The following is a 140,228-nucleotide window of genomic DNA, read 5'->3' as shown; positions in this document are numbered from 1 at the left end:
GCTAGATTGGCGCCCGCTGAGCGGGTCCAGCCGGGATCAGTCCCAGATTGCAATGTGTCTCCACCCTGCTCTAGAGAGGCTCTTAGTCGAGGGCTCAGGGCCTGTCCAGTCTAGGTGGTCTGTTCAGCCCTTGACCTCTCCCCAGAGATTGCCAACAGGGAGGCCGTTACTTTTGTGCTCTGTGTGACAGGGACACCCGGCCACTGGGAGCTGGACTCATGGTACACAGACTCTCCCCAGCCACCGGAGGGTAAATCTGTGCTGGATGTGAACCAGTACTGAAGACACTCCCCACCTCCCATGTCCTTAACGAGCGCAACCCACATAGTTCTCCTGCAGCCCCTCTGCTCTTCCTCGCCCAAAGATGGGGAGGAAATGGTTAACGAAACAGGAGAATGCAAATTCCAAGCCAGCGCCCAGAGAGAAAGTGCAGTGAGGGGGGAAGAAGTGAGCCCCTCTTAGTACTCAGCAGCCAGTCTGGATTGGGTACACCCTCTGGATATAGGTTATAGACTCAAAGCTAGAAGGCAGCACAGGGTTATTTTATCCTCACCTGTAATGGGCAGCTGAGACTGCTTGACCAGAACATTCCTAAACGGGGCCTAGGTATGTGAGTGCAAAGGGATGCATTAGGGCTAGCAGGGCAGTGCACTCCCCAGTCTCACTGGGAGAACCAGCTCACAATCCACTTAAAGCACCACGGCAGTGAGTTTGCAAGCCTTGTTCTTCAGGGGGGTATTTCTGTGCAGTGGAAAAGCTCTGCGTAGTATGGTACAGTTGGCAGCCAGTGCCCAGGAGAGGGAGGCCAAGGACTGGGAAAACTCAGGACAGGAGTACTTTGGCCCTACTATGTGTTGGACCGAGGCACGGAACAGCAGGGGACACTCCCAGGGGTTCATGAGCTGCTTCCGAAGACTGGAATAACGGGAGAAGGGGAAGGGACGGTTGTTGCAGCTCGGGACTATGTGTGGAAAGGCTGCCCAGAATCTGGCTGTGCTGTACCTAGCTGCAGCTATTGCTCACCGGCTGTTGCTTTCCCAGACACTAAAACTCAAAACTTAAGCTGCCAGATTTGCACCTTTTGAGGTACAAGAAAAAGTTATGGGGGAAAAAAAGGAACAGGAGGGTGAATGCAGTGTACATAGGAAAAGCGTGACATAAATGTATTTATAGGATATGCGTGTGCAAAATCACCATCATGTAAGCTGTGCTATTGCACCAACCCATGGAATAAATGAACTTTATTCTACATGTGTGGATGTCATGATGTTCCATCCATGCTAAGGACATTATTGGGTCCATAAATCCTTCCTGCACTGACCTCACCGGCAGCGTTGCCTGCACTCCCTGCCTGTCCTGAGCCATGGCCCTGGTTTTGTTGATGTGTGAGATGAGGAACTCCTCAAGGCATGGACTATCTCTTCTTCTGTGCTTTGTAACAGACTGTGTATGTCATCAGCGCACCGCATTGCAGAGGTAGGTACAGCTACAAAAAGAGAGATGAATATGCTTAATAAAGTAAATAGCGTCAGATGGAAAACAAACAGGTAAGATAAAATCACACAGAACTCTTAACAAAAAACAGACCCACCCATGGCACGCAGAGTGCTTGCTGTGGTGCTGCAACATGAGATTTTATTTTCTCATGTTCAGGCTGATCTGTGTAACTCGCTCCTCTCCCTGGACATCTTGTGACCACCACAACCTCCATGCATGAAGCACAGCATGGCTCTTGGTGCAGGGCTTTGGTTTACATCTTGGGTTTGAAACCAGTTTTACGTGAGCAAACATGAGACGGGGCTAAGTCATAAGGCTGTGGCGTGGGAAGGTGGTGGAAGCTTGCAGGTTTCTGAGGCCACAGAGAGGCAGTGGGAAGCTGTTACCTTTACCTACATCCTGTTTCTGCCCTCAGAGGCACTAATGGGAGATAGAAAAATGCTGACAATACAGTGATGCAGCTTGGACAGGGACATTCCACTGCTGATGTTCGTTCGGCAGAATCGTCTCAGGCTGGGTAGCATTTTCCAGTGAAGCTTGAGGAGGTGCTGGGCCTGAAGGCACCTATGGGCTGTGCAGTAGTACAGGCTGTGCTGTGTGCTCAGACCATGGGAATGACAGCATGAGGTACAGGGCGATGGAGAATCGGGTCCTAAGTCAGTGATGGAGGAAGGAACGGAACCCTGGAGTCCTGACCCCTGCCTGCTGTGCGCCATACACTGGAATATTCTCCTTTCCCTAGAGTGTTTCAAAGCATTTTAGTTTACAAAGTAATGAGTTAGGCCAGGCCTGCGCAGGGGACACACAGCTGCCATTGCATGATAAGCAACAGCTCTCACATTGTTTAGCCAGGAGGCTGGGGTTATCCCTTGGGATCTTTAGCCTCCACCCGGACAGTGACCAGGAATGAGCAGAGAGGACCTTGGTTTAACATGTGTTTCCCACTGCTACTCAGTCCTGTGGGCCTCTGGGTTCGGAACATATGAGCTTTCCATTCCTGGACATAACATGTCTGATCTCCATGCAGCTCAGGGCAGTGGGAACTAGATGCACACCAGACACCACAGTTGTTGGGAAATGCCACCTAGGCTCTAACACGGTCTTGGGGCCATGGTCCCAGTGGATAGTGATCTGTGCCACAGGAGTGATGCAGCTGCTTAAATGAGAAGAGATCAGCATCCTGCTTACCATGAAGGAAACCTCGATACTATGGTAACATGGAGTATTAACTGAGTTACCATAGCAACAGTATGGCATCTCCACTAGAAACAAGTTAAATCCAAACCAATCCGTGGTCATTCTAGAGGACTTATTTGTGATGACATCATGACTGATGTAGAGAAAGTAGATAAGGAAGTGTTGTTTACTCCTCATAACACAAGCACTAGAGGTCACCAAATGAAATTAATAGGCAGAAGATTTAAAACAATAAAAGGAAGTATTTGTTCACACAACGCACAGTCAGCCTGTGGAACTCCTTGCCAGAGGATGTTGTGAAGGCCAAGACCATAACAGGGTTCAAAATAGAACTAGATAAGTTCATGGAGGATCAGTCCATCAATGGCTGTTAGCCAGGGTGGGCAGGAAAGGTGTCCCTAGCCTCTGTTTGCTAGAAGCTGGGAATGGGCAACGGGATGGATCACTTGATGATTATCTGTTCAGTTCATTCCCTCTGGGGCACCTGGCATTAGCCACTGTCAGAAGACAGGATACTGGGCTAGATGGACCTTTGGTCTGACCCGGTAGGGCTGTTCTTATGGTGGATAACATGTTAGGCTCTCCAATTATTACGCTTAGCCTGAGTGACACAGTTGTGTGGGGAAGGGGGAAGAAGGCACTTTGCTCACTTGCTTTCCGCGGCTGGCCAGCAGGGTAAATGTATATGGCTAGAGTGGAGGATGGGCTGGGGCAGAGAGAGCGCAAGAACTGCCCAGGCAAAGATTTAAAAGTGATACAGCTGCAATGAAATTAAATGGAACTGTTCCCCTGGTCCCCAGTGTGCTGATCATCAGCACTGCCAGCGGATCCGGCTGTGCTCCCAATTCAGCGAGTCCCCAGCACGGTCACAGGATGCTCACTCACGGCACTGCCAGGCACATCTGGCACCGCTCACAGATCCTGCTCTCTTTCATTGCCGAGCACACCGGGCACTTCCTCCTGTGCTCCTGAGCACTCCTGACACGCCATCAGGCATCATTTCCTGGGCACCCTGATGGCCCAACCAGTTCAGCCTAGCTTGTGTTTACACTGGCAAGACAGGGTTGTTCACGGGAGGTGGGAAGCTCACCAGTCAAAGGGTTAAAGAAATACAATTCTCAAAGTGGTTTTATTCGCCTTCTCGAGGTTACTGGGCATTGTAAGGCTCTGCACAGAAACCAACGGGGTCTGATGGCTAACCATGATGAGAACAAAGCTGGATTCGCCACCATGCAGGTGCATGCGTGTGCATATGCATGCGGACACGTGTGCCCGCTCATGCAGCCCGCCTCCTCTCACTTTCACATTTGATGGCTCCCACAAGAGTTTAAACAAGCATGTGCAGAACGTGCATCTCTGCCTGAGGGCCTCGGTGCAGGTCGTGTTCTGTAACCATCACTTTGTCAGGCCAGGAAAACGGGAACCAAATGTTGTAGCCGCTGCAGTTTAATGGCAAGATGTTGAGGGTTGGATCCAAAGCCTGCTGACGTTAATGGACATCTTTCCAAAGAAGAGCTGTTGGGTGTGGGATCGGACAAGTACATCTGTGGTAGCTCACCACATTTTTATATATTCATATAAACGGGGAAGCCAAGCACTGCTCAGGCTCCAAATTATGAATGTGCAAATGGAACAAAGTCAAAACCAAGAGCTTCAGTTCTTGTCAAGGGATTTATTTGGACAACTGGTTATGATTAGTCCTAAGTTCATAGTAAACAATTATTCCCAAGAAAACATCAGCAGATTCAATTACTGAAAGAGCTAATAGAGTTTCTTTTTGAATGACCAGTTGGTGATGTATCGGGGCACAGGGGCTCAGCTTGTGGAGAAGGAGAGGGATTGGCTTAGATCTCCCCAGAGGAACAAGAAAGCGCTGCTCAGGAAACGCGCCTGTCCCTGGAGAGCATGTGCCTCATTTTGCCAGAGTACACAGTGCCCAGGAAATACTTGTTTACTCCCAGCAAACACACAGCTCAGGAAATGCTTCCAGTCCCAGACCTCACACAGCCCAGGTTGTTAGAGAACAGGCTGCCCAAGAGACACCATGCTTCTCTCTAGGGAACAGGATGTCCATGGCCACAGGGGACACTGTTCAGGAGATACAGGCATGTTCCCAGAGAACACACAGCCCATAGTGCCACCTGGCCTATGATGGGCTTCCAATCCAGCTCTGAAAGAGTGCCATGCTGGGGAAAGGCAGAAGGTGAGGGAGCCCTTCCCAGCACCCCCTGAGGACAACAGTTCTGAGAGCAGGAGAAATCTGTTTTCCTTCCCCCTGCGTTTAGTGCCAATCCTGCTGCAGCTGAGGCCTCCTCCACCCTCCCACTCGGAAGAGGCTCTGTTCCTTGCCTTCTTGACTTGCTCCACCATCTTTGATTCCTTTTGTGGCCTCTGGCCATGTGTTCCCAGCAGCCCTGGCCTCTGGCCCTGGGTAGTTACGGGGCCCCGTGCCTCCAGACTGTGCGGTGGGAGAATGAACACAGCATCCCTGCCTACTGCTACTCTGCTACGCTTCAGTACAGCATGCGACAGCTGTGTTCGCAGCTCTGCAGGGCGTGGCTGTTTACTCAGAGCTGGGCTCTTGGTTATCAAAACAAGCCTTTGCAGCCCAGGCTTGTACTTCATTTGTGGGTGGGTTGGATTTTCCAAGCTTTCTCTTAACCGCCGAAGCACTTTTCTACAGAAGGCAGGCGGGATTATTTGCAGGGCATTGCAGAGTAGTGCGTGGGTCAGAAGACTAGATGCCCAAGGGGCTGCTGGTCAGGACTGAGGTGCACTGGCAGAGCGATGTGCCGAGCTCCGGGGGGCTGTCGGTCAGGATTTGGGCGTGTGGGAAGTAGGAGAGGAGCAGCGAGCCTTGCTGATGGTTGTGTGTTAGAGGTGAGCTCTGTTTGGCTCTGGCTAGCTGGCTTTTCTCTGAGTCCTTTTCTCATCGTGAACCACATCTGTTTCCTGATGCCGAAGGCCTAGAAAAGGCACAGGAATGTATTCTCCTGGGGAAAAAAGAATAGGAAATTCCTCTCCTCTGCTGGGCCACTAACTCGTTTGCAGCACTCCTCCGGCTCCCTTCAATTTATCTTCCTTTCATTATCCCTCTGCCTTGTTCCAGCAGGCCTGGCACATCATTCTGAAAGCCACATCTGGAGTCAGTTAAGACTATCCTGTGGCTGCTAGCTAGGTCCAAAGCTTTCCCCTGTTTCCTCCTCACACACATATTCCCTCAGTCCCAACCCAGCCCTCCTCAGCCTCTCTCGAACTCTTCTCATTCCACTAGCTAAACTTTAGTGGCTCAATAAAGCCAATGGAAAAACTCCCACTTACCTCAGTGGGCTTTGGACCAGCTCCTGAATGATCATGGTCCCCAGGGCCAGGCAGCTGAGCCAAGCCGCAGGAGGGCTCAGACTTTCTTAGAAGAGCAGCCAACATAAGTGTAAGTCACTTAGTCCCAGAAAGAGGAGAAAACCACATGACCTAACTCTCTTTGTGACTACTTCCACAAAGTGCGGGCCTCTGAATGGACTATAAGGTGTCTAGAAAGCTGGCTAGATCATCGGGCTCAATGGGTAGTGATCAATGGCTCGATGTCTAGTTGGCAGCCAGTATCAAACCGAGTGCCCCGAAGGTCAGTCCTGGGGCCGGTTTTGTTCAACAACTTCATTAATGATCTGGATGATGGGATGGACTGCACCCTCAGCAAGTTCGCTAATGACACTGAGCTGGGGGGAGAGGTAGGGATAGGGTCCAGAGTGACCTAGACAAATTAGAGGACTGGGCTAAAAGAAATCTGATGAGGTTCAACAAGGACAAGTGCAGAGTCCTGCACTTAGGATGGAAGAATCCCATGCACTGCTACAGGCTGGGGACCGACTGGCTTCTATGGTTCTATGATTCTCAGCAGCACTTCTCTACGGGACTTCAAAGCATGGGACAGGTGACGTTGCTGCCATGCCCGGCACATTGTTCGTTACGCAAAGGGTTAACATATGTAATTAAGGCAAACGTATGCTCAGTGTGGCATACAAGGAGCTCAGCAGTTTGCTGAGAATGGAACGCGCAGGTGAGTTAGCTAAGGAGGGACTCAGTGATGGGAAAAAAGCCATGAAACCACAGAAGAACATAATTTTCCTTTCTCAGGGACTACATTTAAAGCAACCCCGGGCCTGATTTTCAAAGGAGCATCACCACTCCAGCTGACGTAGCTGTGGATGGCCTATCCCTCTGACAGCAAGGCCTGTATAAATGAATTGCATGTATTTCTCAGTCTAAGAAAAGTACAAATCTGGAGGACTGTTATTTAATGTAAAAATAATCTTCCTTTCCACCAAAATGTAGATGCTGCTCTTCTGGAACAAAGCCAGTTTCTTGCTGAGTAACTGACAGGAGTTTTATCCCTCTGTTTTTGCCAGAAACCATAACTGAATCCCCTAGTTATTTCCCTGCAACCCTAACAGCATTGTAGATAATGCCCTAACACAGACCCAAGCACTGCATGGACATTTAAGATTCAGCTGGATGGGAATATGATAAATTAGGGTTTGTTTCTTGCAGGGCTTGAACTGTAGCACCAACAGGGCCACCGATGCAACACAGAAGTGCAGTTCTGCATATCGCCCCATATCAGCTACTCCACCACATCCATGTGCATGCCCTGATCTCTGAGAGAGTAAGGGCCCGTATCAGTGGCGCGAGGGAGCCTTTTGCCTGCACAGACTATTGCTACAGTCTGTCAGCTCAGTGAGGCTGACGCACAGATATCTGACAAGCATGCCATGCTGCCCCAATCGCCAGACAATAACCCATAAAGACTCCTGGAAAGCAAGCCCTGCAGACCCCAATGAGGCTGCCACGCACTGAAACATCCCCATGATGTGTTGCTGTTGGAGGGAGACTGGCTAAGCACCTCTTCTGGGATCTACCCTCCCACCACCACACTATTTTCCCATGCTATTCCATCAGAGGCCCCACATGCAGGTTTCCCTCCTTCTAACCATGGAGAGTAGGACGTAGCTTCCTCTGGGGCCTGTGAACAATGGCTAGACAGGGCCATTCAAGAGCAATAAGACATTGCTCCCCTACACCAAAGGGCATGTCCTCACTACAGTTAGCCCAGGTGTTACCCATAGCGCCCCTTCCTGGGCTTGATGGGTTTGAACCCTGAGCTAGCCAGCGTGGCTGAGTGCATGCGTGAGAATGCAGACTAATCAACCCAGGTACTATTAGTTCTCCAGGCTTATCCACCCTGGCTGTACTTTCTTATCTAACCTTTCCCTTCTTCAGCATTTTCTGCCATTTGCAGTGTCGTTGTGGCTGTGTTGGTCCCAGACCACAGAGAGACAAGGCGGGTGAGGTAATATCTATTAGTGGGCCAACATCTGTGGCTGGAAGAGACCTGCTTTTGAGCGGCACAGACCTGAGGAAGAGCTTATCTCTTCCACCAACAGATGTTGGGCCAATCAAAGATATTACTTCACCCGCCCCGTCTCTCCATTGTCTGCTACACTTTCACAGCACTGGAGCAGACATGCCATCCAAGAAAGCCCTCTGCAGTACTGCCAGTTGACCAGAAGCTGAGCTCATGGTAAAGCCATGGTTTGATATCAGTAAGACTCATAAGAGCACTTCTGCCCAGGGAGGACAGGCTGGTTCTCCCACAATACACTGCAAATGAATTTGTAGAGTAGCCCAGTTTAATGCACCGCTAAGAACCATAGGATACCCCCTAGACATCCAGCCCGGCCCACTGCCTAGTACAGCAACATTGTGGATTCAGTCACACGGCTCTGACGCTGGTAGCATATTGCAGTAGAGATGCTCCACCAAGGCTGCGTTAGCTCAGGCTAACAGCAGAGGAGACATACCCACAGAGGCTGAGCATGCTGTCTCTTCAATCCTTCCAGCCCTTAGAAGCCTGAAGGTGAGGGACGGAGTTTTGGACTGACTCAACTTGGTTCACCTGTCCAGTGCTTTTGACCTCTCTTCCCCACATGTTGATAAAGAAGCATGTCCTGGTGCTATGTGATTTTGGGCCTAGCAAACAAGACGAGCTGACCGTGCAGTTTCTAAACTAGCCCCAACATTGGCTCTACTGATGGTCCCTAAAACACCATGTTAGGAATAATAACGTTGGATTGGTCTTATAGATGCACAAACAAAACACCTGCCTGGGCTGATTTCTCTGGGCTGCCCTTATCAGCGCCCTGTTTGCCATATTGTAATGTCAACCTTCCTAAGTGCAGACGAAAGATTTGCTCCCACAGCAGTGAAGTTTCAGTCCTGCAGCAAATATTTCCAGCACAGTGACTGCGACCCCCTGAAAATAGGGGCTTGTTATAGGAAAAACACAGCTCGAAAGGCTAGCAGGGGGAGAGCATGGACGGGGTGGTCCATTTTTTAAGCATGACAATTGGGGATTAAATTTAGATTGATTTAGAGCAAAGAGTTGGAAATCCCTCCTCAGACCCCTCCAGGATTACATAAAGTAAGCAAATACTCATTTGGCCTTTTTCTGGCCATTGGCGTAGTACCAGAGGTCAAAGCCAGGTCCTTTCTTCTCATGGTATTTCTCAGCGGAACAAAGCGGCATTTTCCATCCACGTGGACCAAATCTGCCTCAGCAATGAACCTGAAATTCACACACACTTTGCCATAGAGAGTGATACCTTGGAGTTGCTGGGCTTGCTCGCCGCAGCTTCATGATCTCCATAAACCAAGAGAATGAGGTGTCTAAATAGTTCGTGCAACTGCAGTGGCGTTTGTGCTTTCAGGTAATGACTCCAGGTGCATGAATACCAGCAGAGCCACTCCCCAAAGAGCTCCAGTTCTAAAGACAGTGAAGAGATGGCTAAGTGAGCTGGTTGGGAGGCTTTACACTAAACTTAATCAGGTGGAAAATGCCAATTTGGCTATACCAAAACTTTTCACAAAAAAGGGGTTTTTGACAAATTTCTAGTTTTGAAAAAAAAAAAGTTTAGAAATGTTCCAAATGTCCTGGTTCAACATTTTCGAAACAAATGCTCCCGTCTCTTGGTTCAAAACTACTTTTTGAGTTTTGAAATTTAAGTTAATGTATAATCAGAGAATGTTAACAAAGGTCAAAATCAAAACATGTTTAGACGTTACTGAAATGAAATGTTTCGATTGACCCAAACTGATTTATTTCCTCCCCAGATTTCTGGTTTGCTAAGATGGGATATTATAACTTTTTGTTCGGATTCAGGACAGGAAATGTTGTCACTGAATGGGAAATCCTCGTCTGTCTGCCTAGGATGCCAAGTCTAGGGCTGGCTGTTTCCTAGAAGACTATAAGGAAACCAAAGTGGGATGCTATTCTTCATATCTCCGACCAGAAGCAATTGCTAATAAGAAACCTGATGCTGCAGCCACGCTCCAGGCAGACCTTGTGCCGATGGAGCTCATTGGGTGTTTTGCACCATAAATGGCCAGAGATGGGCTCTGGTCTATGCTTTTAGGGCTAATCTAAATCCTGCCGTAGTCAATGCATGAGAGCAGGAAGGAGAATTTTATTGTTATTTATTATATCACTGTAGCATGTAGAGTCCCTAAGCAAGATCCAGGCACTGTATAAGCATGGGGTAAGAGTTTCCCAAAGAGCTAACAATCTAACCAGGACAAGGAGTGCAAGGGGAACCAGAGAAAGGAGGTGACTTGCCCAGAGTCACATTGCAGGTCAGCAGTAGAGCAAAGAACAGAACCCAGGTCCCCACCCACTAGATCGCTACCTCCAGGACACCCGCGAATGGGTCTGAGATGTGTTGGGTCTAATGGCTCGTCTAAATGAACACTTGGCTGATGGCAAGCTGAGGTGTAAATCTATCCCACACGCGCCTACTGCGCACGGAGTGTCCACGTGACCCGCGCTGCCGCACACTCACAGTTCTCTAGCGCACTTTGTTCTATCCCACTTTGAAACGGAAGGAGATCAGAGCACACCAGGGACCTTTTAGTGCACAGCAGCAGGGTCCAGCGAGCACTTAGTGCATGGCAGGCTAGACTGGCCGCACGTGAAGCGTTCGTTTAGACGCACTTTAAGAAAGCGAAGAGCTGGGGGCAGAGGATTAGCACTCCAGAAGCTGAAGCTTTTCCTTTTTTGCTGTCACAATGCAGCTGGTGCCCATCTAGATGAGCTTTCGCAGAGCAACAAGCCATTTCCTTTGTTTTAATCTGGCTCTTTCTTTTCCCATGTAATCTCAGCCTCAGTGAGACTCATAGAATTGTAGGTTGTGTGGGGTAGCGTCACTGCAGCGTGTTTTCAAAGGGAAAGCAACCCTTGAAGTTCAGAGGCTGGGAAAACGGTACCTGTCCCAGAGCATTAGGCTGAGGAAATGCTCACAGGACTGATGGCCAGACAGCAGCTGCAGCCAGTAGGGGTATGGGGAAAGCTGGCTGAGCACAAGGATGACACCAAAGAATACCCAGGTAAAATGGCTGCCCAGAGAGGCCTGACTCCACAGCGAGAAATCCTGATGACCTGAGCTTGCACCAGTCCTTGTGAAGGTGCCCAGTCAATCCAATCCACACCTCTTCACTGAGGCTGGCTAGGGGGTTGATCCCCATTTCAGAGGCAGAGGTGATGGAGGAGGGTCTGTGCATATGACAGAATGGGGACCAGTCAAGACAAGAAGGGATGGACTGTTCTGGGAGTCTGGTCAAGATCCAAGGGGACTGCCCCCCACCCCCAGGAAAGGAGTGAAGAGGTGTCTGTGCTTCAGGAGAGCGCGTGGATGTGGCGACAACGAGAAGGTTGGTGAGATCTCTCAAGGAAGTGGGGGGATGCTCTGAGACCCCAGTGAGACAGAGAGTGAAATTCTGAAGGGTGACTGGACTTGGTTTACTCATCACTGTAGTGCCTCCTGGTGGCTGGTCAGGACATTGCATGGATCCTTTCACTCTAGCCTCCCCATCTTGTGAGCTGACCTAGTTCTGCCATGGACTTCTTCCGGATGACTTGGCCTCTGGCCAGGTCCCACTTACGTTCAATCCTCCGTCCAGGGCTACAAAAGTCCAGCTAAAAAAATCCAAAGGTCCCAAAAGATCCTTCTCTTGGTCATCTCCGCAGCCCTTGCCTTGGACTCAGTCTTGACCCCCACCCTGAGTTGAATAGTGTCCGATTTTTAGGCCCTTCCTTGGGGCTGATAGGAGAGCCTAGTCCCACCCTCTACTCTGGGTCCCCAGGCTGGGGACCCTGTATTAAGTTGGTAAATCTGCCCCTTTGGACATATTGCTGCCTCCCTGGGCACCTCTCTACCTCTAGTCCCCTTGCAGTATCTCTGGGCCCTTCCCTGGGCATCTGGCAGTTACTCTTAGGAGACTTCTTAGGTTTTCTCAGTTCCTTGCCCCTCCCTTGGGACACCGACCGACTTGACTGCCTCTGTGGGTTTGGCTCTTCACCAGGCCTAGCATGGGGCTAACTCCACCCCTGTGGTTTCCCACAGAGAGGAGCCTTCCTACCTCCTGGCTCTCCTCCTTCCAACATAGGTGGCTCCCCTAGCCCTCTCCCTTTATAAGAACCACCCAGTCTGAATCTCCCCAGCTGGGTCCAGTCCTTAATTAGCTCTGTCCCCACCAGGTGCCACAGAATAGGCCAGAGGGGCCCTCAGGCTCTGTGATAACCCTTTATTTGCCGGTGTGGGACATGTGCCCCATCACACTGATCCTTAATTACTGACTCACTCCACCTTTCCCCAGACCTCTCACCAGCACTTCAGCTCCCACCAAGGAACACAGAAGAATTCGACTGAACACAGGGAAGAGTTTGACCCTGGGACAGGAGATCCTGAGGCAAGCACGGGCCATGGGGGGTAGGGGACAGGTGAATGGACTCTTTTGTGAATGGCTTGGAAATGGCATCCCTTTTGGCTGGGAGGTTCGCAGGGTGAGGGTTCAGAACCAGGCTCCATGCCCACCACTCACATCTCACCTCACTATGTCAAACCCCACTCTCGAGGACACCCCTTTCCCTTGTCACTACATCACTGCCCCAGGCAGAGCACACAGCACGGTTCTGGTTCTTGTTCCTGCCATCTCCTCTCAATGAGGCTCCTGTACATCTCCTATTGTGCTGTTTATCACAACAGGGCCACTCACAAGCACTGGCCGTCTTTCCCCGGTTGTTTAAATCTCCCTGTATGCCTTGCTCCCCCCCAAGATGCCACGTTGTTATCCCTTGGCAGTGAGCATGGTGCAGGGGCATCACAAATATACACAGGCCACGTGAAGACCTGGTTGCCCTCCATCTACTACCTGACAAGCCCTGCTCCATGGAGGGAGCAGTGCAGGAGCAGCCCTTGGGGACTCTGCCTAGCTGGATTTTCCTGCAGGCATTTGTATCATGCCTGATACTTGGACCCCAAGCCATTCCTTCTTTATACTCCCACGCAAAAACCTTGGTTAAGGTGAAGCTAAGGTTGCAGGCCCATAGCAGTGGTTGGCCCCTATAGTAATGGCAGCACCTCCACCAATAGATGGTGCTGTGTCTATATCCTAATGTTAAGTTGCTGTTATGTTATGTTGTTGTATCTGATTTGGGAGGGGGGGTTAGTAGGAAGGTTGAGCTCTGCCTGTCATGCTGGAGTTGTTACCTGCAGTGTTCCAATACCTCTTTTGCGTTCTATAAGCCAGTATTATACTGTGTTATCTTTCAAGAATGTCAGAACCAAGGAAAAATCCGAAACGTCAAAAGCCCTGGAAATACAGTTTGCATTGCTCAGCCAAAGCACACAAATCCCCAGAGCAATGCCTGACGCAAACCACACAATATCCCATTGTATCCATCCAAAGCAAGCAGTTCAATTTTAGCGCTGATCAGAAAAAATCTAGACTATCCTAACCTGAATTGCATGGTGGTTTATGGTCATGCACAACACACGTATGCAAATTTTACATATTCCTGATTAGACCAATAGCATTCTCACTCTTAATTAAGGACCTGATCCTGTGAGGAGCTGGCACGATTTCTCTTTGTAGGGTGACATTATTCAGGAACCCCTTGTGCCATTCACTTCAAATTTTATAGAAAAATTCTTTCTGGGCATCGCTCCCTCCTACCATTTTAGACACTGAAATGATTTGTTTGGTGACATTAGAGGTGGTGAGGAATGAGTTTGCTGCCATACCTGGCACATTGATCATTACACAAAAGGTTAAAATACACAAAGGAAACTCAGGTTTCAGAGTAGCAGCCGTGTTAGTCTGTATCCACAAAAAGAACAGGAGTACTTGTGGCACCTTAGAGACTTAACACTTTTATTTGCGCATAAACTTTCACGGGCTACAATCCACTTCTTCAGATGCATGAGGGAAATTCAATGGCATTCTTAACTCTGGAGTGACTGGCCCCATTCTAGTCAATCCAATACTCGTCAATTGAAACGTGTAAGGAAGTAAGAGAAGTAGTCAGTTGTGTCAGACATCTGATATTCCCCTTTTGCTTCATCTACTACCCCCAACAGCGCCAGATAATGAGTGAGACTCTGACTCAGCGACAATTCCCACAATTGCGTAAGTAGGCCGTGACACACAGGGCTTAAGTCGCTAGATTCCTGCCTGCTGTCTGTCTTGCTTACTCACTGGGTGCTCTCCTGAGGCATCACTGCAGTATGCATGACTGTGCATATGGAAGGTGGGTGTGTGAAAGAGCGACGATGTATGCTGGCAGGGGATGGGGGCGGGGCAGGGCGGGATGGGGAATTGGTGGCGGAGACACACACAATTTATTCATTAGAAATTTGGGGAGAAACTGGAGGCTTGTATGGCTTGTATATTAGTATGTGCTCTCAGGCAGGAACAAAAGTTTGTGCAGCAGGTGCCAGAATCCACTCATGCAATAAATTTGGGAGAGTTGTCAGAACTAATTGCCTCTCCTATTGGGAAGTGCAAGCTTTTGAGAGCTCTGTGGCTTTGCCTGTAACCGAGAAGTAGCTGACGGCAGGGGGAGGCGAGGGCAAAAGGCTGTTGCCAGGGCAGTGAAGAAGGACGACACAGCAGGTAGTTCTGGAAGCGCAGGCAGCAAGCTCCTGCCACGTGCCCACCTCCTGAGCTGCCGGGCTTTGCCAGGGTGTTTCTGTCACACTGCCAGGCAGAGCAGCAGAGTAAGCGGCTCAGGGAAATGAAGTGCCAGGGCTGGGAACGACCCCCAGATGGCTGAGTTTTCTTCTTTCGGAGCTGGCAAGAAGACGAGTTCCTTCCTCGAGAGCTGCAAGAGGCCCAGCAAAGGGGGTGTGTTCTCTCTGCTTCTGGCTAGAGGTCATCCGGCCACTTTTACAGCCACAAGCGTTCCTACAAAGAGCCCAACCCCGAGGCATGCTTATGGGTGCTGTAAATAATAATCAGCAACAGCTGCAGAATAATGCTGCAGGATCAGTCCTGGGCCCTCCATTCCCCCAGCTGTGCAGTTACCCAAGCTCCCCAGCCAATCAGTTCTGTCAGTTCACATGTTTCCAGTGGCTTCACAGGGCAACAGATGTTGGATTGGACCCACTCTGAGCAATGGGTGGGCTGTTCATGCCATTGAAGTCAATGGGAGGTTTGCAGTAGGCAGGATATCACCCCAGATATCGGTCTGTCTAAATTATTTAGCTGGCCCCCAGTACCGTTGTGTTAGAACAATTCCCCATCTTTAATGTTTGGTCTGTAATCCTCACAATGGCCCTGTGAGGCCGGGAAGTAGGGTGGTATATCTCTTTAGATAGCGTGTGAGCCCTCGACTGGTGTTCACCACGTTCTGTGTTTCAGGAGCCGCCAAAGGCCAGCCATGTGTCTGGAGTCAGGCGTGGGCCGTCTGTGTATATTTAGCAAACGCAGTTATTTGGGACCCACGTGTGCTGGTCCAGTTTCTTCACAATGCTTTGTTGTGTACAGAGCAAAAGACAGCTATAACCCCTGTACAGGGGGAGCGGAGACACAGAGAAACGAAATGACTTGCCCTAGGTCACACAGGAAGAGTAGGAAGATCTGAACTCAGATCACTCAAGTCCCGGACAAACTGCTTAAATACTGGACCATCCCCTTCTCTCCTACTTGGCCAGTGTGGCAAGAGCTTCCCCACTCTTCAATCTACCCTGAAAAGCACAAAGCTCTCCTGGCAGCCCTACGTGAAATAGGGCTGTGGCTGAGCCAAAACAGCTGACTGGTTGAGGCAGCCAGTATGATGCTGGGGTTTGCTTCTCCATCTCCCAGTGAATTATTAAGGAGAAGACAGGACATAGAACTGGCCATTGCTTTCCCACCGCCTCATTTAGCATCCACTGGGCCAGTCTTTCTTATGGGAGCTAAAATGAACCCAGTTACTTTCAGGACCCCCACTGCTTAGATTCTCCATTCTCTGTTATATAATCTCACGAACACCATCCCTTTCTCTCCATTCAAACACCAGCAATATTCTTTTCTACCTGTGAAACCTCTAAAGAATGTCCATGCATAGCATGGAAAGCTGTGACTGGCATATTACAGCTCCTCAATATCCCAGGAGCGCTTGATTCCCGCTGTGATTCAGCAAGGACAGAAGATTTATGAAGCCAGAAGAGAACACTGCTGTTGTCAGACAGCTGGGTAAATAATGGCCTTACAACAAAACATGATGCAAAGGTAGCTGGTGTCCCTCACCCATCATAAGTGATTATTCTTTTGCCTTCTATTGTGCAACTAGAACAAAAGTTCAGAGGCTAAGTGGACTTTAGATAAATCGTATATTGCCGGTTGTACAGATTGTTCTTTGAAAGAAATTGCACGGCACGTTGCAATTTAGCACTGTTCCTCAGACTCTTGATCTTGGTGAGAGCTTGAAGGTACAACCCTGTTCTCCAAGACATGTAGGCATTCGGGAAAGACAGCTTCTTGGCTTGCATGCCTCCAGCTGCAAAACTGGACACCTGCTCGGCCTCTGGCCTGGCTTCTGTGCTCAGGAAAATGTGGTGAGGCTTTTTCATGGGCTGCACATCCAGGCTTTCCTCACTAGGCCATGGCTATTCCTCTGCCAGGTTCCTGCTCACATCATGGTAACTGATGATCAAGTCCTCAGGCTGGGGAACGCATGCAGGCTAGCGTCAGGGGTACTAAAGGAGGGAGGTGAAGTAATACAGAGTCTGATCGCTGACACCAGCTCCCTGGGTAACAAATTGCAGAGGTGACGTCCACGTGGGCATTGTACCAATGAAGAAAATGCCTTTGCAGGCTGCTGACAAGCTGCAAGAGGCAGACACAACCCAGGTGCTGTCTGAGCTGAGCCATCCAAGGTATTGCTTTTTGCTACTTGTGTTCCAGTCATGTGCCTTAGCTCTCAGGTGGCTGTAATGCAGCCTGTATTTTGCTGATGATCCCCAGCTCTCAGGGACTGGATTGAAGTAATTGGATTTGCTCCAGATTGGCATCATTGTTCAGGGCAGAATTTGATTCTCTGGCTTTAGAAAACAAAGACTTTTTAAAAAATACTTTAAAATATATTATTTTTGCATAATGTACTCCCTCCTCCACCTTGCTGGCTTGATGCAGGGGAAGAATTTTGCCCACAGAACAATTTGTGCCATCATGGCGGGGTCATTCTGGGCTGAGGCATCTGAAGAGCATCCCAATGGGTCAGATATTGGCCTGGCAGCCTGTGGAAGGTCAGTCAGGAAAGTGCTTTCCAGACCAAGCTTCATCATTTACAAGAAAGGAAAAGGCCCAGATCAGCCCTAGAATTCAAAACACGTTTTACTCCCTCCATGTGGGGGTATCTATCTATCTATCTAATGCATAGAGCTTCCAGAAGAAGAGACAAAGGAGCACTGAAGAGGAGTGCATAGCTGGAAGGATTCCAAATGAATCTGGCGTGGAAAGAAGATGTGATTGTTGGCACAAGGCTTTGCTTTTCTCTGGAAGTTTCATCTCATCAGTGCGGGGAATTCTTTCCTCACCCTTCTGTTACCAGATTTGCCCTTTACTTTGGGGTATACTCATTTATTCGGGTTACTGTGCTGGGGGCGGTTCTGTAATTCTATCAATGTACTGCTTGTGTCATGTGTGTTTTCATATGGAGCTCTACTCCCTTCTGCAAGTCCCCTCCCAATGGAGCTACCCTGCAGGACCTAGGTTCCCTAGGGCTGGGTTACTCCAGCCCCAGAACTGGGTGAACACACACAGACACACACACACAGAATCGGAGTGGATCGGGCCAATCAGCGCTTTCAAGCTGATCCCTTATATATCTCTGGACTCAATAGGCTGGATTGAGCAGCACTTTTAAGCTGCCACCCTTATGCATCCCAGATTCAGCACGTCCCTATCCCCACTCTCACATCACAATTGTACTGGCAGTAACCTACTTGGTGAGCAAACCCCACAGGATTTTGGGCACTGCAGGGATCTTTAGCTCAGGTAAAGAAGCGTTGCTGCAGAGTGAATGGGGGAAGCTAAAAACACAAAAGAGTAAAGTTCAGCAAAAGAGAGAGAAGCAACCAGCTTAACCATAAAAGTTATTTATTGAATACTAGTGATAATTACACAAGGAGGCTAAACCAATATAACCTACATTATTAAAGGTTAATACCTAAGATAGAAAGGAAAACAGAGAGAGAGAGAAGTGGGGGTGTCTCACCCACTCCATGAGACTTGAACTGGTCGAGGTTCCCAGGTGATGCTGGTAGCTCAGGATCGTGAGGGCTGGAGACAGGCAGTGTCCCTAACACGATCAGCCAGGAGAAGATGGAGTTCCAGTGAAAGCGATGCCTAGTTTGGATCTAAGCATCAGAACCCTGACTGGAAGGTGAGTAGGGATTTTTGTGGAGAAAATACCATGGTTCAAGGGAGAACACTACACTTGTTTATAGGTAAACTGATGACTCCAGGGTTTTCTTTAAGCTAGACAATAGGAGCTGATCACTCTTGGCTATGGGTGGTGGTTTCTTCCAGGGAGCTCACAATGCAACTAGGCTGCTTCAGTATTTTGGATATCAGTCAAGAATTCATTACTAGAATTGGTCTGATAACTGCTGAGCTGGGCACGGGCAGGCGTAGGTTCATTAACATCTGGAGCAGAGATTCCCATGATGCAGTGCTTCCCTGCTTTTTCTGGTCCCAGAGTTCAGTGCAGTTCTCTGTTCTTCATTCTGTATGCTAATCCCTGTCCCATCTTTCATGCAGATGAGGCAAGGGGAGTTGTCCCTGCTCTCCATTCTGTATGCAAATGGAGATGTCTTAATCTTGTCACCCTTCTCAGGAGGGGTCTAGGTGTGTCTCCCAATGCCCTTCACTGCTCTCTGCAAGCCTTTTCTCTGATCAGTCTTGGTTTAAGCAGAGACCGTGTGGGGGTGTCCTTCATAAGTTAGACAGGCTGGATACTGCACCCTGGTTCCACAAGAACACAGAGCTGACTGGTCTCACTTCTGGCATCATCTTCCTGGGAGACGTCAAAGGCTCGTGCTCTGCTGTGATCCTTTCGCTAGTACAGGGGTAGGCAACCTACGGCATGTGTTTTTATTTTATTTTTTTATTTTTATAATGGAGATATACCAATCTCCTAAAATTGGAAGGGACCTTAAAAGGTCATTGAGTCCAGCCCTCTGCCTTCACTAACAGGACTAATTTTTGCCCCAGACCCCTAAGTGGTCCCCTCAAGGATTGAACTCACAACCTTGGGGTTTAGCAGGTCAATGCTCAAACCACCGAGCTATCCCTCCCCTGAAGGTGGCACACAAGCTGATTTTCAGTGGCACTCACACTGCCTGGGTCCTGGCCACCAATCCAGGGGGCTCTGCATTTTAATTTAATTTTAAATGAAGCTTCTTAAATATTTTAAAAACCTTATTTACTTTACATACAACAATAGTTTAATTATATATTATAGACTTACAGAAAGAGACCTCCTAAAAACGTTAAAATGTATTACCGGCACGCGAAACCTTAAATTAGAGTGAATAAATGAAGACTCAGCACAGCACTGCTGAAAGGGTGCCAACCCCTGCGCTAGTAACTGGGCCCATGGAGCACATGCAGGAATCTTGTATTCAGGCAGATCCAGACAGCTCACAAAGCTAATTGAGTGTCTCTGGGTGCAGATGCCCTTGTTGGTGCTAGGACTGCAGTCAGGTGAGCAGTTAGGAGGGTGTATCGAGACCAGTTGTAGGGGGATGGTTTCGTTGAGCCAACCCAGGAGAGGAGAAAAATCTGCCATTTAGCTTGAGATCAGGGGCTCTCTCTCCATTTGCATGAGCTAATAAGGATAGGAGGTTCTCTGAGTTGGAAGCAGGGCAAGCAATGCAGGGAGCTGTTTGGGGCTCCATTCCCCCTCAGAGTCACAAGCTCTGGGACGCACAGGCCAGGCCGCTCCTTTCTTAGGAGAAAGCCACTTGACACTAGACCTCCCACTTGGCAGCAGAAGCAGAGGACAAGTGACTCCTGGCCTGATGCTCACTTCCTGCAGTCTAGGCCCTGATGTCTGAGCTGAATGGGAATGGATGGAGCCAGTTCAACTGAAATGCTGCGGAGGAGCCAGCCACAAAGCAGATGATTCGAAAGGTGGCCAGTGGGTTAAAAGGGAAGAAAACGAATTCAGCAATGAAAGCTGGAAGGTCCTGAGCAGTGGCAGAGAGACACGTGTGCACATGTAGGAGTCTGTTGCAGTATATATGTGTCGAAGTGAGTGGGTGCCACCAGGTGTGTGCAGCTTAGGGTGACCAGATAGCAAGTGTGAAAAATCGGGACAAGGTGTGGGGGGTAATAAGCGTCTATATAAGAAAAAGCCCCAAATATCGGGACTGTCCCTATAAAATCGGGACATCTGGTCAACCTAGTGCAGCTGCATAAAGGGCGGAACTGAGGGCACAAATACAAAAGCATGCAGCTGCCTACGTGTGTGCATGTGTAACGTATGTGTTTTCAGAGGCATGCACTTGCAAAAGGGCGAGCTTCAGTTTGCACAAGTGCAAGAGGGTGCGTTAACTTGTGTGCAGAAGTGCATGTGTATGTCTCACTTGGCTTAATAGTAGGGATCCCTTCCCAGGTCTCCTTATCCCAAATCTCTATTTCTTATGCTGAGTTAAGATCAATACACCTCAGACCCTAAAGATGGTGCTAGCGAGTTTTGATACAGCCCATGTGAACTGCAGCACAGCCTGGCCTCACCAAGTGCGTGCAGTTTTTCAGTCAACCCGAAAAAGGATTTTTCAAGCAATCTGATATGAAAATACCAGCAGTGTTCCTTTGCCTTTTAGTTTCCGAGCCTGCAGAGTGCACTCGGGTTACGTTTTCTAGCTTTTCTCCATAAACAGGAGGGCTGGAAACGCAGTTTTTTTAAAAAATCAAAGCTGAGATTCTCTCTTCCCATGCATCCAGGAGCTGGGGCTTTCAGAAAACAACCCAGTATCGCGACTCTTGTGATAAAAATCGTGAGTGTTGGTGACAGTAGGGCGCTGTTATTCCAGACAGACTCTGAGCTAGTCGAGGGAGTTTCTCCAGGCCCCAGCCGCAGCCAGAAATGAAGGGAGACCACAGAGCAGCTCTGTCTGGAGAAGCAGGGGAAATGGAATGACCGCAAGCCTGTTTACCTCCCACAAGCCACCCCCAGCCAAGCGTCTGTAATAACAAACCTGGGGCTAGGCACTGGAATGGAGCTTGTTGACTTCTGATCAAAGGACAAATAAGGGGGAAGATTACATTTGTCTAACCCACAGAACCCTCCTTTGGCATGTAAATAAATTGCTCTGGTTGCAGGGTAGCGCTCCTCATGGCCCCTGCACTAGAGAAATGGGTAGCGTGCTTTGGAAATATGCAAGCTTCTCCCCTTCCTTTCAGTTACTTTGCTGCTGGCAAAAAGGGCTTGAATGAAAAGCCTGGAGATTAAAGGCCCCAGTTTCTCCAGCTAGTGGCAGACTTTCCCCACACCAACCCCTCCCCTGGATTCTGCTATGGAGGTCTCACCTCCGCGAGAAAGAGGGGAGGTCAGGTCTCCTTGTTGCTGAAGATGCCCATTGGTACCAGCTGTGATGGCTGCTCTGCTTTTCCCGAGCCATAGAGCAGCTCTGAACTTCCAGCCTGCATGACTCTTGCTGGAGTATCAGGGAAACATCAAATCAAGGTAGAACAAAAGGAAAGACTCCAGGAGAGAGCACCCAGGGTGTGTCTCCTCCTCTCTAATCCGCTGCCCCAGATCTGCCTCCCCAGAGGGCAGCTGCCTTCAGCAGACAGCGGGCTCCTCAAAATGCAAAGTGCAGTGCAGAGTAAGTGAAATCATAGTGCCTACCTAGCCACATACAACACAGAGGTCATTTTTCCTGCTGCAAACACTTCTCCAGTTAGGAAGTGGGCTGAAAGAATCCATGCCACAGACTGCACTGAACGGCCATCTAGGGACAGGAGACCCTCAGAAGGTTTGAAGGCTCTATTCAACTGAGCACAAGTAGTGGGGAAGATTTTTTTTCCCAGACCATTCTCGTGAACCAAGTTTCACATGCAGCAGTGTTTGCCAGTTGTGAAGCGGGGGTGTTGCAAATATAAGAAATAAAGTTTTAAGCGTGACCCGTGTATTAGGATGGGGGCAGGTTTGATCGGTACCACAAACTCTTTCACAGTTCCATTGGGGTTTGGGAGGCCTCCAAGCAGAGACCTGAATCAATACTAGGTGACCAATCAGAAAGCTCAAATAGTGATTTCTGAAAGCCGTAGCCCTGGTGACTGGACTATATTCACAGAGGCACCATCAGATGCCCTCGTAGCTGTTCAGGAATATTTCACAAAGAGGAAAGGAGGCCAAATTCCTCAGGCAAATTGTTTGCTGGGAATCATTTGCTCCACTCCGCAAAGCATAGGTGCATTTGGTACTTTGGGAGGGTCTAAAAAGGATAAATTTGAATGTTAATTGTTTCAGACTTAGATTGGGAGCTCTTTGATGTAGAGACGGTCTTTGTGTTCTGCATTTGTGCAGTGTGAGCACCCTGGAACCCAGGTCTCTGACTGGGGTGCCGAGGTGCTAGCCGCAATGCAGATTCTTCCTTTTGCACTCGACCCCTGGTCTCCACACATGCAGCACACGGCTCTCGAGGGAGTTTTAATGGAGGTCTGTTCCTGGGCTTTCCAGTAATGCTCCATGACACCTTGCAAAATCTCTGCAGGCTCCACTCCAGGCGCCAGGGTCGAGGTCAAACACAACACAGCCCCTGTCTCCTTTCATCTCTGCTGGCCCAGGGCTGTTGTAAACAATCCCAGACTGCACTTCAGGAACAGGCGAGGCCGATCTTTGATCCCCTGCTTTCCTAGGTCTGACAAACAAACCAAGCCGACGACAATGGGCTGCTGTTTTTAAAGCCTTGCTGACGGCAGCGGGTGCCACCAAGCCCTGGGCACATTCTGCCCCTGAGGGGAGCCTGTGGGAGAGACAAGCCCCAGGGGTTGTAACAGTCCTGCCTGAGGCGCAGGGAGACGAAATGACTTGTCCAATGTTCCGCAGGGCGTCTGCAGCAGAGCTGGGAGTTGCAGGCAGGTTTCCCAAGGCCTAAGCTAGGCCCTAAGCAGCCTTCGGCTCTACTCACTTTGCCATTTCTACACAGACTGGGCAGATCCTGTCGCCCAAGGCACTCGCTGCTCTTCCATCTCACCCAGACCCTCTGCACCCATTCCCAGCCCTCGCGCCCCATGACCATCTGCCCCCACTGGCTTTCTAGTCCAGGCCACTGGGCGGGTTTCCTGTGTGAATACCTGGTTGCTCCTGTGCTGGTCTCCCTCCCTTGCCAGCTGCTTTTGCACTGGCTGCATCACCAGCTCCCTGCTCTGATAAGCCAGATGACAAAGATTAGCTACCACCCCCGTGGCCTACCCATAGCTTTGGTTGAGGGCTTCTCTGCTGGCCAGTAGAGGCATTTTGTGCTCCTTTGTCCCTCTTTCCAAGCACAAGCTATAAACTAAAATCCTGATCATCCCCTGGGGAGTAAAAACACATGCCTGGGAAAATGCAGTGGAAGTGGGGTGCCACACATACCTGCTGTGGGGCTGCACCTGGCCAGCTCTGGGGGGCGGGGAGGGGGGATCTATGCTGGGGCAAAGACAGAGGTACACCGGTAACCAGACTTATACTGATTTCTTCTATGGTGTATTTCTCACCAAGCCTGCAGATGTCACAAAGAATAAGCAAACAGCGAACAAGCCAGCTCTGCTGTATCCCAGCTGCCATAGGGGTCTGGCATGGTGTCGCCACCCACAGAGGAGGAGAGCAAAGGGGGGAACCAGAAGTGAAAGACACCTCAATGTGTGGAAAGCACTGCCAGCGATTAGTGCTTGACAACTGCACATGACAGAACAAGATCTTCCCATTGCCCCAGCTGGAATGCTGGAGGAATCTGTCTAAGTGATTGCCCAGGGCCAGCTTATATTGTGCCAGTAGCTCACGCAGCGCATTGTGACGTGGGGCGAACGAGCTGCAGTCTTTCACACTGTTCATCCCAGCCCAGTGGAGACAGCAAACATACAACCACTGCGAGGGAAACTGGCCTGGACATAACTCTGCAGCCTGCAGCCAGGCCTCGTGCTTAATCAGCTGCTTCCCTGGAGCTATTAGGGCCTTGGCAGCCTGACACTGATCACTGTGTTTGATTTCAGAATGCCGGCCGCCCATCGTGACACCCTAAACACCCTCCTGTACAGATCCATAGGTGGAGCCTGGGACCGCTTTCCGTTGTAGCTGTGTGTGGTGAGGCTTGTGGTGAAGGAGCATACAGCGCTGGTCTCATATCTTCTCCCCACCCCCACCCCTTTAGTAATTGGCATGCCCCCTGTTTAACTTGTGCACATCAGTGGGGCTGCACTACCTGCCCCACACTATGCACGGAGCTAACACAGTTCTCTTGCACTTCTCCTTCTCTTCCAAACATTGCAATCCCCATCTCCATGCTGACGCCAGCTAAGAACGTCAAATCATCTCCAGTTGGGTGCATTCGGGGCAGGAGGCACAGCTGGATGGGGAGGTGGTGCATCCCATCCCTGCACCGGACCTCTCCTTATGAATCTTCCCAACAAACAGAAAGGAGCTGCCGAGGGAGTCTGCCAAAGCAGCTATCACACTCCTGGTGCTAAATATGGAACTCCTGAGGCCATGCGAGATTGCCAGGATGTCAGGAGACAGCCCTAACGTTGTTAGTCACATGTGGAACTGTGCGGTGGAAGGGGGTGTGGTACAGTTCTTTTCCAGCTCCCCACCTCCCAGGAAGTGGAGTCAGTTTCCAGTGGGAGCTGGGAGAGCATTAGCATCTCTCTTGCAATGGTTCAATCATCTCCAATAGATTTAAAACTTGCAGCCCTGCTCTGGTCTTTGACCAGGTTCCAGCTCCTGAGGGTGAGCCTGGAGTGAGGATCCCTTTGCTTACACATCGGATCCGGAGTCTGGCCCATCTTTGCAGTCTGGCTGGATTTTCTGTGATCAGAACCACAACACTTAGGTGTCTGCAGGCTCAGAGGGATAGTGAGGGACAAGGAACCTATCCCCTCTAGCCTGGCCTGCAGTCCAGTTCTGCTCTGCAGAAGAGGAGCCCAATGGGTGGATGAAGAATACAAGCTCCCAGGGGCTGCTGCTGTGCTGGAGGTTACTCAGATGGGGGCCCTCCGTTCATATCACTAGTGCCATGGGAAAGCTGTTGATTTAGTGAGCCCTGGCTTGCTGGGTGCCAGCTGATCTCAGGGTTACAGTCATGCCAGTTGCCATTGCTGTGGTTGTATATTTGCAGTCTCCTTGCGCTGCTCCTGGGCTAAGATGAATTGTGTGCAAGATTATGGCCCGTTTGCCCAGTGTATCAATACGCTGTAGGAGCTAGCAACATAATACATGAGCTGATGTTGGGCAGGCTCTTGTGCATTTTCTCAAGCTGTTCAGTTCCTCCTCTAGCCTCTCTCTTGTCAGTGTTGTTGGCTATACAGGTATTATGCCCCTGAGACCCGCTGGCCACTGATCTTACACTTTCGCCTACATGTCCTTGAGTCTCTTATTCCCTGGCCAGAAGCCATACAAGCAACAGGATTGAGTTTGCAGGTTGGGGATCCTCCCAGGAACTGTCCCTGATGGAGAAGGGACAAAGGAGGAAGCAGAATGATGCACATGGCCTTGAATCAAGGGTGGAGTGAGTGATCCACCTTCTGCATAAGCCGCCCAGACTGACTGACATGCATTCTGTAGCCTTTTGGTTTTTACATCCCCATCAGGGCAGACACACACGAGAGGGGGAGAGTTTCTACCTGGCACCACTCCGCGGATGAACGTCTCCTTTGGAAGATCACGCATTTTGGGATAACAGGTTTGCCTTTGTCCTTATGACTCTCCCCCAGAGCTGAAGAGACAGCTTCAGCAATACCTGCCATATGACTCAGTAGCCATATGATACGCTACTTATGCCAGAGCCTGGGGACAGCCTGTGAGCCCCAGCTCTCCTGTACGTAAGGAGGGGATTTTGTGGTATGCTAATAGCGACGTAGTGTGCTTTCTTCTCCTATAAGCCATACGCAGGAGTCACTGGATAATGCACGTCAGTCATGCAAGGCATACACACTGTTGAAAGGAACTGCCTGCTGTGCCATGGACAGGAGATTGGCTGTCCAGTAGCCTCACCAGGTGTGGTCAGCGCTGTTTGATGGCTGTTTGCCTCTCCGGAATAGATTGATGGGCTTGGTCCTGGTCCTGCTGAGCAGGTGGCCACATCACACCCACAGAACGACAAACCACTGACACCCTCCGAAGAGAAGCCAAGAACTGAACGGGGTGGCAGGGAGGCTGACCTGGCTTCTCCTCTCTCAGGGGGAAGCTCGCAATGCTGTGGCCTGTGCTGAATCCCTACTGTGGATAGAGGGGTTGGTTTTTTTCCAGTGCTCCCATCTTTCATCAGCACTGAGCTCACTCGGAGAAGAGGAAGCCCACACTAGATTGGCCTTTCCTTCAGGCTTGGAAGACTCCTTGGGATTTACAGGAAGATATAGTTGATTATCAAAGCTTTGTAGACAGGAAGGTACATGCTGTTGTTGGAGTGGATGGCTTTTCCTGTTAGCATGGATGAGAGATTAGTTGATCTCACAAGCCCTATCATCTCTGCAGGCTCTGCTCCAGGCGCCAGGGTCGTGGTCAAACACAACACAACCCATCTCTTTTTATCTCTGCTGCCCCAGGGCTCTTGTAAACAATCCCAGGCTGCACTTCAGGAAGGGGCGAGGCCAGTCTTTGATCCCCTGCTTTCCTGGGTCTGAAAAACAAACCAAGCAGCCAACAGTGGGCTGCTATTTTTAAAACCTTGTTGACATAAGCAGGTGCCACCAAGCCCTGGGCACATTCTGCCCCTGAGGGGAGCCCATGGGAGAGACAAGCCCCTGGGGGTTGTAACAGTCCTGCCTGAGGAGCAGGGAGACAAAATGACTCATCCAATGTCCCACAGGGCGTCTGCAGCAGAGCTGGGAGTTGCAGGCAGGTTTCCCAAGTCCTCGGCTAGATATGGAAAGTACATGCTGTTGCTGGGGTGAGTGGCTTTTCCTGTTGGCAAGGATGAGAGATTAGTTGATCAAGCCCAGAGAGCCCGTCTCACTCACTAGCTGGGCCGCCCCATCAGAGTGAGAGCCAGCAGAGTCTCATGATGGGGCTTTAGCCCTCTGCACCCACAGCTGGGAACATGCACCCTACATGGACTGGCCCTGGGAGCTCCTGATCTATGTGGGATGTGGTGGGAGCAGGGGTGGGTCTGGATCAGAGGATTGCACAGCCCTGGACTGCTTCTGATGGAGAACAGAGTGGATCGTGAGCAGCCTGTTGGCAGGACTCGAGGGGACCTTTAGTCCTCGCAGAGCCAATGGCAGCCAACTCCCCTGCTGCATCTGGCTTCCCTCAAAAGCATTCACACTGCAAACTTTCTCTGCGGAGAGCCTGACACCCCTCCCTTATCACAGGGGCAGGGTAGCACTAGCCAACGTTAGCACTAGGCCTTCTGCTCTTCTTGGAAATTGCACTCTCCTAGCAGCCCCTTTAATCATTCTCGGAACCCTCTCCAATGTATCGACATCCTTCTTGAGGGTGTACACCAGAACTGGACACAGGATTCCATTAGCGCACACCCCAGTGCCAAATACAGAGGGGATTGAACCTCCTTCTCCTACTCAACATTCCCCTATATAAACACCCAAGGACCACATTACCTCCTCCAGCCACAGTGTTCCACTGGGAGCTCATATCAGCTGATTATGCACCATGACCCCAAAGTCTTTTTCAGAATCACTGTTTCCCAAGATAGAGTCCCCATCCTTTACTTATGGCCTACGTACATTCTTCCTAAATGTACGCCGTCACATTCAGCCAGATTGAAATGGAGTGTGTTTGCTTGTGCCCAGCTTATCAAGCGATCCAGATTGCTCTCCACCAGTAACTCCCCCAACCTTTGGATCAGCGACCAACTTTATCAGTGATGATTTTATGTTTTCTTCCAGCAGGTCACTAATAAAAGTGTTAAATGGCATTGAGCCAAGAATTGGTCCCTGCAAGACCCTACTAGAAACATACCCGCTTGATGATGATTCCCCATTTATAGTTAATTGTTGAGACCGATCAGTTAGCCAGTTTTGAATCCATTGAATGTGTGCTGGGTTTATTTTGTATTGTTCAAGGTTCTCAATCAACATGTTGAGCAGATGTCTAAGCATACGACAGGTTTCAGAGAAGCAGCCGTGTTAGTCCATATCAGTAAAAAGAACAGAAGTCCTTGTGGCACCTTAGAGACTAACAAATTTATTTGAGCATAAGCTTTATGCTCAAATAAATGTTAGTCTCTAAGGTGCCACAAGGACTCCTGTTCTTTAAGCATATGATATCAGCATTTCCACCTTTATCAGCCAGACTTTGTCATCTCATCAAAAATATTACCAAATTAGGTTGACAGGATCTATTTCCCATAAATCCATGTTGATTGGCATTAATTATGTTACCCTCCTTCAATTCTTTATTAATCACGTCCCGTATCAGCTGTTCCATTCTTTTACCTGGGATCAATGTCAGGCTGACCTGCCTATAATTATGCAGGTGGCCCTGTTTACCCTTTCTAAATGTTGGCAGGATTGATTTGTGGCAGTCATTGCAGAATGAGCATTTAGAGGCACCTGAGATGTTCCTTGTTATCTCCAGCTATGTAATCCTCCAAAGCGTAGGGCACTTTGGCTGAAATCAGAGACACTGACACACTGCTTTCTCCAGCCAGAATCCTTCCAGTCCCAGCTTGCATAACCCTCACCTCCCGCAGCACACCGGCCCGAGATCTTCACCCACAGCAGGAATTAAGTGAACAAGGCTATTTTGTTTTCTGATCAAGCCACTAAAGCTTAACCAGTTTAGCATGTCCCAAAGGGCAGCAAACTCTCAGGCACGTTAACAAGTGCTCCTGTCTCTTCCCGGGACTGTCCATGTCAGCTGAACATAGATGGGGCCTGCAGGGCTTTGATAAGCCCCTGGAAGGGACATCAGCTGGAGCCCAACATTCAGGGTGGCATTTTCAGAAATGCTCATTGTACAGTGCCTAGCACAGTGGGATCCTGGCCCATGACCAGGGCTCTTAGGTGCTACTGAAATACATAAGTGAGGCCAAAGCTGAGGGCTTAGGAAAATCCCAAATCTTTATTGTCCCTTTCTGATAAATCCAGACCCCCTCTCTGGTAGCTTCAGCCCACCTCCCTGAACTACACAGATCCCAGTAGGGAATATTCCTCTGTAGCCCAGACAGCTACAGCCGGCCTAGCAGAGGGAGCCACCCCAGACCTATTCAGTTTTTTGTGAGTTCAGGGATTCACGTGTATGTCCTGCAGTTCTGAGCTGCTCTCCAGTGTTTGCTGTCCGCTGCCTCCCCAGGACCTTTGTCCCATGTCACTGCCCAGTTCTACGTGACCTGGCCAAGAACTTGCTTCGATTGCTCCCCTGAATGTCCCCCTCACTGTGCTCACTGCTGTCCACCAATCCCCTGCAGGGACACTGGCAGGGACTTCGCTTCAGCACCAGTCAGATTGAACTTTGAGTCAACGCCAGGTAAATATTTTGATTTCTCCAAACTGGGGGGTACTGGGGTCCTTGACTGCCTGTGCTGTCCAGGGAGCAGCTGAGGCTAGAGGGGACTTTCTTTGCGCTGTGCTTAGCCAGAGGTCATGACCTCATCTCTTGGTTGCAAACCTTGCTGCTTTCACCCTGGTGGTTCTGGGATCTGCATGGGCCCAGTTTAGAGCATCTCTTAACCCCAGTCTGCCCTTTCTCCTCACACACCTAAAATCTCCTCCTGCAGCCTCCTTTTTGGCCTCTGCAGCCCCACACTCACCCCTCCCCCATCCAGTACAAAACAGCTGTAAGAGCATTTTGGTTGCTCGTGGCTTTGGCCAGAACACCTCCCTGCGCTGACTCCCCAGTTTCCACCACATCAAACTCCTTGTCACCGTTCTCCCCTTCAGAGCCCCTCCTGGCTCTGCACCTCCCTGCTTAGGCACTCTGATCCCTTCTCTGTTTTCCTAGCCATACCCCGAGGTATGGGTGGAGGAGGTGAAGGGGTGTATTCTTGGGGGGCTGGGTGGTCCAGTTCAAGGTTTGCATGTGTTTGTTGAAGCTCCCTAGAGAGCGGCTCCTCATGCACTGAGGCTCCCAGGGCAAGCAGAGCAAGCCTAGCTTAAAGGACTTCCTGATCCCCACCCCAGCTTCCATTAGCCAGTCCACCATTAACTCCTCCCTAGAAAGGAGTCTAACCCCAGCTGCCCCCATTAGAGCACCTGCTCCTGAGGCCCCACCCACAAGCCTCTGCTCTGCCAAGAGGCAGCCCTAATGGGTTCCAGCTGCTAATCAGGCTTTCTGGTCTCCCAGTGGCCAGCTGGCCCCTTTCCTGACCTCTGGTTGGGAGGGGCCTGGGAGCCCTACAGCAGAAGGATGTTCAGAGCTGAGTGGGCTCAGAAAGTGGCACAAGGGCTGGAAGGCAAGGCAAAGAGCCCGGTGGAGAACAGGGGGGTTGCTTGCCTGAGTCACCGCAGTGGCTGGAAATGTAGTGGAGACATTGAGAGTGGGCTACATGTCAGCATCAGGGGTCTGACTCGAGTGACCTTGTGACCGGATGACAGAGACACAGAGGAGCAGTGGAACCACGTTCCTCATATGAAATTCCCCGGTCTCCAGATGCCACCTGTTCTCAGTCAGCAAAACCCAAACGCAACCAGCCCTCCAGGGACAATCCCACCCACCCTGCTTCTGCTCTTCTCTGCTCAGAAGTAAACAAGGGTGGGGTTGTTCCCAGGCCCCTGTTCTCTGGAGTGCCTTCTCCAGCCATGCTGCAATCCAGCAGGAACCCAGTGTGTGAACTGAGCAGCCCAGCTTTGACAGGTGCTTCATTAATAAGCCTAGCGTTCCCAGAGGCAGCTGAAAACTCAGGGATGACATCCGTGGGGAGTGGGTTAGGGGACAAGGAGCCTCTGTTTAGGAGAGGGCATGAGCCAGCCATCAGCTGGAGAGAACCAGGAGCTGCCATGGATGGGCTGTGGATCAAGATGAAAACACACACAGTTAGCTAGTCGGTGTCGGCCTGGAATGGCCTCTCTTAGGGCTTAATGGGGCTTGCTAGTGTTGTTACTAGGCTCCCACTCAGAATAGTGGCAGCCCGTGTGTGACTCTAGGGAGGGAACCGTGCCATCACTGTGTCTGTGATGGTACTTACAGCTGTGGCTGTCTGGGTGCCCCGAGCAGAGGACAGCGCAGAGGTACTGGGGCCACTCCCTTGATGCTGGGACCTTCCATTGCCTGTCCAGTTCCCTGTGTAAACTGCAGCAGGTTGGGGAGTGCTTTAATTTACACTGGCTGCCAAGCAGCTGGGGATCAGCACAGGTGCAGGGAGCCCTGGCCACACCCTCTTACCCACCATCAACAGCTGAGAGGTGGGATGGTGTAGAAGCCACTCTGTCCCAGGGGCTCTGATTGGCTTTAGAGCTGGAGGAGCATCAAGTGGCCCAAACGCAGGGAATTGAGACCAAAAAGTTGCCACCTCCAGCAGAGATTTCCCCTAGGCAGCAGGAATGGGAATGCCTTGGTTCTCCATTCAGTTATACATACTGGGTCACACCACAGGTCCATCTAGCTCAGTATCCTGCCTTCCGGCCGGGACCAGCTGTTCTCTAACCCTTCCCAGGAATATTTGCCTTTATTTTATACCCTAAAATTGGGAGCTCCCAGTGAGTGCTTTAACCGCTGGCACTACCGTGCAAACGTACCCGTCTTCCGTGTCCCCCACCCACCCCATTCCCTCTCGGCTGGCTTACCCACCTGCTGCATCTTGCAGGGCACTTAGCCCGTGAGTAGCAGGGATTGTCCTTGGAATGCTGGATGGTCCCTGCTTGTGCCCCATTTGGTGTGAGATGCAACGGATCAGTGGCTGTATTCGGACACGTCCAGCGGGATCACCAGGGTAAGACTCGTGGGCTGGGCCAAGATAACAGCAGTGAATTTCTCCATTGTTTTGATCCTAATCTCCAGGAGCTCAGGCCCTGCTGCGCTGCAGCCAGGCCGTAGTGTGTTACATAACAGGTAGGTGGTTACTCTCCTTTCCCCTCCACCCCTTGCTCTTTGGTTTCATCCCCCTCTGCTTTGGAGAGTAGCAGAATCTGCACTTAGATCCCAGCCAGAATTTCACACTGGGGCCCGAGCTTTTTTTATAAGCCGAACCAAAGCCCTGCAACTCGACCTCTCCAGCCACGGGGGTGTTGGGATACCTGATCTGAGTACAGATTCTCCATTAGCTGAAGCAATCAATCCCCTTTCTCCCTCCCCCAAACACCTCTGGAGCTCACCAGGGCCCACACGGTTAATAGCTCCGGTAGCAGCCGTGCCATCCCTGCCTCCCTGTGATTGGTTAGGAGGACTCAGGCTCAGCCTTTTATTCCTCCTTGCTGTTGTGCTGGAAGGTGGCACAGTGTGGGGAAGAGGACAGTGACGGAGAAGCCCAGCCAGACACGGGCACCCAGTTGCTGTGCTCCGTGGGGCAAGAAGAGGGTGTTGGCACCCCACAGCTGCCATGGGGGGCAGACTCAGGGGCTCTTGGATTTTCCCCTTGTTCTTGGCTGGGTTAATTCAGCCTAACCAGGGACAGGAGAAACAGAAGGTAAGGGGAAATCCCACCGGAGAACGGTGTGCATGCAGGGTCCATGCAGGGTCGGTGCTTTGACATGATGCTGTTGGGTCCCAGGGGGCATGCTGGGGTTGGGAGGGCATCCTTCATCCCTGTCTGGGGGTCTCGCCCATACACTCATCAGGAGAGATGGACACAAATTGGATCTGGGTTTCAATGCCCTAAAGTTCAGGTGTGTTGGGATCTGGGTGGGGTGCAGAGGGCTTGGGGTGAACAGCTCCCCACAGAAAGGAACAGAGTTCCCATTTCTAATGGGGGTTTGGTCTGGGCCAATTCCTGTTCGCAGCAGGCAAACAAGGGGAATGCACTGATTTGCTGGCGGGAGAAAGGGATACTTTCTCATTCCCTGTCTCAGCTGATTCCTTCTTTCCCTTCTGCCTAACTGGGTTTCACCTATTTAAATACACGGTGTTAGTGCAGGGGACACAGACGCTGCCTTTTCTTCTCCCTGCTCCCTCGCTGCACCCCACCTACCGCTGTGGCAGCTCCCCCATTCCAGCTATCAGGGTGAAGCTTCCTTTTGGCCTGTGCAGAGTCCTGGGGCCCCAGGGAATGATTATTCCAGGGAGCCTGGCTGCCTGAGGATCTTAGAGGAAGAGGAAAACATCTAATCAGTGTCATTGTCTCGGTTGCTTAAGTGAGCAGGGATCCTTGCTTAGAAACACGGGTCAAGTTACATTGGGAACAAGTTTGGTGGCTCTCTGACAGATCACGTCATGAAGCCAGCACACCAGTCAACGTGACTGGCAAGCTCTGTGCATGCCAACGCCAGGACTGGACTAGAGGGGAGGTGGTAGGGTCGGAGTGGGAGGCATCAGAAGAGCTGTGGGAGGTGTCCAGGGAGTAAGGAGGGCCCAGTGATTAGGGCGCAGGCCTGGGACTTGAGTTGCACTGGCAGATCTCCATGGGGAAGCCTAGCTGAGCTGTCGCCTGCCTCCCCCCTGGATGCTTGTCTCTGGCAGGCCTATCAGCTCCCAAAACCGGGCTTACGTGAGAGTTGAGTGCTGCATAATTCCTAGGCTGCTGCTCTGCATCACCCATCCATTGCCTAGGAAGTGACTGTGATGTCACAAGCCCGGAGTGGTAGTGTCTTGGACTGAATCAGAGGAGCTGGGTGGAAAGGGAGAAAGCTACAAACATTTGGCTCCCAGTCTGTTAACCCTGTTTTGTCTGCCTGTGCTGGAGGCTGCCTTGCCCTCCTGCTGACAGAGGATGGGAGGGAGATGGCAGGGGGAGATAATTCTAGATGCCCTGGGCTCAGAGTGTCAGAAGGAAGGGTTGTAGGGTGATGAAGTGCGAGAGACAGGTGCGCTGACACCCCAGTGCTGGACATGGGGGGGAAATGCATGCTAGGCTGCATGAGGTAATTAGATACAATTATTGCAACAGTCCTTAGTCTCCCCTATACCTTCTGTATGGGTTCCTGCAAAGACCAAGATAGCATGTCGAATCCCAGTCAGGAATCAGGGCCCTCACTGTGCTAGGGGCTGTACAGACATATAATGAAATGGTGGTCCTCCCACCAAAAAGAACTCACATTCTAAGATGATAGTGAGAGGCAACAGATGGATCTGACAGACAGGGGCTGCAACAGTGAGATGGTTGTGAGGAGCATAGCAAATAGCAGTCACATTACAGTTATATAAACCGTATTCACTGACGTTAAGCTGGCACATATCAGCGCTCTGAGTGCATCTTGCCTTCTGAGAACATGAAAGTGAAACAAAATACCAACTGAGCAAACAACTTAAGAACCCAGGGAGTTCAGAGTTGGGGTTATATGTACAAACCCCCCAAACTTTGGAAGGTTTTAGACCCATAATTATTTCTTCACTTCTTCTCTGATGTAGAGGGGAAGTAAAAGTAGTTCTAAAAATAATAAAATATATAACAAATGGAATAAAGAGGAAGTGGATAGTAATGAATATAAATCAGAAGCTAGGAATTGTAGAAAATTGATAAGGGAAGCAAAGAGACACAAGGAGAAATTTATGGCCAGCATAGTTGAGGACAGTAAGGAGTTTTTAAAGTATGTTAGGAACAAAAAGAATCCTGATGATGGTATTGGTCCATTACTAAATGGAAATGGTAGAATGATCAATAATTAATCAGAAAAGGCAAAAGTGTTCAATACATATTTCTGTTCTGTGTTTGGGGAAAAAAACAAATGATGTAGTCACATTTTATGATAACACTCTTTCTATTCCACTAGTATCTCAGAAGGATGTTAAATAGCAGCTACTAGAGTTGGACATTTTTAAGTCAGCACATCCGGATAATTTTCACCCAAGAGTTTTAAAAGGGCTGGCTGAAAAGCTTGCTGGACCGTTAAAGCTGATTTTTAATAAGACTTGGAACACTGGAAAAGTTCCAGAATACTGGAAGAAAGCCAACATGCCAATACTTAAAGCTGGTAAATGGGATTATCTGGGTAATGAGAGGCCTGTCAGTCTGACATAGATCCCAAACAAGATAATGGAGCAGCTGATAAGGGCTTCGATTAATAAGAATGAAAGGAGGGTAATGTAATTAATGCAGCTCAGCATGGGTTTATGGAGAGCAGACCCTATCAGACAAACTTGATGTTTTTAATTTTGATTCCAGTTTTGTTTGATAAAGGTAACAGTGTTGATGCAATATATTTAGACTTCTGTAAGCCATCTGCCTTGGTACTACATGACATTTTGATTAAAAACACCAGAAAGATATAAAATTAACATGGCATACATGAAATGGATTAAAAGCTGGCTAACCGGTCTCAACGTAACCATAAACAGAGAATCCTAATCAAACAGGTGTTTGTTTCTAGTGGTGTTCCATAGGGACCGGTTCTTGGCCCTGTGCTATTTAACATTTTTACTAAGGTCTGGAAGAAAACATAAAATCATCACTGATAAAAGTTTGCAGATGACAGGAAAAATTGGGGGAGCGGTAAATAATGAAGAGGACAGGTCACTGATTCCGAGTGATTTGGATCGCTTGCTGAACAGGGCACAAGCATTTTAATAGAGCTAAATGTAAATGTATCCATCTAGGAACAAAGAATGTAAGCCACACGTACAGGACAGGGGACTCTATCCTGGGACGCAGGGATTCTGAAAAAGATTTGGGGGTGTTGGTGGATAATCAGCTGAACAGGAGCTTTGGGCAAAGGGGCTAACGCAATCCTCAGAGGCATGAAAAGGGGAATCTTGAATTGCAGAGAGGTGGTTTTACTTTGTATGTTGCTTTGGTGCCACTGCTGCTGGAATCCTGTGTCCAGTTCCAGTGTCCACAATTCAAGAAGGAGGGTGGCAAATTGGAGAGGGTTCAGAGAAGAGCCACAAGAATGACTAAAAGGTCAGAAAACCTGACTTACAGTGAGAGACTCAAAGAGCTCAATCTATTTAGCTTAACAAAGAGAAGGTTAAGGGATGACTTGATTACAGCCTAGAAGCATCTACAACTATTTAATCATTTTAATAATAATACTCTGAAACCTATTTAATACTGGGCTCTTCAGTCTAGCAGAGAAAGGTCTGTCACTACCCAGCAGATGGAAGTTAAAGCTGGACCAATGCAGACTGGAAATAAGATGTACATTTTAAACAGCGAGAGTAATTAATCATTAGAGAAGGTCAGATTAGATGATCACAGTGGTCCTTTCTGACCTTGGAATCTATGAAGCTGTGCTCTTTGTCGGTGTGACCATGGGCTTGGGTAGTTACCCAATATTGCTGTGATTGTATAAAATAGACACACATTTGCAACACCCAACTTATTGGAAAAACCTGGAGTATTGGAGCATCATCATTAGGTTTAAGAGTTAACATCTCATTGAGGTGAAGGGCATTCATGCCTTGTGGAGCTGCTGTTTCAGACTCCGGGAATCCATTCTGCACTGGTTACACTCAGGTCACTATGGGAAGGTTTCCTTCACAGCCTGAAGGGTTAGGCACTTTGTGCTTATGCAAGAAGAATTGGAACCCAGCCTAAAGGCAGATCCAGCCCTGGGCTGTGTGCTTGGCATTTCGATCCTAGAGTCTGCAGGAGCAGGTTTCCCTTCCTGAGACCCTCTGGGAAGCTGTAGGGACAGGAGCAGGCAATCTCTCATACCAGGGCCCTTCCCCTGCCAGGGGAGCAGCTAGATGCGCTTTTGTTTCTCGTCCTGATGAGAAAGATCCCTTCCCCTCTGTGTCTCTCTAAATCTGTCCTGGTGAACAGGGAGCCTGGGCCACCTTGGGGCACAGTGGCTCTGCCTGACACCCACGGCTGAGTGGGATCCTAGTAACAGCCTGTTTCTAGGTGACAGACACTCAGCCAGGAGCCAGGCAGTGAGGAGTCACAAACCAGTGTAAATCCCTCTGACAGTAATCCTTCTAGGGAGCAATCTCCCCTGGCTCGTCTCACACGCACAGGATGGGGCAGCCAGTGCCCCCTCCTTTCAAAGGCTGTTCCTCTCCCATCCCTGCAGAAGAAGCAAAGGGGCCAGCGTGAGCGGGTCAGCTCCTCTCCTTGTGCAGAAGCGAGCCAGTAGAAAGAGGCTCAAGGTTTCTTCTTCACTGTTGACACACTGTGGCTATTTTTGGTCCTTTCCCTCCCCACCTGTGGTTCTGTGGCTGCTGCTTGGGTGGAGTAAACATGCAAGCAGCTGCAGCCCTGGAAAGTCAGAGGCACTGGGTGGGAGGCCAGTGCCTGTCAAACACCATTTCTGAGACTCCAGCGGGATGAGCACACCATGCGAGAGCCCAGCATTGGCTGCTGGCTGCCATTTGGTCTGGGAAGAGGCTTTGTGTGAGAAACCCTGACCAGGCTATCCACTGAGCCCAGCCAAGGCTGCCAGAGACAAATCCTAACGGGGGCTGGAACAATGTGTATAGTGGGGGTGCTGAGAGCCATTGACCCAAATTGCATATGATGGAAACCACGTCAAGCCTGGGGATTCCAGCCCCTATGAATCCTACCCCTTAGCAGAGCCAGGATAGGAGAGACACGCCCTAGGGCTTAACTCCCGAGAGCGCCCCCGCCTCACTGTTAATGTGTGCTCCTTTGTGCCTCGCTAAGCCAGGCCTGTTTGCAGGGAGCAGGGGTGCAATGAAAAAGGAAGGCAGCGTTCAAACAAAGGGAACCAGGGAAAAGATTTTCCTCTCGCTGGTAGAACGTATCGCCCTCTCTGCATGCAACTAACCCAGCTTCCCATGCGACAACCACCATCTTGGCTGACACACCAGGGAGTGCCATGGGGCTGCCCCAACTCTGGGGAGGTGCGCAGGTGAGGCCCTGGAACACACACTTCGCAGTGGGTCACCTGAACGTTGCTCTCTCGGGGAACGCACCAAATGGCATGGAATCGCAAAGCCCTTTTCTGGGGCAGGGGATGGCGTCCCACTGGGCCCCTTCCCCTCCCTAAACTGGATGTTGTCCCTCTGCATATTCCTCGAAAGAGAGGGGTGGAGGCTGGCTGGAGGGGAGAGGCACTCAGGGAGCACGTGAATGAGGAGAAGAAGGGGAGAAAGGAGGCTGAGGATAGGAGCAGGGCTGAGGAGAAGGGAAGCAGAGGAATGAAATAACGGTTGCCGAGGAGGTGGAGGAGATGAAGGGAAGGGTGGCAGTGAAGATAGGATGGCAGGGGTTGAGGAGGTGGAGAAGGACCGAGAGGAAAGATTGAAGTAGATCATCCCTGGATCCAAACCTCCCTGTGGTTGGTGGGAGGGGCTGGGTTCAGACTCTAAAGGTGGATCAGAACCTCACAGCTGTCTCCATCCTCTCCTGAGCTGAGCCAAACCTGGCCGCGCCGAAGGATCCCAGCAGTGTGCCTTGGCCCCCACCAGGCAGAGCGGGTGAAGGGGAAGCCAGGAGAGGAACTGGGGGCTCTGGAGTGCCTCGGGGAACAGAGTAAAACCCAAAGAAGCTAGTTAATCGCTGGTCTTCAGACTTTGTTGCTTGCCTCTCTCCAGCCCTGCCCCTTCTCACGTGCCCTGTCTGGCTGTTTTCCAGGTGAACTGTTACAATTCAGTGGAGGAAACAATCTACAGGTATGGGGCCGTCACCATCGACGGGCAGGAGTACATCTCCTTCGGGAAGTACAAAGGGAAGACGATTCTCTTTGTGAATGTGGCTACCTACTGAGGACTCACCATGCAGTACCTGGGTAAGATCCCCTGCCCGGAGGAAGGAGGGGGGGATTGTGCTGGAGTCTGGGATAGCCACCTCTGCACACCTCAGAACACTGGGGGTGGGGGACCTTGGCGTAGGCCAAAGAGAAAAGGAAGGTTGTGAAGTGAAAGAGGACGTGGCAATGAGGGGGGTGGGGTGGGAATCCTTACTGAGCGAGTGGAAAGCCACTGCTGGTGCAGGGGTCAGATCAGGGGTGTTGTGGGGCAGATGGAGCAGAGGAGGGATGGCCAGGGCATGCCTGGGCTCCAGCGATTTCCCCCTTGCCACAACATTATAACGGAGACAGGGAGAGAGAGATGACAGCACAAGCAAGGATTTAAGCACAGATGGGGCCCAAGTGCCAGGAGACCCATGCTGCTGCTAGGAAGACTGAGGGGAAGCTGATGTGATGGCGTATAGCTCACTACTGCTGAAGGAGAATGCCAAGACTTCTGCCTCTGGGGTCTGATCCTGGCCTCAGAGTCCTGGGAGAAGCACAGAACTGGAGCTCTCTCCCACCTCCCATGTGCTTCAGATTCCCAGCCAAGTGTGTCTCCATCACAAATGGGTGCCATCTCGAACGGCAGCTGGCTGCTTGGTGACACCATGTGCGACTCAGCCCCTGGGACAGCAGCTCCCATCGATTGCTGTGACTAACCTGCCTCTGGTGGGGTTTTCTTGTGCGCAGAATTGAATGCACTACAGAAGGAGCTGGCGCCGCATGGACTCGTCATCCTGGGCTTCCCCAGCAACCAATTTGGCAAACAAGAACCCGGCGAGAACTCCGAAATCCTCCCCGCGCTGAAGTGAGTAGACACGGAGTGACACAGGGGCCTGAGATCCCTTGCGGGGGGTGGGGTCAGCATGGCTGCTCTGGGTTCTCTCCTCTAAACGCCCTGGCTGCCACCTGGGCTGGAAGAGGGTGGAAGCAGGCAGTGCCTAGTCAAGTGGATATACTGGAGATCAGTAACAAGAGTGGCACTAATTCCCTATTGTGTCTCTGAACCCACGCTAAGCCCCAGGGTAATTACAGCCAGTTGCTCCGCACGGTATCTGACAGGGGTTCAGGTGTGTAGATTAGTGTTGAACCGAGCTCAGCGCGGTCAGGCTGCTTGACCTCAGCCACTAAGCAGGTGGCTCTGGGTCCCGGCCTTTAGATGCAGTTGCTGCAATCTGCTAACTGCATGCTGACCCTGCAGGCTGCCTCCCGCAGGGCCCAGGCTCCTCCCTGCTGCTGGTGACGTAGGGGAAGCAAGGCTGAGGCCCCATCACGCCAGCAACTGCAGCAGCATCAGTGAAACAGTGCACGGGAGTGATTTAAAAATGGTTCCAGCCCCCACAGCCTGCCTGAGCATGTAGACCAGTAACCATTTAGAAAACAGTTTACAAGCCTGGTTGCTCACCAGGACCCTGCTGTGTCTAGAACATGGGTTAGGCCAGGCTTCCACCAGCCGGGCAGCGTGTATGGGCAGAAACAGGAGTTTCATCACTGTCTCCATGCTAGGTGAAGATGGGCCTGTGGAACTCCTTGCCTGAGGAGGTTGTGAAGGCTAGGACTATCACAGGGTTTAAAAGAGAACTAAATACATTCATGGAGGTTAAGTCCATAAATGGCTATTAGCCAGGATGGGTAAGGAATGGTGCCCCAGCCTCTGTTTGTCAGAGGGTAGAGATGGATGGCAGGAGAGAGGTCACTTGATTGTTACCTGTTAAGTTCATTCCCTCGGGGCACCTGGCATTGGCTGCTGTTGGAAGACAGGATACTGGGCTGGATGGACCTTTGGTCTGACCCAGTATGGCTATTCTTATGTTCCTTTGAACTGGAACCTGACTCCTCTCTCTTTGATTTCAGATACGTCCGGCCTGGGGGCGGCTTTGTCCCGAATTTCCAGCTTTTTCAGAAAGGGGATGTGAACGGGGAGGAGGAGCAGAAGTTCTACACCTTCCTGAAGGTGCGTGCTTCCAAGCGCCCTGTCTGGAGACCAAGCCCCCAGGTTTGGGGAGCAGTAGGTGGGGGCAGGATAGCTTTCCCCAGCACACAGTGTCATTGATGCTCATCCTTCGCTCTCCTTGCAGAACTCCTGCCCTCCCGTGGTGGAAAGCTTTGGTGACCCCAAAAAGCTTTTCTGGGAGCCCCTGAAGATCCACGACATCAAGTGGAACTTCGAGAAGTTCTTGGTTGGCCCGACTGGGCGGCCTGTGATGAGATGGTGCCCCAGGACAAACTTGGCCGTGGTGAAGAATGACATCATAGATTACATGAAGCGACAGGTCTTTGGTCAGAGGAGACAGCCCCTGGTCAGAGGAGACTAATGTAGAGATGTCAGCGGTGGGATGGGGTAGGACTCAATGCTTTATCCACAGCCAAAAATCTCCATGCAATGCATCCAAAGAACTGAATCCCTTGATACAAAATCCCTTCTGCTATGACACCCATACAGGTGCAATCTGCTAGGAAAGGCACGAGTCTCTACAGACTAGTTTGCATGCACGCTTGTGCTACTCTGTAGAGACTGGCCCTGACCCCCACTTGCTATAGACCGGTCCTGCAACATGTTTTGGGGAAATGGTTGCCTAAAATGACATTGGATTTGCACCAGTCACCTATCTCCCTGTAGCATCACCTCCTCACGCTGCAGCCAGACCTGTCTGCCGTTCTTAACCTGCCCTTCTCCACTGCCACCCTCTCCGTTCTGGAGAGATTCATTATTAGCCAAGCTTTCCACTTCCTACAGAAACATGGACAGGGGAAATCTCAGGGGAGGGGAAAGACTCTTTACAAGTACAGAGACCGGCCCTCTCCACTGCTCCCTCAGGAACAGACTCCTGCTGAAAGCCACTCATCACTATTTATTTAGCAGTCCAGCCCTCCTCTCTTAGAACTGATCTTGCTGTATATTTGCCTTTGCCATCCCCATAAGTTGGGCTCCTCCTGCTCTTGTCCCAGACCTGGCAGGAGAGCCCTTGGTGACAGATGGGCTTGGATAATGTGCCTGGTCCCACCCCTCCCCACAAAACCTTCCACACCTGGAAAGTACCCCTTGGAATCTCTCCTCCTGCAGCCCTGAGCTCCCCAGAGGGCGAGTTCTCTCTAGCTGCTGTGGCTTAGTGTGTAATCGTGAGAGCAGGGCATAGGCTCTGGGTGCTAGGAGAATGCATCACCATGAAGGTTAGGTCTAAAAGCCCCCCAAAGGGTGGACCTGTCCCAAGCCTGCATGGGTGTAGAGCAGCCCTTCCAGTGCATTCAAGCTGCTCTGCAGTTTCCTGTGCAGGGATGCGCTCTCCTCTCTCTCCCAGGAACCCAGCTTCTCCTCCCACGCCCACAGCTTGTGTAGAGCTGTAGAAATGCAAAATAAACACCTGTGCAACCAGGCAAGGGGGCGCTTGGTTTTTAAAGAGTTTGGGGGGGGGGTGTTTCCTTTCATGCAAGAGCATGAGCCAGCAAGTCCATCTGGCACCTGATCCTGCCGGGCCCCAGCTCTTGACTCAGTCATCTCCCCCTCTCCTGGGCTCCAACACCAGCTCCTGTCATCCCAGGCATGAGACGCTACCCAGATGAGCTCATAGACAAGGGCCCTTGAGATGCTGCAACTGCCAGGGGACCCAGGGCCCTGCGGTCCTCACCCTACCGGTGACAGCGACAGGACCAGCTGGCTTGGGCTGAGAGCTCGGTGGGAGCGAGGGTGTGTCTATCTCACAGCACCTGACCTCCAACCTGCCTCTTTCTGTTGATCACAAACCCTCCCACCACAGTGTCAAAGGACTCCCCTTCCTCAGCCATGGGGCCAAACCCACCCATGCCCCACACCAGCTGAGTGCCTCAGTCTTCAATGGACTTGCCCTCAGTACAGGTGCTCTTATCCCCATTTCCCAGATGGGGCACAGAGAGACTAAGTGACTTGCTCAAGGTCCCACAGAAAGTCTGTGGCAGAGTCCCAGACTCACCCCAACCCCTGACCCCTCCTCCTCCTCGTGGGCTGGTGCAGGAAGAGATCCCTCCCTCTCCTGTTTCAATCTAAGCCACTTGCTGGACAGATGATCACAAGAAGCACCAAGGCTGCAGAAGCGCTTGGGTGTCCCTAGGCGGAGTGGGGCTGTGACCACCCCGGGACAGATACTGGCTATGGGGACTGGTGTGACACTGTGCCTTACTCATCCATCTCCACCTGTACAGCTAGGAGCAGGCTTGAGGGAGGTGTGCCAGGCCCAGAGCAACATGGAAAGTTCTGCTCCCAAAAAAGGAAGCCCCCCCTGTCCTCTCCAGCCATTATCTGATCATGCAAAAGCACCCCCCGCATCCCTCTCTGAATTCCCTATGCACAGTGGGGAGATGGGCACCCCAAAATCAGCTCCCTGCAGTAGCAGATGATACTTGTGTCAGGAGTGAGGGAGTAGTTTCTGGCTGGGGAAGCTTCACAATTGCTAGTTAAGAAGCACTGTGACGAAGAGCAAAACTCTGCCAGCAATTCAGCTTAGGGCACTAGCCTAACACTCTGTTTTCACTCGAAGACGGGAACCCTTTGCTAGGAATCGCCGCTGTCTGAGAACACAAGGCAACAAAGCAAGCTCACAGTGGACAATGCCTGGGGTGGAAAATCTCCAGATAGTTTATTAAGGAGTATTGCAAAGGAACCGTTATCGTTACAATTCACGGTAATTTTTCTGCACAGAAACCAACCAACCCGTGTCAGAGATTTGTACATGCATCTCTGGGGTAGACGTTTGCCCCCTGGGGGAATGGAGGGGGTTTGTTTTCCAGGATATTTGGTACACGGAGCATTTCAAAATCTAGGCTGAGTGGCTGGATTTGTATCAGTTTAAAACATTAGCATGTCTTAGATGTGTGAGCAAAATGGATGGTGAAACATCTCAAATCCATGGAAATGGTCTTCTCCATGTGGAGAACCCATGGGGATTGGGGTACGAAAAACAGGCCCCCTCACCCCTTTTCAGCTGCAATAACAACACGGGTCGCTGTGCGTAGTAAACACAGAGCCATTGGCTAGAAAGGCAGCTCAGAGCCAGAGCTAGATGTTTCGTGGTGGGGCCCAGTGCCCAACCTAGTCAGACCCCTCTGGGGATGTCACTCTTACACTAGTTTTCATCTGAAGCAGGGATGGCTTTTTGCATACAAGACTGACACGAATCCAGGCCTAGATACAGAGCTGTAAGGAACGGGATTTAACACACATGAACAGGGAACTGAAGGGACAGGCAGCAACCAGAGCAAAGGAACGAGAGGCTGGGCGGTTTAGGAGCCACGCTGAAAAAAAAACAACAGACACTGGGCAGTGGGTGCAGAACTGGGCAGTCACAGGAAGCCAGCAGGCCCCGAGGGGACCCACCGAGCTGAGAGACTGATGTCAGGGGAGATCAAATCATGGAGCGTTTTACACACGCGTATGCTAGTTACAAGCTTCATGCGCTGTAAGCCGGGTGGGTGTCCCTTTTGCTATCGAGCTGTATTCACAGGAATAGTACAGCCAGCCTCCAGAGCTGGGGTTTTGTTATTCTCCCTCTGGTCTGGGGCAGGCAGGGCAGATTGAGCCAAAAGAGCAGGTCCATTAGTTCAGAGGCAGAAGCAGATTCAAGTCTCTACCTATGGACTAGCCCCTAGAAGCGGACAAGGAACCGCTTCTGTTAGCCTGGGTTACACTGGTAGCCTTGTCTTCACACCCCCATGGCCAAATCCACTTGCTTTGCACATGTGAACAGTGCCTGGGAAGCCCATGGGGCCACTCATATGAACCAGACAAACAGAGGCCAGCTCACTAAATACAGAGCTGTTAGATTGACAGTCTGAAATCCTGAGTCACAGAGGGGTTCTTGGGGACACGGGCGCCATGTGATCATGGACAACAGCCCAGTGAATGGCTAGTGGGCGAATGCACCCCATGGACTGCAACATGTGCAGTGCAGAGTCAGCAAACAGACAGTTATCAGCTGGCCTCCCGTACTGCAAGCTCCCCTGGGGTTTAAGTTCACACCCTCTGGTCTATGCAGCAGATTTAAATTGAGATCATGGGGAGGGTGTGCATACACAGACAGGCATTATATTGAAATATCTAACAGTATGGACAGGCACATTTCTGCACAAACAATACAAAACCCAAACTACTTTGAAAAGGAGTCCAGCGCAAAGCTGGGACCAAGGCTGATGAAGCACACATGATTTAGAGAGCTGGGGGTGCTCCAGCGTGCTGCTCACTTCCTGAATTTACCCTCCTATGTCCTACGATTGTCCAGGGTTACGTCGACCCACAGCACCTCCCTCGGATGGGGGTAGTCCCTTTCCAGGGACTGTCAGCAGCTGGAGGGGACTGGAGTCCATTCCCATCCCAGAAAGGAAACCCAAGAAGATGGAGTAGGGGAGGAAAAGGTGAGGGACAATGAGTTGGGTGTTTTCTCTGCAGAGAAGATGGGGTGAAAAGCTCCTCTTCTCCCCTTCCCTTCCCTTCCAGTTATTGTTCAACAGTATAGAAAACGGCAGAGATCTGCCCACTGTTCCTCAGAACTAGCCCACACAGCTAACAGGGAATTGGAGGAACCAGGGGAAGTGACACCCACAAGAAAGAAGGGGCAAGAGCCCCTCAAAGCACACATTACCATTTGCGTAATTAACATACAGCAGATTAATTAAAGACAACAATACACTGCACACACAATACGCTTACATAAGAACAGACACATTAGCCTCTTCAGGGAGACTGAGGAATCGGAACGTGGCCATTCCTTTCCTGTCCTCAGACCTTGTTTCATTGTCATTTTTTTCTTTGGAAGACCTGTCACCCCTTCAAAGCCACTGCCAGTACTGAACAGCAAGTACTCAGAGCCTCCTGTTCAGCACACCCCGGCACTTCACAACAGCTACCCCGGGGAGTCTGCAGAGCCGGGCAAACCCAGGGGTGCACTGCAGGGGGATAAAACAGGATGGAGTAGAACAGGTCTGCCTGGGCCCACAAAGGAACTTGTGTCTATTGTTTGCTGCTTCTATCAGGTTTTCCTCCTCTCCCTCGGGTCCCCACTTCAGCAAGGTACAGCACACGCTTGTCTTTGAGCAGGTGAGAGGTCCCACCGATGTCAAAGCACGCCTGATGTTAGACACGTGCTTAAAGCACCTTGCTGAATCGGGCCCTAAAATCTTAACTCATTACTGAAAGGTGGCTCGTTAGCTCTGCTTTGAGGACGTGGGAGAAGAGGGGTAGAGTTCACAGCCTGCTCCCTGGGAGCAATAAAGGCAGGGTTATTGCACACCATAGACCAGCGGCTCCCTGATCACTCAGACTGGACTGTGAGGTCAATCTATGAGGGATGCCACATCTTCTATGGACAGCGAGTCTGTATGTATATATATGTACACAGGGCTGGGCAGTATCTACATGGGGCAAGCGCTACATGCCCGAGTTTCAATGGAGAGACAAGACACATTTACATTTGGCTCCTGGGCTCAGGATACTTTAAAAGCCATCCAAGCCAGAGCGCTCACTGTAGTCCTAGAGAGTGTTCACAGGTAAATGATATGAACCAATGGATTCAGTTTAGCTTCAGCTTGGCTTCTTTTTAACTATGAAAAGAACCACACACAATTAAACCCTCTCCCCTACCCATCTATCCAAGGTATCAGACAGCTGTTCAGCTGGCCTTTCTGCTCATCATGCGATTGTATGGGGCGGCTCTCCCACCTAAGCTATTTGATGGGAAAAAGTCTCTGGGGTCAGCCAGCAAATACATGTTAAAATACAAAACCAGGCTGCAGCAAAATCCTCCACGGAAGGCTCTGTTGAAACATAGGAAACGAGAGGCTCCCAGCAGGTGCTGCTGCAGAATGCAAGGCTGGGAATCAAATTAAAACCAAAGCGACATGGCTAGGAACAAGATCACCACACGGGGCCATTTGCACAACCCCCGTAGGCTGGGTTCCCAGTCAGGATTCCAAGGAAGCACCCATGCTACCTGCTCCTCAGCAGCTCCTCAGGGGACGGGGCGTTCTCTCTTCAGCAACTCCCAGCCCATCAAGGATCTGCTGTTATATACAGAGTGTGTGCACAGGATAACTAGCAGGAGGCAGGGTCTATACACACTCAGGCACGCACACTTCCCGTCCCCTCTTCTTCTGAGATTAGCCCACAGCTAAACCGGCCTTTGGTTTTTCGGTAACCCAAGCCCTGCAGGTTCTGAAAGACAGAAAGCACACCCACATTGCGTAAGTATCGCTCCACTCTCCTGGTACACACGCTATTTAGAGCCATTTTTAAACAGATCACAGCAGCATCTCACGTTATTCCCACGTGCTGGGTCAGGGGGCTGTCAGGGGCCATCTCAGGCCTGTAGTTAACTTTACTCTCAGCTTTGAGACAGGTGTTTCCATGCTCCTGGGGCTAAGCAGTGGCAGAGTTGAGGCCCAGTGAGTGCAAGGGAGTAGCGTGCAAGCTTCCCATGCTGGGCTCTCCCAAAGCACCTTGTTCTGTTCCACTACAGCCCCCGGATTCTCGTGCAGCAGGTCTGTGACGTGGACAAACCAATGCCAAGCTGGTGACAGAAGGGATTTGACCATGCACGCCCACTGCCTCAATGCACTGCAGTACTGTGCCCTTCCGAGCTGCAACACGAACGGCAGCTGTCCGGGGTTCTCACGCAGTGCCACTCTCAGGAGAAGGAAAGTAACCCCTGGCGTGCAAGAGCAGCGTTTCCTTACCGGATTCCTTGGGCAGTGGTTTCATTCCCTCCACTGCTTGGGAGTTCTGGGCCCTAGACACAGCACAAGGTGGGCGCCAGGTGTATTCTGGCTGAAAGGAAGAGCAAAGAACGAGGCAGCGTGAGGGAGGGCAGGAAACAGGAGATCTCAGATTCCGTACAGAACCACTTGGGGGGAGGCAGATGGGGATGTAGGAAGGATATTCCAGTGGCTAGGGCCCTGTCCCAAGACTTGAGAGATCCAGGTTCAATTCCGTGCTCCACTGGGCTTCCTGTGTGACCTTGGGCAAGTCACACAGTCTTTTGGTGCCTCAGTTTCCCTCTGTAGAATGGGGTAATAGACCCCCCCAGGGATAAATGCAAGAATGTGAGGATCTCAGATATTCTAGTGCTGGGGGCCAGATAAGCACCTAGATAGATAGATGGGGAAGAGGAAAATATCAGTGAGGTCAGATATACAGACACTGACATTTTGGTTCATCAGTGGTTGGAGTCCAGCAGATGGATCATGGACTCATGAGCCACAAACTCCTGACGGCTGTCCCTGGCTCTGCCACTAAGTCACACACCAATGTGCGGCCCACCAGCAGTGTGTGCAAATTGTCTGGATCAGTCATTTGTGCGTGCAGTCCCTCACATGTGCACGCAGTCACGCTGACTGCACACGTATTGTGTGTGCACAGCTGCACTCCCTCTGGGATAAGGAATGAGGCCCTTAGCCGGCAGGGGGTCAGGTGGAAGGAGGTTGCCAGGCTGCTACCTGGGGATTGTATGACAGGAACCACCTTGCCTGAAACACATCCAGACATTGCAGGAGAGGCTGGGAAGGAGCAGGATGGTCCCACCCTGGCCCAGCCTTATGGCTCCCCACGATGGTACTCACAGGAGGGAAGTGGTGAAAGTTTTGCACTGGTGGATGGTCGCCCGGCATTGCTGAAGGTGGGTACCGGATTTGCTGCCAGTCCTCGTAGCCACGGTAGACGGGGTGAGGCACTGGAGGGCTATACTGGAACTGGTACATGGGGCAGGTAGGGCCAAGAGGCCCTGGGACCGGCTCTGGGTGCAGCCTCTCTCCAGAAACCTGCAAGAGGCAGATGGGCAGATTCAGGAACAAAGCCGAGACAGCCCAGCTTATACAGAGCCCTCTTCTGCCCATCTGTGCCAGCCTAATGTGCCTGTCATGGTTGCATCTGTGCACCACGAGCCCTGGTCCTTGGCTCTGGCTGACAAGCACTTGGCACAAGATCCTAGGCAGAGGCAAAGATGCCTGTAAGATCCTTTCATGTCCTCTGATCCCGGCACCAGCCAAGGGCAGGTTCAGTCCCCAGCATCACCTACAGTAACCTCAGTGCTGCGATGGCTAGACGCCTTCCCCCCCACCCCGTACCGACCACACCTCGACACACCCTCTGTGCTGGGGGCAGGGGGCATAGAGCACACCGGTAACTCTGGTACACGTTCTGATTTCTTCGCCTCCCGAACAGCTGCCCACCAGCATGCAGGGGTTTTTACAGCCTGGGCACCAAACTGCCAGGGTAGCCCTGGCCTTGCTGCTCCCTTTCCAATCCCCCGCCCCCAGAAAACCCCCACGTTGCTCCAGCCAACACTCCGTCCCCAAGAGGAGAGCGCTGCTTCTACCCACCACCCTCCATACCTGCTTGTGCTGCTTCAGCAGCTTCTTCAGTTTCTCCTTTTCCTCCTTCTCTCGCTGACAGTCGTCCTTGAAGAGTCGCAGCTGGAAGAGAGGCGGGGTCAGAACGGAGAGGGGCCTTGCCGCGGTGTGGCACAGCACCGCCCCCCGCGGACGCCGGACAGCACTCCTGCTCGCCGAGGGCAGGGCAGCCCAGCAGCAGCCACTGAGAGCCACGCTGGGGCCGAACCTGGGGCCCGAGCCGGAGCGCTGAAAGCACCCACTGCCCCCACCCTCGCTGGGCACATGCTGGTCTGCCCGTAGCATGATCCCAGAGGGGCTTTAAAATAAATTCGCAGGCTGGCCTAGGTCACAGCCACAAGGGCGCTGGGCACTGGCAGCCGGTGGCTGCTTGTTTCCTGTAGGGAGTTATGGCCCAAAAGGCAGGGGAATTTTGGCAGCCCCCACTCAAAAGGCAGGGGGAGGATTCCCTCGGGCCAAGCACCTAAAGCCACCTCATCAGCACTGACAGAAGCCCTGCCTGGCGCCCCTGATGCCAACAGGCTCCTTTGGCTCTCCCACCACTGGCTGCTCCGAGAGCTACTGACCGGCTGGGCTGCGTGCTGGGGCGAGAGGGACAAGGGAGAACAGCCCCAAATCTCCCCAAAGGGGCAGCTTCTGCAACTCGTCAAACAGAGCAGCCCAAGCAGCTGTGATGGAGGAGACAGCTCCTCCGCCCAGGCCTCTCAGCTACTCCCGCAAGGAGAAGAGAGCTTTGAAATCTCACAGACGACGGCGCCCACCCCCCCTCAGCAAGAAGCTCCCCAAGGCTGGAGGGAGCTGGCTCTAGGCCACAACAGAGGCAAGAAAACAACTTAATCTCAATAACCTTTTAGTGACCGACCCTCGGGGCTGGTGAGAAGCCAGGGCTCACTGGAGGCCTTCGTCACGTACCCCTCCCCATCACAGAGCGAAGCCAGGGGGCTCAACTGACCCAGGGGGGAGTGCTGACCTGAACGCTGCTGGCTGATGCAAGCTTTCCTGTGCTGGGGACATAGGTCTATCGCCATCCTAGGTGGGATCGCAGGGCCCTGAACACTATGAATATACATTGTCTGCTGTGTCTGTCTCTGCCCCCCCGCCCCTGCTGACTCCAAAGCACTCTGGAAACTGCTGTCTTCTCCCACCCAAGTTCCCCTTCCCAGCTGGCACGGCCTTCACTTCCATCCCATCTGTGCGGAGTGGTGAACAAACTGCCCACATGCTGACCCTCAAGGGTCAGCTCGCTGGCCGAGCGGCACAAACGGGGGTCAGGGAAGGATCGTGTCAGCTCCATCTGCCTGTGGGTTTCACTTGTGCCCAGTCAACTCTCCCAGCATTGGCTATGTCAACGCATCCATGCACACAGCAGATGCCATCGCGTGGCAGAGCTGAAGGCTCAGGGGCAGACTTGTCCCTCCTCTTCCCAAACGCCTCTTGAGGTTCGCTTCAGAGCATAGAGCATTCTGAGCATGACTCCCCCACTCCTCACCCCACTGCCCTACCTGGTTGTTGGAGACCGTTAACTGCTTCTTAAGTTTCTCCAGCTGCTGCTTCAACTCTTCCTTCTCCTCGTTCATTCTCTCTCTGTCGTGCCGCTCCCGCTGGAAGTCCTCTTCGAAGATCTTCACCTGGCAGAGAGAAGAGGCAGAGAGGGTGACTGGGCCCTGTCAGACACCTCCCGCAGGCTCCAGGGGGTGGCAGGGCAGGCCACCTCCCTGTGAGCGTATGTTGAAATTCTTCATGCCAAGCTAACCGAAGAATTCACATCAAAATTTGCTCAGAGACCCGAGACCTTCCCAGGGTCTGAGTTCACGCGCTCTGCAGCCTCAGCGAGCCCAGGGAACTAGAGTGAAAGAAAGAGCCACAATCCTTCCTTACCTGCTGCTTCAGGAGCTCGTTCTGGGTCAGCAGCTCGTGCGGTCTCATGCTCCCGCCCGGCTCCACAGCATTACTGAGTGCAGAAGGGGCAGGAGCAGGGGCCTGGACATTCAGGGCCTCCTCCAGGGCCTGAGGGTGAAGAGGGACAGAGGGCGCCATTAGAGTGCAGAGAGTAGTGGGGCAGACGCCCAGCTGGAAGGGGGCTGAGAAGGCAGCCCCGGAACAACAGATATCCAGTTAGTGCAGACAAACCAAGTGAAGCCTGGACATGGTGCAGGTGAAGAGCACAGCCACCACTCAGGCCCTCTCTCCTCTCCTGCTCCAGTTGCTGATTAAAAGAAACAAAAGCCCCACCTTTCTGCCTCCTGGAAAATCCCACGTTATCACTGGCCCTCCCTCCCCTAGTCACCACTCAGACAAGCGAGGATGAAACTAAGGACCAAACAGAGCCCTGGTTATCATCCAACAGCGACAAAAACAACAGGGAGTCTGGTGGCACCTTAAAGACTAATAGATTTATTTGGGCATAAGCTTTCTTGGGTAAAAAACCCATTTCTTCAGATGCATGCAAGAAGTGAGGTGTTGTACCCACGAAAGGTTATACCCAAATAAATCTGTTAGTCTTTAAGGTGCCACCAGACTCGTTGTTTTTGTAGATACAGACTAACACGGCTACCCCCTGATACTATCCAACAGCGAGACGTGCCTGCCGCTGCTGCGGGATGTCTGGGCAAAGCCTCTGGCATGTACTGCCCAGGGCACAGCTGTGTCCCTCCAGGATTCAGACATGGGTACGGCGATGGGTAGGTCAGCCAGCACGGCTCAGGACAGACAGAGAGGGCTCAAACTCTGAGACATACATGGTTGGTCTACGGAGGGGCAGGCTGGTATCCAGAACACCCGGAGAGGCAGGCTGGATGCACAAGGGGTATCTGCCAGCCAAGTGCCACAAAGGGCTATTTCCCCTGTAATGCCCCATCCCCAAAAGAGACATAGGCCCTTCCTGCAGCTGCGCTTGCAACATGCGGCCTGTACACTGTCAGCACAGGCTCCATGTAGGACCCCGGTGACCTGCAGCTACCAACCGCAGAGCTGTAGAGACGTGCCTCCAGCTGCCCTCACACTGTCTGATGGAGTCATGAGCGGAGGCCCTCCCATAATCCCCTGAGTGAGGCAGATTCCATCAGAGACTCTTCCCACAGGGGGAGAAACGTTTCTTCTTTCAGCTCAGCCAATTCCTAGAACATTAGCTCTTTGCCCTCTCAGGCACCGCAGGTCTCCCTGGGCCGCTGCTCTCCGGCACCACACAGCTGGCCAGGAGGGGTTTCTGTGAAAGATCCTGGCTAGGAAGACAGGACAGGGAGCAGCTGCTCTAGGTTTCCTGTCCAGCTAGGAGGAGGGAGATGGAAAGGAGCCGCTGCTGCCTGGCTCGGAGACACAGTGCATTGGATAGGAGGTGCAGGCAGTGCCTGTGAACTGCAGTTTGCCAGAGGTACAGGAACACCTGTATGAACAGGTCCGTGGAAACCAAAGCCTTATTAGGGGCAACCAAGGCTGGATGCTGCCAGGCTACCCACCTTGTTTAGCCTCTGGATCTCCTTCTCCTGGTACTCCCTTTGCTTGGTGACCGGTGCCAGCTGCTCTTGCAGGAACCTGATTCTCTGCTTCAGATCCCTTACCTCCCCAGCCAGCCTCTCCTTTTCTGCCTGAAAGAGACAGAGGTAGGGAGGTCAGAGGAAGGCGTGGCCATACGTTACCCACTGCCCTTCCTCCCAGGCCTGTTGCTCCCTCCCTGGGCGTGTCAGAAGGGAGAAGCCGGGTGGCAGAGCAGGGTGCGAGAGAGGAAAGACTCATCCCTCGGGTCAAATACCAGGAAGCAGAGAGCGCAGCACCTCTGCGCTGATCGGGAAGGTGCCTTCTCGCACGGCCATGGCTCAGCAGAAGGGAGTCTAGTCAGACCTCTCTGCCCTTCCTTCAACTAGAATCGGCCCCTATGGAGGGCTCTGCAGATTTCAGAGCCTCTTTCCCTCACCCCCAGCAGATATTTCCCCCTAGTCTGACCCTCTTCCCCTCTGCCCCAAGCCAGCCAGGCTTGTCAGTCTGAAAGCAGCGAGATGGGCCTGCTCCTGCTTACCAGGCCCTGTGGCGTCCCCTGACTCTGGTGCTGCAGGGCGAGCGGCAGCCTGGTTGTTGGGACCTGACAGGAGGCAGCCTCCTTCCAACTGTTTGCTCCCATGAGGGGGGGTTTACTACGCTGAAGCAGGAGACCGGCGCTGGGAGGCAGAGTGCCCTCAGAGAGTCCGCATGGGGCCCGCCCGCTGCTCCAAGGTGTGGCACGCAGAAGGATCGCTGCCTCCTCACAGACTGTGGAGGAGAGCTACATGCCTCATCTCTCCCCACTGCCCCGGCCCAGAGTTTGTTCAATCATTCTGCTAACACAGTGGCTCTCACTCAGCCGAAGCAGCCTGGCTCAGGAGACACCTGGGGAGCCAGAGGGAGACGATGTGCTGGGAAGAGCCAGGGTTACTGTGGCAAGAGGAAGCCAACGCACAAGTGCCTTGTTTTTGCCCAGCTCCTGGGTGGGGGGAGGATACAGCCCCTCCCGCCCAAGACTCACCTCCTCCACTTCTATCTTGGATTTTGCCAGGAGAAGTTTGCGATCAAAGTCCCTCTGCTTCGGCTCTCGCTCTGCCTCCAGCTCGTCCAGCGCCTTCTGGGAGTCTGCCAGCTTCTGGCGCAGATCTGTGATCTGCCGGGGGACAGGGCGGCCACATGACTGTCTGGAACGCAGCGCCCCCCGCAGCTGGTTGTGCACAGCAGAGATGCAACTCCCAGCCCCATTTGCCCACCCACCCCATCTGCATTTTAACTTAAAACTTCCCACAGCCTCTTCAGCTGCCTCTCCCCACCTGTCATGCATGAAACAGGAGGTTCCAAGGGAAAGAGATGGGCTCAGATATCACGGTGAAGATGAGAATGGCATAGATGCCTAGGCTGGCATGGATGGAAGGAGACTCAATGTTATATGGATGGGGAGAGAGCCTGGGGAATGGAGAGTGCACTAAAGGGGCGGGGGAGACCCGAGTAGGCCCCATGCTGCTCCCTGCAAACACACGCACACATTCGCCTGCGAGACACTGCAGAAGAATTGCACAGTTTGGAGGAGAACAATTCGCCGAGAATGGTCTGTGTGTAGCGCTCACAGGTGCAGACACAGCATCTGCCCTGGCACATGCTAACACCTAGGAGGTACCTTCTGCTCGTACTGCTGCTTCATGGACCTGAAGTGCTGATCCCACTGCTTGTTCACCTCCAGCAGCTGGGGGAGAAAGACACAGAGTTAACTGGGGCATGGACCCATCTCCCCCACAGCAAGTGGGGCAAACAGGCGTTTGCAGCCTACCAGTCACCTATCCCCAGACATTCTCGCTCTCTCAGGAGCTCTGTGTGAGCAGAGCACCCAAGCAGAGCCCAGTTCTTCTCCCACTAGCCAGGCACAGCTGAACCATCGTTTGTAAAACCTTCATGCTTCGGTGACTTTTACTGAGCAACTAGCAGCTCCAGCAGGAGACAAAGCAGGAATGTCACAGACAAGCAGGGGGCAGCCCAGCTCTGCCAGTGTGTCTCAGTGTGATCCACAGCCCCCTGCTCCACCAGCTCAATCCCCAGTGCTCCCCCCTAGCCCAATGCAGTCCCCTGCTACCTCAGCGCTCCCCTCAGCTCGATCCCTTGCCCCCCCACTACCCCAGTGCCATGTCCCAGCTCAATCCCTAGCCCCCCACTACCCCAGCGCTCCCTCCAGCTCGATCCCCAGCCCCTCACTACCCCAGCGCTCCCTCCAGCTCGATCCCCAGCACTCCCCCACAGCTCAGTCCACAGCCTCCTGCTACCCCAGCACAGCCACCCCCAGCTGCAGGCTCTGCCAGTGCACCTCAGACTGATCCACAGCCCCCTGCTACTCTCCTAGTCCTGGGCCTGTCCTGAGCAGACACGGTCCGTCATGCCAAGGTGTGTACATTAGCACTAGGCCGTGAGAGCCAGGCCTGGCACGCTTTTGGGGGAAAAGGCCAACGGTCTAAGCCAACAACGCCGGGGTGCTCCGCAGCAGGCCCAGCTCACCTCATTGCGTTGATGCTCGAGGATCTTCACCTTCTTCTCACTGGCCCCTGGCACGCCCTTGACCGATGCTTTCTCTGCCACCACTCCACTCTGGAGACAGAGCAAACAGAAACCGTCAGGACTTTCACGGCAGCTGGGCCAGACATCCCACAGCCAGGGAAGCAGGAGAAAAGAGTCCTGCGTCCAACAGCTGCCTGCCCCACTCCCCCAGCTGTCTCCTGCCATTTCAGCACACCTGAGCACCACGGCTCATGTTGCCTCACACGGCGATGGCTGTCAGCCCCGGCTGGCAGGGAGCAGAACCCACCTCCACCCCCGTGACTCACTGACACCAGTCTTGCACTGGTTGTCTCTCTGCAGGTAACCAACGTGAACTCGCAGCCCAGGCAGAGTCCACTAGCCTGCCCCCATAATCTCTCGACTCTGGCCACCACTTACCACCCCCCATCAGCCACCCAAGCAATTGCAGGGTAGGGAGGGGGAGAGAAATTTAGACATCGTTAGTGTCAGGAATTGCTTTTTGGACCCCAGGCAGCGTGGGTCCCACACAGCGCCCTCCGGTGTCTGCCTCAGTCCTGTCCCCACCCCCTTCCCCGGGGAAAGGGAGATCTCCCGCTCTTTGGGGAAGCGGATGTGGTGGGAGCAGCCAGCCATCTGCCTGCAAAGGCCAGGGACGCCTTCTAGTTCAAGGGAGATCAGCCTTCGGCTTTGGTCCCCTGCTGCTTTACTGCCTCTCTCAGCACGGGAACCCTCCACTCGCTTCTGTTGCTGGTTTGACGGAGCAATCACCCGCCCTCCCAGTCACACAAGGGTTTCAAGGCAACGGTTCACGAGTGCACCCGCACTCACTTGGCCTCACCACCTCCTGCGGCGTAAGTAGCATTCTTCCCTACTCTGGAGAGGGGGTCCGCACCCCAGCTCAGTGGCAAAGCCCTGGTCGCCCAAGACCATTCCTCCCCTTACAATGACGTGCGCCTTTCCAGCCCAACCCTTGGCGATGAGGGTGGGGAGCAGCCGTGCTCTGCCGCTTTGGACTTCTCTGCTGCTGCAGTTGGTAGCCAGCACTGACCCAGCGGCATTTAGCAAGGCTGCAAGGAGCATGGCAGAATGACTACGAGCTCTGCCATAGCTTTGTGCTCTTCCCTCCAAAATAAGCCTCTTAAAGAAACAAATACCTGCACTTGTTCCAGGCTCAGGGCCTGTTCTCCCACCCTGGAGGCTTCCTTCTACAGAGGGGTGACTGCTGGAGTCAGGGCCACCACCCCAGCAACACAGGGGTAAATGGGGAGAATCGGGCCCTGGGAGACTCAAAATATCAGCCTATGAAGGGTTAAGGGATGCTTTGAAGATAAATGGGGGGCTTGCCAAGAGGGTTTCCAGGCACTCTCCTGGATCACATGGTGCTCTGGACTTGGGACTCCATTCCAAGGTGCGATCAGGGTACTGTTACAAAGGCTGGGAGCTGTCCCTGCGGAGTGGGAGCTGTCCCTGGGATGGCACAGGGAAGAGGAGTTGGGAAGAGGAAGAGGCTTGGCTGCTCCTACCTGCTGCTGACCAGCGCTCTCCACACCGTCCCCTTTCACGCCCACCTTGTTGCTCATCATTACCATCTTCCTCAGCTCCAGGTTCTCACACCTTTGCGGCGGGAAGAGCACAACAGAAACGCAGACTGAGACACCCTCAAGGATTCATACAGCAACCAGCATTTGAAGAAGTTAATAATCGGGGCAGGAAAGACGCCGAATTCCATCCAATCCACCCAGCCAACCACGCGTCTTGCCCAACCAACATCCCTCCTGCTCTCACCTAAGCTTCTCCGTAGCCTGGTTCCTCTGCTCCAAATCCTTCTCCAACTTTGCCCGCAGGTCCTCGTTCTCATTACGCAGCTGCTCACACAGCGTCTGCCAGAGGAACACAAGTGGCTTTAGGCTCATGCTTCACACAGCCTCCTTGACATACAGGGAAAGGGCATTCCAGCGACGGAACCCCCTTGATTTAACAAGGCCAGGCCTCTGCCCAGTACCCTGATCCCCAGCTTGGTTTCTCCTCCACTAATGCTACTGGAGGGGAGACGCACCACGTACGCTATCCTTTGGGCACTACACATCTCGCTCACAGGCAGAACGTGACCTCAGTGCTTCAAAGGGTGGTCCTAAAGTGGCCAACCCTACAAGGGACCATAGGAACCGAACCAATGGTCCAGCTAACCCAGCAGCCTGTCCCTCAGTAGCATCCGCCATCAGCGCTTTGGAGGAAGATGCAAGTCATTCTATGTCCAGTAATGAGCAATTACACAATCACTCTGCCCACGAGGGAAGATTTCCCCCTCGCCCCAGGCACTTAGTGCTTTGTTCATGGCCAGAAGTGGGAGGGAAGTGACAAGGGGATGCTGGATGAGAGCAGGCTGGACACGGACGAGCCTGCAGTTTCTCACAGAGAGACAGCAGGGGGAGGTGGGAGCATGGGGACACAGAGAAGAAAAGATCAAAGGAGGGACTGATGCGGCGGAGGGGGGAGAAATGAGGAGAGGAAAAGGGAGAGCGTGGAGAAAAACAGCTAGGCAGTGCTTCCTTGCAGAGGCCCCGCTGGATTTACAGTGAGGGGTGTGTGTGAATGGGAAGGAAGTTTCCTAGGCACGCCAGCGGGGGACAGACCCCACAGGCCTCTCTGCCGTGTGCCGAAGGAACGTGCCTACCTGCAGAACGGATGTCCTCTGCTCGTTCTTGTGCACTTTGGAGGCCAGGCGGTTAAACTCCAGGGCCATGCGCCCCAGGTGAGCCAAGACCTGGTTCTTGTCCGGCTCCTCGGCGAAGACGCTCAAGGTGCTCTCCAGCCGCTGCAGGTGCAGCATCAGGTTAGTGTCCTCGTTCTGCAGCTCTGCGTCCTGGGAGAGGAATTGCAGTCGGTCAGAGAGGTCAGCCCGGCAGCCTCGCACCCATGGAGCTGAGGGAGAGCAGGAGTGTGCAAGGGAGGAGGCGGCCAGTCACTCAGCCAGTGTCAGAGTTCAACCTCTCTCGGCATGTCAGCAGCACCTTCCAGCCAGGGCTCTCAAGCGCGGAGTTAGCCCCACCTCGGCCCTGCCAGGCGAGCGCTCCCTAACGAAGCACTTGGGTAATGGGAAGTGAAGGTAGCTTAGCAAGCACCTTCTGGCGGGCAGAAGATATGAGCCAAACCCAGAAGCCTCCGAGAACTGGTGCTCATCCTCCTGCTGAGATGCCAAGCGGCGAATGAATGTGGGGCCAACTCAACCCCCTAAACAGAACCCGAACGGGGCATCAGCACAGGGCAGGGGATTTACTGGGGCTCACCCCAGGGTCCTCCTTTCTAGACCTAATCCTTTCTTCTCCCTGCTAAAGGAACAGTGTCTCCCTCCACGCAGGACTCTCAGCCTCCAGTGCCATCTAGTGGCTCCTGTATCTCTAGACAACAGTGCTCGTCTACACCCCAAAAGACACTCCAGTGAAACCCAAGCGTCTACCAGAGTTCTAGGATCTCCCGGCTTCTCTCTCTATTACCCATCCCACACAGGCAACGTTGGCAAGCACCAGTCCCATCCTGCCCTCACTGACCAGCCAGAGCCCAGAGTGTCCAGAACACACTTGTGACCTGCCAGTGAGATCTGAACCAGCCTGATGCAGGTTTTTCCCCACGCAGGGGAGTGTCTCCATTCAAGGACAGCCCCCCCCGGAGACATACTGTGGGTAGCCCTGGGATAAAAGAGGAATCTTGGAGCATAGGAGAGCTCGCCCAGATGACTCTAGTAGACAACCGTGCTCTGCCCGTGGGCGCCAATCAAATGCCAGAGTCCAGTGAGACCACCGAACCTGGAGTCTCCACTGCCCAGCCTCTTGGGGGACCAGTAAGTAAACGGGCCCCCATGGGCAGCAACTCCCCTCACCCTGCACCTCGCTGGGAAGTGCCAGAAGGTGCCGCTTCTGAGCTACACACTGGAACAAGTTCAGCTTGTGCTACCTGATTCCCTAAGGGAGCTGGACCCCAAGGACCCGCTGCAGCCTCACTCAGAACTTGTCTCATCCGTTTCCTCTCTGTCCCACTGCCGGCACGAGGCCCTTCTCCTCTGCAGCTCCTGGTACCTTCCCGCAGCCCTCCACTGCTTCTCCAAGCTAAGCTGGGGGCAGCCCCCTGTCTTGCCTCTATCACGTAATTCCTCTCTCCCACTGGGCTTTGTCTCTGCAGTGGTCCTGCTCCCAGTAACCCCAGGGCATGTGGGGATCCAGGTCCCATGACAGACGCTAGCCGAGATTGGACCGGGCTGTATTTATCGTGGCCGGGCACACCTGCCGGCATGCGTCACCCCGCACACCCACGTACTTATGCACATGTTGACAGAACTCCCGGCTGCACCATTCGGTTACTGAGCCCTGACTTGCCCTAACCTATTGCGGGTATTTAACTGTTTGGTTACCAAGGAGACCGAAGACACCTTCTGGAACCATGACTCCCAAGAGGGAACAGGTCTCACCCTGTGTGCCACCCAGCCAGTACACCAAGAACGGGGCTCCTCCCACGCCAAGTCTTGTGAGCCTTCACCGGCTGGGAGCCTAGCACCGCTCCCTGGGCTGCCCGACTGATGCCCCGCGCCCCGTCCTTTTGCCCCCATTGCCCCGGGAAATCCCCGAGTTGCAGGAGTCTGTATCCACCTCTCACGCATCCCGCGGCTGACTCATAGAGGGGAACGCGAAAAAGCGACATCCACCAGCTTCACAAACCACAGACTGTCCTCAGCTCTGTGGCTTTCTGGCCTCATCAGCTTTTATCACCGTTAGCAATGCTGCTGAGGAGGGCACCCTGTCCGGGCACAACACACTTGGCAGCCTCTGTATGTGCCCAGCCAGGCAGCACACAGGTCAGCTGTAAAGCCCCCTGCCAATGATAAGAGGTAAGAGAAAACTGGCTAAGACAACACCAACCAGTAAAGTTACTGGAGCGAAGCCTATTCCCAGCATCTGCCGGGGAAGCTGCTATCAATAGGAACGGAGCAGGGTGGCTTGGGGAGCAGCCGCCCTTTCGCCTGCTCCTGGTTTCTTTCAAAACTGGGTGAGTTTCCCTATGGGGTTTAAATGGGTTGAGCTGGCACCTCTCAATGGACAGGTGGAAGCCAGACGGCTATAAGCTGATTTCAGAGCATCCACACACAAAGCTGCACTGGATTAATTAAACCACTATAAGTCACACCCTTTAGTGAAACTGGTGCAACTGTGTGCGTGGGCTGGGCCTTGCACTAACCCGGGGACCAGTCCCAGCTGAGCAAAATGTGTTTCTGGGACCTGGCACTAGGGCTGTTTTTATCCAACAAGAAGCTATTCTTTTTACTGTCCTATTTCCCTCCCCAGCCCCGGATGCTGCCCGACTCGGGACACAGTGGTCTGGGCCCAGAGCAAAGTGTGCAGTGACTCGCTCCACCGCAGTGCAGGCAGGGTGGGAAGGATTCCCCACTTTAGGTATGCTCCCTGCAGAACAGCCGAGGGACAAGGCCAGGCTCTGGGAACCAAAACACAGGCTGACACACAAGGGCTGGGTACAGGCAGTAAGTGGATGCTAGGGGGCGAGTGCCCCCTTCCTCAGCAGCTCAGCTTCTAGTCTGAATCAGCCTGAATGCTGCTCACCCTCCCACACACTGCAGCCAGACTCCCAGAAAAACACCGCCGCCAACAGCAGCAGCCTGCTCAGGGCGGAAGAAGGGCCGGGAGGCAGTGACTGGCAATGCTCTCAAGGGATGCACTCCCCTGGGACTCCTGGCAGGGACACAGCCAAGCTTACCACAGGCAGGCTGAGTGCAGGTTATCCAATGGGCTTCAGTCAGGACCCTGCCCGACAAGCTCTGCTGTGCCAGCAATGGGCACCTGCTGAGCAGAGCCTGCTAGCCATGCTGAATCCTATGGTAGTTTTTACAGGGATAATTAACAGGTGGACAGGAGGATCCTAAACAGGCCAGGGTGGGTGCAAAAATCCCATTGACTGTGTGTGTGGCAGGGGGGCAGTGTGGGGTGGGGGTGGGGAGTAGAATAACCGAGCGATTGTCAGGTTGCACAGAGACTGAAAGGGTTATGAAACGTGCAGCGCCAGATTGCGCCACTCAGGACTTTACAGCCCCTTTCTTCAGCCCTGAGGCGCCCAGTTTCCCAGGCTAATGGCCTGCCCTACTGGCTGAACGCCCAGCTGCCCAGAGCGCAAGGCGCCCGCCCAAAGGGAAGTCACCGGCGCCGGCCCATTTGCATACCGAGGGAGAAGGCCCTTCTGCAGCAGCCTTTCGCTTCCCCCTTCTGATCTTCCTGACCATGTCCCAGGAAATGGGCCAACGGGAGCAATCGTGCAGTGGTTCCTGTGTGCGTGCCACAGCCCTCGTGCATCAGGCCAGGGACTGAAACGGGGCGAGGCGATGGGGAAGTGGGCGCAGGGAGAATTGGCTGGCTGCTGCTCTGGCCTTGCTACTCACCTAGATATGCTGGGAATCAGCCCTCTTTCCCTAGCTACTGCCCCTGATCATCCGCCACTTACCTGGCCTCCATTCCCATTCAGGAAGAGCAAACCCTGTCAGTGCAGGGGAAACCACCACAAACGGTCTTGCCCATCTCACACGGTCCCCACCGCCTGCCCGTGGACACACCGTGCCCCAGCAGTGTACTAATAGCCCTGTCTCAAGCCCCAAACGAGCTTCCCCCCAGGGAACTGAGCTGGCAGGATAACTCACCGACTTCCTGCTCTCCTGGGAAAGCCTCTTGTCCTCACCAGATACAATTTCGAACTCTGAGGAGGATCCCTGCAAAGGGAGAGAAGGAGTCAGGCCCTCACACAGGGAAAGCAAATCCTGCAGTGCTCCATCACAGCAAAGGAAGGACGGAGATTATAGGGGCGGCAGGGAAGGGAGACACTTCCCCGTTCTGTCAGCTAGCTTAATGCCATTAGCTCTAGTACACAACAGAGGTGGTTTGGGCCAGCGGGTCAGCTCTTTAAGCCGCTCTATGCATTGTAAAGATGATCCTCCAGGTTTGGGGACTAGAATCCAGTGACTGGGGCTCCTAGGACAGACAGGTTTCCCCACAAACAGAAAGCAAGTCCTGTGTCTACAGGGGTCAGAGTTGGGATGGAAGCCCTTGAAGGGAAAGCAAATGGGCTTAAGTAACAGTGGCTGGCGCTGCATTCTAATGCTACAATGCATAGCAGCTGTTGCAATTACATGCTAGTCTAAAGACTTAGTCCATTCAATCACCGATGTGGGAAACAAACCAGGGAACCCACCCCAGTCAGGCAGGAATTCTAGCCCCTTCCAACATGTCTGTTTCCTTAAGCCTCAGAATATACATATATATTTTTAATTGCTTGATAATTTCAGGGCCTGGGCTGCTAAGGGTTAAAGGTCAAATGCCTCTCTTTCATCAGACTTACAGTGGATGGAGGCTTCTGAGCTTCTGTATCCGGCTCCTTCTCAGCTTTGCCTGGACCCGCAGGGGACAGGTGTGGCTCTGGATCACCTCCTGTAAAAGGGAGAGGGATGCCACAGCTGTGAATGTTTCAGAGCTTGGCATGGTAAATGGGACAGCAGTGAAGAGGACAGACAGGCTAAGAAGTCACAGAGAACAATGATTTCCAGGTAGTGCGACAGGACAGAAACCTCTAACCCATTCCCTGGAAGGGGAAAGGGAATTCAGGCTTCCACTGGGTGAAATTCTGAACTGGCAACAAACGTTACTCAGCTAGCCCCTCTCCGAACCCTCCCCCGGCTACAAAACAAGAGAGTCTTGTGACATCAACAGGCTGCAGAGAGAGGTCAGTGTGGACTGGTTTCCTCCCATCTAACCAGCAGCAACAGACTAACAGGTCCCGAGGAACGGCTTCCAGGGCTAAGCACCACACTTGTAAACTCTTCTCCTGGCTCTTGCCAGTGGCTGCTCTGTGGGGAAGTGGCCCAGCTAATGCCCTGCATGCCGGGCAAACACAGACTGTTTGTATTAACTCCCAGGCGTTTGCCTCTGGTCAGTCAGCTTTGTCAGGTAAAGCAGCTGGAAGTTCCCCTGTTCGGATGCTTCACACCACTATCCTGAAAGATCAGGTCCAGGGCTTAGATATTCTCTTTGCAGAATTTGCCCCCACAACACACGCGACGCCATTGACCTGACTGGAGCTTCTCCGCTCTCCCCGACCCCAATACAGAAGTCAAACTACACCTATGCGGGAATTCACAAGGATTCCTATTGGTTTTAACACCAGTTCAGCTGATTTTGTGCGAGCCCTGGTGTAGATAACTCTCCGGCAGCCACAGCCATTTTGAATCGCCCCTTCGATTAGACTTGCTTTAAGCAGCTTTACCTAAAAAATGGTTCTAGAAACGGGCCTGGCTGCAGGAGGCTTGTCTACATTAAGGTACTCGCTGGTTCTGCAGGGAAGAAAATTTTAGCCAACAAAAGTAAGTCCCCACTCTTATTGAGCATGCCAGGGAAGGTTTGATGTCCACAGAAATCAGACAGGACCTCAAGTTTTCATGGCTTATCTGAAACATGCATGAATTACAGCAGCACTCAACGTATTGTCCTTAGAAGGGAGGAGGAGCTGGAGAAGGCAGACTAGCTGCAGGCAAATCTCAATATAAAAGAAGGCCAGCAGCCAGCTTTTTTCATTAGGACACTTAACTTTGCTCTTCAGTTTTCATTGCCATTCCATAGGTTAGGAATCACTTCCTTGCAAGAAGGCAGGGTGCAGCCTTTTTCCACACAGGACTCCTGGACCACGGGGTACCAACCGTCTGCATACCCATTTTAAAATGCTGCCACAGGCTGTTACATTGAGAACACAAGAACGGCCATACTAGGTCAGACCAAAGGTCCATCTAGCCCAGTATCCTCTCTTCTGACAATAGCCAGTGCCAGGTGCCCCAAAGGGAATGAACAGGACAGGTCATCATCAAGTGATCCATCCCCCTGTTGCCCATTCCCAGCTCCTGGCAAACAGAGGGTAGGGACATCATCCCTAATGTATGTGCACTAGGGAAGGGTAATGGGCAGGCCAGATGCGACTTGCTAAACCTTGCTCTGACCTCTCTCCATAAATGCAGACCAGCTGTTGTAATTACGTGTGTGTGTGTGTGTGTGTGCGCGCGCGCGTGTGAGAGAGAGAGAGAGAGAAGTTCTATAGGACACAGGAGGAGAAAAAAACACTATGAAATCCAGTCAACTGTGAACCTGCTCAGACAAATACTTTATATTCAATTCCTGAATCTGGACTGGAGGGCTCTCCCTGGGTGAGCCTCTCACCTTCGTACCTGTTATTTCAGGCAGTTTGTCGAAAGAGGAAGACGACCTCAGCATCTCATTGTCTTTCACGAGGTCCTCCACCTTCTGCCGCAGCTTCGATGCTTCCATCTGGGACTCTTCCAGCAGTTCTCCTGGTGTATACAGTAAACAGAGGAGTTCATATTTCCTGGTATTTACACTCCTTCCCTAGTATATAGCTGCCATGCCCCAGAGGCCAGTTCCCCATGCCAGCCTGCAAAAATCCCCTCCCCCACTTGTATTTCACGACCAGGAGAAATGGCAACGTCACACATGAAGGAAATAATTCTTCCCAAGCAAATAATCCCAAACCGGAACTACAGCTGTTGTTTCTCTAGCATGGAAACATCAAGGACAGCACATCTTACAGGGGAGATTATATATTTCATACGCCCTCCCCAGTTTTTAAAAGCTCTGATCTTAAGCCAGAAAACCTCACCCTGGGCCAGGAGGGTCCCCTTTCCAAAGCCTTTAATCTCCACTGGGTAGTACAACAAGACCTAATCTTTTCCCACACTCACGCATCTTGTCAGGCATCTAAGAACGGTGCATCCCATTCTTCTGCTGCCTGTGAACTCAGATGTTACTGGTACATCGACACTGCAGCAGCATTCTGTCATCTTCACTGTGTCTACACCAGGCATTAGGTCGACCTAACCCCAGCACTCAGAAGGCGACATTTTTCACAGCTCTGAGCAATGTAGCTAGGTCGATCTCATTTTTAAGTGTGGACCAGGCCTTAGTCTGCATTATTTGGGTCCATAGAGTCAAGAGGTTCCCCTACATTTGCAGCACAGAAGCCAGCAGTGGAGATGGACGAAGTGTCATCAGGTCCCATTACAGCAAGAGGGGGAAAAGCCATCAAACGGATTAGGCGTGGGGAGTTTCAGGTGGTAGCTGAACACGAGCATAGCCTTATTTAAAAGCTAGTTGGATCACGGCTCCTGCAGTACATCACCGAAGGATGCTAGAGGAGCTGAGCACATTTAAGATAATTAATTCTCAGCCACGCATCAGCACAGCAACCATAGCAACCTATCCATTTAGCACAGACCACGGGCCTTTCCGTAGACAACAAAAAACAACAGGTGTCTCAGTCCATCCGCAAGTCCCTGTGCACAAGCCACAAGATCCTGCCGGCACCACAACAGATTTTACAGGGACCAAAGAGCTTTGCGTTGCCTTCTCAGTGACAGGCTAATGCCCACTCCCAGTATGCACAGCTATGCCACTCACTGCAAAATGGCACAATTCATACCTGGAGGGGTTTCCCAGGCAAGGAATCATCCCCTGGGTATCAGTCATCCAGGGCATGTTCAGGAAAGGTTGAGAGGGACTACACATTGAACTTATAGTCCCACTTTCCCATGCCCCTACTAGAGAGTGTTGCAGAGCCAGCAAGCGCACTCTGGGGTGGGGAAATAGAGGGGTGTCACTCTGTAGCACCCCCTCTAGCTGATGAAGCAGTGAGAGCACCATGCTCTTTTGGATGCGGCATCGAGGCTGCAAGGCAAGGGTCTGCCACAGGGAGGCAGTGGACTCTTCAGAAAGGGGAAGAATAAAAGAAAACCCCCCCTCCCCACCGACACAAGTCCAGCACCACAACAATTACCTAGAGACTTTATCCCCTGCATCTTCTCCTTCAGCCGAGTGTTCTCCTCCACCAGCCGCTCAAAGGCTGCGGCCGCCTCTTCCTGTGTCCCCCCACCAGGGTCGTAGATGCGGTAGGGTCCTTTCCCTTCCATGTCTGCAGCTTAATCATCTACCTCCCAACCAGACATCCCTGAAAGGCAACAAATCAGAACGTCACCCTTCCCGACCTGAGCCCCTTACAGCGCGGGAACGGCCCTGGGGTACCTCGAGCCCTATCCCAGAGCTCACCAGCATTTGGGTTCCAGCAGCTGCCAGACACGGCAATCTCCAGTTGGCCTGCAGCTCACAACAGCTATATGTAAATTTCACAAGAGGTGGGTGGGTGGCTGCATGTGTTACAGTGGGTACTGCACTCCCCAGACTCGCTGCAGACCTGCACTTGAAGCCTGCTTCAGTTCAACAACAATGAGCACGCTTGTCTCCATTGCTGGGTGTGGCTCAGCCACAGGACTGGGCACCAACTGGCAGCCCCTGCTCATGGACAAAGCCTGTCTCACTCCTTCCTTTCGCCCTGTCCCCAGCATGCACAAGTGCCCCGCCAATGTTAAAAGCCACCTGGAAGCATTACTGGCACCACAGCAGATTCTTTTCCTGCACCCCCTGTTTTCTCTCACTCTAATATCACACAAGCTACAGCCATGGGCAGTGTGTCAGGAGAGAGGAGACCAAGTTATTCCCTCTCAATTGCATTTACTCATTAAGAAACTCTGGTTATTTTGGACTCCAAGCATTGCGTTTGCACACCTTTCCCTTACAGAGAACATCTGCAGGACAAGAGCAGAGGTGCTCTATGCACAGTTTTTGCACCAATTTAACTAGATCAGTTCAGAAACCGATATCATTAAATCAGTGAGACACCTGTGAGCAGACCAGCCCCAAGATGGTTTACTGCAATTATCTTTTGAAGCTTCTGAGTGATACACGTTAGTCCTAAGAACTAGGAGTACTTGTGGCACCTGAGACTAACACATTTATTTGAGCATAAGCTTTCGTGGGCTAAAACCCACTCAGGGCATTCATTTCCCAGTGCTGACTGGCCCTTGGCTCCAATCTCCTTCCTCACCTCCCTCAAAGTCATTTCACCGCAGACTCATTCCACTTGATCAGGTTTGGTCCTCTTCCCCTTCCTCCTTGGAGCTGCTGGGCTCTCCTGCTATTTGGCCATTTGGTTAGCACTACAGCTGGTTAAAACATCTTTTGAAAAAAGATTACGAGAGCCGTGGAAGTTGTTTTCATCATAGTCTAACAGGTCAAGATTTTTTTGGTAAAGAAATGTTCCAAGGATTTTTTTTTAAAGTGACATTTTCTAAAATGATTTTTTCCCACTTTTGACAAGATTCCTGCCACATGACTAAACAGATCAAGTAAACCTGTCAGTGCAAACAGAACAGAGAGAAAACTGCCCCACAGAACCCCAAAAATGAAAACCTCACAAAGGGAAACCGAAAGGTAAGGGGGAAAAAGTTTCCATGAAAAATTTGTAAAAGACTGAGAAAGAGCAGAATGTTTACATGAACATTTCCATTGCCAGAAAATGGCCAAGTAAACAAAACCGCCTTCAACCAGCTCCCAAAACACACAGCTTAGTCGTGTCTGTGTTGCAAGATCAAACTGTGTTGGGCTCCACCCTATTAGATCCATCTTCTGCAATTCACTAGATGATGACTGTGTCAACACAGAGCCACAGATCAGGCTGTGAGACATCTCAGATAAGCCCAATAGTTCATTAAATAGCATTTTTGGCCCCAGGTGCCTCCTGGATACATTCCATGGCCCAACCCAGACATATTCCTAGGTGGAAAAAACAGTCTGTGTTAACCAGTTAAACCAGAAACAAAAGGCCCGGGAAACCACTCAGTTATTTGCTGGGCCTAAGTACGTGGATGTGGCTCAGCCATGTGCAGAGAACCAGCTAGTGGTGGGCGAGAGGGAGAAGAGGGACAATAGCTGACACCAGGACATTTATCTATTAAGCCAGAAAACAAACAAACAAAAAACACACCCTGGCTGCCTTTCTGTTGCAGTTAAGTGAAACACTCCACCTTTAAGCTCCAGGAACACCTTTGCCAGCTGCTACATGGCATTCAAAGGCTGCTAAATTACATTCAGTATTTCCCTAATTACTTTTCCAGGTAAGCAATGGCTTACCACAGGGATGTTATGAAACAGGGTGGAGTGGCTACCCAAGAATCACCGTATTACCACAAGTTCCACTCTAGAGCTGATCAAGAATTCTTCGACAAACCGTTTTGGTTTTTTTACCCTCAAAATGCCAATTCATCAAAATCAAATCTGTTCACGCAACAGGGGCTGGATTCAACACATCTCCTTACTCAAAAAACTGGGAAAAGAAAAAAGTTATGATATTGTCTAAATGGATGTTTTAACATTTTCTAAACAGGAAGTTTCACAAGTTTTAAACAAAATGACTTTATTTTGAAATTTTAGTACATTTACATTAAAAAGGGGGGAGGAGGAGGAGAGATGTTCAATTTTGATCTTTGTTCTTTGAAACAACATTTTTTTCCAGGTTTTCCACCGGCAAAAGTTTTCAAGAGTTTGATTTTTCATCCCAGTTTGGGACAGAGAATTTTCTCAATACTGTATGTCAAATTTTTGTGAGACAAGAAAGCTCTAGTCCATGCTCTGAAAATGTGAAGCCCCCTGGCCTAAGGCACAGAGCTACTTCCAAGTTTACATAACCTGCCTGTCAGTGGGATCAGGGACTTTCCAGATGACAATTGCCACCTGACAGGATCTGCAACCAGAATAGCAATTAACTCACTGATTGTTTGAAGATAAATAACATGACCTAGCGAGGGACTTTTCCTCCAGAGCAAGGTTTAAACTGCTAGTTAGAATGCACTGGGACAGCTCTGTGCACGCTCCCTGCTCTCAGTGGATGTATTTCACTAACCAGGACTGGATTCCAACAAAGACCACTACGATGGATTAGAGGCCCAGGAGAAAGTCTGCAGGTCCAGTCCCTCCGTTTACAACTTTGGAGTGCATTATCTTATCCTGTACATGTTGTAAAGGCCTCCAGGGCACTACAGGTAACACAGGGCAAATCATTTCCGCAACCGGCAGCGCTCGTGAAATAGAAAAGTACTGGATCCCAGTCTATCAGTACCTACATGGGGAACAAATATTTAATAATGGGCTCCTCAATCTAGCAGGTCTAACACGATCCAACAGCTGGAAGCCAAAGCTAGACAAATTCAGACTGGAAATAGGCATCAATTTTTAACAGTGAGAGTAACTGACCATTGGGACAACTTACCGAAGGTTGAGATGGATTTCCCACCACTGATCATTTTTAAATCAAGATGGGACGTTACTGACAAAGCTCTGCTCTAGGAATTATTCTGTGGAAGTTCTATGGCCTGTGTTAGACAGAAGGCCAGACTAGTTGATCACAAAGATTGCATGGCCAGAAGGGACCAATGAGAGATAGCAGTGATAGACAGGCACTGAGTGAGCCCCCTGACCCCTCCACAGCACATAACTCTGCCAATGGACCGCCATCCTGGCCAGCAGCGCCTTCTGCTATTCCAGCCCTGACCTCTCCAGGCAGAATCACATCTAAGCACATGGGGAGCTTGCACAAGGTGCATGGAGGCCCACAGCAAGGCACCAAGCCTAGATGTTAAGACTCGTGCTTTCTGTGGCCTGACGAAGTTATGATACCACATCTCCAAAGGGGAGAAACAGGTGCACTCTGACCCACCAAGACCTGTCTGCACTTAGTAGAATAGCCATCTCCCCATCCCCACCCCCTCGCACACATCTGCATTCTCAGACCAGGGGGACGCTCAGGCAGAGAGTACTTCAAGGGCGTGAAGAGCAGTCAGAACAGTCACTAGCTTCTCAGGTGCTACCTGACCAAAGGCTCTGCTTCTGGAGCATCTGGGAGCAGCTGACAGGAAGCTGACGGAGCTAGGGCAGTTTCAGTACCTGCTGACCTCCCATAATGAGCGAGACAGCATCCAGCACCAGGAAGTGCTCAGCACTGTCAGATTGAGCATCCCACAGAGGAGATGCACCGAGGATGAAAGAATTCCCTAAAAAGAATGCAAGCCAGCAGGAAGGGACTGGCGGTCAGGCTGCCTTAGTCACGCCGGGGAACTGGGACCATCTCACATGGGGGGGAGGAAGAGCTATTCACCACCAGCTGTCCTAGCCGTTCTTCCTCGTTATCCAAGAATCAAACATTTGGTTGCCAAGCCTCATGGGACTGAGTGGTTGGGAGGACAGGTAGGTTAATGCACAGATCTCACTTAAGAGACTGAGCCATAGAGAACCATTGTCCAAAACAAATGATTCCAATAGCCAGAGGTTGGCTGACTGGAAAGACCTGAGCCACCTGTAGCCTTATATGGACAGTGGCCTTTGTCTGCCTGAGTCTGCTGATGGCCTGGAACAGTAGCTCCAAGCCATCCATCTCGGTCAATTCTGAAGCCTAATGAGGGCAATTCAACTGTCAAGGTCGTTAAGTGCTTCCCCACCAATTAGCAGTGGTATTTAGGTCCCGCCCAGCCCATTGTGACACGCATAGCGTTTCTCTGCCACACACAGGGTCCAATTCAAGGATCTGTCACACCCACCCCCCACAATCCTACTGCTGGTCAAGACTCCACAGGCGCCTTTGGTAATCCATGGGGCCCTCCCATCCCCTCTGCCACAAGGCCACCAAAAGTTTCGTTCATGTTCTGAGTTAGGGCCAGAAGGAGCCGTGAACTTCACCATTCCTCAGTCCTGAACTGTAGAGAAATGGGGGGGAGGCTGTTTTTTCCAAGCTGTCCTGGTCTTTTCATCAAGCGATGACGACTCCTCCCGAGTCGTGAGACTATCTGAGGGGAGAGCACAACCACCTCAAGAGAACCGGAGGGAGAGGACACAATCACGCAAGGCTGACTGCGGTCACCTGCCCACCAGCTCTGTTCTCTGTTTGCTGGAGAAGAGGGTGGGGGCATGAAGACCTTTCAGAGGAGGGTTTTTATAACAACTCAGCACAAGGAGAAATGAGAGGATGAGAGTGGGTGGGGGAGAATTCAGATTAAAGATCAAGAATGTCACATGTCTAAATAGTCACATCGCGGTGTCTGGGAGAAAAATACAACCCAGTGAGCCATCAGTTTCAAGTCAGCAGCACTGAGGATTAGTAAGGGGGAGACAGCTCTTGCTCTTTTGTTAAGAGCAAGAAGGAGCTTCTCTTCCTTTCCCTGGTTCAGATTTCTCCCCCATGCTCAGTATGTTGACAGTAGAGCTAGTCAGACATTTTCAGGCAACGGTTTTTCGTCAGAAAACACCGATTCGTTGAAACTGAAACCACTCATGGAAAGGGTCGTTTTTCCTACAAAAATAAATAATAAAAACAAAATTTTTAGCTGAAGTTTTAAAATTGTTGAAATGTTTCATTTCGACATTCCAGGTTGAAATAACTTTTGTTTCAAAATTAAACTAATTATAGTAAAAAGGCAATAAAAATTGGTCAAAATTGACCCAAATGGAATTTTTATTAATTATTATTATTATTTATTATTCAGTTTGTAAAAATTTTCTAGGTTTTGACTTTTCAGCCCTATTTGAGATAGGACATTTTTTCAACATCTCGAATATTTTCATGAGACAGTAAAACTGTTTTGGTGCTAGCTTATGCTTAGAGTTCTCCCTCATCTCCATCCACTTTAACTAGCAGGCAGCACCAAAGCAGATTGAAAAAGGAGAGGCAGAGAGATCAAGGCTGCGAGACACGACTCCTGGGTTCCCACCAAATCCCTAGCACTGGCTTGCCGTGAGGCCCTTTCTGCAAAATGGGGATCACACTGGCTTAGCGCCCATTCAGGTGTGGCAGGGACTAGTTAATGGTTGCTGAGCACCCCTGGAAAGGATAAAGGCAATGGGTGTTAGAACAAGGGTCTTCAAGGCAAGGTCTCTCCAGTCTGAGGTCTGAGCAGTGTTCGACTGTGTCTAGTCCTTCACTGTTCTCCACATTCCAGTAATAATGCCAGGAAAAATTCCAGCGTGGGATTTTCCCAGAACTGCCACACTCAAGTGGAGAGTGTTCCCAAGCGAAACCTCACCATGCAATCAGGCAGGTATAGGAACTTTCTTCGACTGCGATTAAAAACGTTCCAGTAGCCTGAAGTGCACCAGATGCAATCCATGGAGCTCATTCCGATTTGCCCGTTTCAACTTCCCTTCAAACCAAGAGCGGGCTTTGCTGTGGCCTTCTGTTGGAAGGAATTAGGACTGCTCAGCTGTGAACACAGGCCCATTCTGCTAACAGCCAGTAGAGATTCTTCCTTAGCTCAGGCAGTGGGGGCCCGGGCATTTGGAGTAAGATGATCTCAGTTCTATTCCTGCTGCTACCACCACGCTGTGAGTGGTCATGGTGTACAGAGAGGAGCATCACAAATCCATAGCCAGGTCCATGCCAGGAAGAACACAAACAACTTCCTTCCCTTCCCACTTGTGCTCTATAATTCAATATAATGAGTGTGTGCAAATTACGTAACATCACTTCCTTGGAATTTCCCTGGGAAGCTGGCCTCCTCTGGAAGGGTTCTTTGAGACAGTATACAACAGAAGCCAGTCACGAGTGAGCTAGGACGGTACATCCGGGCACTAGCCTTTCACTTCTGGAGATCCATGTTCAAATCTGCCTACGGTCGTGACGACTTTTGTGACCTCCTCTTAATCGCTAGTGAAATGTGGTTGGCAGTCCTTGGCAGAGAGAGCTCAGCATGGACCAGGCGCAGGTGGCACCGCTCAGGACTGAGGTGCATCAGCAGAGCTGGGCAGGGGAAATTTGCACAGTGTTTTCTGGAACCATAACTGGCTCAAACTAATGTTGTGTGCCCTTTGCTAGCATGGGCATTACATTCTCATTTATACTTTCAGCTTCCCTGCAATGTGCTTCTAATTGTGATTATTTTTAGGTTTCCTTGGCCATGATCAGTCCCTCCCTAGCCCCCAAGGTTATTTAAAAACCCGAGAGGTTAGTTATCAGCCATCCAGTGGTAACCGTGTGAACCTAGTCACGATCTAGTGAATAATAGCCCTTTGGGACAGACTATTAAAAATATCTAGCACTCACCACTGAGAAATGGATTCGCACAACCGAAGCCATCAAAATCTCCCCCTACAAGTTCAACACCAATCCACTGACCAGCAACAAAATGCTGTTCCCAGATCATTCACCTTCTTGGAGAGGCCCATATACAGATGAGGAAGCAATAAAAAGCCACACTGGTTTGGGCTGTGTTAGAAATATACTGCTTAAAAAAAAAAAAAGAAAAAAAAGAGGCAGAAGCAGCTGGACAAATGGAAGAGAAAAAAATGTTTTCTTCTGAGCAAGAGGAGCAATTGGTATCATATGAACAGCTTAGAGCCTCGGATCACAGAACCCTCAGCTTTAAACCACAGTTGTTGGCATCATCTTCCCCTCCTTCCACACACCCCGTATTGAGAAACCATGGCACACCCAGGAGACTGAGTTAACTAGAGTAGAAGACAAAGTGCATTCACTCCTCCTCCCATAACAAACACTGCAAAACACAGGCACCGGCAAATACATGGAGGACAACCCAAAAAATAACATGGACCAGACCTCCAGAAATCATGAGATTGGCTCAAAACCACCACACAGTGGGCTCTTTTTATTTCCCATTGGGGTGCACATTTTCTAACTTTTCTTCACAACCATGACGCTAGAAACGTACTTTTAGTAGTGAATACAGATATTGGCGGTAGCGTCAAAGGGTTTCAGCAGAAATTGGGGCCCCAATATGTCAGGGCTGCACAAGCACCGAAGAGACAATCCTTGCTGTAAAGGGTTTACACTCTAAAGACACACACAGGTAAGGGGTAGAGGAGATTGATACAAGCAAGTGGGAAAGATGAAGAGTTGACGCAGCTTGGTTAATTACCCGTAAGGCTGCAAGTTTGTCATGGAGGTCACAGAAAGTCATGGAATCTGTGACTTTCTGCAACCTCCATGAAATTCCACAGATGCAACAGCCAGAGCAGCTGACCCCAGGGCCGCACAAGCAACTGGCCCTGGGGTCAGTCGCACTGGCCACTGCTGGACCTGCCCCCAGGATCACCCAAGCAGCAGCTGGAGCAGCAGCCCCAGAGGTGGCTGCACCTACTGCTGCTCTACGGCCCAGGCAGCTGGCCCCAGGGACTATCCAAGTAGTGGCTGGCCACGGGGACCACCTGAGCCACGGTCCCGGGGTGGCCAGAGTAGTGGCTGGGGCAACAGCCCTGAGGCAGCCGCACCAGCCGTTGCTTGGCAGCCCCGAGCAGCTAAGATTTAGTCAGGGGTGTTTATAGTAAAAGTCATGGACAAGTCACAAGCCGTAAATTACTGTTTACTGCCCGTGACCTGTCCATGACTTTTTAGTAAAAATACCCGTGACTCAATCTTGGCTTTAATTACATTGTCTGTTGGCTTGGGTTGTTTTTTAAATAATTAGGGTTAATGGTGGGGGGGGCGGGGGGAGTATAGGAAGAGAAGTAGCCACAGCTATTTCAAATGAAAACGGAGATTCTCATGGGCTCCTGTCATTCCAGGAGCTGGGGTTTTAAGGAAAAACAAATATTGTGAGACTTGCAATAAAGTTGTGACCCTGAGCCACCAGAGAGCCGGCCTGCATGTGGCCCTGACCTGCCCCTGGGAAGCCCCAGATATACCGGGACAGTGATCCCTGCATTGCTGCTGACAGCCATGGCTGTCCCCTCTCTAGTGGCCTTGAAAACAATTCACAGTGCTGAGAAACACCTTGGTGAGTTTACACTAGCAGTCAAAGGAGTTCCAACAGCAGTGGAGGTGGGGGGAGACATTCTGTGCTGAGACTGAATGACTGTAACGGGGTATTTTCACAGTGTACATGGGAGACCTCAAGAATCATAAGGTTTAAGGTCAGACGGGACCACACCAGATCTTCCAGTCTGACCTCCTGTACATCACAGGCCACCAACACCGCGTGGGACCCACACCCCAAATCCCACAACCAAAATTAGATCAAAGTAGGACAGCCCACAGGAGTCTAGGCTAGTATGTGTCACACAAAGAGAACAGGCAGGACCAAAGTGCATCGATGCACGAGGCCCTGGCAATGGCAGAACAATGATTAAGTGACAGAAACCCAGATAAACCTGGCAAGTGACCCCCACCCACACCCTGCAGAGGAAGGTGAAAAGTCACCAAGACCGCTGCCAATCAGACCAGGGGGGAATTCCTTCCCAACTCCCATATGACAATCAGTTAGACCAGGGGTTGGCAACCTTTCAGAAGTGGTGTGCCGAGTCTTCATTTATTCACTCTAATTTAAGGTTTTGCATGCCACTAATACATTTGAACGTTTTTAGAAGGTCTCTTTCTATAAGTCTATAATATATAACTAAACTATTGGTGTACGTAAAGTAAATAAGGTTTTTAAAATGTTTAAGAAGCTTCATTTACAAATTAAATTAAAATGCAGAGCCCCGCGGACTGGTGGCCAGGACCTGCCATAGGTTCCCTACCCCTGAGTTAGACCCTGAGCAAGAACCAGCCAGCACCGGAGAGAGAAAACATCTAGTGCCACCTCAGAGCCCCGGGGGTGGACCAAAGTCTCATCTGCCCCGAAGAGTGAAACCCTGAAGCCTCAGCTTTTAGGAACGCAAGATATAAACTGGCAGTGAGCCCCAGGGTTGCTGAGCCCTGCACCCCCGTCCCCCATCACAAGCAGCCCCATACATCATATAGTCCCATTCACAAATTTACCCAGCTTTCTCTTAAAGCTAATTCAGTTTGCCCCCACAAGCCCAATTGGGAGGCTGGCCAGTGAGTGAGGCTCTCAGAGCTCCCCTTCACCCCTCAGCCTGTGGCTCTGTCCCACACATCCCTTAGACACCACCAAATCATTTAGCAGGACCCTGGCACTCATGGGAAATTGAGCCCGAAGCCCCTCCCCACGAGCAGAGCTAGGAAGCAGGTGTGCCAAGCCTCAGGAGACACTGGTACAGCATACCGGAAAAACGCTACTCAGCGTCAGTCGATCCTTATGCAGAGCAGGGGTTTTCCTTCTTGCAACATAAGACAGTTCAGGGCACCCAGGAATCCATGGCTTGAAAGCAATCTCCTGAACTCTGGCAGCACACTTGGCTTTCCAAAGGGCACCTGCTGAGGACAGCAACTCTCTCCTCAGAGTTAAAGGAAAAGCACTTTAGCCTTCTTTACTGGAAAGCAGCTAACTATAATACGGATGTGCCGTCTGTGGCCAGGAGGGTAGATACTGCAGGGGCTACAACCAGTTTAGGTCTCAGTGAGAACTCCAGTACTTCCGCCATCCACATACAAGTATTCTACAAACAGCTCTCACACCCACCCACCCACCTAACGCCCCTGGGTACGTACTTGGCTGGCTACCACGGGCGCACTGCTGTTTTTAGCATGCTAGCTCAAACATCTCTAGTGCAGGTTTGTTTCCCCATGTTGTGAAGCACACTCCCAGCTGCTGAGTAGATGTACCTTTGGAGGTGAAGCCAGAGGGGGAAGCGTGTGTCAGAAAACTTGCAGGGTGGGGAGCTGCTTGGGAGAAGGGACTTTCCTGAATGAGGAGCTGAACCCGGAGAACAAACTTCAGATTGTACTATAGTGGATTCAGCCTAGAGTGGGTAACTCATGGTCTCTGCAGGCAGCCGGCCAGGTCAGCGTTTTATTTACCATAAGGGCTGGCTGGAAAACAACTATTTCAAGGTTTCAAAATTTGGTTTCATTCTGATCCAGAATGAAACCAAGACCTTTGGACCATTTTATTGGGGGAAAGGGTGTAAGAGGGAGAGAGAGACACACACACCCCAGAATAGCCAATCGCCCAGTAGTTCTAGTCCCTGCTCTACCTGCTTCACAGCAGGGTCCCCTACCTCCCCAGCTGAGCGCCCTAACCTCTGGGCCATCAGCTATTCTGGTCTCAGCCTCTGGGTATGTCTACACTGGAGCTGAAGAAGGTGGAACGTCCAGCATGAGCAGACATACCCAGGCTAGCTCTGAGAAAGCAAGCACTCAAAAACTAGCATAGCCCTGATGGAGTGAGCTGCAGGACAGCCTAGTTGCCCTGAGTATGTACCATGGGTCTTTTACCAGACTGTACTTGGGCATCCCACTGCCCATGGCTACACTTCTGGTTTTTGTGCACCAGCTTAACAACAGAAAGCAGAGGTACATCTACTCAAGCTGGAAATTACACCATCCAGCTCCAGTGCAGGCAAACCCTCTGTCCAGAAGTTGCATCCCAGACCCAAGAAAACTTCCCGATGAAATCTGTGTCCGAACAGATACATTTCCACATAACATTTCAGTTTTGATGAAACAGCATTTGCACTGGAAAAATGATTTATCACATTTTTTTCCAGCTCTTCTTGTAACTACCCTGGGATAGTGACCATGCAGGGGGCAGGTTAGTTAGCAAGCAGGAAAGCCATTGCTCTCATAGGCTTCTGCTAGAAGCAATTACCAGCCACCTATTAGCCAGAGGCCAATGCAAAGGAACACCGGTTGTGAGATTTTAGCAGCAGTGCCCTGATGAGAAGCTAAACCCCTTCTGTGGGGCGATGGTCTTCTTTGCAGGATGCTGTCCTTGGATGCTGCTTGGGGACCTCATCCTCTTTTGGGAGGATAAATTCTCTCTACTAATCTACCCTTTCCCTAAACCCAGTACTTTAATTTTGCTTCCCACGCAGCATCAGTACCTGCCTCAGCTGATCACAGCTTCCCAAAGCAGCAGAGTAAACTGACATGATTTCCCCGCAGCCTTCAAAGCTCCAAACAGAAGCATTTAAAATGGAGAACTTGTTAAGTGTACTCTGCTGCTTGAGGAAACTCTAAGCAGCAACAGTGGCAGTGAAACTGCCAGCAGACTCAGGAAGTCAGCATGGAACTGAGTCCCAATTGCAAAGTTATCTTCATAACCATAAGAGCTAGAATTCTTATTTTAAATAAAAGCTGAAATTCTATAGAAACTGATGGCTCAGCTCTTCTATGCTCTCTTCACTCACCGGGCAATGTTTCGTACTCACCATTGGCAAGTGAAACTTCAAGCCCTGTGCTAAACAGCCTTCTTGTTTTCTGCGGGTCAGGCTGAAGGGGTATTATAGGATCAGCTCAGCCCATAGCTCTACAAGAAGAAAAGGCCATTAACAGCTCACTTCCCTTCCTGTCACTTATTTTGCCTTTTCAAACACTGTTCTAAGCACTGGAAGATAAATCTTGTATGAGTGTCACTGTTTCCAGAGCTTCCAGGATAAATGCCATGGATTAAGCTATCTGGGATGCACACCCCCAACTCCAGCATCCCATAACTGTCTTTGCAGGAGATAAACAATAACTACATTGAGAGACAGCTGAGGCTGCTCCAGGATACACCCCCTCCATCCAAAACCTTAGAAGCATAGAAACAAGATGACCATATGATGCAGCTGTGTCATGATATAGCTCCAGCTTTTCAGGTGTGATTCCAGGTACATTAGTAAACAGATTAGTTTTCTCACAGATGTTGTTATACCTACATTTAGAAGCATGATTTCTATGCTGCAGAAAACTGAATGTTAGGTTAATAACCAAAAAGCTCTCTCAGGATGGCAGGGGAACGGACCTCCCTACCCTAGCCCTTATGAGGTGCTCATTCACTCACACCTAATATTGTTACAAAACATGTATGCAGAGCTGAAAATGTACACCATGCCTTATAAATATAGAGAGGCACATTCCTGGGCTAGAAGAGCTTACAATAGCTGGAGCACGTGCCATTCGGTTGCTAAATGCTTTCCAGATTGTCTCAGAGAAAGTATCTTTATAATCCAGGAAGCACAGTGGGATTAGAGGTGGGGGCTGGGCCAAACTGCATGTGTGTGTTATTATGTAAAAGAGTATTATTATGAACAAGCAATTTGGTAGGCATACCAGCCTGGTCCTGGTTTCCTGGATATAAGACAAGAAAAATGACTGAGAAAGGTTGTTCTGTTCATTGTAAACTCTGTGGAGTGGGGACTGTTTTTTTGTTCTGTGTTGCTCAAACTTTTTCCCATAGGACAGGGCATATTTTAACAGAGAGACTGACTCCCAAACACCTCCCCTCCCATTTGGGACCACATAGTATCCCTTGGGTCACAACGACACTTGCTTACATGAGAAAGTAAAACTGGAAGGACTGCATGTATTTCAAAGAATCATACACACGTAGGGTTGGAAAGAACCTTGAGTGGTCATCTATTTCAGCCCCCTGTTCTTAGACAGGACCAAGTAAACCTAGACCATCCTTAACAGATGTTTGTCTAACCTGTTCTCAAAAACCTCCAATGACAGGGACTCCACATCTTCCCTCGGAAGCCTATTGCAATATTTAAGTAGTCTTATAGTTTGGAAGTTTTTCCTAATATCTAACCTAAATCTCCCTTGCTGCAGATTAAGTCAATTGCTTCTTGTCCTACCTTCAGTGGACATGAGGAACAAACGGTCCTCTTTATAACAGCCCTTAACATATACGCAGACTGTTATCAGGACTCCCTTTGGTCTTCTTTTCCTCAGGGCAAAACAGGCCCCGTTTTTTTAAAGCTTTCCTCATAGGTCAGGTGTTTTAAACATTTTATCTTTTTTGTTGCTCTCCTTTGTACTCTCTCCAATTTGTCCACATCTTTCCGAAAGGCACCAAGAACTGGATACAATACTCCAGCTAATGCTGAGCAAAGCGGGACAATTACCTCTCATGTTTTACATACTACGCTCCTGTGAATACACCCCAGAATGATAATCAGCTTTTTTCACAACTGCATCATATTGTTCTCACATATTCAATATGTGATCCACTCTAACCCCCAGATCCTTTTCTGCAGTACTGCTGCCTAGCCAGTTATTCCCCATTTTGGAGTTGTGCATTTGATTTTCCTTCCCAAGCATATTTTGCACTTATCTTTATTGAATTTCATCCTGTTCATTTCAGACCAATTCTCCAATTTATCCAGGTAATTTTGAATTCTAATCCTGTGTTCCAGAGTGCTTCCAATCCCTCCCATTTTAGTGTCACGTGCAGATTTTAAGAGCACACTCTCTGTTCCAAGTCATTAATAAAATATTGAATAATACTGGATGTAGGACAGATCCCTGCAAGACTCCACTAGAAATATCCCCCTAGTTTGACAGAGAACCACTGATAACTACTCTTTGAGTATGGTCTTTCAACCAGCTTTGTAATTACCTTATTGTAATTTCATCTGGACCATATTTTCCCAGTTTGCTTATGAGAATGTCATGAAGGTCTGTGACAAACGACTTACGAAAATCAAGATACATTATGTCTACTGCTTCCTCCCCTCCGCCAGGTCAGTTACCGTATCAAAGAAGGAAATTAGGTAGATATGGCATGATTTGTTCTTTACAAAACCATGTTGTCTATTCCTTATAACTCTATTATCCTCTAGGTGCTTACAAATGGATTGCTCAATAATTTGTTCCGGTATCTTTCCAGGCATCAAAGTCAGGCTGACTGGTCTATAATTCCCACTCCCTGGGTCCATTTTCTTCCCTTTTTCAAAGATACGTACTATGTTTGCTCATCTCCACTCCTCTGGGACCTCAACCCATCATCCATGGGTTGCTGAAGATGGTTCTGAGATTGCTTCAGCTAGTTCCTTAAGTAGTCAAGAGTTAATTTCGTCAGGTCCTGCCAACTTCAATACATTTAACTTACCTAAATATTCTTTAACCTGTTCTTTTCCCTGTTCTGGTTTATGTCTGTCTCCCATGTTGTTAATATTAATTATGCATCTGGTCACAATTAAACTTTTTGTAAGTGAAGAGTGAAGCAAAATTGGTATTAAACACCTCAACCTTCTTGGTGTCATCAGCTATTAGCTCTCCTTACTTGCTAAGCAGTGGACCTACACTTTCCTTCATCTTTCTCTGACTCTTAACCGGCAATAAGAAAAGGTTCTATAAATACATTATGTCCCTTGCGAGGCACAACTCATCTGGTGCCGTAGCCTGATGTTGTCCCTACATGCTTGTGCTATTCTTTTGTATTCATCCTTAGCAATCTGTCCATGTCTCCACTTCTTGCAGGATTCTTTTTTGATTCTTCGTTTATTAACTGATGGAGCCATATTGGCCTCTTACTGTTCTTCCTATCTTTCCTTCACGTTGGGATAGTTCACTGTCATGCCATTAATACAGTCTCCTTGAGAAAATGGCAGCCTTCCTGAACACGTTTACCTTTTGATTTTCTTCCTATGGGACCTCACCTACTAGTTCTCTGAGCGCGTTAAATTGCTTTCTTTGAAGTCCATTGTCCTTATTCCCCTGCTCGCATGCCTTCCTTTCCTTCGAATAACGAAATCTATCATTTCAAGATCACTTTCACCCAAACTGCTTTCCACCTTAAGATTTGCAATCAATTTCTCCCTGGTAGCCAGAATCGAATCTAAAATGGCTGCCTCTCTGGCTACTTCCTCCCCCTTCTGAAACAAGAAGTTGTCCACAATACGTTCCAATAACTTATTGGAGATTTTGTGTTTTGCCATATTACTTTTCCAACAGATAAGTTGATAAAGTCCCTCATTACCATTACAATCTGGCCTTATTTTTAGTTGCCTTTGTGTGATTAAGGACCCAGAACCAAGGCGAGATGCCAGCCCCAGATGACGAGCTAGCTGTCTGGACCACTAGCAAGCACTCTGTGAACCACGGATGGTCCATGGACTACACAGCTCAGTAACCTTTGATCTAACCCAAAAAGGCAATCAGCAAGTTAGATTTTCCTAGGACTCATCTTTGCCTTTCAGTCCAAGCCAGGTAAATCTGGAAAGGTAAACTACAGGGAGAACACGTGTCTCTCTTTCATAGATCAGCTAGGATGTTGTTCTTTGAAATCACAACTGGATTGACTATTGAGAAATTTCTTCCCCCCATCCCACCATCAAATCCTTTGACTTGCAGCAAACAGAACCAGGTGTCCACCAGACGCTCTTCTAAGGCCAGTTCTGAAGCCTTCCATGCACGATGCTCCCTGTGACAAGGTTAGCAGGGAAGGCTGTGTCTAGTGATCAGCTCAGAGGACGGGTTGTCAGGCCTCCTGGGTTCTACACACGAGCGATGTGGGTGAGTCAAGTCATTTCTCTGAGGATCAGTGTCTCCATCCGTACAGGAGGGATAATACTATGTATCGTTATTCCAGGGTTGTTGCAAGGTTTATCTAATGTATGTCCTTAGAGTCCATGGATTAAAAACAGTGCGTGTGAGCAGGACATCAATATTACCCGGGGAGCAAAACAGTCTGCAGGGACTCACCAGGGAGCCTCAAATGGCTCCTGGGAATGGGTAAGTTGCTCTTCTGGAGCAGGGGCGGCTCTAGACAGTTCGTCGCCCCAAGCACGGGGCATGCCGCGGGGGGCGCTCTGCTGGTCACCAGGAGGGCGGCAGGCAGCTCTGGTGACCTCCCGCAGGCGTGCCTGTGGAGGGTCCACTGGTCCCGCGGCTCTGGTAGACCTCCCGCAGGCGTACCTGCAGAGGGTCCACCGGATCCACCTGCCGCCCTCCTGGCGACCGGCAGGGTGCCCCCCTCAGCATGCCGCCCCAAACACGTGCTTGGTGTGCTGGGGCCTGGAGCCGCCCCTGTTCTGGAAGCTGCTATTATGCCAGACACTGTCCCCAAGCCAAAGCTGTAAGTGACATCTATAATCAGCAGCACCCCAGTTCCAAGCACGCCCCCAAGATCTGCTCTGTGCATGGGCGGCACAGTAAGTGGAGGGGCAGCATGTAACGCCCCCACACCTTACCACATACACACAGTGCCTTAGGGGGCACTCCAGGGAGCGCGGCACTGTCAGGGACCTTTGGGGCGAATGGGCTGGCAGGGCGATGTCTCATGGTTTGCCAGGTGGGCACCGCACCTCAGCTTTTCCACCACAGGTCCACGAATCAGGCCCACTCAGAAAGAGTGAGTCACTGGGTACCGGGGCGGAGGGTAGCGCAGATGTCTGGAGAGCCGCCGAGGGCAGTGGGGTGGCTTTGCCTGCATGCCCCCCCCCATGGCCTCCATGGCACCATTAACACTCCTGGGTGACCCCCCCCCCCACCCCACTGCTCCAGGGAAGCAGAGCGAAGCGAGACCTCCATCAACCTCCCCACCCCCCCTGCAATAACAACATCCCGGGGGGGCGGGGAGCACCCCCTCCATTCCCACCCCTACGGGACTTCCTTCCCAGGAGCCCCACAGCGGGGGGGGCGCAGCACTTGGGAAAGCAAAGCGCCTCCGGAGACAGCCGAGCAGCTGGGGGGCAAGGAAGGAGGAGCCCGATCTGCCGAGCCCCGGTTTGCTTTACAGACACTCAGCTCCAGTCTCCCAGCCCGTCCCTTCCCGGACTGGCTGCAGCGCCCCCCGCGTCCCAGCGCGGCTGGCTGCAGGGCCCCCCCCGTCCCTTCCCGGCTGGCTGCAGGGCCCCCCCAGTCCCAGCGCGGCTGGCTGCAGCCGGGCCCCCCCGTCCCTTCCCGGGCTGGCTGCAGGGCCCCCCCGTCGCAGCGCGGCTGGCTGCAGGGGGCCCGGGCAAGCGGGGGGAGGGGAGCGGAGGGTCTCGTCCTACCTGGGGACGGGCAGCCCGGGTCTGCCGGCGGCGCGCGCCCTACCGCGACTCCCGCGGGGACCGCTCGGCTCGCGGCAGGAGGAGGAAGTGAGTCAGCCCCGCCTCCCCTGGAAATTCCCACCCGTGATTGACAGGCCTGAGAGCTAACCAGCAAACGCCCCCCCCCCCCCCCCCCAGGCGTGCCGCAGATCGGCTGCTAGCGGCTGGGGGCGGGGGGAGAAACAGAGGGCAAGAGAGGGTGGGGGAAGGGCAGGAGCTGCAGGGCAGGGAGCCTGGGGGGGTGGGGGGCAGACACAGGAGAGCAGAGGGAGGGAGGGGTGTGGTCACAGACTCCTAGAATCTCAGGGTTGGAAGGGACCTCAGGAGGTCAGCTAGTCCAACCCCCTGCTCAAAGCAGGACCCACCCCAACTAAATCATCCCAGCCAGCGCTTTGTCAAGCCTGACCTTAAAAACCTCTAAGGAAGGAGATTCCACCACCTCCCTAGGGAACCCATTCCAGTGCTTCACCACCCTCCTAATGAAAAAGCTTTTCCTAATATCCAACCTAAACCTCCCCCACTGCAACTTGAGACCATTACTCCTTGTTCTGTCATCTGGCACCAGTGAGAACAGCCTAGATCCAGCCTCTTTGGAACCCTCTTTCAGGTAGCTGAAAGCAGCTATCAAATCCCCCCTCATTCTTCTCTTCTGCAGACTAAATAACCCCAGTTCCCTCAGCCTCTCCTCATAAGTCATGTGCCCCTGCCCTCTAATCATTTTCTTTGCCCTCTGCTGGACTCTTTCCAATTTTTCTACATCCTTCTTGTAGTGTGAGGCCCCAAACTGGACACAGTACTCCAGAAGAGGCCTCTCCAATGTCGAAGAAAGGGGGATGATCACATCCCTTGATCTGCTGGCAATGCCCCTACTTATACAGCTCAAAATGCCATTAGCCTTCTTGGCAACAAGGGCACATTGTCAACTCCTATCCAGCTTCTCGTCCACTGTAACCCCTAGGGCCTTTTCTGCAGAACTGCTTCCTAGCCATTCGGTCCCTAGTCTGTAACAGTGAATGGGATTCTTCCGTCGTAAGTGCAGGACTCTGCATTTGTCCTTGTTGAACCTCATCAGGTTTCTTTTGGCCCAGTCCTCTAATTTGTCTAGGTCCCTCTGTATCCTATCCCTACCCTCCAGCGTATCTACCACTCCTCCAAGTTTAGTGTCATCTGCAAACTTGCTGAGAGTGCAGTCCACACCGTCCTCCAGATCATTAATGAAGATATTGAACAAAACTGGCCCCAGGACTCACCTTTGGGGCACTTCACTTGAAACTGGCTGCCAACTAGATATGGAGCCATTGATCACTACCCGTTGAGCCCAACAATCTAGCCAGCTTTCTATCCACCTTATAGTCCAATCATCAGCCCATACTTCTTTAACTTGCTGGCAAAAATACTGTGGGAGACCATATGAAAAGCTTTGCTAAAGTCAAGGAATAACACATCCACTGCTTTCCCCTCATCCCAGACCCAGTTATTAAGGGAAAGAAAAAGTAGCAAGAATAAAGGATGGGAGAGACCATCAGGAAACTACACTAGTGTTCTGGACAGAGGGCCCTGCAGCATCGGGGTTGTGCACTGTGACGTTCTGGAGCATTCTGGACGGAGGGCCCTGTAGCATCGGGGTTGTGCACTGTGACGTTCTGGAGTGCTCTGGACTGAGGGCCCCGCAGCATCGGGGTTGTGCACTGTGACGTTCTGGAGCGTTCTGGACGGAGGGCCCCATGCTCTGCAGCATCGGGGTTGAGCGCTGGGACATTCTGGAGCGTTCTGGACGGAGGGCCCCACAGCATCGGGGTTGAGCGCTGTGACGTTCTGGAGCTTTCTGGACGGAGGGCCCCGCAGCATCGAGGTTGAGCGCTGTGACGTTCTGGAGCGTCTGGACGGAGGGCCCCGTGCCCTGCAGCATCAGGGTTGTGCACTGTGACGTTCTGGAGCATTCTGGAAGGAGGGCCCCGCACCCCACAGCATTGAGGTTATGCACTGGGACGTTCTGGAGCATCTGGACGGAGGGCCCCGTGCCTTGCAGCATCGGAGTTGTGCACTGTGACGTTCTGGAGCATTCTGGATTGACAGCCCCATGACATGCAGCATCGGGTTGTACGTTGTGACGTTCTGGAACATTCTGGACTGATGGCCTCATGTGCTGCAGATTGTACACTGTGATGTTCTGGAGCGTTTTGGACTGACAACCCCATGTCCTGCAGCATAGGAGTTTTACACTGTGATGTTCTGGAGCATTCTGGGCTGATGGCCCCATGAGATCACTCTCCTGAGCTGTAGCGTGCTGGATCATAGCTACAGAACACTGTCATTGTCTTTATAACACAAAGAGCAGGAAGAGGCAACCACTCTTATATCCCTAAATTTCCCTTCCTAAATTTAGCACTTGCATTGTTTTGGAGTCTTCGAGTCACTGATCCCACCTTGGCTATCTGTGAAGGGGGAATGGACAGGGAGGGAGGCAGAAGGCTGATCGTCTTTCTCAAATGATTACGTATGTGGAGGGGGATTTCCACTTCTGGATGGAAGTGGGTACCGCCACAGTGGTGCTTGCAGTGAACGTTGGGCTGCTCACTATCTGCCGCTTCCTCTCAGCCTCTCCAACCCACAGTTGCTCAGGAAAAAAAAAAAAGCCTTGAAGCCTGCATCTGATTCTATTAATATTTACTATTTATATTGCCATAGCAAGCAGCAGCCCCAGACTGCCCAAGGACCAAGGCATCATTATACGAACACAGAACAAAAAGGTGGTCTTTGCCCCACATGTTAGCTGCCCACTGGCTGTCTGCTTGCATCTGGCAGTATCAGCAATCATTACGGGACACTTATTCATGGTGAGTTTTGTGATTTGCAGGGTGCCAAAGGAGAGCAGGTCCCATGCTGATGATATAGCTCAATGTGCAGCAGCAGTAAAAACTCAAAATGTTAGGAACCATTAGGAAAGGGAAAATCAGACAGAGAATATCATAATGCCACTATATAAATCCATGGTACATCCACCCCTTCAATACTGCATGCAGTTCTGGTTGCCCCATATCAGAAAAGATATATTAGAATTGGAAAAGGTCCAGAGTAGGGCAATAAAAATAATTAAGGGTTTGGGACAGTTGCCATGTGAAAAGAGATTAGAAAGAGGGGAGAGTTTTCAGCTTGGAAAAGAGACAACTAAGGGGGTTATGATAGAGGGCTATGGTGTGGAGAAAGTGAATAAGGGAGTGTTATTTACTCCTTCACATAACACAATGAAATTAACAGGCAGCAGGTTTAAAACAAACAGAAGGAAGTATTACTTCACACAACACACAGTCAGCCTGTGAAATGCCTTGCCAGGAGATGGTGTGAAGACCGAACTTATAATGGGGTTAAAAAAATTAGATAAGTTCATGGAGGATACACCAATGACTATTAGCCAGGATGGTCAGGGATACAACCCCATGTTGTGGATGTCTCTAGCCTCTGACTGCCCGAAGCTGGGACTGGATGACGGGGGATGGATCACTTGATGATAACCCCATTCTGTTCATTTTCTCTGAAGCACCTGGCATTACTAGAGGGGGGAGTCTGTGCAGCTGTCAGCAAGGAACCCATGGTTCTGGGGAGGGGAGAATCAGAACGGAAACTCTGAGTCTTTAGGTGGATGCTCCCATGTTTGGATCTCAGGACATCACAGACTCAGAGGTAGAACCCCCCCGGCCAGGCTGGAGAGGTGAAAGTGGGGCACGGGGCACATGGAGGTGCAAAATCCATTCTTACTTCAAGTTTTCACAAGTGAATTACACAGATGTAACCAAGAATTGCCAGATGCAGCATTCCTCTGGCTAGAGGATGGTCACTGTGTTTTCTTAGCATGCCAGAGACCCACTGCTTTGTTTCCCAGTGACCAGACATTTCCCTAGCCTTGTAACTATGGCCGACTCCCCTTGATATCAAGGGGAACTGTGCACGAAGGTCAAGAGCGCTATGTGGCTCTAAGAATGCATGAGAGGCACGCCTGTGTACAGTGCAAAGAGCTGCTCCAAAGTTACTGCAGCTTTCCTGGCATCATGAGTGGCTCAGATTGTGAGAATTCCCCAGCCTTTATTGCCTAGGGGAGAGTCAAGTCATCTGGCCTTTTGAGCTGTTTGTTCTCATAATATATTGGAAAATCGACATTGAAACCTGTTTCCTTATCACATTCCCCCCCTCCCCACACACCCTGCTTCTGTTATTGTAGGATGGTGGATAATGACAGGAAAAAAAGAGCTGGTGACAACTGCAGGGAATTTTCCCATTTTTGCACAATATTGCATAGATTTTAACATGCTGGACCTGATGTTCCATTTAATTATTAGCCATTTTTTGCCAGTAAGGTGCTAGGGAATATGCCTAGCAGGCTGTGGAACAAGCAGAGGATTCACACTGCAAGCAGAGAAGTTGAACCATTCTCCTATAGCTTTCAGCCTATGCACCTCATTGCTGACTTGTGGCAACTCCTACTAGCCCATGGTGGGCTCTCTCGGAAGTCTGCCTGTACACTTCAATCCTGCCCTACAGCACGGTCAGCCATTCCAGCCTTGGCTTCCCGCAGCACAGTGGCCATGCACCACGATCACTTGTTGGAAACTGGAGGATTCAGGAAACGCCGGAGAACACTGTCATTAAAGTACGTTACAAGGGGTAAGCTCTGTGGCCCAGGCCTCGAAGCTCTAAATAGAACAATGCCTTAAAATGTTCTACAGGGTTTAATTTCACAGCTCACCATGTTGTAGGGCTTTGGTTTTGGGGCTCTCATGTCCTGCATTTTAAACCAGTGCAGGAAATATAAATGCCAATGTTCTATAGCTGAATATACCACCCAGGCACTCTGTGCAACCAGGCATCTATGGGAACCCTGGGACTGAAAAACAGTCAAATTATCCCCACGTCTCCCAAATCAACTAGAGCTCATTTCGTTCTGTTTTTCATTCTGTAAGCCAGCAGAAAGCCTGGAGGCAAAGCTAAATACAGCCATATTGAGCCACAAATGGGCTTGTTTTTAACATAGTGTCTCAACCTGCAAATAAATAGCCTAACGCAGACTGTAAAAATTCTGGTCTATTTCTGTCAAAGAGAGAGAAAGAGGTGTCTTGTCTCTATCTCCATAGTTCTAAAATCTTGATTTACACACTAACAACTGACTCTTCTCCCTTTCTTCTTATCTACCACATACTCTGGCTAAAAGAACCGTTGGTTACTCACCCAAGTAGGGCCAAGGGGAGCTGGCAAGAGAGAGCCTTCAGTCCAGCCTCTGGGCTGCTAAGCGAATACAGGAAGGAGAGCCCAGCTGAGTTTACTTTTAGGCAGGAGAAGGGGAATTCCCCATGATGAGGCCCCAGACAGCTGGAGTGGTTTGATAAGGAGCCACACACAGCGTGAAGGGCTCTCCTGCATCTGTCCTCATGAAGAGGGGGCTGTACCCAGTAATTGCAGCCTGGAACCACAGAACAATGATTCAGTTATGGAATCCTAGGAAGGCTGATGAGATCATCCAGTTCCTGCCTGGCCACCGGAAGATTGTTCTCTTTCTCGCATTCCCGTATGTTTAGTGACGTTCCTAGGAAGCCTGTTTAGTGTTACTAGGAAATACTTCCTACTGGCCAGCCTGCCTTGTCCTCCCTAGCCAGTGATCAGCACATCCCACCAGGGCCGGTGCAACCATTTAGGCGGACTAGGCGGTTGCCTAGGGCGCCGAGATTTGGGGGCGCCAAAAAGGGCCCTCAAATTTTTTTAAGTGGTTGAGCAGCCGCTGCTGCTGGGATCGAGAGGGAGTCGGAGCTGCCGGCAGCATCCGCAGCCGGCAGCCCAGGGTGTCCCCTGGGTCAGGGCGCCGCCGCGGCAGCCAGCAGCCCAGGGTTTATAGGGGGCAGGTTCTATATGTTTGCGGTGCTCGAGCACCAGCAATATTCAGGGCTGGGGGCTCTGCTCCAGCAATATTTGGAGCTGGGTCTCTCCCCCGGCCCTGCCTGGATCAGGCCCCGGCCCCGGCCCCGGCCCCAGCCCCGACCCCCACGGGTCTCCCCCCCACACGCCCTGCCGCGTCCCTGCCTCACAGAAAGCAGCGCAGCGTCTCTCCCCTGCCTGCTTCTGTTGCTGGAGCAGAGCGGCTCCCGCAGAACTGCTGTCTGCTGTCCCAGGGCCTAGTGCCCCCCATCTCCTACTGGCAGGGCAGGCTGCCCTTACCCTGTGCTTCCGCCCTTGCCCTGAGTCTCTCCAACACCCCAAACCCCTCAGCCCTCCACACCCTAATCCTCTGCCTCAGCCCTGAGCCCCCCCACATCATGAATCCCTCATCCTCAACCCCAATCCTCATCCCCCTGCACCCTAATCCTCTTCCCCAACCCTGAGCCCCCCCACATCATGAACCCCTCATCCTCAGCCCCAACCCTCATCCTCCTGCACCCTAATCCTCTTCCCCAACCCTGAGCCCCCCCACATCATGAACCCCTCATCCTCAACCCCAATCCTCAGCCCCCTGCACCCTAATCCTCTGCCTCAGCCCTGAGCCCCCCCACATCATGAACCCCTCATCCTCAGCCCCAACCCTCATCCCCCTACACCCTAATCCTCTTCCCCAGCCCTCAGCCCCCCCGCATCATGAACCCCTCATCCTCAACCCCAATCCTCAGCCCCCTGCACCCTAATCCTCTGCCTCAGCCCTGAGCCCCCCCACATCATGAACCCCTCATCCTCAGCCCCAACCCTCATCCCCCTGCACCCTAATCCTCTTCCCTAGCCCTCAGCCCCCCTGCATCATGAACCCCTCATCCTCAGCCCCAACCCTCATCCCCCTGCACCCTAATGCTCTTCCCCAACCCTGAGCCCCCCCGCATCATGAACCCCTCATCCTCAACCCCAATCCTCATCCCCCTGCACCCTAATCCTCTTCCCCAACCCTGAGCCCCCTCGCACCATGAACCCCTCATCCTCAGCCCCAACCCTCATCCCCCTGCGCTCCCTCCTATCCCCAAACTCCCTCCCAGAGCATGCACCACTCCCCTTTCCCACACGCTCCTTCCCACCCCCAAATTCCCTCCCAGAGCCTGCACCCCTCACCCTTTCCTACACCCCCACCCCCAGCCTGCACCCAAACTCCATCCCAAAGCCTGCACCCCTCACCCCCTCCTGCACACCCACCTCCTGCCCCAGCCCGGAGCCTGCACCCAGCACCCAAACTCCATCCCAAAGCCTGCACCCCTCTTGCACCCTAATCCCCAGCTCAGGGCCTGTACCCCAGAGCTCTCCCTCCAAACCCCTCCCAGAGCCTTAGGCAAGTGGGGGCGGAGTTTGGGGGGCAGGTTCTGGGCACCACCAAAATTTCTACAAACTTGCCACCCATGCCTGGGTCAGCGTGTCACCGGCAGCCCAGGGGTTCCACTGCGCAGTCGCTACTTCACTTCTCCTGCCTCCCAGGCTTGTGGCGCCAATCAGCAGTTTGGCGCCGCAAGCCTGGGAGGAGAATTAGAGCAGGACAGCTTGCTCGGGGAGGACGTGGAACAGAGGTGAGCTGGGGTGGGGAGGTACCACAGGGGTCCTCAGGCCAGGGAGAGGGGAGCTGCCGCGGGGGCGGGGGGCACACTTCAGGGCGAGGAGCTGCTGCAGGGCTGGGGGGGCACAAGATGGAAGTTTCGCCTAGGGCGCAAAACTTCCTTGCACCGGCCCTGCATCCCACTGACATTCCCTTACTGTCCCATCAGCCTCAGCAGCGGTGAAGTCAGTTGAGCCAGTGGTACAATGCTGAAGGCAGGGTGAATAGACACCAGTCCTGCAGTCATTCCAAATAAACCACGTGGAGTGGTTACCAAGTTCTTTGACAGTCTGCTCAATAGCTGGAACTGGCTGGTGCTGGAATAGACATGAAAGAGTCAGAGTCTTTTCCATTTTAAAGAGATTGATCCCAACTCTCCAGGGGGCCTTTGACTGAGGCCATAACGTTAAGTCGGTTATAGTGCAGAACATTGCTCTGCCAGCATGGACTTTATACTCCTCCGATTCCCTCATTCCACAAGTCAAAGGATGATGAGAGGAGCAAGTTCGGCTGCCAGGTCCACTCATGCAGACCCACTGATTCCAGCAGCCTTGTCTATACTAGCCAAATGACTGCTTGTGCTATATAACAGCTGTTGCACTGGTATAAGCACTGATGTAGACAGTGCTCTTACCACAGTGTCATGCAAATATGTGCCGAACATATCCTGGCAGTAAAAACGCCAGAGCCCCATCTACACAGCAGGACAAATTCTCTGATAGGATAACTCCACTCATGTCTCAGAGCACCTAGAGCAGTTTAGCACCCAGAAGCTGCACCTTTGCTGGCTTCTGCTCTGTTGTGAGCATTTGTTTTTCTATTCTAGATGCACCCAGTGCAGGATGCACAACTATAACTGACAGCAGAATCTGGAGAGACAAGGTGGGTGAGATGATATCTTTTATTGGACCATCTGGCTCAGTTTTTCTAGCTGCTCATCCTGCATCTACCTGGCATCAGAAATTCAGGCTGTGTTCACCCAGCTCATTATATCACCTTACTTCTAGAATTAAGGGGACAACTTGGCTGATGCTGCATAAGGCAGATTGGAATCCAGCTTGCTCCCCTATTGGCATTACTGTACCTGGCTTTGGCACTTGGAACAGGAAACTAAGGGAGCAAATTTGCACTGGTTTGGTTATGCCAGTTTAGTTAAATTGGTGCAAACCCCAAGCTGTACACACACAGTTCAATTCAGAAGTGGCTTATTACGGTTTAGCTTAAACCTGTTCCTAATCAGCTCCTGCCAAACCAAAACTGACCTGGTGCAAACCAGAGTCCCCTCACAGTGCCTTTTGCACAAATTTATGTAGATGAGTTTAAAATTGCACCTTTTGTTAAACTGGTGCAACTCTGCATGCAGATGAGCCCTGAGTAACAAGACATCCTGGTGCTCCCTGTTTACTTGCTCGGGTTAATTTTGTAATCTCACCTTATAACTTTGTACAAGTGGAGGGGGGAGAGAGGGGTTGGGGACAAAGGTCAGGAATCAAATCCCAGACACAGAGGGCATCTCGAGAGAAGGCACAGGGGGGAGTGGACAGGATCAAAGGATGAGTGCTTTTCTAGGCCATTTTTGCACTTTGATCTGTGCAGGGCACCACATTTCTGACATCTCGGTGTCTACTGACATCAGAAGTGGGGTTTTGCTGCTTCTGTGGCTGTAGTATTTACCAGTCCAGGCTGGTCTGTTTTGTTGCTTTGGTTGACAAAGGAAAGCAGAAGAACTGCGAGGATGACGCCTTCTGAGCTCAGGGAGGAAGCTTTGGTCACAGAAGGGGATTTCCAGAACATCAAGATCTGACTATGTAAATCATGCACTCACTTTACCCTGGCAGGTTGAGAGGGCTCAGGGATGGAATGCAAGGGAGTGGGATGAATTGGAAATCAAGTAGGATGGAGGCAGGAGCTGAGAGGGAAAGAGGGGAAGACTACAGAGAGGAGGAGAGCGGACCATTGAGGAGGCGAGAGAGGGAAAGAAGAGGTGTGGAGAGGAGAAGTGATAATGGGAGGAGAGGAAGGGGACAGGACTATTAGAGTGAAGAAGAGAATAGAGTTAAGGTAGGCAATTGCTTTTCCATACCTTTTGCAGCCCCGGCCTAGGGAAGCTATTTAGACTCATGCCTAAAGGGCAGTTTCCTCCATGACCCATCCCATCATGCTGGGGCTTTTACCCTTTCATTTAATCAAATAACTTCCCCCACTTCCCAGAACGTGTACCAAGGATCTTCTCTACCCAGCCAGCCATCCTATGGGCACCAAAAGCATCGGTGGCACGATCAGATTGTCAGTGATGGACATAAACTGAATATCCAGCCAGATTATCTTCAGGACCTAGCCAGAGATGGAGCTGGGTCGTGTTCCATCGGCAAGGAGGTCATTATTCCCTTCCCATTATTGTAGGTATGCAAGACCATTTGATGGCTAACAAGAACAGTGAAATCAAGCAGAGGCACATGTCATGGCCAATTCTATGGGCCACATTCTGGTGTAAACTGGTGCAGCGCCAGAGATGCCAGCAGAGCCACACCAATATGCAGTAACAGAGAATTTGGTCCTAAGAGATCTCAGATCATGTTTTGCTTTGCTTTAGGCTTTAGCTATTTCAAGCCTAAATTTTCAAGGCCAGTAACACACAGGGCATTCTTTATAACCCCACAGATTCAGAACTGTTTGCCATCAAATTGCCTTTAACTAGACACAACGACAAGAAAAGATCAGCAATCATCATCTGATGGAATGTTGGCACCACAGAGATGAGGAGGTTCCTGGGACAGCCCATTGTGGGTGGGGAAGGGGGTTTGTCGCATGCACTGAGCAAATTAGGCAGTAGAGACACAACTGAAAGAGTAACACAATGGCAAAACATGGTCATGCCCTTACCAGGTTTCTGCAGCGATACTTCTCTGTAAATAACCAGGCCCTGTGGTCAACACCTCCAGCATGCACATCAACTTGGGACCCAACGCTGGTTTCCATCCACTGTCTCTGGTCAGACCAGGTCCCTTTCTGCACAAGCCATTTCCATTAAAACTGGTACAGGGAGTTTCGTGTGAAAACAGGAGTCAAGAAGGGTTGTCAACCCTCCAGGATTGTCCTTGGAGTCCAACCAAACTTGGCAACCCTAGAATCAAGACTGTTGTTTCCTCCTTATCTGTCTATAGTTTGGGAGAGCTGAAAAGCCAGAGAAAAAACAAACAAAAATAACCTACTCACTCCCCACCTTGCACAGAGAAACATACTGAAAACACTGCTCCAAAACCCAGCCTGCTGGTGTTTTAGTGAACTCAGATTTCTCCAAAGCAGCACTGTTTGTTTTGGCCAAAAGACAGCAGCTTAATGAGGCCACAGCATGGAATGTAGGGAGAGGGGCTAGACCCCAGAGCCATCCTCGTGCTGAATACATTTGCCAAACCTCCCAGAGTCTGACAGCAGCAAAGAGGACCCAAAATAGTCCTGGGAACTGACTCAGAGTGAAAGCTCATCCATTTGAGACTCAAATCACTGGCTTTGGGGTTTTTCTAAGTGTTGCAACTAATGAAATGCAATTTTGCTTTGCCTGGAAACAATCCCTCACTGACAGCAATGCTGCAGCAGAATGCAAAGCAGCTGTGTGCGTCTGGCCCTCTCTGTTCTTGTACTGGTACATGAACCCCTGGCCCTCGCAGACAGTTTCCTGTGGGAACACAGAAGGCTTTGTTTTCCTTGGGGGGTGGGGGGCGGGAGATAGGGCAGACCCAGACCTGCATTCGTATCTCTCCCAAGAGTCAACTTTCGGGTGCTTCCCTTTTTTTATTCTACACCCCCTCGCTTCCTTCTATAGCGCTGTCGTTCTTAAAACATTAGAACAACTTTCCTGTTGCATTTATTTCTGTGTTTGACATGGCCTTTTTCATGTACTTACTGGAGGCAGGGAGAAAAGCTATTTGGGGTGTGACAGGCGAGAGAGGAAATACCACCTAGGACTGATGACACTTTCCTGGTTACAGGTGTCCATTGAATTACCAGAGGTCGCCATTTGCCTTCAGAACCACATAACCTAGCCAGGTGAGGTCCTGAGAAAGATTTCAAGGCTGGGAAAGTTCAACCCATGGAGTCTGAGCTTAGAACAGGCTCAGATCCAATGCATGATGGGGGAGAGAGGTGTACTGGAGGAATAGTCCTGGCTCTCCTCTGGAGACCAGGACTATAATCCTAGATGGGTGAAGATGGCCTGGATGCAAGGCCTTTCACCTTCAAATATCTCATTTGATCACATTGGTCCCTTCTGACCCTAAAGTCTATGAGTCTATCTCCATTTATAAAGGTCCCCGACCCACAGACTTGGCCATGAGCCTCACAGGATCGGGATAGCAGGGGCTGCAAGACAGGGACCTAGACCAAGAGTAGCAAGAGGTTCTGCCAGATGGAGATCAAGATGCATTTAAACCCTGGGCAGCGGAACCACTATGCTTGGCTCAGGCTGCTTCAATTAACCCTTCACTTTTAAAATCATCCAAAGATGTGACTTGCCATCACAACGCCATCCTGCTTTTCTCATGCAGCAGAGCCTGTTCTTTCTCTAAGGTCTTGAACAGCACCAAGAAGATGGTCAGAAGTTAAACAAAATCACTTCTCCCCCTCCGCCACCCCAGCCAATTTTCTGCATCACAGAAAGTGCTAGTAGTTTACACGGCGACCAAGTTATCTTTTTGATGCATAAGAAGTCAGTCTTAAACCTTGGAGCACAGAGATCGTTACTCCCTCATTTCCTTGTCATTCGTTTCAAGTGGGTGCTACTGCACTTTTGGTTTTGGTTACACTTCTCACTGCAGAAATAGCTGCACTCTGCTGGGAGCATCATTCCAGTCAGAGGGAAAGAGAGCAGGAACCGTCTTGCATCACCAAAGTCTTCCCCACTCGTCCATGATGATGAACAAGGACAATTTCCGGGGAGGGCTGCCTGGGAAGTAGAGAAGAAGGTGGAGTTGGATTATTTCCCAAAGCACCAAAGGGACAGGATAAAGAGGGAAAATACTCCAAATGCAGAACGAGTCCTGTAGGATTGTGCTTGAGTTCCCGAAACCGCTACAGCTCTCCTATTATTCTGGGGGGACCCCATCTCTGACATTTCCAGGCCATCAGGAATTGCTCCCTCCTGGCTTGGGATGCTTTTAGGGGCTGCTGAGTTTCCCACAGTGGTGGGACATGGATTGTATAGTCTAGGTCTGCACTGAGGATCTTCGGAAATTCTGCCACCAGTGAGTGCTGGGGCAGTCCCACTAGCACTAATAACAGCGGGAGCAGACATGGAGCTCGAGGTGTTAGGATTAGTGTACATGGTGGTTACAATGATGATGGCTTGTTTCTGCTGGAGCAATAGCTAGTGGACCTTCGTTACCACAGCAGTAAGGGATAGATAAGGACCTAGATCGATAGATGGATGCCCTGGGGCTAAACCATCAGTGGTGGGGGGCGGGATGTCAGAGAATCGGTGTTGCAAAGGAGGCTCCTTTGAGGAAGATTTCTCCCTCCTATCACTCAGTGACTTTGGTGTCCTCAGCCACTTAACAGGGAGCAGCCAAGACTTGAATTCATAGCCACACCCTCCCAGGGAAATTCCTTGCGCATGAAAACAAAGACGCTGGTCTCGGTGCGTCAGGTTCAACTGGAATTTCTGGCAGGCGGTGGAGAGTGAGTTTAGGGCAATCTCCTCTGAGCACAGGGCCAAAATAAACAGACCTCCTGGACCTTTGGAGATCATCTCTCTATGCTTGGCTTGCCAGTGAATGGAAGCAGCTTGTCTCTAGTTGTGAGGTTTGGGGTGGGCCCTAGTGTATGCAGACAAACAGGCCCCACCCTCAGGAGTCAGAGTTACACAAGGATGCTGTGCCCAGGAGAGCCGTGGTAGCTCACCATCACATTTGCCAGCATTTGCATGTTGCTCTCAACCCTCCTGTTTCCAAGCAAACAGATGCACTTGACATGCTGCTCCGGATTCTTCTTACGACAGAGGTGTCATATCTCCACTAAGTCAATGGAATTACTCCGAATTCACCCACTCCTCGACCCCGGTGACTAAAAGCAGTAACTGCCTCACAGCTTCCACAAATAGATGCCTACTTAGAACATTCTCGATGAGCAGAAAGGAGGAGTGAATCGGTCAGAGCAACCACAAGACCTGCTCCGTTCTTGAGTCTAACCTGCTCCTACCCCCAAGGCTGACAGGCCCAGCACTGAATTGACTTTCATACAATAGCTTTAGCCCCCTTTCAAACATCCTCCTGCAAAATGCTCTCCGCTCTTCCCAACTGATGGCAGCAACATGGGTTAAATGCCAGCTGCTAGGTTAGTGGCCCACTCTGAAACCAGCTGTTTTAGGGATTATGAGCTTGCGTTGCAATGTCGTCCCTTCGCTTGGGTTGCCTGTTTGTTGTACATGGGGTGGCAGGGTATGGTAAGGTACTAGGAGAGTAGGTCCAATTTTTTTTCATGGAACAGTTTTCCATTGGAAAATGCCCTTTTGTAGAGCCCTGCGAATCCGCGAGTGTCCACTTTATATCTGTGGACCATTTCTGTGGATAGCCGCTTGGCTGCAGATACAAATTTTGCATCCGTGCAGGGCTCTGATGGTAAGAACTGGGCAGGCAGCTGTGAGGAACTGTGGCGTGGATCCTCCACCTGCCCTTGGTGTGGGTCCTGGGGGGGCAGGGACACGGGCCAGGGATTGCTCAGGCCCTCTACCCATGGCAGGTGGAAGGTCCACAGTGGCTCCCCACAGCTGCCAGCATGGGTCTCCCTGACCCAGGTCTGGCCGGGGGGCTCGAAGCCACAGCCCGGCCATGAGAATAGCTGGGCTGGCAGCTGTGGGGACCCTCCATCTGCCCTGTGCAGGGGCCCGAGCACGCAGCTCCGCAGGTCCCCGTGCAGCAGTGACCAGTGGTGCTGGATTGAGGGGGCCTCGCCTGTCCACTCTTCACAGGATGGATCCCTTCCCCTTTTCTTCCTCCTCAAGGCCCCTCCACCTCCCCCCCCCAGGGAGCCATGGCAGACCCTCCACCTGCCCATGGTGCAGGGATTGGGGGGGCTGAGAGCAGCCCCCAGCCATGTCCCCCCCCCCCAGGCTCTCCACCCGGCTGAGGGCAGGTGGAGGGTCAGCGACTCTGCGCTGGCTTCCCACAGCTGCTCACGCGGGGGAATAAGGGGTGCCTCTGAGCCTCAGCCTGGCCACAGTAAGCAGAGCCCTGAAAATCAGAGGATATCCGCAGACAATTTTTGTGGATCGCGGATCGGCTGCAGATACACATTTTTGTATCCACGCAATTTTAGAATAAGTAATTGTTAGGTGCATATTACAGTTTTGGCACATGTGCTTTGAATGCCCCATTAGCAGCTTGTAAAGCACATCAGACCATGAATGGGATCACAGGTGAGGGCAGGAAGGTCAGATTTTTACTTCATCTTTATTGTACCAACATCCACATGAATACCTGATATCCAGAATTGCAACCACAGTCCTTTCCATAAAGGTACAGAAATCCAGTCCAGATTTTTCACAGAGGAAAAGGGAAGCTTACACAGGTTATTTCCAGGGAATGAACAATGGGTTTAATTAACCAACCTCTTCCCAGTTTAGACAGATCCTGGACTGGATTTCTGTTTCCACTTGGAGCAGACTCCGGGTCACATGGCACTTGGAGAACTCCTGACAGCTCTGTATTTTGGAATTAAACCATGAAGTTCCCAGATGGTTTTTGCATGTGCCATTCCCACTATTTCCCCTGGGTATTCTGTTCCCCACTCCACCAGAAAGAAAAGGCAGATTTCCCACGGAAAATACCCTTGGGAGTGAAGATAGCAGAGCATGCAGCAGCCAGTGTGATCAGATAACAGAATTAGGTGGCACTCAGCATTACACAAGGCAGCTGAGAAGATGGGCTCTCTCGCACACGAAGGTCTTGCAATAAGTGAACTGGAGTCATTCCATGGTCAGCAACATTAAGGTTTTATTTCTGTGGTTTAAAACGTTTCTTATATCACAGTAACTTCCTGGATTAGTGACACATTTGGACACGAGTCATCTTGCACCAATTCAGACAATAATCCCCCACCCCACTCCCTCCCATTAAATCCCCACCCTGAGACCACCTGGGTGGTCTGCACTGCTTGCAATGTTACACTCTTCTGTGGCACGTTTTTCTAGCACAAGGTGAATCTTCTTCCAAGTGGAACTGGATGTCCTCCGAAGCCCCCTAAAAGCTATAGTGACATCTAGGCTGTGTGCACGTGATGGCTCAGACACAGGGACGGGCTTTCACAGGGCTCCTGGGGCAGCTTAGTCATCCCCTCCACAAATGGCCAGCAAAGCTTTGCAGTAATCGCCGGAGGTGTCCTTCTGCAAGAAGGAAACAAACGCCAGAGAAAAATGAAAAGCCAGAATCCATCTTGGATCTCTGCCTCTGCAAATCAGTCTCACCTCACAGGAGGGAGGAGAATCTTGTGTCAACATAATAAGGGGAGCGCAATCCGGCCTTAAGCATTTTGGTCTCCTCCAGTAGAAGGCAGGGATCAATGCTGTTGGTGCACAGATGTTATGGGGACAAGCGTCTTAGAAATACCTTAGAAATTTTCACTCACAATGTTCACTGCCTGCCTGGTACATTTAAAGCGTGAATGGACAAAGTGCTGGTTACCATCCAGCAGGCACAATCGTGCATCCCCTGGCAGATGGAGTAGCTGGCTATCCAAAACAGTGGGGGCCAGCAGTCACCATGGTGACACTAATGGCCAGTGATTTAGAAGAGCCCAGAACACTCCCCTGCAGTCAACTTTAAGGGCAAAGGCTGAGCTAAGAGGCACATCTTTAAAGCCTGGCCTGCTCCTGGTCAATGGTAGGGACAGCGCCCATTGGGATGTGACAGGGAAGTTCCTGCCCGCTCCTCACCTCAATCATGTGGTGGAGCGACTTCTCATGCATCTCCTTGAACACACGCCTGATGTTCAGCAGATCAATCTCGCTCCTGGAAACCATGATCCTGGTGAGGGTTCTCTCATCGGTGCCGATGCCCTGGCAATGTGGGGAGAAAGTACAATAACCAAAAGGGGCAGGGCGGGAGCACGGTGGGGTCCCCTCCCACCATTCCGCTAGCTGATATATTAAACGAGTTTCCCAAATTTCCGTGCCCAGGGAAGCGTGGCAGCAGTGACGCTGTCGTTGGACATAATGCGGGGCAGAGGTATTGCAGCCGCAGCAGCCAGACGGATGCTTCACCAGAACCCATGAAACGGAAAATACCAGTCACTGCCACAGGGCTGCCCCAGCTCCAGCCAGGCTGAAAAATGCAAAGAGCGCCAGGTTGCCATGGAAACCCCAAACAGAGAGTTTGTTTTCACCTTCATGGAGTCGTAGAGCTTGTCAGCAAAGAACGCCGGCTTGTCCTTGACGCTCCGAACTGCAGGCAGAGAGAGAAGAGACGCGGTCTGGAAACCTTGCCAAGGACTAAGTAACCAGCCCTGCCCCACACCCCCAGCAATAGTGGCATGGCTCCAGGATACCCAGTGGGGGCTGGCATGGGGGAATCATTCCCCACAGTACAGCCCCTCCAACAACTTTTGCCTTGGGGGCGCTGTTTGCTCTCCGCTTGGGTATTTCAGAGGGAGCAACCACCTTCCCTGAATGTTAGCGGGGGACCCAATGATAGAAACTCAGGGGGAAAACCTGATCCCAGTGAAATCAATGGCAAAACTCCCATTGACTTCAGTGGGGCTAGGATTTCACCCTAGATCCCAACTTCACAGCATAGGTCACTCTCTAAGACCATCCAGGCAGGTACTTAGCAGGCTCTGAATTATTCAGCTGCCTCATCTCCACTGAATGGAGAAGATGGACCAGAACCAATCCCTGATTTTCTTTTGTTTGTCCCTAGTATTATTCTGATCATGGCTTTCACACAGAATATAAGAGAGACTAAAGACAGCTTTCCCGATACCATCCCAATATTTAAGTAATACAATCCCTTCCGAAGTTCTGGTTCCATTGGACTAGCTCCAGGGAGAGAAGAGGTGCCCCAGAGCCAGTTAAGGTGACCAGATGTCCCGATTTTATAGGGACAGTCCCGATTTTTGGGTCTTTTTCTTATATAAGCTCCTATTACCCCCCACCCCCTGGTCACACTTGCTGTCTGGTCAGCCTAGAGCCAGCCCTAGAGAGGTGTGGTACATGGGACTGCAGGGCTTAAAGCGGATTGTGATTTGCACAGCCTAGTAAAGGAACCCCCTGCATGGGCAATAGCAGAGAGCCCCACAGGGCCATGCACCATCTCACACTGGGCCACAGTGGAATCCCGGGCCCCCTCTACCCACTGAGCACACAGCGGGGAACTGACCTATGGCCACGAAGGCATCCCTCACGTCTCCAGACATGTGCTTCCGGATGGTGTGTGCCACATCATGGTTGGTCATTTTAATGAACTCTTGGAACACTAGGGACCAAAGGAGAAGAGAGCAAGTCACAAGCCAGAGCATACGAAGTCCCAGCCCCCCAGTCCCGAGGCCGCTCTAAGTTCTGCTGTAGGCCAAACCGGCCTCAAGTCGACCCCAAGACCTGGGGGGGAGGGAAGCAGGGCACAAAGTCACCTATGCCCCTCCTTTGCCTCCTGCCTTAATCCCCCTACCCCTCCCCCCCCCCGACCTGAAGATCAAGCCCTCTGGTCCGTGTTAGGAAAGGCTAAGTAGGTGCCAGAAGGAATGGTTACGAAACAGCACATGAGTATTTCCTAAGGCAGGTGCAGTTGGCAACCAGGACCCAGAGGTGCAGGGTCCTTGGGCGAAAGGAAAATTTCCACCCTCTTATCAAGGGCTGCATCACTATGGGTGAAGCTGTCACAAGCTCACTCTTCCAGGAAGCGGCAATGTGGGCTCCGCAGGTCAGATCAGAGAATTCACCACTCGTCATAGGGCCAGATGCTGGTTATTAACGTGCTCCTACCTCTGCGGAGATGGGGGTAACTCCGGGTGCACAAAATGCTCAAGAAACGGGTTTCCAGGGATGTAGAGTCGCCGCTGGAAACATCGGATAGTTTCTGCAAAAGCAAGCAAGAGTGAAGGAGGAGAGGAGACAGTGCAGAGAGCAGGAGGGGCCATGCTGTACACCAGTTCTTCCTGGGAGAATAGGTGGGAACATTTCAGTCCAAAAAGCTTTCCAGAAGGAAAACAGCTTCTTTGACAAAACAGATTTTCACAAAATAAAGTCCATTTCTCTGGAAAATAGTTGAGTTTTCACTGAAAAACAGGAAAACCCAGACATAGAAACATTGTGGTTTTCAGTGAAAATCTGAAAAATTGCAACACCAAGGATTTTTCCCCCCTGTTTCTGTTGAAAATGTTTGACAGGGAAAGTTAATTATTTCCCAACCAACTTGGCTCCCTAGGTTTGATTCTGGTCCAGAGGGCTGAACTTGATGACTTCCTGAGGTCCCTTGCAGCCCCACATTTCTGTGATCTTATGTTTTACTCAGGCCTTGCCTACACACAAACACTGTAGCACTGTAACGAGACCTGGTGTAGTTAAAGAGATACACCTGTGTGTGTGGGCATGTATTGGTGCAAAGGTGCTTTATTCCCGTAGGGAACGGGAATAGCCTGTAGTGATGCAAAGCATCTTTATCCCGATAGAACTGCGCCCACCCTCGGGATTGCACCGATTTCACTATTTCAGTAGAAAGTCACACTGCAAATAGAAACAGTTAAACCGGTCTAAAAAACTGTGCAGGCCTGAGTCTAAAGTCATTAGTGAGCAGCCTGCTGTGGTCCTGAGTGGGCCGTACATAACCGGAACAGCACCACCGGCGTCACCTCGCACACATGGTGTGTGCGCCATTTTGAGAGCCTAATGGCCTCCTCTATGCAGCAAAAGTGCTGGCACGCTGTTCCGGTACCACTGCCCCGGTGCTCCCGAGACACCCCTGCAGCTGCAGATCCTGTTCTGCACCAGTCAGCCTCAGCTACTGCAACTGCTTGACTTCACAGGGAACAGGACTGGCTCTCAGCTGTTCCACATCTCGGTCGGAAAGGATCCGATCTCCCTTCTCCTCCCCCTAGTGCAGCACCTTCCCACTTAGCGTGGACCCTGTTTAAGCAGCTTCCATTCAAGCCACCAAGTGTCCCTTGAGGCCTGGCCAGGCTCTGTGGCCCATCCCCTGGGGCCCTGTTGGGCATGGAGAGGCTTGTCAGTCTGGCTGGAGTCTGCAGACGCCTCTGTGGATTGCTGGGAGGGTAGTGATGAAGCTTGGGCCAGTGTAAATCAGGAGTAACCCCACAGCAATCAATGGGGCTACGTGGTGTACAACTAAACTTGGCCCGGGGGCATCATATCAGAAGAGTTTGTGGGGGAGGGAGAAGTTGTATTTGAACAAACCAAGGTGTGGGGGGAACTGCCCCTGTTCCCATAGCAAATGTCTCCCCCGCTTGGGCCCACAGGGCTGCCCCCTCTGAAGTGACTTGGGACTGCCCTGGGACTCTGCTATTACGCACATTTCCCAGGCATCCATCACCAATCTTGTCACTCAGGTTCCCATGGGACTTTCTGGGGGTGGCGGCTGGGGGGTGAGAAAGTGAGGAGTCGGACCATTGCCGAGGCTGCTCGCCCAGGACACTGCGTACGTGGGCTCAGACCTGGAGCCTGCACTCCTGCAAAACTCCCGAGCTGACCTCAAGGTAGCGCTCCGACAGAGGCAGGAGGCAGGGTTTGGCCCGTGGGGACTGTTGGAGCGAGATGAACAGCTCCCAGCAGGAGGAGCCTGCAGCCTGGTCTGGGTGTGCAGTGGGCAGGGTTTTACTGCCCCTTCCCCCTCAAGCACTGCAAACAGACTAGGTAGTATCCCGTTAATCATGCAGATGGGGTCAAAGAATAAAAAGGCAAGCACTCACCAGGCTCTCAGCGACCACCTGGCAGAGAGAAAGAGAGATGGGGGAGAGGAAAGCAACAGGGTCAGAGATGTGCAGCTCACCCCCTTTCCTGGGGGAGGCACTGATCATTCCCCCCACCGAGAGAGAGGGAGACAAGGGTGGCAGAAGAGGACTCCCATTCACCTGGAGAGGCGCCCACCATTCTGACCACTGAGCGGCTTGGCCATGCCCTTTGCTGACCCGGCTGCTGAAAATGCCAGTGGTCACCAGGGCAGGCAATCAGGCTGTTCACAAGCGCCTGAGGTAAAATATAGAAAACTCCATTACCCCATCTCTGCTAACAATCCCTTACAGAGAGGGCCCTTGTGTGGGTCAGAGGAGAACGGAGCGCGCAGTGAAAATCCCGTTGGGGGTGGTGGTGTCCCAGCAGGGTGATGGAGCATAAAAACATAAGAACGGCTCTACTGGGTCAGACCAAAGGTCCATCTAGCCCAGTTTCCTGTCTTCCGACAGTGGCCAATGCCAGGTGCCCCAGAGGGAATGAACAGAACAGATAATCATCAAGGGATCCGTCCCTGTTGCTCCTTCCCAGCTCCCTGCAAACACAGGCTAGGGGCACCATCCCTGCCCGTCATTATTCTTCACAGAGCGCTATCAATGTACCTGGAGTTTTGCAAACACATTGGAAGACAAGGCCCCTGCTCTGAAGAGCTTGCAGGCTAAGGCAATGTCTGGGCTGCAGTCCCAGGGGCGCTTACAGCTTCAATCTCACTAGCTCGGGTTCAGCAGCACTGAAGGTGGCAGTGCACACTTCAGCACAGGCTGTCCAAGCCAGGGTAATTACGGGGCCAGGCGTGCAGCTGCTGCCTCTTCACTGCTCTGGTACCCATGCTGGCTGGATTAAAGCTAGCTCGGGTCCGTCTACCTGAGCAGCAGTCACACCTCGTGACTGCAGTGTGGACATACCCGGAGCAGGAGAGGAATGAGGCCATGAAGGGCTACCTGTGCACATGCCAGAGAGAAGCTGGGTGATGCAAGGCCAAGCCACAGTAATTGGGAGGTCAGGAGGTTTGTTTGGTGCAGGGAGAGAGGGAAGGTGGCCTATAAAATTACATGGGGACCATTGTTCTCTTCTGCCAGCCTCTAAAAACTACTCTGCCCTCTCCGAGCCTGCGTGAAGGTCAGGCCCTGGGTGGTGAGGGCATTGGTCTTGCTATCTGATGAAATGTGAGATTATTCCAGTGCATTCCTCCAGGGCTGAGCCATGGGGAGTAGTTTGGCTGGAATGGCCTGAATAGGGGCCTAGGATTTCGAGTTTATCTGCTCAGCATAAGTCATTTTAGCCACTAATCACTGCCTCTCTCTTTCTCCGGTACAATCAGCGGCAGGTCTGAATGAAGCACGGCACAGGACATGCGTAGGAAGGCACAGCACAGCACGGGACAGGCCCGGGACAGGCGTAGGAAGACACAGCAGCATGCGGTAGGGATGCTAGCCCCCCCTCTGCTGGTAGCAATGCTAACAACATTCTCCAGGAGAACAGTGCCAGCCGTGCTAATGAAAGGCACATGTCAACAGGCTTCAAGCACAGAGAGCAGCAAATGGCGGGGCCAGGGAGCAGCTGTGTCCACAGGCGTTGCAGCAGCAGAATATTCAATTAGCCCTTGGAAGCCACCTCAGATAGCTCAGGCCAGAGAGATTCGTAAACAGGCTTAGGAGCTCCCATGGTGCAGTGCAGGGGTGGGGGGGAGATGATTCTTGTCACGGGGGTTGAAGTGTGAGCTCTGCGGAGGGCAGAGCTGTGTCAAGGGGTCTTCATGCTTGATCCTACCAGGCTAACCTTGCCTGGTTCCAGTTGACTAACCAACCGGGCGCTCGTGTCATGCTCCCTGGGGACTGGGGCTGGTTTACGGGTTTGTGCTGAAATCATGAATTCAGCAGTTCCTGGTTGATTCAGATTAGGAAGCAGGTGCAGCTCAGCTGTTTCAGCGGCCTTCCACTCTGAGATTCAGTGTCACTGCCAGCAAAATGCAAGGGATCGGTAACTCCCGCGGATCAAAACCACAGCAGCTACTGGCACCAGCCTGTGTGAAGCGAAAGCACTGAGCTTCTCCCCACGGGACAGCCTTCCTAAGCTAACTGCAGCAAGGGGATCTGACTTTTATTTGTGTGGCCCACAAAAATGGTGGCTATTTTGCAAACTAGCTTCTGAGCAACTAAGTGATGGTGGCGGGGGGAGGTGTTTCCTTTAATAAGAACATTTACAATCCAGGGGGCCAGACTGGGAGCTTCTCAGGAGAGGGACCTTGCCTTCTGTCATGGTTTGGGGCCACCCTGTATGTTTACAGAGCTCTGCCAACCGCAATGGCCCCAGAATATTAGAACTGGGGCTTGCAGAAATCAAGCATGGCAGTTTTATCCAAATACAGATAGTTTTGTCCCAGAAATGGTTCCGCTTCACTAGGCATTTTTCATGTGGGTTTATGCATGGGAACATCTGAGTCATGAAGACCAGTCGTTCCAAACACGGGAGCCTGACGCTGAACACCTGAAGCCGTGGCTTGATTTGCAGAGGTGCTGAGACCTCATAGCTCCCATTGGAGCACCTCAGAAGACCAGGCTCCTTGTTTAGGTGCTGGATGTTAGGCTCCCAGTTTGAACATTTTGGCTTTGTTGACTTTCCAAGTGCAGCGGCTGGTGTCGTTCAAGGCGGTGGAAGGAGAAAATCGAAGACAGGAGACAAACAGGAAAAGAGTCAACGATCGCACTAACCAGCGTGAAACCACCATGGAACCCACAAAGGAAATCCCTCCAGAATGGTCTGAAAATTCCATCCAATTTAGTGCCAAAGTGACCTCTGGGCAGACTGGCACATGCTACAGCACTTCATTCAGGGCCTCAGACACCAACCCACTCACTAATTCTACATCTTTTTAACTAATAAAATGGTTGATTTAAATTCTAAAAGGAAGCACCATGCCCCCAACTCCTCCTAATTCTCCTAGCAGTATGGTGTGATTTCTGCAAGCCCCAGCTAGACTATTCTCATGGAAAATTTGATTGAGATTTTTCCTTTAGGTTGGGAAGAGAAGAACTACTAAGCAACACGAACTCTTTGAAGGCCCCCTGCGCCTCAGTGTTGGGTACACGGAACCCATCAGAAACGGAGAGGGTAGGCGGTCTCGGGGTGGACATTCTCAGACCCAAGGAGCAAAGGAGAGGTTGATAAATAACACCCACTCCCACGTCTGTGAGCATGTATGTACATGTGCACACCTGCAGGTGCAGTTCTCACCTTGGCATCTTCATGAGCTCGTGTGAGGTCTTCTCCTCCTTCGTCACGGTTGCCCTGTGTTTAAACATGATAGTCATGGAGAAAGGATCTTGGAAGAAATGTCTGCTCAGAGCAGGAAGGATCCTTGTCCCTGCTGCAAACCCAAATGATATTGGATGGCTGAGGCTACTAGTGGTGGCAGAGAGTCCTTCACAGCCAGGTCACGTGGTTGGTGGCAAAAGCCTTGGCCGGCTGACAACTGTTTGGTGACCTCTGCCTGGTTCCTGATGGACACAGGTCTACATCCCAAAGGCCATGCATTTAGCATTAATGGCACCCCAGAGCCTGCACTCCCTTTTCACCCCTGCCAGGGGTCTCTCCAGAAGACACCTGACACACACAGATGGGGATGGGAAGCCAGCTCTGCTGCTGCCTGTTCCATATAAAATTAGAGGACTGCAGTCCACGGTACCATCTGTGTGGCAATGTCCCTTTAAGCCACCTGGCTCCCTGGATCTTCCCTGTTCTGTGCAGTGACAGTATATTTATTAGGAGTTTAACTGGGACACAAAGACCCCAGGACCATCCACAGTCAGATCTCCAGTCCCACCCCAGCATGTCCACACCGAGTACGTTTCCTCCAACATTCCTTGACCAGCTGGGATAGAGCATCACCAGCTCCTGTTCGTTAAGGACAGGGTGCCTGAGAGCCCTGAGCATATCCTGTCCAGCGCTCAGTCACCTTCTCAGAAATAGAGAGGAGATGGGGCCAGATCCACAGCCAGGGTCAGTCACCACAGCATCATGGACCTCAGAGCAGGAGGTTTTACAAGGACTCAAGAGACATTTTTGTCTAGGTTTATAGCTCCGTTTCCCCCTTTAAAAAATGTGCCCTAGAGCGTGACCTTTCCAGCAGCCTGCAGTCTGACTGGATGGCCATTTGGCATGTTGCTTTCCTATAGGCCGCAAGAGCTAGAAGTGAAAGATTTGAGTGTGTACAATCAATCAAAGGACAAACACCAAGGCATCCTGGTGTATTCCTGAGTTCTGTAGGCTGTCTTAGATTCTACCTAAAGAAACACAACCTCATCCCTGTCAACTGTCGGGGAGAAAGGGGGCTATGAGGAAACTGGAGTTTTGTGAGGGGTTAGATTGGAAAACCAGAGTCCCACAAGCAAAGCACACTGGAGAAAAAGTGACCTTACCAGAGCCAGGGAGACAAGAATCCTCTTGAAGTGTCCTGATGTGTCAGAGCTCAGCGCATCCTCCAGAGATTTGTGATAGGCTGAGGAGAAAGGAGCACAAAAATGAACACAGTATAAATATGCATCCCACCTCAAAGAGTCAGCCCCCCGCCTTTCGCTCACGCATCTGGTTTTGCTCTGGCAGCTGATCATGCTTGCCACACGGACCCTGGGGATGGAATGGGGCACATGAGAGTGGTCCTTTGCCTATACAGCCTGTGTATCCAGCTGCCTTGTTTGCACACACAAAATGGACGCACAACAGCTTTTACAGGCACAGTTTTGGACACGGAACAATGGGTGCTCAGAATTGGAGGCCGGCTGAAAAGCCTTCACCTGATCCCACATGGTAAAGGACAAGCCCTCTGTTCCAGATTCCCTAATGAAAGGGCCACATGGAGGAAGCGTGGACAGAGGAGAGGGCAAGGATAGGACATGAGTCATGCAACTGGGCCATGGCGAGGCTCCAGGATGGGCACGTACAGCTATGCATGGAGCTGGTCCAGGGCAGCGGGTGTTTGGGAGAGAAGGGGAAGGCCTTGGAAAGGGATTCTGGACTCTCCTGTTTTCTAACGACAGGCGCTCAGGGAGAACAGATGGTGATGGGCACTGAGAGAAGAGCCTGGGTAGGCGGGCAGGAATCTCGTTTGCTGAGGATGAACATGCAGGAAATCCAGGACTTGTGCCAAGCACCTCATACGTTTCCATTGCTCCTGAATGGAGGCCAGGGTCATGTGGGAGACGCTGACCATGCCTAGAAGGTGTCAGGTGCCTTCACAGAGCTGTGTGAGGAAGCTAAGCCTGGAGCAGCAGCGGTACACAGACCACTTACCCTGGCAGAGCTGTACTGGGGGGAGCTTGGTCAGCATCAGTCTTGAGTCCCTCACTTTCAGTAATGCTGAAACTTAGCCCTCTTCTCCCCAAGCTCACTGCCCAGGCAGATTCCCCCTGGCATTTCTCTAAAATCTCTCCTCCGGCTTCCTTACCTGCTCTATATGCCTCGTTAATCGCCTGGATCTCCCGATTGTTCCGAGTGCCCAAAATTTCAATGAGAATGTTCTCATCGGTGCCAGCCCCCTGGAAGCACAAAGGGAAGAGAACAGAACGTCCCTACGTTAGCGACGCACAGCACACTGTGGGATGGGAAGTGCCTTCCAGAGTAGGGTGACCAGACAGCAAGTGTGAAAAATCGGGACAGGAGGTAGGGGGTAATATGCCCCTATATAAGACAAAACCCTAAATATCAGAACTGTCCCTATAAAATCGGGACATCTGGTCACCCTATTCCAGAGGGATGTTGCTGGTGAAGTTAGAATGAAAACCCTTCTGGCTGGGCATTTGCACATCATGCCAGTCACACAATAAGGAAGATCTCTTTAATAACAGCAACGCTTTGTTTCAGGAGACAAAATCCCTAAGCACAGGGTAACTCCAGGGTAAATACCCTGCTGCTATGTCCTCATTCCTGTTTATTTACTCTGTATTTGTGGAGACTGGAGAATCCCCCAAGGCAGTGACACCTAACGCTGTGTTTGTGGACCTCAAGCCATGACTAATTCACAGCACAGCAAACAGAAGCTATTCTCCTTGGATTGCTGGCTTGGCTCCTCTCTCGCATAGTTATCAAGGGATTCTCACATTGCAGTTAGGCATTCAGTGATCCACTGGCCCTTGAAGAGCTCTCTGGATTCAAGGAGGCAAGAAAAATCCCTTTTGCCCTGAAAATCCTGCAGGTGCCCATTAGGTTTTTAAAGGGAAGTTCTGCTGTTCTAAATTCTAAGAGCTGCAGCAGGCTCCAGAGAGGGTAGGAATCACAGCAAAGTATTTCTCTATCCTCATCATGTTTTCTCGTTGGGGTGGGGACGATTAGGACACGTGGGATGCACATCAAGTCTCCGAGCTGCATCTGCCCGAGAGTCGCTGCTCTCTCTCTTCGCTGACAAATGGTGCTGTCTCAGGTTGTCACATTTTGCTTTCCTTCCCATTATAGCTCCTATCCCAAACTCCTGCTGGCATGGCCTCGCAGGTAAAGCATTGCACAGGTTCTCAGTCAACCTGTGTCCTATTCCCAGCTCTGCCCCGGCCTGCTGAATGACCTAGGGCAAATCACTTCATCTCCCCGTGACTCATTTTCCCCACCCATCATGATACTGACTTCCTTTGTGAAGTGCTTTAAGATCTACTGATGACAAGAGCTCTATGAGAGCTAGGTATTCTGATTATTTCTGCTTTAGGTCTGGGCCTGTCCCCTGCCTCTCTCCTTGTTAGTTTGTTGCAAGAGGAAAAGCAAACGGAAATCGCCAGCTGGATGAAAGATGCCACCCTATGGCATAGCTCCCGTGCATTGGGCCATGCAGCGCTGGAAGCCTGACTAGAGTGCAGCGGGAGCACCATGGCTGACTCTCAGACACAGCTGTGGAGAAGTTTTCAAGTGAACAATTTACCTCCATGGCTTTCTTCAGCTGCTTGGCATCAAACTGTGCCGGTGTCATCATCAGTCCAAGGATCAGCTTGGCCAAGCTTCCCGACAGCTCTGATTTCAGATCGGCCATCAGATCCTGCAAAAGGGATGGATGTCACCATGTTTAACCCCGTCTTCCTTACCAGTCACAGCTCAGAGCAGCTAGTGATGGAGGGAGTCACCGCTACCCCCTAATCTTCAGCACTCCCTGCTGGCCAGCAAGGGGAAAGGTGCAGAACGCAGGAATAAGAGAGGGGAGCAAAGAAGAAATACCATGGGCGAATACTTAGGCTATACCCTGTGCCTCAGTGCCACATCTGTAAAAAGGGGCTAAATACTTCTGCACTTTGGGTTGCATGAGGAGAAAATCCATCAATGAGTGTGAAGTGCAGGTACTATGGAGACATGGAAATGGTATATTTGGGCCCAAATTCTCAAGTATCTCCTCTCATTATGAGTGCCTCTGTTCTGGGATACTCCACAGGAGACCCCATTTCACAGGCAGGAGCGTAGCTCTTGGAAGATCAGACCCTAAGTTATCTAAAGTTGGACACTCAAAACTTGAGGCATCCAAAAATTGGGGCCATTTTGAAAACATGGCCCTTATTGACAGGGTTATTTGGGTGAGAACGGACAGAAGAACTTTCCACTAAAGACCAGACTCCTTCCTGACTGGGATATCTTTCACAGGAAAGGGATAGATAAAAGGACGCTGAACTCTGTCTGTGAGTCTTTCCCCTCCTTACAGCTTCATCAGGCCTGGGGGAGACAGAGGAGACAGTAGTGGGGAAAGAGAAGGTGAAAATGAGCAACCACATGGAAGGGAAAGAGCTGAAAGGAAGGGAAGGTGGTAGGAAGCATCAGGGGAAAGGACGCTCGTCTTTACCCTGCCAAAGTGAGACTTGTAGGCTCTCAGGATCTCCTGTCTCTGAGCGTTGCTCCTGCGTGTGACCACATCAATGATGGCGCCTTCGTCAGTGCCTGCAATGACACAGAAACCAACCTACGTGAAGACCAGGGGATTTTGCACTAGGGGGGTTGGGCCTGGAGGACAGGTAGGCACAGACTGAGCCAGTCCAGGCTCTAGACAGGACCACTCAGCAAAGTCCAAGCTCCTGAGACACGTTTGCTGCCACAAGGCCTGTGAGGCGGAAAGTTGGGTGTCTAGGGGACTGGGAGCTCTGCTTTCTAGACCCTTCTCAGCAGATTGTGAAGGGCTTGGGGCAGAAGCCTTCCCCACCCTGAGGCCGTTTCTAACAACAGGCCTGGTATTCAGAGTCAGTCTGGAATGGCTGGGACGCTACAGCACAGGACATCCAATGGTATCACACAATCACCCCAAATTGGCAGCAGTGGTATCACATAATCACCCCAAATTGGCAGCACTCCCCAGGGCTGGGCTTGTGCAACGTTTGCTAGTCATGGAGGAGAATCTGAGCGGAGAGCTGAGCCTAGCTGGCAACAGCAACTTCCACCAACAAAACAATCGGACACTCGGGGGAGAATTTTCAAGTGTCTAGAAATCAGTGAGGAGCAAGTCCCATTTTCAAAAGTAACTTAGGCACCTAAGTCCCACTGAAAGTCTAATGGCTCTTTTCTAGCTCGGGTAGCTATGATTCTGCGATTCTCCCCTACCAGGAGAAAGGTGAGGCTACCGCTAACTGTTAGGTTGACATTAACCCTGCTTCCTCCTGACCTATAGTGTGTCAGCCATGACAGCGTGATTCAGGCTTGTGGGGCTACGAATAGGAGAGTAGACGTACAGGCCTGGGCTGTGAGACCCTCCCTCCTTGCTGGGTTTCAGACGCCAGGCTCCAGCCAGAGCCCAAGCCCAAGCCCAAGCCCAAGTGTCTACACTGCTAACCCTGAAAGCTAGAGTCAGATGAACCAGAGTCCGGTACCCCAGACACTTTCCTCAGTGAGGACACCAAAGGGCCTGATTAGTTTATCAGTCTGCCAGTGAAGGGTTGTTTCTTACTGTATGTTTTTCAGTCTAATTTTCAATGACTTAAGAGATGAGCTTTAGCTGTCCAGAGAGAGAGACACACTCCGGGAGATCACATTGGCAGGAAGTGTCCTGATATTTAGTCTAAATTTCTCTTTGATAATATTTAATCACATCTTCTGATGTCCCTCCTGGGCCACCCCAAACAGTCCCTCCCTTCCTACTTATAGACCAGAGATGGGTGAATTGAGAGCAACTATCCACAAACATCTCAGTCATCCACGTGCTCATCTCTTCCCGTTGTTTCCTTCCCACAAAGATGCGCACAAGCAAAGTACCAGAAAACGAGTGTTCATGAGAAGTGGATTTGAGGCCCATGGCTCAGAATCATTTATTCAGGAATCAAAGTTTGTGCCCTAACTAAATAAAATTCATATTGGGTGGATGTACCTTCTAAAAGTTAGGGAACAGGAAAAAAAAATCACATGATTTTCGTGACCAATCACATACATGCAAATCTCTAACACTTGAAGGCATACTCACTGGGGTGAAGAGTTTGCAGATGCCTTTTAGGCTGAAATATGTTTGCAGAAAACATGCAAAACAAAGTCTGTCTGTTGAGGGACAATCAGTGATATGGAAAATGGGCCAAACTCTCTGAGTAAATCCTTCACTACAAGCTTTCCACTCTACGTAGCTCCAACTCCAGTTGCCTGAGCCTAATGTAGACAGTTCTTTATTCCAGTCGATCTGCAGAATTATGTTTCTAGGTCTTTATTCAGATAGTCTCAGTCCTTCATGGGTTTTCTTCTCTAGAATCCACTAGGGAGTGGAACATTTCCCCAGAAGACAGAGGAGACAGGGCCTCCCACCTTGCACCAGTGCCCCCACAGTGTCCTACTTACCAAGTCCCTTCATTGCCTTCCTCAGCACCTTCGCGTCACCATCAGCATTAAAGTCTGCAGCCGGGCGCACGGTTCCTCTCAGCTGCAGAAATGTTAAGAGGTTTTAGATTAAATCCAGAAACCCACTGGGCCAGGAGAGGAGAAAAAATAGAGGGAGAAGGCGTGTTAACCAGCAAGCCAAAGGCAAAGCAGCTAGTGGGATTAGAAAGCAGGTGGGGGTCTGTGTGTGGATGCCAAGTCAGCAGTGCCCAGATACTGGCCCCCAGGAAAGGAGATAGCCAAAGAAGCCCCAAAGAGGAGGCGCTGTTGCTTGTATAAATACCATCCTCGCATCATGCTGCATGACAGCCAGACTGGGCTTCACCACCTCACATGCCAGGCGAAGTGACAGAGCTGAGAACTGGGAGTCAGCAGCACAAAGGGGATGAAAGTCTTTCCCCTCCCTCATTAGCCAAATTCTACCCTCGGGTGTCCTCATGCAGCTCCCACCAAAGGGTATGGAGCCATCTGTGCCCCTCCACAGGCTGACTGGGCTGGGAAGGTCCTTGCCACCTAACCCAACCCTGCTCCTCATCTAATACTCTGCAAGGCAACGTTCCCAGGGAGCTCCTTGAACAGCCTCGCTGCTGGGGACAGAGCCCCCTGGTCACACACACAAGATCTGCAAAAGGTTCCTAGATGATCTGCTGCACTGCCATTCTTCAGGGGGTTGAAAGCAGATCCACCCCCATCACCACCCTCCAGAGCCCTGGGATGCCTCATCAGTGCAACACCATTAATGTGGTGAACACGAGGCCCCCTGAGCCCCACTGCTGCATGTGCATGAGACCTCTGTGAGGCACTGAAGCCAGGCTCCAGATTGCACGCAGTGTACAGTGCTGACATGGCACTGGACAGCACCAGCACCCAGCAGGATCCACCCGGCTTGCATTTCAGTGTCAGCAACCTGTGTTAGTAGACACACGTGCTGCCGCTGAGTGTGGGGGAGCATCCAGCACTTCTGGGGTTAACTCATCACTGGAAATCAGAACCTCAGGGGAAGCCTGGTGTTAATATGCACAGTAAAGACGTCTGATTGGCCAGGGCAGCAGCCAGTTAGAAGGTGCCAGCGCGCAGAGGGAGGAAGCTGTGATTTCCAAGCTAGCAGGGAGCAGAGGAGGAGGGATTGGAGTGGGTTCTGACCTCTACTTTAGCCACTGCACTAAGCTCCCACATCCGATAGGCCACCTGAGCAGCTTCAGGGAAGAACTCACCTGCGGCGCTGAAATGGGAGGGGATAGGACACAAGGACAGTGAGCAACTGGGGAACTCGCCAACACAGGAGAGATCAGCCAGCACCATAACCCAGCCGCTGAGTGATCCCACGCCAGATCAGCCCACACCATCACCCGATCTCCCATGCCCCCGAGCCAGATCAGCCCACACCATCACCCGATCTCCCATGCCCCCAAGCCAGATCAGCCCACACCATCACCCGATCTCCAATGCCCCCGAGCCAGATCAGCCCACACCATCACTCGATCTCTAATGCCCCGGAGCCAGATCAGCCCACACCATCACTCGATCTCTAAAGCCCCCAAGCCAGATCAGCCCACACCATCACCCGATCTCCAATGCCCCCGAGCCAGATCAGCCCACACCATCACCCGATCTCCAATGCCCCCGAGCCAGATCAGCCCACACCATCACCCAATCTCTAATGCCCCCGAGCCAGATCAGCCCACACCATCACCCGATCTCCAATGCCCCCGAGCCAGATCAGCCCACACCATCACCCGATCTCCAATGCCCCCATGCCAGATCAGCCCACACCATCACCCGATCTCCAATGCCCCCACGCCAGATCAGCCCACACCATCACCCGATCTCTGATGCCCCCAAGCCAAACCAGCCCACACCATCACCCAATCTCTGATGCCCCCAGGCCAAACCAGCCCACACCATCACCCAATCTCTAATGCCCCCACGCCAGATCAGCCCACACCATCACCCAATCTCTAATGCCCCCAAGCCAGATCAGCCCACACCATCACCTGATCTCTAATGCCCCCGAGCCAGATCAGCCCACACCATCACCTGATTTCTGATGCCCCCAGGCCAAACCAGCCCACACCATCACCCAATCTCTGATGCCCCCAGGCCAAAACAGCCCACACCATCACCCAATCTCTAATGCCCCCGAGCCAGATCAGCCCACACCATCACCCGATCTCTGATGCTCCCAAGCCAGATCAGTCCACACCATCACCCAATCTCTGATGCCCCCAAGCCAGATCAGTCCAACCATCACCCAATCTCTGATGCCCCCAGGCCAAACCAGCCCACACCATCACCCAATCTCCAATGCCCCCAAGCCAGATCAGTCCAACCATCACCCGATCTCTAATGCCCCCAGGCCAAACCAGCCCACACCATCACTCGATCTCTAATGCCCCCAGGCCAAATCAGCTGAGGCTCCAATTCAGTTCCTAATGCCCGTAGGGACAAACCAGCCGGCGTCCCAACCCAAATCTGCAGCCCTTTCTCCACAGCCTGAATCTTAACGTAACCCAGAGCTGCTGAGACACTAGTGGGGCTTTTGTGCATTGTCAGGATAAAGTGACCGGATGAGGCGGGTGAGTTGAGCCTTGGGGCAGAGGTGTGTTTCATGCTAGCATTGCCATGACTCAGGGTCACTGCATCGCCTGTTCAGCTGCTTCATTGTGCTCTGGGACCGTGGTAGGTGACGAGGCGTTGGCTCCACTGGTGGGCTGGGAACAGGGCAGGGAGGTTTCTCTGGTTCTTGCACCCAGCACGGGGGGGACAAGGACAAAGCATTCCCCCCACCATTGCTTACAGCATGGGACCCACTCTAGTCCATAGCCTGGATCTGCTGTGCTCCCCCCGTTCGCGTCCCTGCCTTCCCCCAGCTGGCAGTGATAGGGTGCCACTGGGGGGACTGCAGGACTGTGAACAAGGCTGGGCTCACATGGCTTTGGACAATGGTCTCGTCCCTGCAGGGTGGGGGAGTTGGGCTGGGTTTTTACAGCTGCGTTCAGGGGCGGTTCCTATGACAGGAGGCTGTTTCACGCTGGCATATCACCAGTGGGAGAGTGACTCAGCTGCAGATGTGGAGGGGGTCCCGTCCCAATGCAAGCTGGAGATACAGGATACCACGGCACCCCTTCAGCAGCTCCCTCAAGCAGCTACAAACGCTTCAGCTCAGGTGGGGCTTTCCCCAAGGCCAACATCTGAGAGGGGCCTCTAGAGGCAACAATTGGGGGCGGGGAGGGGGAATGAGGGAATTGGGACAGGACTATAACCCTTCTGGTTGTGCTGACCATGTGGACTACGGGACCTGCTCCTATTGACGTCAGTGACAGAGGATCAAGCCCATGATGTGGATGCTCCACTTTGGCACCAGACCAGCGCTCCGTGCCTTTCCCTGGACTGCAGTGGAAACCCTCCAACAGGGACCCGCACGGAGCTCCAGTCAAGGAGGCTGGGGAGCCTAGAGTCTGGCCTCCCCATAGACCCCGAGGGACGCTGGCGGGACTAGGGGCGGCTCCAGGCCCCAGCACACCAAGCGCGTTCTTGGGCGGCAAGCCGCGGGGGGGGGCTCTGCCGGCGCCGCGAGGGCGGCAGGCAGGCTGCCTCCGGTGGTTTGCCTGCAGAGGGTCCGCTGGTCCCACGGCTTCGGTGAACCTCCCGCAGGCACACCGGAGGCAGCCTGCCTGCCGTGCTTGAGGCAGCAAAATCCCTAGAGCTGCCCCTGGGCGGGACAGTACAAGGTAGGCAGCGGGCGCGGCGGGCATGCTTACTCATCGTCTCCCCCACACAGCTTCAGCAAGGCCTTCTTGTACTCGCCGGACGTGTCGTCCTGCAAAGGAAGAGGCAGAGGCTAAAACCACATGCGTGCACAGGGCAGACTTCGCTGATGGGCCTCTACCCACATCGCGGAGCCAGGCCTCAGCCGGCGTTGTCTAGCTCAAGCAGGTCATGTGCTTCCCTGGGGCTGAGAGGGGGTGACGCTGGGTCTCCCAAAGCAGCTCCTGAGCGGGAGGGGATTTCCTGACTGCATTCAAGGAAATCAGGGCACATGGCAGAGAGGAGCCGGTTGGGGGGCCGCCATCCACCACACTGTGGATTCAGGAACAAATCAGTTTGGTAACATATTAGAAGCTTTAGCCAGCTGGGGGTGGTGGAACCCCAGAGCTGGGTGCAGTTCTGGGGGTGTCCAGATCAGGAGGGGGGAAAAAATCTAGTCAGAGCCTTCCAAAAATGCCTGAGGGATGATTCCAGGGAGCATCGGAGAGTCTCTCCCTAAAGCTGCCTCAGCAGCAAGTGAGGATTAAGGGGTTCTGCGCGTCAGAGAAGAGGCTGACGAGAGCTTTTCACAAAGCCAAAATCAACACCAACAGCTCCCCAATGTTCTCCTGTTGGTTTTCCAAGCCCACCTCCCTGCAGCCCCTCCCAACACCGTCAAAAGATGGGGAGAGGATGAGATTCCCTGGCCCCACGGGTCTCCCGTATGTATGTGGTTGGGATCAAAGCTGAATTACTGGGTATTCTCCCGGCAGTGCCCTCCTTTTACCTTAATCATGCTGTGCAGGGACTTCTCATACTTGGTCCTGAACACTTCCCGGATATCCAGCATGTCGATCTCGCTGCGGGAGACCATGACACGGATCAGGGTGTTGTCCTTGGTCCCCAGCCCCTGGAACAGACGGCCCCACAGGCCATGGCTTAGCCACACAATCATGCCAGAAAGTCACAACTTGTTTGCAGATGATTCGTCGGCTCAGAAAGAGGCAAAACCCTGGACTGGGGGTTCTCTCTGCACTGGTCACCCAGCTGGGCTCCCAGTAACTCGCGAAACCAGCCGAATGCCAGCTAGTTAATGTCCCCGTGGCCCCTTGTCAGAATCTCTGCTCATTTACACTGCTTGTCCCCAAGCCCCTTGCAGGTAAATTCTCCTGGAGCGGTGCAATCTTCTCCTGGGGCACAGTTTCAGAGGAGAGTAACAGTGTCATTATGCTAGCCTGGGCTTGGATTTCCATGGCCAGAATCAATCTGCCCAGACTGTTCCCACCCCTCTGTCCCACGCTCTGCTGAACTTCCCCCGCCCACGTCCCAGTGCTAGAACCCTGCCAGGGCTGCACCCAGAAGCGAGAGCCCCATGCCTCTCACGGACTAAAGGAAACGGGGTTCATGCCTCGCTAGTGGGGTTTCCCTGACACAGCATCTGCGGAGCCTGGGCTCCTGAGAATGTCCTGCACCACTCACCTTCATGGCCTTGTAGAGCCTTTCAGCAAAATACTCTGGGGTGCTCCGGATGCACTTCACTGCAGGAGAAACAATGAAGGTGAAAAAACAAGAAGAGTCACAAGAGTCCAGTGACCCCAACAGACAGAGTTCCCCATTGGCCAGCAGAGCAGAGTGGCTTCCTGAGCCCTTCTAACCACAGCTCTTCTAACCAGCTCAGGGCACAGGTGACTCCTTCAAATCTTCCAGGCTCCCGGTCTCTCCCTGATACCTCCAACACCACATTAGATGCTGCTCCCTAACCCACCCACCCCCAGCTTCCCCAGCCTCAGTTATTCTCCCTGTACCGTGTCTGTTTTCCTCCTGTCCCAGTACAATTCCCAAGGCTTCCTCTAAGGTGTGACCCACCCACAGGACAGTGGTTACCACTAAAGAGCCAGGATGAGTTATTGTATTGTGGTGCCTCAGGTGTCGCAGCTGTTGGCTAATCTAGTTAGAGGGAAATGCTGTGACGTAATAGCCAGTAAAGATCTTTTTAATGGTGGGTCAACTCTTGGTGCTCTATTTTCCTGCTGTAGATTACAGGTAACTCCTGTGGACATGGGACCCTTGCAGCTCTTCCTTACCCTCTACAATAACAGGGGTATGGACTGAAGGAGGACTGCAGGATTTGGGCTTGCATTTACACGCACAGCGCGGAGCGGGCCCCGTGACACAGCAGGGATTTGCACATATTTCCATGAGTCAGCCTCGCTGCGGGCTCCTCTACGCTGTCCGGGGCTCTCCAGCCATTCCCTGCATGCGCAGGGGAATGTTACACATTTTAGCACAAACAATTGTCCGTCCAGAATCTCTTTCTGAGACAGGACACCAGACCTGACAGACCCTAGCCTCATGCAGTCGGGCAAGTCCCACACTCGTATACTTGGGGGGACCCAGACTGTGTTTTTCCACAGGGGTTAGTGTCAAATTTTCAAACTTGGATGCTCCAAGATGGGCACCTGGGGCCTGATCTAAAGCCCATTGATACCATCAGGAATTCTGCCATGGACTTCAGTGGGCTTGGGAGGAGGCCCCATAATCCATAATCCAAAGCGGCCCGTTTCTGAGCGGTGCCGAGCAGCCACACCACCAGATGACGTCAGTGGGATCACGGTATCGGTGAGTGCTCAGGTCTCTTCTTCAGCTGTGTAAATATGGAGACAGGCCCTTCACTTTAGGTCCCTCGTTTGACCCTTTTGATCGAGGGTCTTCTCCAGCCCTGCCCCTCCACCAGACAGCATCAACTCACCCACTGCCAGCATCAGCTTCTCGATGTCCCCGGACAGCTCGCCCCGGATGCTGTCCTCGATGGGCTTCCCAGAAATCTTCAGATACTCGTCAAAGACTGTAGGGTGAAAGCAGGAGAGAGGCCCCGTCACGAGCCACACTGGTCTGGCCCAGAGGCGGGGAAAATGGAGGTCAGCGTCTTTTTGGGGGAGCAGACACCACTCTGCATGTTGGGGGCTCTCGGAGGCAGGGATTATTGCCTGTTAGGTGTTTGGCTGGCAAGGGGTGGGAGAGCGTCTGGCTGTGCTCAGTAACCCTGCCCATTGCTGCGTGGGAGGGTGAGAGGAGGAACTAATCTGTTGTGTTTTCTCTTCACATGCCAGGGTTGCAGCTGTCCATGTGGTGCTCCACCTGGCCACAGAGCATGTGTCAGCCACCTGAAATCTTCAGCTGACACGCTGGGAACTGAACTGGGGACCTCCAGAACTAAAAGTGTGCGCTCTCACAGCTTGAGCTGAAACCCCCAAACCCTATGGCTTGGGGCTGTAACAACTCATATCCTCTGTGTACCAGCGTAGAGGATCCCTGTAACCTGCAGCCCCCAGCTGGAAGTGGTTTCCATCATACGCAGGGTTTACAGTTACGTTCAGTGACTCTCAGCACCTCCACTATACAAATGGCTCCACCGCCACTGCCTGTAACACACACTCACCAGTGGGTTAGACAGCCGCACTCCCATCCTTTGTGCATTAGCCAGATTGCGAGTCATTCGGACACTACAGCATGAAGGCGGCCATCCAGTGGCTGGTTACTCCACTAGTTTCACAGGAAGTCTGCTTTTAAGGCAACTACCTTAAATGATGTGGGTTTTAATTGGCAGAGGCACCAATGACAACAATGAAAGCTACGAAGCACGAAGCACTTCTACAGAAACAAAATCTCTCGGGCTGAACTAGTTATTGCAGCCATGAGGTCTGAGAGAAGATGAAAAGGAACATTCAGGGTCTCTCAGCATTCAGGGCTCCCCCAGGAACAGCCCGATAAGATTTTGTCAGAGATGGAATGGGCACCGGAGTCTCCTCCCTCAAAATTCAGAATAAAGAATAAACGGACACAAATCGGACATCAGGAATCATAACCCTCAAAAACCAGCAGGAGAACACTTCAACCTCTCTGGCCACTCAGTAACAGACCTGATGGTGGCAATTTTGCAACAGAAAGACTTCAGAAACAGACTCCAAGGAGAAACTGCTGAACCTGAATAGATTTGCAAATTAGATACCATTAACTCTGGCTTGAATAGAGACTGGGAATGGCTGAGTCATTACACTACTTGGATCTATTTCCTTATGATAACTATCCTTACATCTCTTGTCAACTGTCCGTAACTGACTATCTTGATTATCACTACAAAAGTTTTTTTTCCTGGTGATAACAGGTCATCTTAATTAATTAGCCTCTTAGAGCTGGTATGGCATCTTCTCTGCATGTGTATATATACTCTTCCTATATGTTCCATTCTATGCATCCGATGAAGTGGGCTGTAGCCCACAAAAGCGTATGCTCAAATAAATTTGTTAGTCTCTAAGGTGCCACAAGTACTCCTGTTCTTTTTTCAAAATTCATTAGATCTCATGGAAAATGGTTACTTGTCCTTCCCAAGCGTGACCACCAGATGGCGAGAACCCAGACTGGCTGGCATGTCCACACAGAATCTGCAAGAACCAGCGAGCTGCTTTGTGGGGTGGGAGGAGCATTGTGGTTTGGTGATCTCATGATCGCTTTGAAAACAGCTTACCCAGGCGGAGATGCTGTTTGCTTCGGTTTCCCAGGATGTAGATGAACTGGGCCTCGTCTGTGCCCCACTTCAGGTCGCCAGCTTCCAAAAGATCCTTGCAGAAAGGTGAAAAAAAGCAGCAAAAGCCCAGAGTCAGAGAGTGCTAAAATCCTGGCCATGCAACCCAGAATGAACACACTCAACACCTGCCTTCGGTGCCAGCTCCAAACCCTAATGCCACTGCTTACAAAAGGCAAAGCTCCTTCCTGCTCTCAGGCTTGATCATTTGTTTAACTGGCTTCATCTATAGGGACGTTATCAGTTCAAAATCTGATTTGTCTTGTCTTCCTTCCCCCTGCCATATCTCAGTGTGTCTGTGTGCAATAAAAACAGTTACAACCTTGCAAGATCAGATGTCTGGAAGAGAGACTCTGTGTGTGTGTGTGTGCGTGTGCGCATGCGCGCGCGCGTGTGTGTGTGCGCATGCACACCTAGGTTCATATCCTGTTTGGGCCACAGCCATGTGTGTTTGTGAAGCTTCTACTCAAGTGACTCTTGTCCACACAGCCTCTCAAACGCTGTAAGAAGGGGTGATAAACATGGGCCTGAGCTGCAGAAGTCACAGCTGAACTTGTCCATAGACTTTAAGGTCAGAAGGGAGCATTATGATCATCTAGTCTGACCTCCTGCACAATGCAGGCCACAGAATCTCACCCATCCACTTCTACAACAAACCCCTAACCTAGGTCTGAGTTACAGAAGTCCTCAGATTGTGGTTTGAAGACCTCAAGCTGCAGCAAATCGTCCAGCAAGTGACCAGTGCCCCATCCAGTATGGGGTGTCCGCAGCCAGAGCTTTGGGCCCCTTTCTGGCTGCCCAGACACATAGCAGAGCAATGAATAAACTACAAAAAAATGTGTTTAAAACTGAAGTCGGAAAGGCCATGTTCTTGGCTGGGATAAATCAGCGTTGCTCCGATCTGAACCAGCTGGGGATGCAGCCAGTGCCACGAAAAGCTCATTTTTCCTCCCAGTCACTGGCTGTGCCATAGTGATTGCCAGGGAAGCAAGCCAGTCTCAATTCAGCGACACTTACCTTGGCATCCTGCTCCACCAGGTCCTCGCTCACGACATCGTCCTCCTCCCGCGTGCCCTGCATCAGAGATGAGAGGCCAGCAGCTCAGTCACAGAGGAATGAGGGCAGTGGACAGACAGAGGGGAATGGGGAGGGGTGGACAGATCAACGTACCTGAAGCAAAACAACAAGCATCTTCTTGAAGTGGCCCGAGGTGTCTCCCAGGACATCTGCCTCCAGCTCCCTCTCGTAGGCTGGAGTGTTGGAAAGGAAAACGGGAAGCACGTCAGCTCTGTACTCAGGTTAGGCCGGAGGCCAAGACAAGGTACATTCCTTGGCTCCCAGGATGCAGACCCCGGGTTCAAAGGATGTATGTGGAGCTGCTGTCCAGCACGCCACCCCTCTCCCAGATGCAATCAAAGCTGCACTGCCTTTCACAGCAAGCCCAAACCAAGCCAAACCCACTTCAGAGACACTACCCCCTGCCAACAACTCCCCTTGCCCCCACAGCCCCATCACCATAGGTCTAGTTTGACTTCTATATTTGGGGGGTGACTCCCGTCAAGCCAATGGTGCTGCGCATGGGGGCAGGGGAGCAAATTCTGTGCTTGCCAACAGGGGCACCATTTCAGGTGTTTTGGGGGAAGGAGCAACTTTAACCATGATTCCAGGGTCTACTTAGGCAACTGAAAACTCTAATTTTTTTTTCAGATAATAACTTAGAAATTATCCGACAGGAGCACTGTATCTAATTCCTATATCAAGAAAGAAAATTAAATAAATAGTAGACCCACTCAGCTCCAATACTAACATGTTCTGACATCTTGTGGGAAGTCACTTAAGGGACACTGGTTAGGTTTAAAATGGTAATGTATATCCTTATTCAGAAGGGACCATCATGATCATCTAGTCTGACCTCCTGCACGTTGCAGGCCACAGAACCTCACCCAGCCACTCCTGTGATAAACCCCTAACCTCTGGCTGAGTTACTGACTTCCTCAAATCATAGTTGAAAGACTTCAAGTTACAGAGAATTTACAGTTTAAATCTGCAAGTGACCCCCTGCGCCATGCTGCAGAGGAAGTGAAAAAACCATCAGGGTCTCTGCCAATCTGACCCAGGGGAAAATTCCTTCCTCACCTCAAATCTGGTGATCAGAGAGACCTTGAGCATGTAGGCAAAGCCCACCAGGAAGATACCCAAGAAAGAATTCTCTGTAGTAATTCAGAGCCCACCCTAGCTAGTGTCCTGTCTCCAGCCGTTGGGGATTTTTGCTACTGGCAGTCACCGACGGGCCACACCACTGTAGGCAGTCCTGTCACACCATCCCCTCCGTAAACTTATCAAGCTCAGTTTTTAAGCCAGTTAGGTTTTTTTGCCCCCACTGCTCCCTTTGGAGGCTGCTCCAGAATGTCACTCCTCTGATGGATAGAAACCTTCACCTAATTTCAAGCCTAAACTTGTTGATGGTCAGTTTATAGCCATTTGTTCTGGGGTCCACACTGGTGCTTAACTTAAATAACTCCTCTCCCTCCCTGGTATTTGTCCCTCTGATGTACTTATGGAGAGCAATCCTACCTCCCCTCAGCCTTCTTATGGTTAGGCCAAAGGGGTTCTCAAACTTACAACATGACCACAGGAGGAGGGGCTGAAGCCTGAGCCCACCTGTGCCCCATTGTCCTAGGTGGGGGTGGGGGCAACGCCAAAGGGCTTCAGGCCCAGGCAGGGGGCCTGTAACCTGACCCCCGCTGCCCAGGGCTGAAAAGCCCTCGGGCTTTGGCTTCTGCCCTGCACGATGGGGCTCAGGCTTCAGCCCCAGCCCCCGAGTCTAAGCCAGCCATGGCGACCCCACTAAAACAGGGTCGCAACCCACTTTGGGCTCCCGACTCACAGTGTGAGAACCACTTAAACAATCCAAACTCTTTGAGTCTCCTCTCATAAGGTAGCTTTTCCATTCCTCTGATCATCCTAGGAGCCCTTCTCTGCACCTGTTCCAGTTTGAATTCATCTTTCTTAAACATGGGAGACCAGAACTGCACACAGCATTCCAGCTGAGGTCTCACCCGTGCCTTGTATAATGGTACTAACATTTCCTTGTTTCTACTGGAAATACCTCATCTGATGCACCCCAGGACCGTGTGACCCTTTTTCACGGCCGCATCACATTGACAGCTCATAGTCATCCTCCTGTGATCAACAGATACACTCAGGTCTTTCTCCTCCCCTGTCACTTCCAACTGATAAATCCCCATTTTATAGCAAAAATTCTTGATGATCCCTAAATGCAGGACCTTGCACTTTGCACTATTAAATATCATCCCTTTTCTATTACTCCAGTTTACAAGGTCATCTAGATCTTCTTGTATAATATTCAAGTTCTCCTCCATATGGCCAATACCTCCCAACTTCGTGTCATCTGCACATTTTATTAGCACACTTCTGCTTTTTATGCCCAGGTCAGTAATAAAAATATTGAATAAGATTGGTCTCAAGACTGATCCTTGAGGATTCCACTAGTAACCTCCCTCTAGCCTGAGAGTTGACCTTTCAGCATGACCTATTGTAGTCTCCTCTTTAACCACTTTATCCAACCTTCAGTTCTCATATTAATCCCCGTCTTCTCCAATTTAACTAATCATTTCCCATGTGAAACTGTATCAAATACCTTACTGACATACGCGCTAATACGATCTACTGCATTTCGTTTATCTAAAAAATCAGTTTTCTTCTCAAAGAAAGATATTTCGGTTCTCTAACTCCAGCTGCCCAGCACCAATCAGAAAGCTGAGTACAAATGCAACAGCAACATTTGGGAAGTGCAAGGCCTTCTCCCACCCACGTGCGAGGATACAGGCAGGTGCCTCCAAGAAGTATGCACAGAGTTTGGAGTGGAGGAGTCCATCTCAGGAGCAGCGAAGGGGGAAACACAGAGGAAGAGGCTATTGGGGGATATTCTAGTTCTGGTGAACCTGTACCCCATCTGACTTAAATCCTTCCTTGCCCACAGGGCAGTGACTGCTTGCCTCCTGGCCCCAGAGAAGCCAGGATGCCCTGGTCCCCCATGCTAACCGTCTCTGTAGGCTTCCACCAGGTTGTGTATCTGCTGGTTGGTCCGGGATGCCAGGATCTCAATCAGGCATTTCTCGTCGGTGCCAATGCCCTGCAAGCAGGAAACACCGCCGTATGAGATGTCACGTGCTGATGCCAGGTGGGAATCAGCCGAGAAGGGCAGCCTCTGGGGGACTGCATCGGGAAGCGGGGATAAGTACACCCAGAGCTAGGCTGAAGCACAGGGGTTCTCAAACTTTTGTACTGGTGACCCCTTTCACACAGCGAGCCTCTGAGTGCGACCCCCCCTTACCAACTAAAAACACTTTTTTACATGTTTAACACCATTATAAATGCTGGAGGCAAAGTGGGGTTTGGGATGGAGGCTGACAGCTCGTGACTGTCCATGTAATAACCTTGCAACCCTCTAAGGGGTCCCCACTCCCAGTTTGAGAACCCCTGCTGTAGCACGTACTGTATTCCAGGATGGTCAGAGCGAGCCCTTTCCTGCCCCTTACCTGAAGGGCGTCCTTAATCTCCTTGGCATCAAAGTATGCCAGGGGCCGCATCAGACCCACAATCAGCCTCTCAAATTTCCCCGTCAGCTCCCGCTTCAGGTCTGCGATCAGGTCCTGGCCACCGGGCACAGAAGGGAGTGCAAGGAGAGAGAGAGAAGGATGCATGAGTGGCAGACTCTCTGGGAGAAAGGACTTATAAAGACAGTCTCTTTAACTGTCTGGGAGGAGGTCATGACCTTCTCAGCAGGGCTGCTGGCAGAGTCCGGGCTGGCCATGGGTATTGGAAGGCTTTCCCCCACCCGGACGTTAGCTAGTGAATTTTCCCAATGATTTTGCTTTGCTTTGTGTGCCCATTGCCAGTCTGGCAGGGACAGAGAAGCAGGGGGCTGTACATCCTGCATGCTCTGGTTTGGAGGATGCAGCAAAGGCGCCCTCTCCTGTGGACCACAGAGTAGGATGTGTCACCCTCCGATTCACTGGGGTTACCTTTCCGTAGAGCGATTTGTAGGCCTGGCTGATCTCAATTCTCTGCTTATTGTTCCTGGATGTTATCAGGTCCAGTATGGCCTCCTTGTCACTGCCTGCGGGGAGTCACGTTCAGTCACCCTCATCCCACTGCTTTGATCTGGGTCTGCTCTAAAATCCAGCTTTGCCTGGACCAGAAGCAGATTCCAGCTCTGTGCTGGAGTTGGTAGGACATAGAGCTGTGACCAGGGCGTACCCATCCACGGCTGGCCTACCTGGGACCTGGGCAATGGACTGATTGGTCTCAGGGGCATCATTCGGGAAAGGGGGGCATAGCATGTTAGCACAGGGAATGCCCCAATCATTCGCTTTCCCCGTGGGGATCCTGCACTTGGGCACCAGAGACTGTCCCAGGTCGGATCCAGACTGAAGCGCTGTGCCTTCTGCCTGCCCCCCAGGTAAATTGCAGACATGTCCTCCTCTTCTCCCCCACCCCCACAAGATAAGCCATGGGACATTTCCCATAGGAAGGGTGTTTGTGCATCATGAAGCCACTCCAGCGCCCTGCAGAAACAGGCAGCGGTGCCCTGAAAACACATGCACTGTGTGTCCTTGTTTACCAATTACATGGAGACACAGGGAGGTGATGAAGTGTGCACTGCCTGCCAGCACCGGAGGGGGCAATACTGAAGGGCTAGGAGGTGCTTTCATGGCCTTCTCCCCCCAATGCTCTCCCTTGCCTTCAGAAAAGGGACAATCAGGGCATCCAGCGTCACCCCTCCATTCCGCTCACACTCGGCCATGCTGCCCCAGCAGCTATTAGCAGAATGCCAGAACAAGGCCTGCTCCAAAGCCACTAACGTCAAGACCCCTGGAGATTCGACGGACAGAGGACTGGGCCCTTAGCGTGGCGGCAGTGGAAAGTACGCACCAAACCCCTTCATAGCGTTGTACAGGGCCTCTGCATCCTGGCTCGCGTTGAAGTTCGGGAACTCCTTCACGGAGCCCCTGTACCTGCCAGCCTAGAGAGAGGAAACAAGAAAACAAATGAGGAAGCGCCAGCTGGAGGCTCCTCTCCACCGCCTGGCCAGAGCTGGCATGAGGGCAGCAACGTGAACGCATGGGGCAAACCCGACATCTGATCCACCCAGCCACAGCTAAATTCCACCACTGGGCTTGTCACTCAGCCTCCACAGGGGGATTCGGTGAAAGAGGGCCCAGATCCACCAAGAGCTGGAGGCTTCCCAGAGGAGTCATCTCCCTGTGCCCTGATGGAACCTTGCCTTTGTTTCTGCTCCAGCCTAGCTCTTCTCCGGAGCGAGGCAGCTCAGCCTGGCCAGCAGCCAACGGTGCGGCAATCATCTATGCTCTGGGCCCCTGGGGCAGCTGGGCCTGCTCTAACCACAGGGATCAGGCCCCAGGATCCTCCCTTAACCCTTAGTCTTTGCAGTCCTAGCTGCTCCAGTGTGCGCGGCTGCTCTGCAGTTCTGGCACAACTGGCCAGGCGGGCTTGGCCATCGATATGGATGGCAGGCCCAGCCAGAGTTGTTATAGTGAACACTCAAAAACACAATGCTCTGGGGAGATGCAAAGCCTCCTGCCTCATGGCACATGCCAACCTCCAGCCGCGAGGGGTTGAGAGGAGGCTCCCTGAGGGGCAGGTTGTCCCATCACTATCTCTTTGGGGTTTCACGCACCTTCCTCTGAAGCATCTTGTACTGGCTAAGGTCAGCGATGGGATCCTAGGTCCAACCTAGCCCATGGTCCAACCCACCATGGCAATTCCTATGCACCATGTTGCTATCAAGTCACCATGCATAGTTATAGCACTGGAATAGAGTCTAAGAATGAAGAAGTCAAGTCAAACTGGGAGAAACTAGGATTTCCCTCACGGTGCCTGGCTAATTTTTAGCCACCGACGCCTTCCTCTCAGCTCAGTGCTGAAGCAGCCATCACAGAGGCAGAATCTACAAAAGAGCTTGTGCAGGAACACGGAAGCAGAACCGTAAACAGCTGAGGCTCTACTGGCCAGCAGATATGACACCCGATTAACCACACTCAACCACCACAATGGTTCAGTTCAAGGAATTGAAGAGAGACCACAGCAGGGAGAAGTAGATCTGCAAAAAGCAAGCAGTAGGGTCTGGTGACTCAAGCAGGAGACCGTGAGTCTGTTCTTAGAGCACCTCTGCTCTAGCCACCATCCCCTCCCAGAGCTGGACAAGCTGGCCGTGTGCAGAGTCTCTGGCATGGCTAATAAGAGAAGCCGATCACTCTCCCTGCTGCTAGGGCAGGATCATGTTGCGGGTGATTCATCAGCAGGGCAAAGCTTTATCTCTGCTTTCCCATTAGGAAGCTCCTGAGGTCCCTTATTCCCAGTGTGAGCCGCTTCCTGCACAAATGCCTTGGAGAGACATGAATAACCGTTACAAGGCCAAGCCACTGGCAAAGGAGTCACTTGTCACCGACTCCTGCAGAATGTGGGAGGGTGGGGCATGTTCTCCGGGGATACTCATCTCCGGGGAGAGCTCAGAGCAGGGGCCCATTGGGTGGGTAATCAGGTACCAGCAGAACTTCTTTCTGCCTGGGGGCTGGGATGGCATAGATCACATTGGCAGGGGCACACTCAGCGCCCACCACTCGGGCAGAGGCTTTAATCGTACCCAGCACTGAGTGACAGGGCACTTCATAGTCCCAATGTGTTTTACAAACATTAACTTGTTCACCCTCACAGCCACACCACTCTGAGCCCGGTGGAGAAACTGAGACACAGAGAGGCTAAGCGCCAGGGCCAAGGCTGCACAGTGCGTGAGTAGCAGAGCTGGGAACAAAACGCAGGAGCCCAAAACTGTGCTGTATCTATACGCACTTAGCAGGAATGGAGAGCCCCTATGACAATGAATCGGAGGAGGGGAAGCAGAGGCTGCTCTGTGCTAGTAGTGAGCTTTCCTGGGGCAATAACATCCACGACCCCCATTCCTGCCTTGCTGGGCAGCAGCAGCGTGAGATGCTGGGAACGGGGGCAGCCTTCCTTCCCCCCATTTCCTCAGCTGTTTATTTAGCGCATAGACTTCAAGACTCCCTCCTGCTCCCATCCCCCACTTCTGAGTCACACTGGCCTCTAGACAGCTGGAGCCCTTTTCGCTATAAATAGGCAGCTGCTCTGTGCTGGGTGGAGGTTGAATTCCCTACACAGCTTCACTCGCGTCTCCTCACACAGCCTCAGCACCCTAATCCCTGGGTGCACGTGCTCACCTCTCTATGCGCGTTAGCTCTCTTGGGGGTCACTTTCTTTACAGTGTGACTATTTGTCTGTCACTTTAAGGGACTTCCCCTGTTTTAGGGACAGGACTTGCCCAGTGGATGAGATGAGAGAACACCAGCTTCTCACCCATCCCTCCTGCCCAAGTGTCCTGTAGGGACACCTGGACACCCCCAGGAAGAGAATCGGTGCTGACCCCTTGCCAGTATGACAGCCACCATCTTGGCCAGCACTGGGATTGAACCGGGCCCTCTAGATCCAGGTGCACAAGGCCCTGCAGCCTGAGCTAAGGAGCCAGGGGCTCTAACAGACTCACACCCTGTGTGGCTCGAGCACAGAGAGGGAGACATAACACACGCTGACCAGTGGCACTTCTTCCCACGCCAGCCCCAAGTGCACATGGGGGCTGCGAGGGATCGGGTGGCAGGAGCTGCCCTCCACCAGTGACAGGCGTGGGTGCGTGCAGAGCTCACTGACACCAGAGATGGGGGATTTTCCACCCCTTCACCCCCCCAGGGCTCAGCAGCAAGTGGGTGTTTGCTAATGGAGCTGCCAGATGTCAGAGGTGAAGGAACTTGCTCTCTTAGCAGAACAGAATTGTTCTCCTTCAGGGGAGTTGCCAGGTCGGTTTCCTCCAGGCATGATGAGAGGCCAGGCTGGGGCGTTGTGGGATCACTGAAGTGCCCGCTAAGGACAGGGCCAAGCAGGCAGAAGGACCCTTCCCCCAATCTGATATAAGTGCAGGGTTTGTAGCAAACAGCCCCCACCTGTGGCTGTTAAACATCACTCCCAGATAGCTCCTCTAGCCTGGAGCAGGGACAGCCGTGGTGACCCTTCCCTTCGCTCACACTCGTCCCCCTCCTCCCCCTGTCTACACTACATCTAAAGGTTTGGCAATAAGCTCTGGATTAGAACTTCTCAAGTTTCCAGAGCCTGCCTGGCATCCAGCCACAACCATCACCCCCGGCATTTTAAAAACAGGGGCTTGCACCTCTTGCTTGGAAAACCAGGGAAGTGGTGCCAGGCTGTAATCTCCATTAGACCAGTGTAAATCAGGAGTCAGTCCTTCGGTTTGTGTGAAGTTGCTCCAGATTTACGCTGGGGTGGCTGAGATCAGAATCTGGGCTGAAGGCCATGAACTGGTCTGATCTATAATGAGAAGTCTGTGCTACATGCCACTTCTTTTGTCCCCATACAGGCTCCTGAATCCCTCGCCCCCCCCTTTTTCCTTCTTTCTTTTCCTACTAGTTCTTTTTTCCCATCTGTGTTTCCCTCTGTCTTTCTTCTCAGCCCCACTCGGATCACAATCATTTGGATTACTATGCCTCTGCTTTGTGTTTACACAGAGCGCTAGCCGAAGGCCGAAAGACCATAAGTAAACGGTATCTGTCAGCAAGATCTCAAGGCTCATGATTCTTGGATGAAAAGCAACGCCAGCTGCCAAACTTGTGGTTGCTTTCCTGCTTCTCAGCCTTAAAGCTGTGTGAAACAACGAAACTGCCCCCACCATGAGCAGAAATGCTGAGTTACCCAGGACCACTATGGCAAGAATTACAAACTGGCTTGGTGGATTGTACCAACCTGTTAGCTTCACTAACACGGCCCCCTGGCAAAATATGGGATGGATTCTTGGTAGCCAATCCTTTAAGCTTTGCTTTACATTACCAGAGAGGCACAAAACCACTGGAGTGAACCAGTGGGTCTGTCCCAAGGACAAAATGGTGCACAGCGGATCCCTGAGCCTCTCCATTTCTGCAGAGGAGTCGGCAGGAGGTAACCAGTGCATGTCCCATGGGCTAGAGTTAGTACAGTACCTTGCCTGTGGGCGCCATGGCTTCTGGGTCAGAGTCAATGGGGGAGGAGGAAAAGGAAGCTGCAGAAAAAAAGAAAAACGTCAGGCAAAATGTCCTCTCACCCAACAGCTATAATGACTTTGGCAGGGGTTGTGCTCTCAGTCACAGCAATGTAAACCCGGAGTGACGCCACTGAAGTCAGGGGATCCACTCTAGATTTACACCGGCGTAACTGAGGCACGATGTTTGGTCTGTTATGTCCTTTATTGGCCCCTATCCGAGGCTTGGCCAAGCTCACACACCCAGTACAGTTGTTGCAGGGCACAGATGCCTCTGTCGGGCAGAGATGCTGCCCAGATTTGCTCTGCCTTTCATCCCCTCTCTTCCCTAGAGCCATTCTGTATGTATTGATAGACCTGGAGGGCAGAAATCCTGCTGCCATGTGCTGGCACATGGAGCATCATTCCAAGAAACCAGCATTCACCAGGGAGAGCAGCAGATGCACATCTACATACACAGGTGCCTCTTTTTCTGCAGTCAGTTTTGCTTCGCTCTCAGTCCCTGGCGTTCTGCTCCACGCCAGGAAGCCTGGCACAGACAGACACAGGAAGGGGATGGGAGGGAGGGAAGAAACACAAAGTAAGTTGCACTTGAGTCAGCAAGGAGCAGAGCATGGTCCCCGGGGAACACTGCCATTGGCAGCCCGCTCCCCAATGGAAAGCCTGCTAGAGGAACTAGCTTTTCAGCACAGAGCCCTGAAGTCTTGCGCTGGGCAGAGACCTGGTTACCTAGGAGACCCCCTCTGCCTCCCTGCATCCTGAGTGGTTGAGATGCTCTTGCTGTTGCCACGTAGGGTTGAGCTCTCCATGGCTGGCGGGAGATGATCCCTCCCCAGAGTTTTGTCCCTGGCTGATCACTTCGAGGTGTTCTGTCTCTTGTCGGACGCTCAGTCTCCATAGCTTTGCTGGAGACAAGTTATTCATAAATTCACAGATTCTAGGACCGGAAGGGACCTCGAGAGGTCATCGAGTCCAGTCCCCTGCCCTCATGGCAGGACCAAGTATTGTCTAGACCATCCCTTATAGACATTTGTCTAACCTACTCTTAAATATCTCCAGAGATGGAGATTCCACAACCTCCCTAGGCAATTTGTCGTGGCCCAGTTCAATTTTTAAGACCTCCTTCTGCTGGCACTAATTTACGTAGGGAATGGGCCCAACCCAAAGCCCATTGAAGTCAATTGAAAGTCTCTCACTGAATTCAATGGACTTTGGATCAGGCCCTGTGTGTTTTCATCTTGCTGTAATTAAACCTTGGCACTGCCATGGCAACTGGTGTTACAGTAAAACAACCAGATCCCACAGGAACATGTCAAGAAGATTCAGCTTTTGCCATGAATACAAAAGCTCCCCTATTCCTGCTCCAGTCACCTTGTATTCTCCTCTCCCTCTGCTTTCCCAGCTGTTCTCTCTTACGTACGCCATTTACTGGAGAATGCCTCTAGGGGAGGAACAAATTGCTCTGGACAGGTACAGAGCAGGCAGCACTGAACAAACTTCCCCTCCAGGATTCTGCCAACGCACCTCAGGCCTGGCCTCTGCTATTCCAGTGCTTGGCTTCTCCCAAGGAAGCCACCGACCATACCAGCAGGCAGGTTTTATTTGGAATCTAAGCCCCATTCAAGCCCAGGATCATCAGGAGTGGAAACCGAAGGCCAGATCCTGGCATGCTCAGCTGTTTTCACAAAGTCCTTGAAGTCAACCGGAGTTTGCCTGAGCGAGGACCTCAGAATTGGGCTTGATACTGACAGCACTTGATATTAGGAGCCAGCGGAACGTTAACCGTCTCAGAGACATTTTCCTCTGGAACAACGTCATGCCATCTTGGCTTGGCATCACGCTGTGGTGAGCTCAGCTGACGTATCATCCTCCTTTGCATTGCAATAGCGTCCAGACCGCCCAGTCGGAGTTCGGGATCCTATTTTGCAAGGGGCTGCATCCCCGTGAGGAGAGGATGCTGTGCTGACACCAAAGATATTGCAAGACATTCAGACACATCTTACAAAATCTTTGGGCAGCCCTGCCAGCCAGGAGAGGCACCCAGGGAGCCAGGAGTGGCTAGTGGAGCAAGGCAGTGGTCCCCGGGTACATACAAGTCCCAGAGCACCAGTTCCAATGCTGGCCCTTTCAGAACACAAGGCAGTTGGGCTCAGCCTCGCTTCGTTTGGCATAGATGAGGCAAGTGAGTCCCGGGCGACAGCGTATAGGGGGCCTGTGGGAGACAGCAGGCTGGAGAAGGCTCTCCAGAGCTCCCAAGCAGAAGTCCTGGCAAACACAAGCCGGCAGGAGCTGGAGACGAAAGGTTGAGGAGAGCAAGCCTATGGCGGGAAAGCCTCGTCAGGAACAGAGCGAACAGCCCTGCACCAAAGATTGTGACACAGAGAAGGCTGGGCAGATGGCTTGTGTGTTGAACACTGTTAATAAGCCAAACTCCCAGCAGGGGAGGGTTATTATGACTACGCCTGCAGTGGGATGCTTACCAGAGGGAGAAGGGAAACTGAGGCAGTAGCAGAGGTCAATGCTTGATGGAGGAAGCCCCTGCTACAAGTGATGACCTCACAAACCAGACTCCCTGCAGTGGGGTGTTGTGTTCAGAGACCCGGCAGGGCGGGATGGGGCTGTGCTGCGTTCTAGAGAGCAACTGATTTGCTCCCTGTTCACCATTTCATCCCGCAAGCCCTCGAGAGACAGAATCTCTCCTCAGCTCCAACCAGTCCCTTATTTCTCAGGGGAGCCCAGGGCTAGAACCAAGTGCCACATTTAAAGGTCTGCAGCGCGCTGTGCAGCCTCCTCTCAGGGGCCCCTCACTCTGTCTAGACTAGAAATCAAGCCGGATGCCAGAAACATACAGAGACCCGACCCTAGGAAATACAGCTCAGTTTCCATGGCAGCTCACCGTACTCCTACTTTAAGATAGATTTTACATCAATGGAAACAAGCCCTCACCACTAAAGTCACTGCCGGTCACCAGGCAACGGACACCCCGTCCCCACAGGGAGGAGATTCACCAAAGAGGGGGGCCATTTTCATTTTCCTGGGGACGAAAGAGAAGCACAGGATGATGGCGGGAGAAAAGCAGCCGAATAATGGAGCCTGGAAATGAATGAGTCTATTGAATGTTATCTGACACTCATCGGCTCTCAGGACAACTCATATCCCCCACAACTTCCTGGAGCCGACGCACCATGTTGCAGGAAAATTCAATAGTGGCAAAGCCCCAGAGCAGCAATTTGGGCTGGGAGAACTTTTCAAAACCATACGTTGAATACATTTCACTTTCCATCCTGTCCACTTCCACAAAGCCTGTGTGCAAACGGCCACAGCTAACTGCATTCAAACAGGAGGCTCTTCTCCCGCACAGCCCCAGAAGAGCCTATGGGGAGGTCGTCTGGATGGATTTCGGACACCACAATCATCTCCAGGGGCAGCAGGAAGGGTGGACTTGCCTCACTGCTCCTCATGAGGCGAGGAGTCAGAAGTCCTGGGTTCTCTTCTTGACTGACTGCCATCAACTTCCTGGGTGACCCCAGGCAAATCACTTAACCTCCTCTGTGCCTCAGTTTTCCCCTTGCTAAAATGGTGAAACAGTATTATCTCAAGAGAGCACTGTGGTGTTCTCCAAACATGAATTAAGTGCTTTGAGATGCTACCGAAGCATCTGGCATCGTCACAGTTTTACTTGTGATTCTGAGAATTACTTATGATTCTTATGCTCTGCTGAGAAACCCAGGGGCCTCTACAGCCCCCTTTGCTTTTCTATTCTCTTTCCGAAGGCATCCTCTTGGCTGCAGCTCTGCCCAGAGAGGGTGGGAGAGAAATGTCTGGCGGGGGTGGAGAGCGCACAGCTCAGATCTCCAATGAGAGAGCCCGGCTCGAAGGACGAGGCCTGGCTGGCTCCTGGCTGACAGCCTGTCCCTGCATTGCAGTGTGGCTGCAGGGCAGGGATCCAAAAACCAGCCGGAGTCATCCCTCAGCCTCCAGCAGCATGGGCTGTGCTGTCGGACCACGAACTGGCCAAGAGGCACAGAACTCTGCAGCTTTGCTGGTCTTCACTGGCCAGGCCTAGGGGGTTTGCTGATGTGGGCTTTCACTGAGGCTATATTTTCTCAGGGCCAGCTCCAAAAACTGGGCTTTTATCCACAAACGCTGAAGCCAGCAAGCCTGGAGAGCGAAATACCAGGAACGTGCAGGGCTCAAGGCCCAGAGCAGCTGAACTGACAGGCTTTGCAAAGGGTGCCCAGCACCTGCCGCGGCTCCACGAGGGGGAGAGCTGTGCTGAAAGAGGGCGACGTTGGGCGAGGGTACTTGCACAGATGGGGCCCCTCCCTGGGGCCCTGGGTGGGGGAGGGGGCTGCTTGTGAATACTGCAGCGAGGAGATGAAGAGGCTCGTACCCTATGCAAGCTTCCTGTTTACTTCCTCTGATACAGATCACCTACCCGGGCCTGGCTCTCACCTCTGCATGCAGCCCCAGATAAATATGCAACAGAGACAGCCAAATTCATCTCACTGGGGATCTGATAACTCCCAACAGCACCTGGATCCGCTCACGGAACGAGCAGCTGCTCAGGGTTGCAGGTGGCCTTCCACATGATCCCCGTTCTTGGATGTGAGCAGGCCCCTGTTGGAATCACCACAGCTCCATCCAGCACTGCTTTTTAACATGCACTGATCCCCCTGCTCCTAGGGGAGGCTCCTCTCCCGTGAGAACTGCCTTGGCAAGGTCCAGCTATGAAAAGACAAACAGCAAGAGCCCATCCCTACTTGGGACACTCGTTGGAAGACAAAGACAGGCCGATGGGGGATGAGATAGTCAACGCGCTGTTGTGCCGCACAGCCTTGTGCCTGCGGCATGTGAGCTGACGAGGGGCAAACGGAACCCCTACTTGGGGGCCTGGCCCCACACAACAATTCGGGCTGCCCCCTCTCCTGGCAAGCACAGCTCATTCCCTGATTGCTGAACACCAGGAAGAGCGACCTGGACCAAGGGAATCAACGGAAAGCCCTGATGGCTGAGGGGGGTGGTGGGGAATCTGGGAGGCGGTGCCGGTGTGTCCATGTTTGCTAGCTCTTGTGCGGACAAAAGGATTCACTGCTCATTATGCTTTAGGAGGGCTTATAGGGATTTTCTCACAGCACCTAATAAATAATTGATGAGAGTGGAGAGCTCTCTGCTGTTGCATCCAGGGTGTCTAGGCACTCAGCGGCCACTCCCCACATCCTTTAAATCCTTGGTACAGCGGCAGGATAATTGTCCTGAGCTCCCTTTCCCCAAAAGTGCCAGTGAAAGCCATGGTGTGCGGGCCAGCCACAGCCCCTGTGTTTTACTGACGGATTCACAGCCCCAGCCAGCCTGGCCCACCTTTGCAGGGCTCCTCTACGCAGCAGGCCTTTGGTTTTACATTCTTCCCAGCCATGCGGAGTCATGCCAGGGTGCAGCATGGACAGAGAGACAAGAGGCCTAGGGGTTACTTTGAAAGCTTGCAGGCTGGCAGTGGTACTCTGAGAACACACCCTGCCAGCTATTACCCAGCACCGTACCAGGCGGCAGCCTCAGGAGGGGTTTACTTCTGCTTTAGACAGGAGGGGGTTTTCAGAAAAAGTCATTCCCAGAGCAAAAGTAAAGCCACAGGCTCCACCCATCCCCCTAGAATTGGGGCGTTGGCTCAAGGACCTCCTGCACCACCCCTTTGGGGCTCTTCACGTTAAAAGAAATGCCTTGTAGGCTGGCAAATGAAACATCGGGAGGGTTAAAAAAAGATGCATGAGCCACCTCAGAAGACAGAGACACGGGACGCTACAAATCCAATGCAGTCTGCTTTTTAAAATTCAACCTTAAGTCTTAAGACAAGTGATGCTAGCTCCCCAAGACTGTCCCAGAGCTCAAGCATCTCCCCACAGGGTCATGAATCTTTTAAAAATATACATTATAAAATAACTATTGCACGGGACATTTTATGAAACGGGAGGGCAAAATTCCCTGGGAATCTGCTTTCCCCAAATGAAGTTCATGGATTTAACCCATATCCCAAGGTGTATGTCACTGGGATTTTTGTCTTTTTCTGTCATCTGCCCAAATACTAGGACAAGCAAAGCTAAGCCAGGCTTATCCTTGTGGCTGGGTTTTGCACACACACACAGACACCCTGGGGAAGGGGCCCAGAACACACCCACCAGCTCCCAGCCGTCTCTGGTTACAGAAACGCTACCCAGCTCCCCCGAATGGGACTTGCTCTCCGTTTGGAGAGTGCCAGGTAGACTTCTGGTGATTTTCATTAATAATAAATAATCATTAATTTACTCTAAAGAGAAAATAACCTTGAAACTCACCAGCACGCTGAACATTTTGCAATGCACACAAGAGGGGCTATTGATTTGCCTTTAGTCCAGTGGCTTGCCAGACCCCCTTCCCCGCAATCAGCCCTGGCACTCTCCAGCTTCCCCTCTCACTAAGGATTGACCCTTTTCCCAGGCTCAGACTTACATGTCCTGCCAAGGCCTCTTCCCCTGGAGCAGCCCTTCTCAGCCTGCAGTGAGACAGCCCAGGAGCTGTGCAGAACAGCGCTCGGTATGGCAATGTGCAGCCTGCCCTCGTTGCAATGCAGCTGTTTCCTTTCCTCCAGTGGAACGACGTCACACACTTCAGAGCCTTCCAATCCGGGCTAGCCCAGGCAGGGGCAGAGGCCACCAGGAGAGTCACTGGTTTGCCCTGAGCGGCCCTTGCCAATGGCACTCTAGAAAGAACATGCACCAGCAAACTGCCATATGTCACCCTCCCTCAGAAAAGGCAACAGGGGTCAGAGAAATAATCCAGCTCCTGCCTCACGCTGATTTAACATCTCGCTGCCCCAGTGGGAGCAGAGCTCAATAGAGCATCTCATTATACGCACCGCCACATCCAGGACAAGAGCAATGAGAGGGATAACGCGGGTGCCTCCCCAGGCTGCACAGGTAGAACTGCAGCCCCCCCGTGTAGGGCACAGCATGGTGGGAAAGGCTAGCCCTGGTGCTTTTCACAGCGGCTATATGCCACCGCCCTGAGTCTCGTGATGTGCATTATGTGGCACGTACTGGAGATAACACTTATTTCAGTTTTATGGCATGAGTCTTATACCCTCTGAACACAAGAGCATTTAACACAATTAAGCTCTTAATATGTAGATCAAACTGCCTGTGCCACCACTAAGCTACGTCCACCAATGACCGTAACGCAACGATCCCCTCTGCCCCATCAGCTCATCCCTGACCCTAATTCAGGGGAAATCGCAGGCTGCAGGAAAGTTAACTAAGGAAGCTGGGCTCTGACCCACCATGGAGGGAAGCAAGTTTTGGGGCTTCATGGAGAATGCCCTGCCCCGTTGAACTGTGGGGGCTCCCAGCTCAAGAATCTCTGGTGGTCACTCCTGGTGTCAGTATCACTCTGCATGGGAGTGAGTGAGAGGACAGTGGAGGGGCAGAGGGATGCATCCTCCATATAAGTGAGGAGAGATCCAGCAAGAGCCAGACCATATATGGTGTCTTTCCCTTGTGCTCTCT

At 51.7% G+C, this 140,228-nt stretch overlaps 3 protein-coding genes across 8 annotated transcripts; 1 reads left to right on the top strand and 2 right to left on the bottom strand.

Annotated features, from left to right (window-relative positions):
- Window positions 1–32,581: 32,581 nt before the first annotated feature.
- On the top strand, window positions 32,582–42,332 carry GPX3 (glutathione peroxidase 3). Its single transcript, XM_050961633.1, has 5 exons — window positions 32,582–32,798; window positions 38,802–38,955; window positions 39,649–39,766; window positions 40,813–40,912; window positions 41,037–42,332. Exons 1-5 carry the CDS (start codon window positions 32,712–32,714, stop codon window positions 41,271–41,273), a joined length of 696 nt encoding a protein of 231 aa, XP_050817590.1. The 5' UTR covers window positions 32,582–32,711; the 3' UTR covers window positions 41,274–42,332.
- Window positions 42,333–45,568: 3,236 nt separating this feature from the next.
- Window positions 45,569–89,309, bottom strand: TNIP1 (TNFAIP3 interacting protein 1). 5 transcript variants are annotated; one of them, XM_050961548.1, is made up of 18 exons: window positions 89,145–89,309; window positions 66,223–66,393; window positions 64,601–64,723; window positions 62,731–62,819; window positions 62,036–62,104; window positions 58,019–58,207; window positions 57,130–57,224; window positions 56,868–56,958; window positions 55,324–55,413; window positions 54,458–54,523; window positions 53,822–53,953; window positions 52,782–52,910; window positions 51,205–51,333; window positions 50,829–50,954; window positions 49,309–49,389; window positions 48,538–48,735; window positions 47,656–47,742; window positions 45,569–47,134 (listed from the first exon to the last, which is right to left on the bottom strand). In XM_050961548.1, exons 2-17 carry the CDS (start codon window positions 66,353–66,355, stop codon window positions 47,677–47,679), a joined length of 1,806 nt encoding a protein of 601 aa, XP_050817505.1. In that variant the 5' UTR covers window positions 66,356–66,393; window positions 89,145–89,309; the 3' UTR covers window positions 45,569–47,134; window positions 47,656–47,676. The 5 variants fall into 5 exon arrangements, with proteins under 5 accessions (XP_050817505.1, XP_050817502.1, XP_050817503.1 ...); XM_050961545.1 differs by having other exon boundaries at window positions 47,656–47,746; window positions 89,145–89,305; XM_050961546.1 differs by lacking the exon at window positions 89,145–89,309 and adding an exon at window positions 83,886–83,994 and having other exon boundaries at window positions 47,656–47,746.
- A 10,126-nt stretch (window positions 89,310–99,435) lies between these two features.
- On the bottom strand, window positions 99,436–139,294 carry ANXA6 (annexin A6). Of its 2 annotated transcripts, XM_050961540.1 has the most exons (26): window positions 139,177–139,294; window positions 132,656–132,714; window positions 128,511–128,601; window positions 127,601–127,695; window positions 127,115–127,228; window positions 126,618–126,708; window positions 123,723–123,802; window positions 123,570–123,626; window positions 122,496–122,589; window positions 120,720–120,815; window positions 119,450–119,508; window positions 118,758–118,880; window positions 117,985–118,043; window positions 115,367–115,445; window positions 114,185–114,266; window positions 112,221–112,315; window positions 111,318–111,431; window positions 109,860–109,950; window positions 108,835–108,914; window positions 107,651–107,704; window positions 104,377–104,394; window positions 102,437–102,530; window positions 101,835–101,930; window positions 100,843–100,901; window positions 100,394–100,516; window positions 99,436–99,844 (listed from the first exon to the last, which is right to left on the bottom strand). In XM_050961540.1, the coding sequence occupies exons 2-26, from the start codon at window positions 132,671–132,673 to the stop codon at window positions 99,785–99,787; spliced, it is 2,022 nt and encodes a 673-aa protein (XP_050817497.1). In that variant the 5' UTR covers window positions 132,674–132,714; window positions 139,177–139,294; the 3' UTR covers window positions 99,436–99,784. The 2 variants fall into 2 exon arrangements, with proteins under 2 accessions (XP_050817497.1, XP_050817498.1); XM_050961541.1 differs by lacking the exon at window positions 104,377–104,394.
- Between the last annotated feature and the right edge of the window lie 934 nt (window positions 139,295–140,228).

Source organism: Gopherus flavomarginatus, chromosome 7 (assembly GCF_025201925.1).
Source record: "Gopherus flavomarginatus isolate rGopFla2 chromosome 7, rGopFla2.mat.asm, whole genome shotgun sequence".
In the NCBI taxonomy this organism is placed as follows: Eukaryota; Metazoa; Chordata; order Testudines; family Testudinidae; genus Gopherus; species Gopherus flavomarginatus.
The sequence above is the reverse complement of the archived record's forward strand: the minus strand, read 5'-3'. Positions and strand labels throughout refer to the sequence as shown.

Bases quoted from the DNA above. Each gene is read 5' to 3' on its own strand.
- ANXA6 (XM_050961540.1), bottom strand. The intron at 123,627-123,722 runs GTACGTTGATCT...TCTCTGATGCAG, and splicing joins TGCTTGTTGTTTTGCTTCAG to GGCACGCGGGAGGAGGACGA. The intron at 120,816-122,495 runs GTAAGCTGTTTT...TTCACCCTACAG, and splicing joins CAAACAGCATCTCCGCCTGG to TCTTTGACGAGTATCTGAAG.
- TNIP1 (XM_050961545.1), bottom strand. From the start codon at position 66,355: ATGGAAGGGAAAGGACCCTACCGCATCTACGACCCTGGTGGGGGGACA. The intron at 51,334-52,781 runs GTGGGTAGCCTG...CTTCACCCTCAG, and splicing joins AGATCCAGAGGCTAAACAAG to GCCCTGGAGGAGGCCCTGAA. The intron at 47,747-48,537 runs GTGAGTACCATC...TCTTCCTTTCAG, and splicing joins ACTTTCACCACTTCCCTCCT to CCAGAATACACCTGGCGCCC.